Source organism: Triturus cristatus, chromosome 11 (genome assembly GCF_964204655.1).
Source record: "Triturus cristatus chromosome 11, aTriCri1.1, whole genome shotgun sequence".
NCBI lineage: Eukaryota > Metazoa > Chordata > Amphibia > Caudata > Salamandridae > Triturus > Triturus cristatus.
The window spans coordinates 389,837,512-389,981,690 of NC_140594.1; the positions used below are offsets into that span (position 1 = coordinate 389,837,512).

Sequence of the window (144,179 nt, forward strand, 5' to 3'; positions counted from 1 at the left end):
GTAGTGATAGCCATCCATCCCCCTATGGGTAGGGACTGCTGGTAGTGATAACCATCCATCCCCCTATGGGCTGGAAAATGCCGGTAGTTATAGCCACCCAACCCCCTATGTGTAGAGGCTGCTGGTAGTGATAGCCATCCATCCCCCTATGTGTACAGACTGCTGGTAATGATAGCCATCCACACCCCTATGGGCTGGACAATGCTGGTAGTGATAGCCATCCATCCCCCTATGGGCTGGACAATGCTGGGAGTGATAGCCATCCATCCCCCTATGGGTAGGGACTGCTGGGAGTGATCCACCCACCCCCTATGGGTAGAGACTGCTGGGAGTGTTAGCCATCCACACCCCTATGGGTAGGGACTGCTGGTAGTGATAACCACCCACCCCCCTATGGGCTGGACAATGCTGGTAGTGATAGCCACCCACCCCCCTATGGGTAGGGACTGCTGGTAGTGATAGCCACCCACCCTCTATGGGTAGAGACTGCTGGGAGTGTTAGCCATCCACACCCCTATGGGCTGGACAATGCTGGTAGTGATAGCCATCCACACCCCTATGGGCTGGACAATGCTGGTAGTGATAGCCATCCATCCATCCCCCTATGGGTAGAGACAATGCTGGTAGTGATAGCCATCCACCCCCCTATGGGTAGGGACTGCTGGTAGTGATAGCCACCCACCCCCTATGGGTAGAGACTGCTGGGGGTGTTAGCCATCCACACCCCTATGGGCTGGACAATGATGGTAGTGACGGCCATCCATCTCCCTATGAGTAGAGACAATGCAGGTAGTGATAGCCATCCACCCCACTATGGGTAGGCACTGCTGGTAGTGATAGCCATCCAGACCCCTATGTGCTGGACAATGCTGGTAGTGATAGCCACCCACCCCCCATGGGTAGAGACTGCTGGGAGTGTTAGCCATCCACACCTCTATGGGCTGGACAATGCTGGTAGTGATAGCCATCCATCCCCCTATGGGTAGAGAAAATGCTGGTAGTGATAGCCATCCATCCCCTATGGGTAGGGACTGCTGGTAGTGATAGCCACCCACCCCCCTATGGGCTGGACAATGCTGGTAGTGATAGCCACCCACCCCCTATGGGTAGAGACTGCTGGGAGTGTTAGCCATCCACACCCCTATGGGTAGGGACTGCTGGTAGTGATAGCCACCCACCCCCCTATGGGCTGGACAATGCTGGTAGTGATAGCCACCCACCCCCCTATGGGTAGGGACTGCTGGTAGTGATAGCCACCCACCCTCTATGGGTAGAGACTGCTGGGAGTGTTAGCCATCCACACCCCTATGGGCTGGACAATGCTGGTAGTGATAGCCATCCATCTCCCTATGAGTAGAGACAATGCAGGTAGTGATAGGCATCCACCCCACTATGGGTAGGCACTGCTGGTAGTGATAGCCATCCAGACCCCTATGGGCTGGACAATGCTGGTAGTGATAGCCACCCACCCCCTATGGGTAGAGACTGCTGGGAGTGTTAGCCATCCACACCCCTATGGGCTGGACAATGCTGGTAGTGATAGCCATCCATCCCCCTATGGGTAGAGAAAATGCTGGTAGTGATAGCCATCCATCCCCTATGGGTAGGGACTGCTGGTAGTGATAGCCACCCACCCCCCTATGGGCTGGACAATGCTGGTAGTGATAGCCATCCATCCCCCTATGGGTAGAGAAAATGCTGGTAGTGATAGCCATCCATCCCCTATGGGTAGAGACTGCTGGTAGTGATAGCCATCCATCCCCTATGGGTAGGGACTGCTGGTAGTGATAGCCACCCACCCCCATATGGGCTGGACAATGCTGGTAGTGATAGCCACCCACCCCCCTATGGGTAGGGACTGCTGGTAGTGATAGCCACCCACCCTCTATGGGTAGAGACTGCTGGGAGTGTTAGCCATCCACACCCCTATGGGCTGGACAATGCTGGTAGTGATAGCCATCCATCTCCCTATGAGTAGAGACAATGCTGGTAGTGATAGCCATCCAGACCCCTATGGGCTGGACAATGCTGGTAGTGATAGCCACCCACCCCCTATGGGTAGAGACTGCTGGGAGTGTTAGCCATCCACACCTCTATGGGCTGGACAATGCTGGTAGTGATAGCCATCCACCCACCTATGGGTAGAGAAAATGCTGGTAGTGATAGCCATCCATCCCCTATGGGTAGGGACTGCTGGTAGTGATAGCCACTCATCCCCCCATGGGTTGGATAATGCTGGTAGTGATAGCCATCCACCCCCCTATGGTTAGGGACTACTGGTAGTGATAGCCATCCATCCCCCAATGGGCTGTACAATGCTGGTAGTGATAGCCATCCACCCCCCTATGGGTAGAGACTGCTAGTAGTGATAGCCATCCACACCCCTATGGGTAGAGACTGCTAGGAATGATAGCCATCCACACCCCTATGGGCTAGACAATGCTGGTGGTGATAGCCATCCATCCCCCTATTGGTAGAGACTGCTGGTAGTGATAGCCATCCACACCCCTATGGGTAGAGACTGCTGATAGTGATATCCATCCACACCCCTGTGGGCTGGACAATGCTGGTAGTGATAGCCATCCATCCCCCTATGGGTAGAGACTGCTGGTAGTGATAGCCATCCACACCCCTGTGGTCTGGACAATGCTGGTAGTGATAGCCACCTACCCCCCTATGGGTAGAGACTGCTGGGAGTGTTAGCCATCCACACCCCTATGGGCTGGACAATGCTGGGAGTGATAGCCATCCATCCTCCTATGGGTAGAGACAATGCTGGTAGTGATAGCCATCCATCCCCCTATGGGTAGGGACTGCTGGTAGTGATAACCATCCATCCCCCTATGGGCTGGAAAATGCCGGTAGTTATAGCCACCCAACCCCCTATGTGTAGAGGCTGCTGGTAGTGATAGCCATCCATCCCCCTATGTGTACAGACTGCTGGTAATGATAGCCATCCACACCCCTATGGGCTGGACAATGCTGGTAGTGATAGCCATCCATCCCCCTATGGGCTGGACAATGCTGGGAGTGATAGCCATCCATCCCCCTATGGGTAGGGACTGCTGGGAGTGATCCACCCACCCCCCTATGGGTAGAGACTGCTGGTAGTGATAGCCATCCACCCCCTTATGGGATGGACAATGCTGGGAGTGATAGCCATCCACCCCCCTATGGGTAGAGACTGCTGGTTGTTATAGCCATCCACCCCCTATGGGGTGGGCAATGCTATTGGAGATAGATATCTACCCCCTATGTGTGTGTTTGTTTTAACGGGTTCGTGACATTTTTGTGTGTGGTAGGTGTCTGACTTACCGTCTGCGATGTACGCGTCGGTTCCGGTTGTTGATTTGGTCATAGACATACAGTACAGGGATGACATGCTCAATCGGATACATGGTTGGTTCGTCTCGTAGGCGTAGATCGTTGGTTCGTCTCGTAGGAGTAGATCGTGTTGTGACACGAATCTGAAACCTGATGTACTGCTCTTCAGGCAGCTGTGACGTGCTGGAGGTGGCGGCCTGTTCGGCACGTAGGATGTACGCATCGTACTTGGACGGCCGGAAACTGCTGTGAAAATGCTTCCGGACGACTCCATTCAGCGTTTACGGCGCCAGCTCGTATGGGAAATGTGGCTGGAATCGGAGCATACGTGTCGTTCGGGATTTGGAAACATTTGCGCATCGTACTTCATCGTTCGGACGGATCGGCTCCCGGAACGAGTAGGTCGGCAGGTAACGCTACAGACAGCTCTGGGAGGGCTGTCCGAGCAAGATCGGAATCGACCCCAAACATGTAATAACAAAGCATTAACGTATCAATTAAAATGGAGAGACTGAGACCCGTTTAGAGGCTGGTTTGTACAAAGTGAAAATAGAAAACCTGGATTAATCGCGGCTTACCCCCTTAACTAAATTGTGTGATCTTTACTAAATATTTTTTTTTTTATCTGCCCTTTATTTTTCCCTATCGCATATTAAAGCACCTTCACATATGTAAGTTCTGAATACCAGCTGTACAAAACCCAATTGTGTTTGATTTAATAGACTATAATATTGCTCCATTTTAAGAATCTGGGCTGCATACTGGGTTCATTCACCACAGCAGTCTTGCCTCTTAGTCCACTAATAGCACAGGAATAGTTCAGAAAGTTCATGTTCAAAAACTGTAGCTTTTAATAAGTACTTCTCAGTGCAGTGTGATAATGTGACATATTAATGTAAAAACATCCAAGTTAAAGAAATATGCTTTTTGAATTATGAAAAGACTATCATATTTGACGTGATGTTTGTTGTATGATTTACACAGTGAACATTTTTCAGGATTCGGCTTTTGCACGGGTTGTAAGAGCCAAGCCAGGCCCTTAGCTCGGCTCGCCCTGTTAATTGGTTGGACCTCCCACTTCTATATCTAGATGGTATTTTTAGGTCTTGCGTAGACATCGCATGCATTTTGTTTACTGCTATTGGGCTTGGAGCCCTCCCATTACAAACAATTGGTGGGCTTCAAAGCCGCCCTCGATTGCTATCTTGCTGCTCGTCAGCTCTGTAGTTGGCACTTCTTGCATGTGACTCTCCCCTAGAGCATGGCCCAAGTAATTGTGTACTTCCACTGCTCACACTTTTGGGAGCTAATTCCTCCCTCCCACTCTCCCATTGTCTGTCCCCTTGTTTATTTAGCTTTCACCATTCTTTGCAACTGCACCCCATCCACATCCTTACTGTGTTTTAAATAATTGTCATTTGCCTGAGTTTATGTGTTTAACCCTTTCCATGCGCCCGTCGGCCAATGGCCGTCGCGAGCACTACCTCCGTAGTGCTGCGTACGTCCGTTGGCCGACTCGGCCCTGCCTGCGCAAGCATTTACCCGCACCGCGGCGGATTTTACGCCGCGGTCAACGGGTTAATATGTGACTGTGAAGGGACCTTGCATGTGAGTGTTTATTTATTCTCTGCTCAAGCACACATGCTATCTCATTTGGGAAACTGCTTGCCTGTTATACACACCCTCTGTTGCATTTCATTTCCTTTGAGATAAGAAAATGAAGTGAAGAGCTGTAGCTTTTACATCTGGGGAACCCCATTCAAACCCCAATGGCACCACAACTTCTTGTGATTGTGGTGCCAATTAGTTAATGTGGACATGTAAAAAAAGATAATTCAAGTCCCCACTCCTAACAATGTAAGTGAAAGCAGAATGGGAAGCACATATTCTTATCTTAAACGAAACGGATCTTGCATGTGAGGGCTTTTATATTTACCTTTTTTCCACCTGGAACAATGCAGCCATCCAATTCTTTTATTAGACAGCTTTAAGCAATATTTTTAACTGCATGTCAACCACAGCCTAAATGTTATACCCCTCAAACAATGCTGCCTTTTAATATTCTTGCTACACAGCTTTAAAGAAGTTGTGACTGCAGAAACACAGAATGTGTGAAAGGTGTACAGGAAAATGTTACCCTTCACTTATATTAGCTTATGGGTGTCCCTAACGCAAACAAGAGGGCAACATTTACATTCAACTTTAAATTTACCTTTATTAGACCTTGTACAAAGAAGCCTTTAATTTGTTATGTTAGATACCTTTAAATAATATTTGCGCCTGCACCTCAACTACAACCTAAGTTTTATTTTCAACTTTACTGTGCCCAAAAAAATGAGCTTCAAGAGAACATGTTTGCTGTGCATTTAAAAACAAATAGCATTCATTCTTAGCTCAAGCCACGTTATCAAATTTGGAGATCTGCTTGCCTGTTATATACACACTCTGTCCATTCAGTTTCCTTTGCGGTCAAAAAATGAGTTTCCCACCTCTCTTCACTTGCAATGTTACAGGGGAAATTTCATTAACTTTTTTATTCTTTTGCACCATAATCACAATAATTTAAATCGATTTAAATTATTTCATAAATTAATATTAAACAGGTCTTTCCACTAAACATGATGCATATTTACTATCACACCATCCATTATCCACCTTACTTATTACCTGCCACTACCCATCCTATTCTCGTTATTTGGCATGCCAAAACCGCTGTTAAAAGTGCTGTGTTCACTATATCTTAATACTTTTTAGGTCTCGCCTACGCAGCGCGCATGCGTTGCATGGGAGGACCTTCAGCCGTTGTTCAGCTCTTTTTCCAAGCACATACTCGTGCTTGTGGTGGCATACACCTTGTAAGAGCACACAGCGGCATGCCACAAGCACGAGTATGTGCTTCGAAAAAGAGCAGACTGCGCGCCCACGCATACACGCACGCACCACTCCCGGGCCTGCAAACATACGATCACAGTCTCTCTCTCTCTCCTCTCGCTTTCTCTCTCTCTCTCTCTGTCTCTCCCGCTCTCTCTTTCTATCGCGCTCTCTCTCCCCCTCTCTCTCTATCTCACTCTTTCCCTTTCTCTCAGGGCCCCACGCACTACGGAGGGTATTGTTATGTCGATCCAGTCTTTGTTTCAGACTCCATTTCTCTCTCTTGTTCTTTTAGCTTTCCACCGACTTTTCTTTTTTGCCGTTCCCTCACTCTTTTACCTTTGCTGTATCACTCTTGTCTCTTTTTCTTTCTTCTCTCTTGTCCCCATACTCACTCCCTCACTCTCGTCCTTGTGCCTCTTATGCAGAGAGTTGCTAACTCGCACCGCCCCACCCAGTCCCACCAGTTCACAAGGTGAATGGTCGCTATCACATGACCAGCACAAGTGAGGTGGAGGCCAGTGCATGGGTTCCGCTCCCCTTGGACTTGAAAGTTTGTTGCAAGCATTATCTTGGGTTTTAGAAGGGAGTATGATGTCTGTTCTGGCTTTCCTGGTCTCAAAGCTCTACCGATCGCCCTCCCACTTTAGTGCTTCTTTATCATATGGTGATTTTTCTTCTTTTTTTTAAAGTTTGGCAGATCTATTTTTGCCCCATATTCTCTCCTGTGCCTACTGTCACCCACCCCTCCTCTCTCATCCACTTGTTATCCTTTGCCACCTTTATTTCTTATTCCTTTCTATATCCACTTTCTCTGGCCCCAGCTCTCTTGCTCATTATCGCTTGTTTAAATATCTATCCCTCCAATTTCTCTTGCCCCTTCATCTTGCAACTTTTCTTCCCCCTCTCTTGCCTCTTCTTTTTCTCCTTCTGCCTCTTCCGCTTCCTCTTTCTTGCCACTTCTTTCTCTTCTTGCCATCTTTTCTCGACCCCTCTTTCTTCCTCTCAACTTCTCTTGCTTTCACCTTAAAGGGGCCTTCCCTAGACACCAAACAAGCATCCGCTTTGATTCAAACATGACTATTTATTCCACGAATCACAGCTGCGAAAAGCCGACTGGTTCTGCAATACGGTGCATTTGATGAGGGGGGGTCTAGTGAGGAGATGTATCCCAGTGGTTATACTGTCCACTGTTGAACTATTGAAACTATGTTTTAAGTTTCACTAAATTGTGTGATCCTGTGCAAATCAGTTAATTTCCTTCTGTTCCTTTCTCTGCCATAACCCGGAATGCTTAAGTACCCAACTCCTGATATTGGGCGCTATAGTAAACGGAACTTTAACTAGGAGGTGGCGGGTATATATACATCCTCCCAAAAATAGTCATTTTATAAGTTTCCTGATTTCAGCCTATTTCTTTCTCACAAATACTGCACCAAGTAATTGTATTCTTCACTCCACTGCCCACGCATCTCCACCAACTGATTCAAACTCCAGTCTGTGACGGAAACCTTGGTTTACTGGCGTCCCTGGTACTGCACTTCAAGGCAGGCTCATCAGAGCGGGGATGCAGACGCGCCATCTACGTCACTACAACCCCCTCCTTGAGCCCCCGACGGGAAGTGGGGTGCCAGCATATTGTTTTTCCTTTATTTCTGCTGCGCCACGACCAGCTATGGTCTGGTAAATAGCATCCTTTTTTTAACATGCCTATATTATAGTGAGTGTTAATGTCCGCCCGTTAGCAGGGATATACTCCTACTTGCATTTGTAATGCTATTACTGCCCTATGATTGCCTACAGGAAAGAGAGCAGACAATGAGGAGCTACATTTTATTTTGAGTCTGCCACATGGCACTAGGGCCTATGAGACCAACAGCCATTCCTGCCTTTTTTTTTTCTTCAGATTTTATATAGCGCGAACTCGACCCAAAGGTATTAGAGCGCTTTACATAAGCACCGGTTACGTTACAAAATTGGCACGGGGAGATTAAGGGGCATATTATCAAGGAGGGCGTTAAAATTATCGCTGCTTTAGTGGCAGGAAACTGCCACTAAAGCGGCGATAATGGGCTTGATAATATGCCGCAGAGAATTCCAATAGAAGCCCATGTTCATGCCGTCCTTGATAATATGCCACTTAGTGATTTGCCAAGAATCACAGGATGTGGACGCAACCCCGAGGCTCGAACCCTGGTTTCCAGCACCAAAGTCGGCAGTCTAGCCGACGGACCTTTTGAGGCAACAGCATGTTGCATTATGGGGCTTATTAGTTTTGCTTTTTATCACAGCTTGGAAAGTGCTGTTGGCAGCATTGACAGATGATGCTATATGTGACATGGAGCCACTCCACAGCTATGTTTAATGTTTTTACTAAGTCGCCGAGTCTGCCTCAAAAACTGCTTGTTTCACATGTAAAAACCAAAAGGAAACTCTGCTCACGTTTGTGTGAGTTCACTCACATCACACATCGAAACTAGCACTGGCAATGCAAATTGTTTTGTCTTTTGTGTAGCGGAAAATGTTATGCATAGATTCACAAAGCAATAACAGTACATGAGACAGCAGCAGCGCAATATTCTCTAACACGATGAACAAGCAATTGACAGGTGAAAGTAGCACATACAGAGGTAGCTTACCCACAAAGGAAGTAGGAGGCATTAGAAGACTGTTATAGGATTTCGGTAAACAGACCTAAACCTACAAGAAGTATAAAACTGTTGGTAGAACAATCCAGACATCTCATACAATTACTGTACATTAGTGCATTTGTATTGAATGATGACCCCACACCTACATACTATTCAGTGTGGAATGATTCATCATTGGGTTACACATCTACCACTGGTTGTACAGTCTTTTAGTTATGGGTACCCCAGTTTGGGTGAAGTTATGTCCCTTAACTTGGCATTCTCCCTTTCTGAAACTGTCAATTCTATATTAAAATGTCATGTGGATGAGCTAAATGTGTTTTTACTGGTGTCTCATTACTGCAAGATGAACAAGCATTGGCACAGCCAATAGGTCTCGCCTTTGGGACCTTATAAGTGTTTAGTTATCCAGCACAATATCCTTGGTGCAACAACATCAATTGTTGCATGGCTAAACACTTATAATATCTATTGGCTATGCCAATGCTTGTTTTAAGACAGCCATTGTTTGTTTTGCTACTTCCCTTCCATTTAATATTTTATCTCAAACCTTATACTATCCCTCACGCATTAATAAATAACAAAATAATGATAGGTGTTTCAGAGCAATTTAGAATACAACTTTAAACATACTGGAAACAACCACAAGAGCAGAGGCAAGACTTATTGGATTTGCCAGTGCTTGTTGTAACAACGTATGCACTAACACTAGCCATTACGGAACCGAGGCTACTGATGCGAGGAGGACGCCCTATCGATCTCGAGGAAGGACACTGCGCAGAGTGTACAACTAGTAACGCATTAACGCCAACTTCGGCGGGCCAGGAAATCCAAAGCTCGTCCTCTAGATGGCGCTAATTCTCCGGCAATAAGTTCAAAGACTTAGTAGAACTGGAAGACCAGGGGCCTCGTATTTGTGGCATCGGACCACAGGCCGGGACGCCTTGTACGTTCAAGTATTAAGTTGTTCTGCAGCATTAGCATATCCATTCCAGTGGGTTAGGGACCTGTTTTCGTGCAAATAGATGATGTACTTTTGCAGCTCTGTGTGGCTTGAATGTGCGCAAGTATTTTTATTCGTGGGCAGCATCCTAAAAATGTAAATGTTGAGTGAAATGGCTCAGCAGTTAGCACACGTTTGTTATGTGCGTATCTAGGAACATCTTGTATTTGTATTTATATTGTGCTCTCCATACACGTGACAAGATCTACAGCTCTTATGGCCCAGTCTTTCCGTTTAAGAGGCCTTTAAAATGAGTACTGCTTGTTTTCAACACATACAGGAAAATGTCTTTGTTGTGTTTATTAAAAATTGAATATTATGATTTCTAAAGTAGGCGAGGCCTGAGATTGGTGTGGGAGGACTGGCAGTGAGCTGTGGATTAGGGGGACGCAGCTTGCTGTTTTCTGAATTTAGGGTGCCCGTGTTCAGATGCTGCCTGTTAAATGGCGAGTTTCCCCAGCTAGCTTTGAGAGTTTTCATTGGTGCCCTTGTAGGCTCAGGCAGACTGTCTTTAAGGTGGAGGCTGCTTCAAGGTGAACCCTTTTGATACAAATATTGGTAGGATTTGTTCGCTGTGGCGTGAGAGGCGATAGGCTGCCCTGCTTTTACTAGTCCTGTCTTCCTGCATCATCACTCTGTCACAGTTGCTGCTGGACACTGTCGGCGCCTGCACTCCTGTGCAGAGGTCGGTTGTGACCAAGTCCCTTCTCTGTTTTCATAAAAGGCTCAGCTAGGGTTGGGCCACCCTTATTGTATGTCTAGTGTCGAGTATAAAGTGGGCTTTATCCGAGAAGTCGTGGCTATCACCCCACCCCACCTATTTGGCCTCTTAAATCCACATAAGGGCCTTGCCATGCCAATGCAACGAATCAAAATACAAACACGCAGCACCCACACTATCCGCTGCTCTTGACACGACTACATCCTCGTTTCAGACCCTCGTCCTGTCACTTCAGACACCTCATCAGAGACTTGATCAGATCCTCATCACCCTGTTCGATCCCAACTCTTATCACCCGATGATTCTGCCACAGGACCGGCTCCAGGATTCGGGCCTGGGAGGGCCATGAAGGAGCGTGGGTGGGCCATGAAGGAGCGTGGGTGGGCCATGAAGGAGCCTGGGTGGGCCATGTAGGAGAGTGGGTGGGCCCGGGCTATGAAGGAGCATGGGTAAGCCATGAAGGAGCACAAGTGGACCATGTAGGAGAGTGGGTAGGCCATGAAGGACCGCGAGTAGGCCGTGAAGTAGCATGGGTGGGCCATGAAGGTGCGTGGGTGGGCCATGAAGGAGCGTGGATGGGCCGTGAGAAGGAGCATGGGTGGGCCGTGAAGGAGTGTGGGTGGGCCATGCAGGAGAATGGGTGGGCCATGTAGGAGCGTGGGTGGGCCATGAAGGAGCATGGGTGGGCCATGAAGGAGCGTGGGTGGGCCATGAAGGAGCATGGGTGGGCCATGTAGGAGAGTGGGTGGGCCATGTAGGAGCGTGGGTGGGTCATGAAGGTGCATGAGTGGGCCATGTAGGAGAGTGGGTGGACCATGTAGGAGAATGGGTGGACCATGTAGGAGCATGGGTAAGCCATGAAGAAGCATAAGTGGGCCATGTAGGAGAGTGGGTGGGCCATGTAGGAGCGTGGGTAGGCCGTGAAGGACCGTGAGTAGGCCGTGAAGTAGCGTGGGTGGGCCATGAAGGTGCGTGGGTGAGCCATGAAGGAGTGTGGATGGGCCGTGAAGGAGCATGGGTGGGCCGTGAAGGAGCATGGGTGGACCCGGGCCGTGAAGCAGCATGGGTGGGCCGTGAAGGAGTGTGGGTGGGCCATGCAGGAGAATGGGTGGGCCATGTAGGAGCATGGGTGGGCCATATAGAAGCATGGGTGGGTCATGTAGGAGCCTGGGTGGGCCAAGTCGGAGCATGTGTGGGCCGTGAAGGAGCATGTGTGGGCCGTGAAGGAGCATGGGTGGGCCGCGGAGGAGTGTGAGTGGGCTGTGAAGGAGCGTGGGTGGGCTGTGGAGGAAGGTAGGTGGGCCATGTAGGAGAATGTGTGGGCCATGTAGGAGAATGGGTGGGCCATATAGAAGCATGGGTGGGCCGGAGACATGAAGTAGCATGGGTGGGCCATGAAGGAGCATGGGTGGGTCATGATCAAGAATGGAATTGCTTAGCATCTCCCGGGCGTTAGAGACCTGGATGGGCATGCTGGATGGTCGTATAGGGGGATGGGATGGATATTCTGCTGGGGGTGGAGGGCTGAGGAGTCATGCTCACTAGTATAACTCTATTTCTAAGAGTTTGTTTTGTACCTAGGTCTATGCCTTTTTTGCACTCTGTGTCTCCCTCCTTTCTCCCAACCTCACCCTCCTCTGTCTCCACCTCGCCACTCTCTTCAACCTCCTGCCGCACCCTTGTCTCTCTACACTTCACTCTCCTCTTTCTCTGCCTCATTTTCTTTTGCCATCTCATCCTCCTGTTTCCCTGCAGTAGCCTTCCCTCTTCCTTTTGCTCACTCTCTCTCTCTCCACCTCCCCTTGACCTCCTCTCTTTCTGCCTGAATCTCCTCTCTATCTCACTATGCTTCCACGTCCACCTTATTCTTCTGTCTCCACTTCATTCACCTCTTTCCTTTGTTTCTCTGCTATGCCTTTTCCTCACTCTCCTTCTCCCTTGCCCACCTCCTTCTCTTCACCTCGCTCCCTCACTCTCTTTCTCACTATCTTTCCTTTTTGCCTCACTATCCTCTCTCTCCCTCTCACACTCTTACCTATCTCCCTCCCCTGTCTATGCTTGGACATGCCCTTTTTGAAATATAACTCTCCATCTAAGCCATGACTCTCTCCACCCCACCCTCTTCTTTCAGCCTTGCCTTCACTGCTGCTGCCTATTGGGTAATATCTTTATGTATGTAAAGGAAGCTTGAGCCGCTTCTTCGCAAGTGGTTGTGTTTGTGTGGGTGTGTGTAAATGGACCTTGCTATCCTGCTGCCCTGTTGACAGCTCTCAACATTTTAAACAGTGGCAGCACCAAGGCCTGGAATATACAGTGGCTGTATGTAGAAGATCTACAAAGACATAGGGAACATACATATTTTTGAGAGATTGCAAAGGGCTGTGTGACTTTTTGATGTTCTTGATAGTCGAATGCTTTCCATTAACTTCAAATAAGTGTAATAACAAATGGCAGAGCAATTAAAAGTTGGCAATCGGGCAAACACCAAATGTGAGCCTGTTTCTTTCCTTACCTGCACACTGTGCCAAATATTAGAGAAAATGAAGCAACCCAGTAACCCAGGGACCTGGCTGGACAATATTTATCAAAAAGGTGGTCCCTATGGGGGAGGTGTAGCCTTAGACTTCCATTGTAATAGTGTTGTAAATAAACTTTTCTGCAAGTTAACTTAGTTATGCGATAAGTGCAATTATTTTGCAAATTACATATTCATATTATGCACAAACATGATATTATGAGAGATTATTCACATTTATCAAAATATAAGCTGCTCCTACAAAGTGACGGCACAGTAAAAGTGAACAATCTGTCCTGATGATGGCCCTGTTCTAACTAATTGTGTTAGGGGTCGAAACGTCGACAATTACATATGTGGACTGGTTTTAAATTTTGATTGAGGTTTTCGACACTCATAGTAGGAGTGCCGTTTACAACAACATATCGTCCCAATGAATCACATGTATATATTTCTGTATATAGCACAAGCACACTTTCTTTTACACACTATTCACTCTCACTGCGCAGTCACTTAGTAGGGGCACCTTGTCTTTTGATAAATGTAAATAACGTATCATTATGAACCGTTTCGGGATTATATAAATGTAATTGGCAAAATAACTGCAGTTATCTCATAATTAAGTAACTTGCAGAAATGCTTATTCACGATACTATTGACGTGGAAGTCTAAGGCTACACTTTACCCTTAGGGACCACCTTTTTGATAATCACTGTGCTAAGTGCACCAATTTTGAGGATGGCAACTGGAATCGTAATTTGGTGACTAGTTTTTCAACCAATATTCAGCTGTCAGTCCATTTAGTAGAATGTATTTTCAAAATGTATTTTAAGGAGAACAAAGTGGAAATGTGTAGCTAATTTGAGTGCCTCAAGACTGAACGGTCCTTTCTAAATTGTGACTGGCATGTTCCCTCCTCTTCTTCCTTTCTCCATCTAGTCTCTACTATTCCATCACCCTGACTCCATTACCCTCCCCACCCATCATTCTCCCCCCACTTCTGTTCCAGAACTCTCCTTTCAACACTCTTTCCCTGCACCAACACAATTTAGAATTTGCTCATTACCCTCCACTCCGATTACCTTCCTTTCTCAACATCTAGGGGCATATCAACAACAACCGGCGATAATTATCTCTAAGCGCACTTAGCGCTAGGATAATTATGGCCGGCTAGCGTGAATTTTTATCGCTGAGATAGCGTGCTGTTAGCAACGCTTATCTCAATAGCGATAAAAATCCTCACGCTAACAGGCTAACGTGAGATTATCACTGGAAACCCAGCGATAATCTCACATTACCTTGTTGATAGGGACAGGCAAACTTAGCCATGATATCCTCCTTCCATAGGATATCATGGCTAAGTCAGAAAAATACCAGACGTAAAAAAGCAGCGTTAATGTATCACCCTCTTTCCTTGCCATTCTTTTTTCTCATCCTTTCTTTTTCCCTTACCCTCTTTTTTTGTATCCTCACACTTCCCTCTAATTATTCACCATTTCTCATATCTGCCCTATTCTTATCACCATTTCCTCTTGTCAAGATTCAAGTTTTTTTAAATTTAGTTCACTACCCTCTGGATTCAAAGTTGTAGGAGCTGTGGACCTGTTTTTTTAGGATTTCAGGCTAAAGGACACCATCACATCCACAGGTGCAAGTTACTCTATAGCTAATAACATTAGTGTACTACGCAGGTTGTGTTCTGCCTTTTAAAATGTGACAAAACACAATTATTTGAAGCCCAATAAGTATATTGTTTATCCAGATCAGAGACATCTAGAAGCCTAGAATGTTTTTCCTGATGGCAGGACATCCACATTTTTTACAGAACCCGCTGTCCCAAACTTGAGTCGAAAATCAAAGGCTTCGTATTAATTGTAGAACTTATGAAGCCACAGATTGTTGGAGCATCTTGGCACCAAGTGCATGACTGGATATTGGGAGTAGGCATGACAGTGGCAGTACAGGTTGCCAGTGCTGCCACAGAATAGCTGCCAATACTGTCCTTTGAATAACAGGAACTTGCACTGCTCCTGCCCATACTGTATTTGCGTTCTGCTAGTGTAAGTTGTAAAAGTCTTTTCAGTTCAGAAAAGTCAAATCATGTGGCATTGGCAGTGTCTTTTTCATACAGTGCTACAAGTTAAGAATAGGGTCACAGCAGGAACAAAATAAAATAAACCACTACTAAGATATAAATGGATTGTATGCATGTTTTCAATGACTTGCGATGGCAAAATCCGGCTGTGTCTGCCATTTGCAGGGCCTCTGAAATTATCCTGCAAGGAAGAACCAAATTATGGTGTAGTAAATTATGCAACAAGAAACATCAAATTATGAGGCCTAATGTGGCATATTTGGACGCAGTATTCACCATCTTCTCATTTTACACATGTTAACAGTGTATGGGCAAAGGTTTCACCTCATTAATATGAGTTTAGCACTTAAATACAGCATTCAGCAACACAGAGGTGACCCGCCTCTTCCTAATAACAGGCCTGACACTGTGTGGCAACATATGTGGCAGCGGTTTTAGTAACTTTTGATCCTTTGAGCTAGAAACTTTTTTGGGGTTAAAAATCGCAAATTATGCAGAAGATGATGGACCATGTGGCTCGTGCAGCCAATCCATGACTATGCGGAAACCCCCACAGCTGGAGAATCACAAAATCCCAGTGGCTCTGGCCACAAGCCATCTCCTAAGTACTGTGTAATGGGCGATTGTGGGCCTCTTGTGCTGCAACAGACATGTCACAGGTACCCATGGTGTTCACATGTGCCTGTTAACAGCCACCATACCCCACAGACGTCTCACCCGTCTCCAGGGACCTCAAGTTGCCCATAGCGTTAGTGTTTGTCATGGTAGTAAACAAATTAAGCTCAGAAAGCAAGGCCCACGTGGATCATTAATAAAAGTTTTAAAAATATGTTTTTCTACTTGTAAATGGGCCGTGGGAGGGCCAAAAGGCTACTTTGGCAGGGCCTGGCCCGCCTGCACCCCCTGCTAGAACCGGGCCTGTTCTGCCACCTAGTTCTCACTGAAAATCACAACCATCAGTAACAATTAGAAAGATCTGCTCTCTGCTGCTTCCCACCACTCCAGAGCCCCCCCAAGCCATCTCTCTTACACTTCATAGCTACTTTGTCACATTAGCTCATTCTTATTTTCACAACTACAAATCCATCTGGTGCCCGCCATCTCATTAAATGTTTTCAGTGGTTTCTAAGAGCCACCTTTGCCTTACCTCTCTTTTCAATCACTCTCACTCTCTCTCTATGGCACAACCCTACTCGCTTCAGGTTGCCCGTGGACAGGTCTGTACTGAAGCAGCCCCACACTGATCCTACCTTTTCAGGTTAACTATCGCCCCGTATCTCAGCTTCTTTCTTTTTATAAACATTAGAAAGATTAGTTTCCAACCCCTTTTCACTGTTCACCATCTTACACTTCTCTCCTTCCCTCCACCACTGGTCATCTCTGGCCCAGCACACGCTTGGATCACCTCCGGCCACTACGATCACCAGGTGGGACTCAAAGGTATCTGTCCCTCCTCCTGTTTCACTGAATGTCTTGAACTCTTCTCTTTACAGAACCTCCCATGTCTCTTTCTCTTTTGGCTTCTCATACTCCGATGTTCTTCTTTCCAAGGTTCATCACCGATGCGCACTTGTGACCGCCTCACTGGCGCCTGCCGTTGGATTGCACTGGTCATTGACGCTAAACTCTGCTAATGCAGATGCTCTGCCCTGCCCCCGTCCAACACTATCTGCATTTGATTCACTGCAAGTCCCCTCGTCTGCCAAGAATCTGGGGGTTCTGATCAGTCCACATATGAACCCCAAAGGCTTCATGACCAGCACAGTCATCAGAGTGAGCTTCAAATTGCTTAATATCCAAAAACTCAGTTCAGTCATTCTCTTAAACTCAATGTTTTTCAGCAACTATATTAATGCACTAGTACCCTGGTCGGCCTGTCTAATTACTCCCAAGCTCCACTCAGTAAGGCTCTCATCTTTGAAACCCTAAAACTTTCATCCCTGGGGGGATTTAATTATTTGACCCTTCCCCCCCACACACATACACTTCCACCTTCACATACAGCCACCAAGTAGGACAGCTACATGGAAGAAGCGTTATATGTTATTTGTAGTTCTAAACAAAGCAATAAGCAATCCAGCCCCCGATTAACATGCCCACTCCCAGGGCCGGACTGGGAACCAAAAACAGCCCTGTGAAAAATGCTCAAAGCAGCCTGCATGTCTTTCTTTCTCTTTCCTCCCGCCCTTCCACCGTCCACATGATCTGCCTCTCTCTCAGCCTCGCTTCCTCACCGTCCTTGCCTCCCTTCCTTCCTCTATGTCCATGATGCACGCGCTGCAGTAAACTCTGGGTGGCGCAAGACTCTGCGTTCGTCCTACTGGACCACTCAGCCACGCCTGATGGCGCGGATCACTCACCTGCCTCAAGCATATTATGTAAGTGGTCTCTGTTTCTGACTGGTTTAGATCTTTTCTGAGTAAGTGTCACTGCACCCACTGTCTCTGTAGTCGTACTCCGACCTCAGATGTATGCAGGGCCGGCTTTAGGCATGGGCGAGCTGGGCGCAGGCCCGGGGCGCCAACATTCCGAGGGGCGCAGCAGGGAGCTGCCTGGCTTATTCTCATGCAAAGAGCAGCTCGTCCATCCTACTTGGTTTCAATGGGGTCCCGTTAAGGACTTTGTAATCAGCCCTTGATGTACCTCCATGTAATTGTTAGTACCCCATCTACCCCTGACCTGCCCTCTTCCCGTCTTCCTCATACCTCCTGCCGATTTGTATCCAAGACAATTTTAACTGACATTCGCCCTCTCCCGACACTAATGGATGTATACCCCTGAATAAATCTCCTATTCCGGTGATATATGGCAGTGGTTTTCAAACATCTCTAATAATATATCCACTGTCTCTCTTCTAATGGAGTTATACTCTAGAGGTACTTAAACATTTCTCTTATATATCCCCCTCTTGCCAATGCTTAATTTGTCAAAATGTGAGAAAGGGAGACACTAATTCTTGTAGGGCCTTGTGCCGGTATTGCAGAAAAATAAGTTGCTTACCATTGGTAACACTCTTTCTGGTGGATACTCTAGCTAACCACAGATACCTCGCCTTGTGAATGCACCCAGGTGCCAGATTAGACCCCGAGATTTTTCTCAGCAATTCCCTCACGTGCTGGTAAGTGGCATTGTGTGGCTCTGCATCAGCTCTGTCCCGCCACAGAAATGGCATCAGGCCGCAATATAACTGCGACTTTCTGATATCTGTCTTTGGCATAGGACGCAGAGCTCTTAAGAGCCAGATTATGCCTGTGTGCAGATCTCTAAATTAGAATCTTTTCAGTATGGACCAAAGGAGTCCACTTGGCAGAACAGGTAGAACGGTGAGTCAGTGTGGAATGAGCAGGTACACAGAGTATCCACCAGAAAGAGAGTTACTGAAAGTATGTAAATTATTCTTCTGATGGATGTTTGTAACATCAGATTCCTCACCTTGTGAATAGATACCAATGCAGTACCTCCCGAGGTGGTAGGTCTGTGGAATGGCTCACACCGGAAAGGCCTGCCGGACCGAATGAGCAAAATGCTCCTCCCACTGGACCTGACTATACAGGCAGAAGTACTTCATGAACTTGTGAACTGACACTCACTTTGCAGCTTGGCTGAAGCTAAAAACAAGCACTTCGCGGGCTAACACAGTGGCAGTAGCTTTGGCTCTGGCGGAATGAGCTTGCAAGCCCTCTGGAGGCTCTCTTGGCCAGACCATAGCAGCTATTTATACAATGAACAATCCCATCTGGAGATGACCGTTCCTGAACTGCCAAGCCAGGTCTTCCCTGGACCGGAAACAAGCATCCTGGGACCGGTTTCAGAGTAACACCGCTCATCAGCCAGGCTAGCTTGAATCCAGTGAGCAAGGGACTCATGTCCGGACATACCCTGCCAACTCAGGGCAAACAAACTCCGCAACTGGTCCAAGGATGCTTGTTTCTGGTCCAGGGAAGACCTGGCTTGGCAGTTCAGGTTGGACTGTTGCCATGAGGAACAGGATCAAGACTGATTTGCATATGGCTGGGTCTGAACTGGGGGGTCGAAGTGAGCTAAAGAACGATAATGGGTTCAATCCAGATCTGTGACTGGGGGGTGAGTGTCATATATGTTTCAGCACTCCGTCTATCATCTCTTTGTGTTTGCTTTGTTCGCCCTAAGTTGGCAGGGTATGGCCAGATGGGGGTCCCTTGCTCACTTTGCCAGTGGATTCAAGCTAGCTTGGCTGATGAGGGGTGTTACCCCATAACCGGTCCCAGGATGCTGGTTTCTGGTCCAGGGAAGACCTGGCTTGTCAGTTTGGGCTGGAATGTTCCCATGAGGAACAGGGTCAAGAATCATTTGCATATGGCTGGGTCTGAACAGGGGTGGTGAAGTGAGCTAAAGAACGATGATGGATTCAACCCAGATCTGTGGCGAAGTGAGCTAAAGAACGCTGATGGATTCTACCCAGATCTGTGACTGGGGGTGAGTGCCTGAAAAGTTTCAGCGCTCCGTCTATCATCTCTTTGTGTTTGCTGCATGCTTCCTCATAGGCCTGCTCCTCATCGGGCCGGCGCTGCAATGCCCGACAGGCCCCACTGTGGGGCTCTTTGTCAGAGATCTTCTGATCTTAGCCGTAAAGATGAGTGTAAGTGAGGATGTGGGTGTAGGGTGGTGTATTAGGTGGTTAAGATAGCCTAAGGGGTAACAAGAAGTATTTTAATATAGTGGTCTCCTTGACACAGTAAAAACAAGGGAAGTGTCGTAGGAAATAATGTACCTCGACAGCTTCAACAAGAGTGACGTTGGGTCAACATGTTTTATGCCTGGTTGCCCAGCAGGGTCTATGGCTTTTCATCAGGATCGGGCAAGTGTCCCTACCCTACAACTGATTCCAAATAGAGATAGTGCAGTGGAGGTGCCCAATCCTAAAATGTTTCCTGTACCTGCTGCGGTACAGGACAATCGAGTTCCGACCCTATAATAGTGATAGAATTACCCCTTATGTAGGACACAGGGCTGCGCTTTGCTGGGAACACCCACGCTCCACTCATGGAACGCCTCACCTGGAGCAGACTAAATCAAAGCAGCGACTTGCGCTGACTTGCATTACTCCAGATTTACCAAGCCAGGCAGGACCAGGCAAGGTGGCCTTGCGTGGCTTGGTATATCTCATTATAGGTTTTGCCTTGATAAATATGCCCCTAAATGTCTCTTAAATTATCCCATTCGTACCTGTCCTGAATTTATAACCTGGAGCAATTTCTTTTAGTTTAATTTAATTGCATTTTAAACATGGATGTCCAGTATAATATATACTCTGTCCCATTGTTATTCCAGGTACCGCTACAGTATGCCAGGTTCACTTCATTACATTACAGCTATCATCTACATTTGACCATTTCATCTAGTGATGCATAAGAATAGTACAACCTGTAGTGGAAATTGACCTTTTTTTTTTTTATAAATCTTTTTATTAACAATCATCGACAAAAACATACAATACAATGGCATTAGCATGTGTACATACAATGGAGACAGGCATTTAATCACAAATACAGCATTACTGTTCATTGGATGTTACGGAGTAGGGGCATCTTCGTCCTCGATACCACGGGGCGGGGTACATATATTCCCTCGATAAGAATTCCAGGGGTTCCAAATTTTGGACCATTTTCGGGGGCACCCACGGGATATAAAGACCGTTTTTTCCCTGTACATGCACCAATCAAGATCTTTTTTGCAGCCCACAATCGTGGGCGCCTGTGCGGCTCCCCAAAGCTGTGCGATATTTCCTTTTGCTACCATTAGCCCTAGTGTGACCCACTGCGTTTGATATGTGTTGAGGTCTGTGGGTTCCCAGATGTTTAGAAGGCACCTACGGGCCTCTGGGCGGAGGAGGATTGCCAACACTTCACCCACTACTTCATGTATCTTGCGCCAGTAGGGTTGGATATGGTCACAGTCCCAGATTATGTGGAGAAATGTGCCTAACTGCATGCACCCTCTTCTGCAATTCCCTCCCTCGGAGACTCCCATACGTAGCAATCGAGGTCCCGTGACATAAACTCTGTAAAGGATTTTAAGTTGCACCAACCTGAGGCGTGCTGGGATTGCGACTATTTTCGGGGAGGACACTGCTTCCTGCCACTCTTCATCATCCATTTCAATGCCATCGCTCACCCATTTTTCCCGTAGTGCAAGGAGGGGATTGTCCATATTATTTATCAGTTTCTTCTATATTAAGGATATAGTCTTTTAGGGTAGGTGACCATCAAGTAACCTATCTTCTAGGGGGGAGGCCTCTGGAAGGGAGGAGCCCCTTGGAAGAAGCGAGCAAAGGGCATGACTGGCTTGCGCATAGCGGAAACGCTCTGAGTCCGCTAACATATGCTGTTGTTGAAGCGTGGCGAAGGGTTTCACTTTGCCCTTGTCCCACAGGTCTCCGATACGTGAGATCCCGATTAGTTCCCATTTATCAAATCCCTTTGATTGTCACAAGTCCCATAGCATTTGTGAGTCCCACAAAGGAATTGCCAACGTGGGTTTTTGCTCCCATCCCAATGATCTGTTGGCTGCATGCCAAACAGCAGTGGAGTGTTCAGTGGGTCCCGTAAGTGCATATCTACCCGGCTTGGAATAGAGCACTCGGTTATATGTTCCCCTGGGGAGAAGCCACCTATCCAGGTTATATCCAGGGTCATCCAGCCAGCCGTATATGACGTGGTTAATAGCAGCAAGATGCGCTGCCCAATAATATTTCTGAATATCAGGCAGGCTGATGCCCCCATCGTACCAATTGAGTGTGAGTTTATGAAGTGCGATACGTGGCTTCCCGTCCCATAAGAGATCACGTTGAAGCCCTTCAATTTCTCTAAAATATGTGCTCGGGACTGGATCGAGTGAATTCTGCAATGCATGGAAATTGGCTTGTTAACTCAATAAATCAAGAACTTCAAAACAACTTTTACAGCCCGCCTCTGTATCTTATTCCCAATCTAGCACCTGTAGGCATCAATCCTTACTTGCCCCATAGTTTAACAACTGTCCTCAGCATATTAACTCTACTGACCACAGGTCAGACACAGTGCAGTACCTCTAAGCCCTCTACCGGGCATTTGCTATGCAAAATGTCTGAGGGATTTATCTTCAATCAACAGTCCCAGTAAACGAGTCTACCGTCCCTTCCACATTTGAGCAATGGGGCGTTTAGGCTGTCTCCTCTGACCTTCGCCACGCAAGATCCCCCCTTCTGCCATCTCCCATTTCTTGACCTCTTCATTCCATCTGCTTTGAGGAGGCCCCTCCATGGACGTCCAGAGCATCGCTATGGCTTGCCTACCAAACACTAGGGCCAGGTCTGGAGAACACATTCTTTACCTTTGGCAGAGCCTATATACCCAGCAAGGATATATCTACCCTACGCACGTCAGTCCTCTCCAGGTCTCTATTTCTTCAGTAACTGACCGCCTGAAGCTGGTTATTGCTGAGCAACTCCATGGCATGTGAATAAAATCTACATCTATTACGGCACACATAAGGCACCGTTTGGCTTCTGTCCTGTCAATTACATTTAATCTATGCAGTGTAAAGTATGTGGTGTGGAGATTGTTAAATTGCATGTGGTGTGCCTGGTATTCCTGGAGATTCTATGATGCTACTGAAGTACAGACTTCCATTCCATGTCCCTCAGTTCTTTGCCTATCTTTCCCGCTCAGAAAGCTCTTAAAGTGGTAGTCTGCTATTTGTCATGGAAAGAAGAGACATATATAGCCATGATATACGTTTGGGGCCACCCCCAAACATAAGCAAAACGACTGCAACAAAGCTCAATATACCGGAACTGGGACTCGGGCAGACCATCTTCCGCAATCAGAGTCCAAATCCCTAAGTTCTCCATTCTCATGGCAGTCCCCCACATTATGAATCCCCATTTTCAACCTTTCCATCTCTCTGGTAATAAGGAACCCAACCCTTATGGTGGGCAGGCCAATCAAAGGGAGTGTGGGTGTGTATAACTGGTGTTGAAATACCCTGGAGCATTTTACATTTTTCTTTAATATATTCTCTCTCACCCCTTTACTGGATTATACTCTGAAGGTATTTAAATACCTCTCTCTGGTATGTTCCCTCTCCCTCCCTTAACTGTTTTATACCCTGGAGGTATTTACATTTCTGTTTCTCATATATCCATTCTGCCCCCTTCACTGGATTTATACCCAGGTGGTATTTACATTACTCTTTTGTAGATATTCCTTCTTGTTCTTATAATGGATTTATAACCCTGATATATTCTAATGTTTTTCTAAGATTTCTCCCCTCCCTCTTCTACAGGATTTACACCTATGATCTATTTAAATGCCTCTCGAATATCTCTGCTCTTCACCTTTACTGGATTTATAACACTCATGTATTTCAATGTCTCTATGATATACCCTCTTTCCTTCCTGTAATTAATAAATGTCTGTGAGATATTTCCACATCTCTCAAAACGAATCCCTCTTCCTTCTGCACTGGATGTATGACACACAGGAGGGGGATAAAAAAGAGACAGTAAAATACCGGAGGGTAATATTTCTCCTCTCTCTTTTGTACTAGATATGCACTCCTTTCTCTGTGAGATTTTAACATCTCACTCTCTCTCCCTCTGCTTTGGATGCATCTCCCTCAAGAACTAGAATGTCTTTTTAATATCTCATTCTTTCGCTGGCATTGGATGTCCATCCTCAGTATTTTATTGTCTATCTAATATTTCTTATCTCCCGCCTCCCCTGATAATGCCTAAGTTACTACATAAGTCCCCACTGGCTGCCCCTCAATTATATATTTCAAACACTTTTACTCCACATTTAAATAAGTACATATCAATAATAAGCAAGAGGCATGTGCGATAGCCATCTCTTTTATTGTAAATTATCAACAACAAAAAATACAAACGGCTGCAGTCATGGAATGGAGAACACAAGTGAACAATTCAGGAAACTCCATGCAGATTCTCCTCTGAAAGACTAACACATGATTGAACAAACACCGCTAGATACTCCAAAAAATACACTCTTACTAGCATCACATTTCATACTGGTGCTTGTTAGTGATAAAAGCTTCCTGTCTCCGGGGTGTGCAGTTCCTAATGGCTTTGGTGGTGCACATGGGTTGCTGGTGATAGAGATGCTCCCTATCTCTGGGTGTGTGTATCGGTGCTCACAAACAGTCTTTTCAGAAGTGGGTTGTTTTTTTGCTGGAGATGGCCTGGTACACATATACTTACAACCTTTGCAGCACACACACACATCCCACCCCAATACCTTTTGCCTCTGGTGCAGGTTTGTTAGTAAGAGAAGCGCCCTGCCTGTGGGTTGTGTACATCTTGTGCTTTTATGTTTTTAGTCAGAGAAGTTCCTTGCCTCGGAGGTGAGCACACATTATGTTAGGCTCTGGGTGGTAGGGATGGTTTATTAATGATCTAGAAGTTCCCAGGCTCTTGGTTGGTCTGTTTCTGGGATTGTTTGTTAGTGAGGAGAAGTATATTGCCTATTATTTGTGCATGTGCGGCATAAGGCTCTGTACTTTGGATGGTTTGTTATGACAGAGAAGTTTTCTGCCTCAGTTATGTACATTATCTGGATAACGCACTGTACTTGGGGTGGTTTTGTTCATGACAGAGAAGCTTTCTGTCTCAATGGTGTGCATGCCCTGCATAAGGCCCTGTACATGGGGTTGTTTGCTAGTAACGGAGAAGCTCACTGCCTCAGTGGCACACATGCATTGCATAAGCATTTTGTGCCTGTTTGCCAGTGATAGAGAACCTCCTTGCCTAGTTTCAGGCTTTTATGCTACCCTGCCTCTGAGGTGTGCATTAAATCTGTGAAACATTTAAATGCCTGACCTTACGTTCAAATGATTGCAATAATTGTTCTAATCAGAGAAAGTCGAACAAATCGCACACAGGCTCAAGACTGATGTTTCAAACCAACTCTACAAACGTCAGACTTAATTTGTTGTTTTTTGCATTTATTCACACTTACATCTATCATAGGTTTACAGCTGTCTTTATTCATTTCGTACCATAGACACAAATTGATCGAATTATCACGAGAGTTCAAAGCCCCTTAATGACATTTGTTGAAACATAAGTAAATGTCCATTGTGCCTTAGAAATTACTTCAAATTTAAATGTAACAACAATTAAAAAACAAAGCATTTGTTCAAACAAGGTACTTTGATCATGTATCCAAATCTTTGCTGTTTGAGGTACAGAGAAAAGAGACATATTTTGGGTTATTTAAAATGGAATTTTCCACAATACTCTATGAGATTTAGTGTGTAGCTCTGCATACACTTGAACAATAAATAATCAAGTATGTGCCTGCATTTTATATTTTGGGTGCTGCACTAACACTAACGCTATCTCAGAATAGCTGAGGGAAATTATGATTAATAAAGCAGACAATAGAAAATCTATTTCTTAAAACCATAAATTATTCTTATGCGTGTTTCCTGTAAGAAAACCACACCAGTGCAAATCTGGTTAACAACACAGCATTGAAATACAATGAAGACTCATATACATTTAGGAGTTTTGAACTCTTTTTTAGACTGAAAAACACTTTATTTAATTTTATGAGGAGGCCTTCCATCATGCTTCTGTGCTATCAGCTCAGACAAACAGCATACTTACCTACAGCAGATATAAATGCAGGATTATAACATGAGTTTGTCTGCCGTATAGATTGACATATTCTGTTGGAGCTGGTAGGACTTCACTTGTTTGTTGGAACTTTGTGATCTAAGCCAATAATTTGACCAACATGAGCCACAAATAATGCTATATATTTCCACTGCTGGAATGAGGGATCACATCCTTTTAACATTTTGAGTTATTTTTTTATAAATGGATCAAATTATTCAACATGAACTGTTCCCCAATTGTTTAGACAGGTTTGAATCATATTTTAGCTGGCTCAGCATCAGGCTGTGTTTTTCGAAGTGAGCTGTTAATAAGAAAGAAACTTCCTGTCTCTGTTGTGTGCATCCACTGGGTTGGCACTTGTACTGGAGATTATAGTTACAGATGTAAAAGCTTCCTGCTTAGCTGGTGTACGCCCACTGCATGATGGGGATGGTTAGTTAGTGACAGACAGATCCAAGGCTCTCAGTTGTAAAACCACTCATTTTCATGCTGTGATGTTAGTTTGTAAGTAAGAGAGGCTCCATTAGTAGTGCAGACACTACATTTAGATCTTGCACAGAACTGTGTGCGAGCACACACACACAGACTCACGTCCCACCTCTTAGGCTGGAGTGCTGGTTTGTTAATAAGAGTCGCCCAACCAAGGGTTGTGTATACCACAAACTCACAAACATCAGGAGCCTGCAGGCACTATGTTTTATGTTGCAGTGATAAGGATTGCTTTGTCAGTGAAAGTGAAGCTCCCTGCCTTTAACGTGTACCAGCACTGAACTGTGTTCTATTTGCTAGATGTGCTTTTAGGTGAAAGAGCAGCTCCCTCGCCCTGAAAATGTGCAGGCACTGCATTTGGTTCTTGGTGCTGGTGATGGTTTTAGTGAAAGAGAAGCTTGATGCCTCTGAGGTGTGCAGGCACTTCATTGGATTCTTGGTGCTGGTTTTTATTGAAAGAGAAGCTTGATGCCTCTGAGGTGTGCAGGCACTGCATTGGGTTTGTACCGCTGGTGATGTTTTTTGTGAAAGAGAAGCTCCATGACTGTGAGGCATGCAGGCACTTCTTTGTGTTCTTGTATCTGGGGGTGGTTTTTAGTGAAAGAGAAGCTTCCCGCCTCTGGGGCATCCAGGCACCACATTGGGTTGTTGCTGCTGGGGGTGTTTTTAGGGAAACAAAACCTCTATGCCTGTGAGGTGTGCAGGCACTGCATTGGGTTTAAGTTGCTGGGGATGGTTTTAATGAAAGAGAAGCTTCATGACTTTGAGGCACTTCTTTGGGATCTTGTATCTGGGGGTGGTTTTTAGTGAAAGAGAGGCTCCCCGCCTCTGGGGCATCCAGGCACCACATTGGGTTGTTGCTGCTCGGGGTGTTTTTAGGGAAACAAAACCTCTATGCCTCGGAGGTGTGCAGGCACTGCATTGGGTTTAAGTTGCTGGGGATGGTTTTACTGAAAGAGAAGTTCTAAGACTGTAAGGTGTGCAGGCACTGCATTGGGTTCTTGTGTCTAGGGGCGTTTCTTTTAACAATATATTTGTATTGATGTTGTCAAGAAGCAGATACATTTTGGTGCCAAGTAAGTAAGCATATACCTGAGTAGTAGGCATCTCTCCGGGGGTTGTTTTAGTGAAAGAGAAGCCTCCGGCCTCTGAAGCATCTAGGAATCACATTGGGTTTTTGTAGCTGGGGGTATTTTTTAGTGAAAGGGAAGCTCCATGCCTCTATGGCATGCAGTCACTGCATTCGGTTATTGTTGCTGGGAAGATTTTTAGTGAAAGAGAGGTCCCCTGCCCCTGAGGTGTGCACACTGGGTTCTTGTTGCCGGGGGTGGTTTTTACCGATACAGAACCTCCATTCCCTTGAGGCTTGCAGGCCCTGAATTAGGTTTGTGTTGCTGGGGGTGGTTTCAATGACAGAGAAGATCTTTACCTCTGAGGTTTGTAGGCACTACACCGAGTTCTTGTGGCTGAGGGTGGTTTTTATTGAAAGAGAAGCTCACTCACTCCGAGCCGTGCAGGTATGTCATCAAGTTCTTGCTGCAGGGGTGGCTTTTAGTGACAGGAAAGCTCCATAGCTCTGACAAGTGCAGGCGCCGTACTGCATTCTAGTTGCTGGGGACGGTTTTTAGTGAAACAGAAGCTCCCTGTTTTCAAGGCAACCAGGCACTACATTTGGTTCTTGCTGCTCTGGAATGGCTTTTAGTGATACAGAGGCTCCATTTTTACGAAAATAATAGCTTGTGCCCTCTGCTGTGCTGGCAAGTGTGTGCAGTTATTAGTTAGTTATAAAGATGGTCTCTTCCTGAGGTTTGTGGACACTTATTTAGTCTCTGGCACTGGAAAAGGTTTGTTGATCATAATGTTTGATTAACAAGAAAGGCTTTACGACAGTGAGATTAGCAAACACAATGAATTAAGCCTCCATCCTGAGAACAGTTAATTAGCACTAGTGCCTCTAAGACAGCTTGCGTTTTGGCCACTGAGCTATGACTAGCTGATTGGTGAGACCTGCTCAAGGTCAGGCGTGCAAACGGTCAGCATTGGACCCTGGTGGTGCAAGGAATGGTATATTAACAAGTGATGTCCACCATCTGTGGGTTGTGCAGACATACTGTGTAGGCTATGGTGGTGCTGCAGGCACAATGTAAGTAATAGAGATCCACTTTCCCTGTGCGAAAGGTGTGTAGACAGACTACATTTAGATATGATGGTGGTGTAAGTGGTTTGTAAATAACAGGGGTTCCCTGTTTGTAAGGTGTGTCGAAACACCACATTAGGCTCTGGTGGTGCTGCAGGTGTTATATAAGTGACAGAGGTACCCTGCCTGGAAGATGTGTGAATACGCCACATTAGGCTCTGATGGTGCTGCAGGTGTTATGTAAGTGACAGGTACCCTGCCTGGAAGATGTGTGAATACGCCACATTAGGCTCTGGTGGTGCTGCAGGTGTTATGCAAGTGACAGAGGTACCCTGCCTGGAAGATGTGTGAATACGCCACATTAGGCTCTGATGGTGCTGCAGGTGTTATGTAAGTGACAGGTACCCTGCCTGTAAGATGTGTGGATACACCACATTAGGCTCTGGTGGTGCTGCAGGTGTTATGCAAGTGACAGAGGTGCCCTGCCTGTAAGATGTGTGGATACACCACATTAGGCTCTGGTGGTGCTGCCACATCTGTTTGTAACAGAAGCCCTCTGTTTGTAAGGTGTGCAGACACATCACATTAGGCTCATGTGCTGCTGGTGGTGGTAAGTAACAAGGTCCTTGTTGGTAAGGTGTTCAAACAGATTTGGGCTCTGGTGATGCTGTGCATCGTATGTGAGTAACAGAGGTTCTCTGTCTGTAAAGACTGCAGACACCCCACAATAGATTGTGGTGCTGCTGGGGTGGTATGTAAGTGACAGAGGTTCTTATTTGTAAGGTATGCAGACAGACTGCATTTTGTTCGTCCTGGTATTTTTAGAAAAGCCCTATGTGTCTGAGGTGTACAGACACTCCATCAAGGTCTGGTGCTGGGATTGACTAGTTAGTGAAGGAAGCTCCCTTTGTCTGATTGAATGAGACACACCACAGTTACAGACTCCCGCAAGCGTGATGGACCAGTCACATCGACCTCCCAATTTCTCTTTAGGGATCTGGGATTCATACAAGTTGATTAGCCCTCTGGGACATCACAAATCCCGTCCAGATTCAGGCATGGCTAGTGGGAACCTTTCCAATGCTTTCCTACTAGCTCTGAATTGAAGAAGGCAAATAATGGTAGGGGCCAGGGAAAGGAGCTAAGAGAGGAGAGCAGCTGTGCGTGATTAAGATGGATCTGGGGGTAGATGTTTGCTGTGGTCCCACAACTACCCCCAACCCACCCATGATGGCTGCCTCCATTCTCTTTCCAACTAACACCAGTTAAAAGTCTTCCCAACCATGGAGAAGAAATCTTCGTTGTGCCGGCTGAAGAAAGTGCAGAGCCGCTCCAGGATAGCACCTTCCACCGCTGGGTGTGGACGCCCCTTGGATTCATCCAGGCACTTCTGGAGGCCACCTTCTCCCCGCAGACAGTAAAATCCCTTAGTCTGGTTGAAGTAGAAATTAGCCGGAGTAATTCGAGGAGGGAGCCCCAGAAACCGCTCTGCCCGGCGCAGCTCTGGAAGTGGGTCCCGGATTAGGTTACCTCCATCCACAACATGGATGTGACCCAGGGGGAAGAAGCGCAGCCAACGCGCCAGGTGGACTGCATACAGACTGCGCTGGATAGCCTTGTACTGGGTGTTTAGTTGACCACCACGTAGCAGGATATTCTCAAGGCGCTGGTAGGGCTTGTCTCGCTCCTGGCGATTGTGCAGCACTTGTGTGTAGTCCGACACTAGCCGCTCCACAGGGTCACGCACAATGAGAATAAGGTGCACTGAGCTGTTCATGGCATGGACCCGCTCTGGGGCCTTGAGCGAGGAAAAGTAGCCTGGAGTCTTCTCCACTGTCACTTGTCCAGGCAGTGATGGGGGCATCTGGGATCGGTACCAGGCCAATCCTTTGTCATAGTTTTCATCTTGGTCAAAGAAGTGCACCTCGGATGTAGCTGCAACCACATCCGGGTGTAGGTTAAGCATTTCAAGCAGGGCCCGTGTGCCACCTTTCCTCACACCAATGATGATAGCCTGAGGATTACGACGGCTAATGGGCTTGACAGGGACCATGGAACGTCTGGAAAGCCACGAAGCCTCACTGTGATGAGAGAACACTGCTCCCTTTAGTGGCATTCCAAGCCCCACCAGGAGAAGTAGAAAATATCCAACGAACAAGACATCCATGGCTGCGGTCAGTCCAAAAGGAGCGCACCCATGCTGCTTAGGGGGCACAGGTGGTATCCCATTAAGATATGGATTGCTGGCTTTAAGTTCCCTCTTTGGTGCTACATTTTGGCCCCCTTGTCCAAGTTTATGCCAAAACTGCTTGTTGTTTGTTTAATCATAAATTATTGCAGATTGAATCTCGTAACTTGGCTTGCATTGTCATGGGCTGATTCTATTCTCTTGAGCAAAGTTATAACTGGTGAAGTCTCTTGCATTCAGTCAATCCAGGTTGATTTAAGGCTCTTGATTTTAGCACACTTAGTTTCTTTACTTACGTTACCACTAGTTGGCGCTCTTCGCTTGTCTAAGCGAATCCCCAGATGATTCCATTTGTGGTCAATTCCAGACAAGCACAGGATAGAGAATGGGTAAACTTGATATTACACACCGTTTTGCAAGTTAGCCACAAAACCAGAATTATATCACCTTCTCTTCAGATAAAGCAATGCCAGACTATGCTTTCTGCAGCTATGGCAACACCAGCCTGAACATGTACAGGGGCTTCAGGATACTCCACAAGCGCCTCTCACTTCACAGGGTCTTCAGTTTGTTCATCAGGCATTTAGCGGATAGATCCCCAGTGCTCACCCAGGGCTTCTGTGGTTGTCCACCCAACTGTTTGACAGTTCACCTTCTTGCCCTGGTGCTTTCTTGCATTAGGGAGATAGCGGGAAGCCCTTCTGAGACACAGCTGCACTGCTCTGCAGGGACGTCTTCAAACCTGCTGGAGGGAAATAGAAGACATCAATTAGGTCCTTTCAGACTTCTGGGATGGTCCTTAGCACATCAGCAAAATATAAATGTGTGTACGATATACAGATACACCAGTGGCCTTTGATGCATGGATACATTCATGAGAAAACAAAGAAAATTCATTGTAGCCATACAGACCTGAGGATGGTAACGTTGTCAGCTAAGTAAACTGACAATTTAAAAACACTGATTCACAATAACAGCAGCCACCGATGATTTGTCGATTTCAACAGAGCAAGCAAATGGAAGAAGCAAGGTGTAGTACCGCTTCTGACAGGTGAGTGAGAAAGTAACATGATACGGGTGTAGAAAAGCCACCACATGTGTGCGGAAATAGCATGACTGCGAGAACACCAAATAACATGACACTAGTCTCGAAAAAGTCTGTGATTTCAGTGTGGGAATACTACATGACATTTGGAATAAGACACACCAGTACAACCGTGAAAGCCACAGGTGCCCACTCACCAGAAAAACATGCATGAAGACTTTGACTATCTGGGTTTGATGGGCCGTGCAGGAAACCAGTAACGGAGTAAGTCACCTCTCAGGTAGGTGTCCGTAGAACTATGTGAGCGTCAGCTACATGCTAGACATGCCGAACATGCACTTAACTTGGCTCCAGCACCACAGGCCTTTCAAAGGGACTCACCAGCAATGCATACTCTTCCAGCACACCCCATATCAATGCCAATATAACCACCCATACCACCACCAGAAATCCCACGCCATCACCATTACCACAATATCAATGCCAACACCAGTTCCACAACACCACAATCAATACCATGAGTAGTGAGGCAGGCACCACTACCCATACAATCACTTTTTCCACCTCCACTACCAGCACCATTGCTATCTCTACCACCATATCACGGCCAAGCACTGGCAAAGCAATTTGGTCTGGCTTTAATTTTCTCTCCATGGCAGTCCACTTTCCTCACACACACTTGGCTTCTCCTCCTGGACAGTCTCTGCCCTTGCAGGGCCAGGCACTCTCCTTCCCTCTCTCAGAAAGCCGGCAGGCTTCTAGACACTAGGCAGATCCTCAGCTCATCCTGAGGAATGTACAGACTTTAAGTGGTCGCCCCTATCCTCTGGGAAACTGGCTGTCCGGTACATACCAGATGTAGTCCCACTGAAGTCCTTTGAGTACTCTGTGCAACACTCATCATCATCATCATAAACTTTATTCGATTTTATCAATAAAATCATACAAGTACAGTAAAAACAATAACAAAGCAATACATAAAAACCAACATGATAAAAAGCAAGGACATATCATAATAGTTTCATCAGACATCATAACTCAGCATTGTACCTGATTAATAGCTTTATAAACCCCTAAAAGAAACGTTGACATATTGTAACAAACTGGTTGTGAATCTTGATGGCCTGGCCTGATAAAAACCATGAGTGTGAAAAAAAACTATTTTAAAAACTTGTGTCGAAGATGTTCATACAAAGGACAAATCATAACGATGTGCAAAGTATTGCATTTAAAAGGCAGGTTGCAAGTACATAAAGGGGGCTCAGTATATTTATACCATATTCCATCAGTATACAACAGCTGGTGAAACAAAGCTAATCTAAAAAAGGTCAAAAGACGACCGTGAAAAATAGGCAAGTCTGAGAGTAAGTATGGCTCATTCCTAGGCACTGATTTAACCATAATAAAATTGCAAACTAGGGTCTTGGTCAAGGACTTTGCTTCCTTCTCTGAAGTCAATCGAAGGAGATAAGCCTCCTTGAGCCACACAATAACATGTTTGGTAATACTGGCAGTATTAAAGCATAATTCGGGTCTACCGAGGTACGAGAGGTTCTCTCGAATATATACCAGCCAGGGAATTTTAGGTAGACAATCCAATTTCATGCAGTCTAATATAATGAATCTGTTCAAACTTAACACATCCTTTAACCAGACATTACACCAAAGCAAGAGAGGGTGCAATCGAATGTAATCTACGATGTATGGCAGACCCAACTCCTCATGGAGAATTTATGTGGGATTCGACTATCCCAAACCCAAGAGCCCTCTAAGAAATGTATTCTCTGCAATTCCCAGAGGATCAATATTGACATAACCCCAAAGTTTGCTGCTAAAAGTTGATATCGGTATACACTATAGACATCCAGCATGATTTTTAATGGCTTTTGACCTAAGAGGGAAGAAAATTCATTCACATCAGCACAGGCTCTTATCAAATTACCAGTGTTCTTCTTAAGAAGAGGTTGCAAATTAAGTTTTGAATCAATTAAAATACCTAAGTAACTAAAATTGTCAACCTTAGACAATGTGTGGCCCTGCACAGAAAAAGTTATGCTTTTCGTATTTTTTAGTCCTAAAATCATTACCTGAGACTTAATAAAATTAGTGCGCAAATAGAAAGTACTCATGAAGTCAAAAGACAAATCTAAAAGCTGCTGTAGGGTTCTAGCAGTACAAATTAAAACAGCATCATCTGGAGCAATGTGCCCTGGTCTCTTGAAATGTCTATGCCCTGTACCGTGAGTGCTTTTTCAAGACGATTAACATACATAGTAAAAAAAGGGGCCAAAATACAGCCCTGCCGGACCCCCTTCCTGAGTGCAAAGTGCTTAGTACATACGCCATTGCCACCATAGCGCACTGAAGCTGTCAAACCGCAATGGAGGTCCCAGAGGAAATTAACCAGACACCCATCAACCACCATGGATCTCAGCTCTGCCCATAGTTTCTCTCTGTTCAAATCAAACTCAGAGCTGAGATCCATGAATGCGAGATGAAGAGAACCCTTCTTTGTCGTAACATATTTATTGATGATAAGATCGAGATTAACGTTCTGCTCAACAGTTCCCCTCCCCTCACGAAAGCTGCACTGAATGTCTAATAATATATTTTGTGCTTTAGACCACTCGGTTAACCTGTTCAGTATAACTCTGCCGATAATTTTTACCTCTATTTGTATTAAACTAATAGGCCGATAACAGGAGGGGTTGCTTCTGCTCCCCTTTTTATAAACGAGAACAATAATAGAATGTCGCCAAGACTCCGGAATAGAAGTAATAATGACAGTATTAAAATAAAGAGTTAAAAGTGGGGCCCAGAGATTCACACATCTTAAACAAGGCACCACTAATCCCATTAGCTCTGTGGAGCACTTCCTTTCTTGGTCTTGAAGAACTTGGTAGTGAGACAAGTTTAGTGGTTTGTATCCCATTTTTATACACATTTTCCAGATAGGGAATGTGGATCCACTGTCTAAGGTTTCAGAATAGATTTGGGTTGGTTTGATTTCAAATGCCATTTTTAGGCTGATCACCAGGCACGCCTTTTGTGCAAAGTGATGGTTCTAACAGTATGAAGCAATGGGACCAAGCAGGACCATCCAAACATGGGCACAATGAAGTGTTAGCTCTCTGCACCTGGTGGCCATCCCCTTACAGAAACAATAACCAGGGAGTGAAAAAGGGCCTATGAACTTCCTCACCTTGAAGAACAGAAACTACAGTCCCACCCCTCATCCCTACCATCTGCCAAACTGCAATACTCAGGAGGACCTCATTAGCAGACCTTTGCTAACAAGGCCCTTATGGATTTTTTTTAAGGGAGGCCTGTCTCTATCCAGTTCACTTCAGTGCCTGGCTCTCCAGCCACAGGAATGCAGGCAATACACTTCCACTCTTTGGGAGCAAGGTCCTCATGTTCCAACTTGTGGCAGCATAATTCAGAGACGTCCAATACGGAAGGGGGGGGGGGTTGAGAGATTATTTGAAGGCATATTAGCACAGTGCCATTCACGCCGAGCTAGAAAGGGACAAAGTCTTTTGCCTTTTCTACAGCACACTCTTTAAGCATAAAATTAGTACAATGGCATCCACGCGAGCTGTAGAATGACTAAAGCCTTTTTACCACTCCAGGTACAGTATTACAGCTTTGCATTGGGAAAATACCATCCAAGCCAACCTGGAATGAACAAAAGCATGCCTGAAAGGGTTTTTACTTGTACTGGGTGATCCCTTGTGTCTGGACAAAGCTAAACCTCTCTGAATAGCTATAGTGATGATGAGGCAAGTGTTGGGGGTTGCTTTTGTTCATTCCAGGTTGGCTTGGATGGTATTTTGCCAACCCAAAGCTGTAATACTGTGCCTGGAGTGGTGAAAGGCTTTTGTCATTCTACAGCTGGATGTGGATTGCACTGTACTAATCCTATGCTTAAAGACTTTGTTGTAGAAATGGTCAAATCCTTTATCCCTTTCTAGCTCACCATGAATGGCACTGTGCTAATCCAGTGATTAAGAACTTTGATAGAAAAGCAGACATTTGAGGTGAGCAAACTTAGAGTGTTGCTGGTATAGTAGGGTGCTCCATACAGGAGCTACTCTCCACCTACATTTGCGAACTACCAGAGTTCGCTGATTCTTATTTGCATCATTTATGCTGCACTCTATGCCTGAAAGGGTATTGTTTTGACTTATACTGGGTGCTCCCTCGTGTCTGGACAAAGCTAAACCTCTCTGAAGAGCTATAGTAATGGCGAGGAACGTGTCGGGTTGCTTTTGTTCATTCCAGGTTGGCTTGGATGGTATTTTCCCAATCCAAACCTGTAATACTGTGCCTGGAGTGGTGAAAGGCTTTTGTCATTCTACAGCTCAGCGTGGATGGCACTGTGTTAAACCTATGCTTAAAGACTTTGCTGTAGAAATGGCAAAATACTTTGCCCCTTTCTATCTCTGTATGGATGGCACTGTGCTAATCCTATGCTTAAAAACTTTGATAGAAAAGCAGACATTTGAGGTGAGCACATTTACAGTGTCACTGGTTTTGTAGGGTGCTCCATAAAGGAGCTGCTCCCCACCAAAACTTGGGAACTCCCCAGAGTTCTCTGCTTCTTTTTGGTATATATATCTATACACACACACACTTGACAAAGGCTCTTTGGACAAAATGTATTGTGTCCTTTTAACACATTAAAACAACAGGTGAACCACATTGCAGTGCTGTTTTCTTTGTACTTGGATTCATGATTAATTATGGGTTGTATATATATGGTCATGTGAACAAGGCTCTAGTGGAGCCGAAACGGTATGGCGACTAGCACGCGAACAAGCTAAATAAATATTTGCACAAAGAATACGGTCCGTGTCTGTACTGTCTGGGGCAGGTGCCACGAGGAGGCAGCCTTGACGGGGAAACAGAATTGGAGGATATATATATATATATATATATATATATATATATATATATATTCACTGAAAAAACCATAGGTTTCACACATGTTATAGTTAGCTGGACATTTCACTCGTAAAAAACCATTGAAATTCCCCCGTTATAGTTAGTTCAGCTAAATATAACGTGCGCGACCGCCACTCTATCACAAGGATGATGTAATCAGTGATGTCATTTGAGATGTCATCAGTGATGTCATGAGTGATGTCACTGACCATGTCATGAGTGATGTAATATGTGACGTCATCAGCAGTGGATTGCGGTCGCGCGAGTTATATTTAGCTGAACTAACTATAACGGGGGAATTTCAATGGTTTTTTACGAGTGAAATGTCCAGCTAACTATAACATGTGTGAAACCTATGGTTTTTTCAGTGAATTTGCAAGGTTTTTTAAATGCTAATTCCTAACTATAACGTGTGTGAAACCTATGGTTTTTTAAGTGAATTTGCAAGGTTTTTTAAATGCTAATTCCTAACTATAACGTGTGTGAAACCTATGGTTTTTTAAGTGAATTTGCAAGGTTTTTTAAATGCTAATTTCTAACTATAACGTGTGTGAAACCTATGGTTTTTTTAGTGAATTTGTAAGGTTTTTTAAATGCTAATTTATGTATGTATTATTATATTTTTTATATATTTATTTTACAATAAACTACCTATGTATATAGTTATAGATTGACTGTATCCTGTAATATGGAATGGCTCAGCTCTATTTTTTTGAATTTGGATAAAGTTGAACAGCATAGTTAATATCTTCTATAAACTTATAAACAGTTTAAAATGTTTTTTTTTTTTAAGGGTTTTTCACGGTGCACGCACCGTGCGCGCATGGTGCGAGCACCCCGCGATTTAAAAAAAAAAAATAGAATGTTTTTTTCACCCTTCAGGGACCCCCTGACAAAGGCTAGGGGGTCAGGAACTCTCTACCCTGCCCCCTTTTCACGTTCTCCACCTTTCTTTTTCACTGTCACACACAAAATGGCGTCTGACACTTCCTGATTTCGACCGATTCGAATGTTGACTGACATCTAACCACCAATCAGAATTACGCTCGCGGACATTATGGTGCGCGCATATAGATATTTATGTACTTTTAACTGCAATTTTCTCAGGAACTACTGAACAGATTGACACCATATATGCAAAAGTCACATGCCTGACCTGAGGACTACCTCTTTGCCAAATTTCAAGTAATTCTGTTCAGCCGTTCGGGCTGTACCTTCGACTAAAGGTCCTATGGGAAAATGCATGGGGAATACGTGTTTTGGGACCCCCCTTTTTTCTCAGCCCCCGCTTGACGAATCACCGCGAGGCTTTCAGGGTAGGAGCTGAGCGGAGCGCCCCATTAGTTTTGAAAATTTCACGAAGATAAGTCAACCGGCGCCAAAGTTATTCAAAATAGAATTTTCAGATTTCCTATGGGAACTTGGTCCTAACTGTAACTATCTACTGGCGACCACCAGTAGGTAATATATATATATATATATATATATATATAGTTACTAGATTATTCAGAAAGCCTACCGCAGGCAACACAGTTCTGCATGCGAGCAGTCATCATCCGCATCACCTGATACGCAGCATCCCCTACGGGGAGATGCTGCGTATCAGACGTATTTGTAGTACAGACTCTGACTGTGAGGCTCCGCAGGAGTTAAGTAGGCTGAGATTCATAGCAAGAGGATATGCTCCCAGTATCATAGACAGTGCGATTAGAAAGACTAGGAACCTTTCTAGAAGGGAGGCACTTATACCGAAACCTAAGCAGATCTCAGACAGCATACCCACCACAGAACTCCAACCTAGGATCATACTCATCTAGAATAGTCAACACCAGGCACTCAGAAAAATCTTCTATCGTAATTGGAACCTGGTACAGGATGATCCGGTTCTTGGCAGGTTTGTACCAGCTAAGCCTGCCTTGACTTTTAGGAAATCTAAATCAATGAGCAATGCCCTAGTTAGGAGCAGCCCGGAAGTGCTTTCATCGACTACCTGGATGGCACTGTGCAAGGGGTTTAGAAAGTGTCCTAGCTGTAAAGCTTGCAAGTTTGGGTGCAATAAAACACACTATAGCAGCCCATTCAAATCAAACCCCATTCCGATCAACAAAAAATTTACCTGCAAAACTGATTTTGCGGTGTATGTGCTGGAGTGTCCTTGTGGGCTGAGATATATCGGCAGTACTAAGCTGCCGGCCCACAAACGGATACTCCAGCACATAAGAGCAATCAGTGGTAAAGATCAAGCCTATCCAGTTGCTAGGCATTTTAAGGAAAACATGACAACATCTCCAGTATTTTGTAATAGACACAATCTTACCACTCAAAAGAGGAGGAAACCGGGAGGCGAAATTGCGCCTCCTGGAAACACGTTACATATTGGAGCTGGACACCAAGTTTCCATCAGGGTTGAATGCTAGCGAAGATTTTTACACTTGTCTCTGATGTAATGAATTTTGGACAATTTGCCAAGAAGTGTACTTTGTGGAAAAATCAGCTGCTATGTTTATAAAAAATTAGTTTTTTTATCCATGAATGTGTTATGTAGGGCACACCTCCTTGTGTATATATGAAATTAAGAAAATAACAGTTTTTTATAAATGTTTTTTGCATTTTACACCCTTTTTTTAGCACTATTTTGCACTGATTAATGATCGACTGAGTGATTTTATGCAGGGTATTTATTGACTGAAGTATACTTCACGATGGCCCACTTGGGCTTGATTGCAACTACATTTTGCGGCAAAGAGTATAATTACATGAATTTATGTACAAATTATGAATTATCTGACACAATGGAGTCTATACCAGGTTGGCAAATTTACTAAATGAGAGTAGGCATTTTTAGCTTTGCATAATTCCATTGGGTTGTTTTTAGATTTTAAATGCCATTTGTCATCCTGAGTGTCAATAACATTGGTTTTCATCAAATACGATTTCCATTGGCTTTTACGCATTATTTATCACATTAACTATTTTATATACATTTGTGTATTAACTATAGTATTTGTGATTATATTTATATATTTAAATATTTATTGTCATATCTTGAATTCGTAAAGTTTTGCACATGTATAGATAGCTCTTGCTGCTTCTAATAACTCTTTACTTACTATGCATTTGCACTTCAACTGTGGATGTAATTTCCTGCATGTATCACTTTAAATGTCGACCAAACCATAGGCAACGCGTCATGTGATCAAGACCCGAGTTGGGGTCGAAACGCGTAATGGCGGACTTGCTGGGCACGCAATAAAAGCCACTTGATTTGCACAAGGAACCTTGGGTCCGCTCTTCGTCTTTTTCCTGCGTGAAGCAGCAGTTGGTGGCTAATCCTGTATATTATATATATATATATATATATAATTCACAGAAAAAACCATAGGTTTCAGGCACGTTATAGTTAGGAATTAGCATTTAAAAAACCTCAGAAATTCACTGAAAAAACCATAGGCTTCAGGGGTGTTATAGTTAGCTGGACTTTTCACTTGTACAAAACCATTGAAATTCCCCCGTTATAGTTAGTTCAGCTAACTATAACTCGCGTGCCCGCAATGCACTGCTGATAACGTCACATATTACATCACTCATGACATGGTCAGTGACATCACTCATGACATCACTGATGACATCTCAAATGACATCACTGATGACATCACTGATGACATCATCCAGTGAATGTGTGTTTTTCTGAAAATTAAATATGTTTTATATATGTATATCTCAAGGTCGATGGAAGAATAAATGGGTATATAAGTGTCTAAATGGATGATTTGTTTTTGAAAAATTGATTGTGTAACTGACTGATTAAGTGTATCATAGTGAATACATGGCTTAGTGAGTAATGTTTAAATATGTAAATATCTGTATCAGTCTCTCACTTTGTGTATAAGTGGCTGCATGGGTTGGTGAGTAGCTACATGGGTGTCTATATAGGTTATTAGTTGTTTTTTTGAGTATCAGTCTGAGTGTCTGCATGGTTCGATGGGGGGTATTACGTAGTGCATAGGTGCATGAATGAGTGACTCACTGTATGTGTTGAAGACAGCATGTGTGCAGGACTGTATGGGTGGATGAGTGTGTGTATGGGTGTGTTAGTGAGTGAATGACTGTCTCAATAGTGTCTTTGAGTAACTACATATGTTTTAAACTAGTATATGTGACTATTGGTGTATATAAGTGAGTATATGTGAGAGTGAGAGATTGAAAGAGTTCCTGTATGAATAAGTATGTGTTTCTATAAGTGATTGTTTAAAAGACTAAGTATGTGTAAGTTTCCGTAGAAGTAAGTGTGGTGGTGTGTGTATAACTGTATATGCAAGTAAATGTATGTTTGATTCTTTATTAGCATGAGTGACTATGTGTGTGAGTAACTCTATGGATGAGTGGCATTGTGTAACAGGATGTATAGGTGTATGAGTACATATGATGAGTGAGTACATGTATGAGTGACTGTATAGGACTGTTGGTGAATGAGTGTATGTGGATCTTAGAATTACTGAAGAGGTTGTTGTAACTGGTATTGGTATGTCCATTGTTTTGAAAATTTTAGTCTCTATTTTTGAATGTGTGTATCAAAGGTTATATTAGGGTGAGAGGAGGTCTGCCACTCTATCACAAGGATGATGTCATCAGTGATGTCATCAGTGATGTCATTTGAGATGTCATGAGTGATGTCATGAGTGATGTCACTGACCATGTCATGAGTGATGTAATATGTGACGTCATCAGCAGTGCATTGCGGGCGCGCAAGTTATAGTTAGCTGAACTAACTATAACGGGGGAATTTCAATGGTTTTGTACAAGTGAAAAGTCCAGCTAACTATAACACCCCTGAAGCCTATGGTTTTTTCAGTGAATTTCTGAGGTTTTTTAAATGCTAACTCCTAACTATAATGTGCCTGAAACCTATGTTTTTTTCTGTGAATTTCAAAGGTTTTTTAAATGCTAATTTCTAACTATGCCTACAGAGATAGGACATGTGAAGAAAGAAGAAAAAATGCACAGAAAGAAAAAAAAGAAGTGCAGAAAGAAGCAACAGAAGTCCTCAAAGACGAAGAATAGTGCAGGAAGAAGGATGACGTGCAGAAAGAACAAAAAGAAGAGCAGAAAGAAGCCTTGTTGCAAAATCATCCTGTACCCTCAACTTTTTCAGACGGATACTGGTGGTAACTGAGTCTGACTAACCAGTCCTAGAGCCAGTGCTATGTTAAAAGACACTTAGAATACAGTGAAAACACCTACATACACTAGGATACATTATGCGTTGGGGTCCCCCTGTGATTAGCATGACCTCCTCTGTAAGCCCCTAGTATATAATAGGGCAGGGGGATTAAAACTACCTCTTAAAACAGGCCACAGGGCGTTTTTGCATACGTTAACTCAGGCCCCGTCCCCTCCCTTCACCACTGTGTAAACACGCCCTGTGTCCGTTTTTAGTTGGCAGATTAAGTTCATTTGAATCCTGAGGGTCCCTAGGGTCCAACTAGCCCACTAGGTACCTCCAGTAAGTGCCACAGAGCTGCGTTGCAGAGAGGTGTAAAAAGTGGCACGGCCTGGACCACCTCTCTGCAATGCAGCTCAGTGGCGCTTACTGGAAGCACTTGGTGGGCTAGTTAGCCCCCAGGGGCCCTCAGTATTGAAGGGAAATTATATCCCCAATTTAAAACGTGCCATAGTGCGTGTTTGCACACGTCACCTCAGGCCCCGTCCCCTCCCTTCACCACTGTGTAAACGCGCCCTGTGGCTGTTCTAAGTTGAGAGATTAAGTCCCCTTGAATCCTAAGGGTCCCTAGGGTCAAACTAGACCACTAGGTACCTCCAGTAAGCGCCACAGAGCTGCGTTGCAGAGAGGTGTAAAAAGGGGCTTGGCCTCAGAACACCTGTCTGCAGCGCAGCTCCCTGGCGCATACTGGAGATGCCTGTTGGGCTAGTTGGCCCTCAGGGACCCTCAGTATTAAAGAGGAATTAATTCCCCAACTTACAATTCGCCAGGGGGCGCATTTGCAGAGTGCTGCAAGGAGGGGGCGTGGCCTCCGGCACGATGCCAGTCTTTTATTTATTTTAATTTTTTAAGAAGGGGGGCTGTGTGGTTCCCCTTCTTATTCTAATTTATTGGCCCTGATGACCCCATCCCCCAGGGCCTGTCTCCTAATTATATTTTTTTGACCCCAATCCCCAGGGCCGGCCACTGTTTTTCATTATTTTAAAAAAATATATATTTATAGACACACCAAGGACATGCTGGACAAATCGTACGTACCTATCACCATGACGATTTGTGTGATATTCATTAAAAGGCGACTATGCATACAATGAATCCACGTGGAATGTATTTACACCACTAGTGAAGCTCTGACATGTCTGATGCCCTACAGTGCCTAATCCCGGTAGACACCCTTGTCGTTTATTTATACAAACATGGGTAGCTATTGACGGGCACATTTAATACACATGCACACCAAGCCATTCAAAGGGGATTCGACAACAATTCGACAAAAACTATGCAAGAAACCCCCCTCACGGTTAATAAAACACACATCCACGGCCGGATGTGTAATACTTTTTATTTTACTCTCTGGAAAGGGGACGAACATCACTTGAGTGTCACAGCGCGCTCCTGGCAGAGCCCAATGCTGTATGACACCCACCATTGCCTGCTGAGTGCCACACACCTCTGTGTTGTATTCCACTAGCTAGTGCATATGCTATGACACTCTCTAGCCCATGTGCACTGTAACACCACCCCGTGAATATGTCATGCCACACTTGTCTTCGCACGGGTTATATTGCCCCATCTAACGTGCCTTCCTCGATGCCTATGTTATAACGCACAGTGCTATGCCATACATATTACAATCTGGGATCCATATCTTTGTCACAGTGCATATGCAACGTTACACTCCCCAGCACATATTTTATATTACAACTTTAGAGACTAGTTAGGTTACACAACACTGCCCTGTGCATATTACACTCCAAGGCGCATAACGCATAGCACGCGCTAGTGCCTGTGCTATCTCGCGCTCTCCAATGAATCTGTAATTGCGCACAATGTATTGCATATTATATTTCACGCCCGGTTCATCTTATATCACACTTTTTGGTGCATAGTTTATACCATACACTATATCTAGTTTTCATTTTCAATCGTGCTCTCAGGACTATGTTCTATATAACACTGTGTTCACCTACCCTTTTCACGGGCATTACATTTTGCGATAGGGGGTGGAGGGTCAGGGGATGTTTCTGCCAAGTGAGCCCGGGGTCACAGTCACAAACGTCCTCTTCTTCCTGAATAAAAGTGAGATTATGCTGCATACTTGTTCATATTTTAAGTAGTTCGCACAGACACACGTTTTAAAAACAATAAAGTTCCTAATACCCGCCTTCTCTGAACAGTTAGCTTGCTGCCCCATCCCCCTCCTCCCTATCCTCTGTTGTGTGAATCCATGGACTAGCCTCCTCCCTCCTGCCATGCATGGTCTGATGTGCTGCCACTGCCCTCAATTTAGTATGATGTACCAGTCCACTCCTCCTGCCCTCCATTGCCCAATGCTATGCCCCATCATTGACCTCCTGCTTAAACTCTGTGCTTAGCTTGCTGCCCCTATTCTCCTTCCCCCTGCCCTCCGATGTCTTTGTGCATGCCCCTGCTCCATCCTTTTTGCCCACCATGTTCCATGGACCTGCCACTCCTATCTACTCTGAGTGTTCTGTTGAGCTGCCACTCCCCTCCCACCTGCCTAGCATTGTCAGATGACTGTAACCTGTCCCTGCCACCTCCACCCTGCCTGTCCACATGCCATGCCCCTATCCTCTTCCTCCTGTCCTACATGGTCCATTGTACTGCCACACCCTTCTGCCCTCCCTGGTCTGTTGTGCTGCAACTGCTCCTCCTGCCTGCCCCGTGCGGTCTGTTGTGAGGCCCCTTCCCCTGAACTTTCTTGTCTGTGCACAGGTCCTGACCCTCCCTTCTATCCTCCATAGTCCTTTGTGCATGCCCCTGCACCCTCCTTCTTGCCCATCATAGCCATTGTGCTGCCACTAACCCTCCCACTTGCCATGCATGTTCTTCTGTGCTGCCATGGCCCCTCTCACCTTCCCTGTGTGGTCAGTTAGCTGCCCCTGACCCCCTCCCACCTTCCCTCCATGGCCTGTGTGTATGCCATCACAGTCTCAGTGTTGCTCTTCATGGTGTGTCTTGCTTCTAGTGCCCATCCTGCCTGACCTCCATGGCTATCTTGCTGCTCCTGCCCTGCCCCCTTGCCCCCAGCCCTCTGTTTACATGTGCAGGCCCCTACTCCCTCCCTCCTGGCTTGTCTGTTCCATTGTAATGCCCCTGATCCGTCCCTCCTGCCCTTTATGGTCTGTTACGCTGCAGCTTTCTCTCCTGTCTGTCCATTATGGTCAGCTAGCTACCATTGCCTCTTGCCCCTCTGTTCTCTGTTGTCCATGTGCATGGTCCTGTCCCCTCCCTCTTGCTTTCTATGGATTGTTGTGCTGCACTCCCGTCCCGCATGCCCTGTGTGGTGTATTGTGCTGCTGCAAACCCTGATGCCTGCCCTGCAGGGTCAGTTTGGTGCACCTCTCCATGTCCCTCCTGTCCTCTGTTATCCAAGTCCATGTCCCTACCCCATTTCCTTCCATGATCCAATGTACCATACTTGCGAACATTTTGAACTTGGTAAGAGGGAGATTTTGAAAAAAAACTGGGGTATTGATTTTCCCCTTTGAGTTACATTGAAAAAGAGGAGATTGTGGACAGGAGACAGATCAAATAAAGCCCATTTGAGCTTAAAAACATTGGACGTTTCCTGGCTGAATCGGGTCTGTTGGCATGTATGGTTGTACTACCATTGCCTCTTCCTTCTGCCCACAATGGTCTATTACATTGCCACAGCCTCTCTTGCAAGTCCTGTATTGTTGGTTTGTTGCCCCTGCCCCCCTTTCCACTGCCCTCCATAGTCTGTTGTGCTGCCACGGCCCTTCCTGCCTGCTCAGTGTGGTTAAATTGTTGCCTTTGCACCCTTCTACCTGCCTTCAATTTTCAGAGTCCGTGCCCCTGGCCTCTGCCTCTCAACAGTATCCTAATGAACAACTAGATTGCTAACATTCTATATTTATTACAAAAGTGTGGAACGCCTGACGTCATCTTGATGTAATCAAAACTGTAATACCTAGAGCATTTCCTTTAGAAATTACATATATGAGAGGGTCTTATTGGCATCAAAATTATGGTTAGTGCTCTAAAAGACTAAAATAAGGACATATTTTCTGAGTTTTCAAATAGCGACAAAGCACTTTTAAATTCTTTGTTATCTTTATGTTTTTTTATCCAGTTGACCACTTGAATAAATGTTGCACTTATGGGAGAGGATGTGGTGTTACTTCCAGAACTGCAGACTTTGCAACTGGGGAACCAGGTTGGAGTTATTGCTTCAGCTCGGCATTCTTTGATTCTGGTCAAATCACTTAGTCTCCCCATGTCTACAACCAAAATGAATTTGTTCTTGTGTGATGTAACCAATGCTCATGTAAAGCACTCCAATACCTGACAAGGCTGCACTATATAACACTGCAAAAACACAAAATAATAAGTGTTTTGCACACTTCTGTCATTGGGCTATATTTGGGCTACATCTGGGTGATTTTGGGCTACTTTCGGGCTACATTTGGGCTCTTTTGTCTCCGGTGGCCATCTTGGGAGATTTATTTGTTATGAAGTTTCCTAATTTCCTCATGTACTGCAGTCTCCTCAGAAGGAAATGCTTTCAGTTGTTTACTTTGATTCCATCATGAAGGTATTCAGATATGTCACACATTTGCCATAAATTCTGAATGTTAGCACTCTAGTTGCTCATTAGATCACTGTAGTAAAGCTACTGTTCACCATGGAAGTCTGCTCCTGTTATTGAAAGTGCATGTTTCAGTCTGCATGTCAGAATTTTTTTAATGAAATAGAAGAGGATTTGAGAAGTCACTCAAAATGTGCCCTCATTTTCTTTCTTCAGCATTAATCATAATTTCTATGGCAAAATGAACCCCCTCATTGTGTTCCTTTTTAAATTAAATGTTTTAAGTGTTACCAGTTTATTCCAATCAAGATGGCTTCAGGTGTGCCATACTTTTGTCATAATGAAGACAGTAAGCGCTCTAGTTGTTTTTAAGAACGCTCTGGGACATTCTGTCATTGGGCTATACTTGGGCTACATCTGGGTGATATTTGGGCTACATTTGGGCTCTTTTGTCTCTGGTGGCCATCTTGGAAGACTTATTTGTTATGAAGTTTCCTAATTTCCTCATTTACTGCAGTCTCCTCAGTAGGAAATACTTTCAGTTTTTTACTTTGATTCCATCAAGAAGGCATTCAGATGTGTCACACATTTGCCATAAATTCAGAATGTTAGCACTCTTTTTGCTCATTAGATCACTGTAGTAAAGCTACTGCTCACCAGGGAAAACTGCTGCTGGTATTGAAAGTGCATGTTTCAGTCTGCATGTCAGAATTTTTTAATGAAATAGAAGAGGATTTGAGAAGTCACTCAAAATGTGCCCTAATTTTTCTTTCTGCGGCACTAATCATACTTGTTATGGAAAAATGAACCCCCTCATTTTGTTCCTTTTTAAATTAAATGTTTTAAGAGTTACCACTTTAATCCAAGCAAGATGGCTTCAGGTGTGCCATATGTTTATCATAAGTAGGACTGTTAGCGCTCTAGTTGTTCTTTGGAACACTCTGGGAAGCTGCAGTAGAACACAAAGGAATCAACTGACAGTCTCTGCCCTTGTTGGATGTACATGTTTTACTGAGAATGTCAGACTTCAGTCTCACATGACTGAGAAAGATAATGTGAATTTACAGAAAATAAGCTCTCAGTTTAGCTTATAGATCACCTTCCAAACCTCTGTGGGAAAAGCATGAGAAAATATTTTTCTCTCAATCATGATATCCCAGCAGAAGGCTTTTTCACATGGTGAAATCACATTAGAACATACCACAATTCCTAAAATGAGTATGGTACCATCAACAAATGATTTATAATGTAACTAAAGTCTTAAAACCTTCTATTAACTGCAATGCTTTTTAATGAGGTGCTATCATGTATATTGGTCCCAAGATGGCTGCCAACACTTCTTGGATGAAGTGCTGACAGCCAATCAGATCTCAGGATGAGATGTGTGGTTAGGCTCCGCCCACATATATATATGATTTTACTTTTGATTTTCTCAGGAACTACTGAACAGATTGACACCAGACCTGCAAAAGGCACTTCCCTGACCTGAGGACTACCTCTCTGCCAAATTTCAAGTAATTCTGTTCAGCCGTTCGGGCTGTACCTTGAACTAAAGGTCCCTATGGAAAATTGCATGGGGAAAACGCTTTTTGGGACCCCCCTTTTTTCTCAGCCCCCGCTTGACGAATCCCCCCCGAGACTTTCAGGGTAGGAGCGGAGCGCCCCACCTATTTTGAAAATTTCGTGAGGATTCGTCAACCGGCGCCAAAGTTATTCCAAATAGAATGTTGCGGATTTCCTATGGAAACACGGTCCTAACTATAACTATCTACTGCCAACCGCCAGTAGATAATATATATATATATATATATATATATATATATATATATATATATATATATATATATAGTTAGTGTGTGTGTATATGTAGACAAACACACACACAAAATGTCTGTCAGCACAAGGTCCTGGGTGTCACAAAACAGCTGAACTTTACACAAACGGGTCAGTACACTGATCCCTCACGGACACAGTGAAAAGGTCTGGTCACACTCCAAATCTACAAATCACAGTATGCTGATACCACGTCTTAAAGTGATACACCGAGGGCATGGAAAGTAGACCACTGCCTAAAATGAAGGCACTTGTGCACTCATCAAGATCCAAGGATAGGTCCTGGACCACGCATTGTCAAGGGCAGACCTAGGTCTCTGCATGCAAGCTAGATTAGGCCTGCATTGTCCTGTGGAAGCTTGGTAAATCCCTTCAGCCAAATCTGTACTTTGGAAAGTCCACTGATTTGTTGCACACCAGGGTATCAGTTATTAAGAACCCTTTTGGATTGGCCCTTGTAGTGGAACTGCTCAAGACAGCGGACAAGCTGGAGGAGTCTGGCAAGCCTCTGTCTCAAACTGGGTGTAATTCTTCATATTGTTGCCTGTCCACTGAAAGGCAGAAATGCTTGTAATGCCAAACGGTAAATCAATATGGCAAATTCTGCAGAGCTCAAGGTGGACAGTCAGTTCAAGGTGGACAGAGCACAAAGTATGTGTGAACACCACCAAGGAAGTGAGATGACAACTTCTATCAGAAAGAGAATGAAGAGAAACCAGAGAAGGTCCTGCTGCTGTCCGTGGAGTGCCAGGGGTAAAGAGGCACCAATAAGACTTAAACTACATGGAGAACACTCATAAATCTAATTTACATTGGTACAATGATCACTGTCATGTTAGCAATGCAGATCCATGAACTAAAACTGAGACAGTAGCATCAATCCACCCACCACACTGTGGATTTTGACATTGGTAGGTTCTGACCTTTAAGGACACCATTATGTGCACCTTGGGGAGACCAAGGAAAACACCAAGATCTTTCTGCAATAACATCAACACTGGTACACACCACATCTGCAACTCTACAGAGACCTTGCAACTAAATAATTTAGCACTAACCATACACACATGCGAAGTAGAGGACATTGAGGAAGAATTCAGGGGCATCTTTAAAGGCATGGGCTGCCTACAGGTAATGGATATATGTCTACATATTGTTCCAAAACTACATCTTGTGATCCTGCATCACTAACAATTTCTGACTGTACTCCAAAGTAGGAAAAACTGGACAAATGGTAGGCTACTAATATGTTTGAAGAGGTGGAGGGTCTGACTTATTTATACATTGTCAATTGTGGTCAACAATAACCAAATTTGGAGGACAAGTGCGGAATATGTGTGGACATGAGGCTGTCATGCGGGTGCAGCACATTATGTCTTCTATCAGAGTATCATTACTGCCCACAAAGGAGCTCAGTAACTCTTTAAGATTGAAACAGCTGCAGCTCTAGCGAGAATCTTACATAAACACCTTCTCGAAACACACTGAACTCCAAGGTATAAGAGATTACATTCTAGAATATTATCTTCAACAAAAGGTGTTCAAGAGTGCCTTAAGGAAGACATTGTCTGGAATTCAAAACAATCAATGGCAGTGAGAATATTCCAGCCCATGCTGCATCTAAGAGACATCATCACAAATGCCAATGAGTCGTATTAAAGACATTCCACGAAATTGTCACACCTGGCTACCTCCTGTACATGTGAATTGCTCCCTATTTGTCTGTTGTAATAACATACACACTTGTTTGTCTGTCCTGTGACTGGATGCATCCAATGAACATTCTGCCACCAGGGTTTCAACTTTATACTGTCTCTGAATAGCTGCTTCCTTGCTTTCATCTGCCATCCATGATGCATCCATTTCCTCTTGCTATGCCCACCTCACCACATAGTAAGGCATATAGCCACCAACTATGACAAGCCCTCAGGACAGAAAATCTGACCCCTGAGATTAATCAATGAGTATATATTTGAACACTCCTTACCACTGCTCGTGTGCCTTTGTGAGAACACATCTCTAGCCCAAAGGAATGTCAAAAACATCTACACAAAACCCCCTCCCAAACCTACACTCTTGCTTCCAGCCTTGATGCCACAGTCTTTGCTAGGCTACAAGTGCCTTAAGAGCAACTCTCTACGCCTGGGTTCTCCAATGAGTAGCTCAGGAGTTACTGGAAATTCTCCAGCTGTCAGTGAGTAGCTACCCAATATGTAACCAAATCTAGTAAATGAAGAGATTTTGTTTGGTTGACTTAAGTATGTTTCCAAAATTGAAAAAGATGTATTTAAAAGTAAAATGTGTGTATTTTTAGAACCAATAAGCTAATGTTTGCAGACAAAGGATAATGTCACCCTGTAAACATTTGTTTGTTGCATGTAGTGGTATAGATTCACATGCTCTGCATACTTCTGCCATGTAGTGTTGGGCTCAGACGATCACAACCTGTTTTTCTTCAAAGACGTCTTTCTATTCACAAGATCTCGGTGACTCTTCCTCTGAGGTTGGATGTGCATGGGCACAGACTCAATTGTTAGATTGTTTTTCACCAATCAATGAGAGTAGGAATGGTGTAGTGAGCTGAAAAGAATAGTTTCCATGTGTTTAGAGAGAGAATAGTATTAAGGGAAAGATATCTGTAAAAACCACTGGCTTACGAGGAGGGGGGTGGGTGCATGCGAACCTACAGCACTACATGCAATGAACAGATGCTTACAGGATAAGTTATATAATCTATTCATAGCATGTGTGGCTGTAGATACACATGCTTTGCATTGACTGTAAAGAAGTACTTTCCTAAGAGGTGGCTAACCAGTGGATGGTGCAAAGGTCTGAAACAGTGTTTTGAGGACAGTTTGACCAAATCTAGCTCACTGCCTAGCAAGAATAGCCACACAATAATAGTTTGTGAGCGTGTGTGGAGTGAACCAAGTGGGAGCTTTATAAATATCTGTTATGAGTATATTTTCTGAAAAGGCCTAAATAGCACTCTATTTGCCGGTGGAGTGTGGTTTGGGGCAGGAAGGAAGGGTTCTTTTAGCTTTTTCAATGCACCTGACAGTCCACCTGGCAATCCCTGTCTTAGGCTGTGAAAAGGTCAGAAACTGTTGGGTTTTGCAAAATATCTGGTTCTATCAATCTACTACATAAGTGCACGCTTGAAATCAAGTGTGTAGAGCGCACTTTCAGCTACCAAGTCTGGATGTGGAAAGAAGACTGAAAGCTCAATGGTCTGGTTAAAGTAGAAAGAGGACAACACTTTGGGTAAGATTTTTGGATTGGTTCTAAGAACCACTCTGTCCTGATGTACATGGAAAAAAGGTTCCTAAAATGTGAAGGCCTGTAGTTCAATAACAAGTCTTTGGCATGTTATAGCTACCAAGAAGGCAACTTTCCAAGAGAGAAACAGCTAAGGGCATGAATGCAGTGGCTCAAAGGGGAAGCCCATAATTCTGGTGAGGACAACATTAAGGTTACAGACTGGGGCTGGGGTTACCCTTGATGGAGTGACATGCTTAAGGCCTCCATGGAAGCTTTAATAACAGGAACTTTGACAAGCGAAAAGAGTGTTCTCTGTTTTGCATTTTTGCAGCAATGGCGGCTAAATGTAGTTGGATTGATGTGTAGGCTAACCCTGACTTTTGTAAGTATAGTAGGCAGCACATAATGTCTTGCACTGTAGGCATACGAGGGTTTATATGTTTTGAAATACAGTAGTGGACAAAACCTTCCTACTTAGCAGCATAGCATGCCTATGTGGTGCACCTAGGATTTTCCTGACTATGTCCATGCAATGTCGAGGTAGGTTAAGGTAAAAACACTCTTGGACCGCAGGAGCCAAATTGGAAGGTTGGGTTGTATGAGGTCCAGGTGTCCGACTTTGGTGTGGTTTTGTGTGAGAAGGTCTGGCCTGTTGGGGACCTTCTCATGGGGTGCCATGGAAATTTCCAGAAGGACAGAGAACCATGGTTGTCTGGCCCTCATTGGACCCACCAGGAATAGGTTGAGGGATGTTTGCTTGAGCTTCCTGACCATGTAAGGAATCAGTGGAAGAGGAGGAAAAGCGTATGCAAAGGTCCCAGACCAAGCCATCCACAGAGCATTGCCCATGTACAAGGGATGTGGAAACCTGGCAAAGGAGTTTGGGCACTTTGGGTTTGTGTGTGTGGCCAAAAGGTCTATGTTTGGGGCATCCTATCTCTGGAAGTAAGGGAGTAGGACTTGAGGGTGGAGTTCCTATTTGTGGACTTGCTACTGTGTACTGTGTTCACTCCCCTCAGATAGCTGAGGGGAGTGAGGGCCTCCTTTCTTTTGTAGGTAAAACATGGCAGGCATGTGGTCCTTGCGCACCAGGACTAACTTGCCTTGAATCTGCTGAAGAAAGGCTTTAGGAGCTAGATGAACAGCTAACAGTTCCAAGTGGCTGATGGGGAGACCACTTTTATGAGGTGGGAATAGACCCTGGATTGTGATGTTGTTGAGGTGTACTCCACAGCGGACTAGAAATGCGTCTAAGGAGATGGTCACTTGTGGAACTGGGGCTGCAAAGGGTCTGCTCTGAAACAGAGTGTTGCTGTTCCCACATTGTAGAGAGCGACGGGTGCTGGCCCTTACCAACACTAGAACTTCAATCTAACCCTCCGCTTGTGACCACTGGCTTGAAAAGCATTCCAGAAGCGGGTGCATTTGTAATCCGGCATGAGGTACTGTTGCAATGCATAAAGCTATCATTTCCAGAAGGTGCATTACAGTGCTAACGGTGTGCGGAAAGAGTGGCTTAAAAAGAGGGCGAAACTGCTGGAATACTTGCAGCCTTCAGAGAATGGGGAAGGCTTTGTCCACTACAGAGTTGAGTACTGACCCTAAGATGGGTTGATTCGAAGAGGCTCCAAGTGGACTTGGTGGCGTTCACTGTTAACCCCAGGCTGTACAGCAGGGAGATTGAGGTCTGGGTGTGAATTAGTCATTCCTGTCTGCTGGAGGTCTTGATCAGCCAATCAATGAAGTTGAGGAAGACGTGAGCTCCTCTCCTCCTGAGGTGGGCGGCTACCAAAGCTAAACATTTGGTGACGCCAAAGGGCAGTACCTTAAACTGGCAGTGTTGACCACTTACCATGAAGCGGATGTAGCATCAATGAGCTGGAAGGTTCGGGATGAAAACATAGGCATCCTTCAGGTCTAGTGTTAGATTTGGCATCTTTGGCGTGGTTTCCCCTGACTTTTTGCCTCTACCTCCGGTATTTTTTATGCTGTGCTGGATTTTATTTTTGCTGGCTTGGGAGCTTTGGGCACTTTGCTATTGCTGATCAGTGTCAAAGTGCAAGTGCTCACTGTATAAATTGTTGTTACAATTGGTTCTCCCTGATTGGCATATCTGATTTACTGGTAAGTCCCTAGTAAAGTGCACTGAGTGTGCCAGGTCCTGTAAATCAAATGCTACTAGTGGGCCTGCAGCACTGACAGTGCCACCCACATGCGTAGCTCTGAAAAGGTAACTCAGGCCTGCCACTGCAGTGCCTGTGCGCAGTTGTTAACTGCCATGTTGACTTGGCAAGTGCACCCATTTGCCAGTCCCTAACCTTCTCTTTTCTTGCATGTTAGTCACCCCTAAGGTTGGCCCAAGGTAGCCCTGTGGACAGGGTGCAGTGTATGTGAAAGGTAGGACATGCCCTGATGTGTGTGGCATGTCCTGATAGTGAATACTACCAATTCAGTTTTTCACTATTGTAAGGCTATCTGTCCTCATAGGATAGAATGGGGAGTTTGCTCATAACATCTTATGAGAATTGCTGCACATGGGAACAAGCTAGGAAAATAAAGTTTGATAAGCCTGAACTCAGAATGTTAAGATGCATCTTTTGGTGAGGGTGATTTTTACATTCTGTGTTTAAAAATACCACTTTTGAAAAGTAGGTATTTTCTTGCCTAACCATCCAGTGTGCCTCTGCTAGGATGTGGATTGACTGTCTGGCTGTAAAGTGACAGGGGCTGGGGAGGTGCAGTGGCTCCAGAGAGTGGGGATAAGTCAGGGCTGGGCTGAACAGACCTGGGCTGCATTTAGAGTAGGGGGAGGAGATTTACTTTCACCTGAAGGGGCCTGGTCTGCCTTGGACAATGCAGTCTCCACCTCCTGCCAGGCAGCTGCACCAGAGAGGACAGAACTGGTTTTGGCTGGGCACAGACACTCTCTGCCTTCAGAGAACAAATACATTTACTGTATAAAAAGAGGGCCTCAGACCCCAGAACTTTAGACTACTTCTGGAATCAAGGGGAACCTTTGACGGGGAGAAGAGCTGGAGAAACTGAGGAGAAATACTGCCCCTTTGCTGTCTGTCTGGGGTTGGCCTGCAGTAGCTGTTTCTGCAAAGAAAAGGAAATACTTTGCTGTGTGTTGTGTTCCCTGCTTGAAGAAGATCTTCAAGGGCTTGAGTAGAGCTTGCCTCCTGTTTTGAAGTCTCAGGGACACAAAGACTTCACCCCCAGCTCCCCTGAACTTCCTTGCTGGGAGTTCTGACCTGCCAGGAGGTGTCGGTGAGTGTCCTGGGCCTCTGGAGGTTGTTTCTGTTGTTGTGAGCTGGAAAAGCAACGCAACTACAAGAAAATCGACACATCGCTGTTCTTGTGACAGTTTTTCCGACACAGCACCGCGGTGCAAGAAGAATCTCCATGCATCGCCGCGCCGCTGCTGAAACCGACTCAACACCTGTCGCCACTACAACAACCGATTCATCGGAGGGGTCGTGGCTGTAGAAACCGACACAGCACTGCTCGACGATGCCGCATTGATCGCCGATGCATCCCCGATTTCCACGCATCGCACCTGTGCGGCAAGTTATCCCAAACGCATCACCCGCCGACCAGAATTGTCTTGGAATCAACGCATCACTTCCCCCTACAGACCAGACATGACGCATCACTTCTCCTGTGTGCAGCAGAACTGTTGCATCGCCTCCCCATGGTCTCAGGAACTGACGCATCTCTTTGTGTTTTTGATGCTTCTCATCTGTGCAGCTGTTAGGCCTTGTGAATTTTGTCACAACTACAGGTACTTTGAGAGAATTCACTAATCCATACTTTTCTATGGACCCAGTTGCTTAAAACCATTTTAAAGTCATATTCTTAATACTTATATGTTAGATTTTTGCCATTTTGGTCTTCTTGAGTTTAGATAAAGATACTTTATTTTTCTAAACTGGTGTGGTGTCCATTTGTGGTGTTTTCACTGTGTTCCTGTAAGTGTTGTTACAAATACTTTACACATTGCCTTTGGGATAAGCCTGTCTGCTCGTTCCAAGCTACCAAGGGGGTGAGCAGTGGTTATCTAAAGTGTGTATCCCCCTTACCCTGACTCGAAACAAGGGTCCCTATTTGGACAAAGGTACCTACCTCTGCCAACTCGAGACCTCTAGTTCTAACATCTAGCATAGCCATGAAGTTGCTTTGCTGCAGTAGTGGGATGACATCCTGTAAGGTGAAGGAAGTGGTAGCCCTTGCACACCAATTCAATTACTTTTGAATTGAACTGACTTCCGTTGTCACTTCAAATCACACGTGGCAATCCGTAACACTAGAAGAAGTCTTTTAAGAGTGCCGTCGCCATGGACTTATTCTCCTTAGTGGGGTAAGCCTCAATCCATTTACTGAATGCACAAATCACTACCAGCACATACTTCAAGTTATTCACCCATTCCATTTTGATGAAATCCATCTGGAGAACCTCGAAAGGGAAGGAAGGCGGTGCAAAGTTACCTGCAGGTGTAGGAGTGCCTTTCCCAGGATTATGCTTCATACAAACAATGCAGTGCTTCACTAGGTGTGTGGCTACCTTAGAGATATTATCGTTCTGCCATACTGGGTCCAACAACTTACATATTCCTTTGGCACTAATATGTGCGGGACCGTGGGCCATGGTCATAACAGGGAGCACTTATGCATTTGGGAGCAACCATCTCTGTTTCCCCAACAAGTCAGTCCAACACCCATTCTCGTCCAGACGCCCTGTCCTCTCTTACCATATTGCCAGTTCATCTACAGTCGCCTCCCTCTGTATTTCCCTGACATTCTCCAAAGTGTCCTCGAAAATCCCATTGTCTGGAACCCATCTAGTGGGACCTGCCACAAACATTTTTTTCATCTTTGATCCAGCTGTTTCCTTAGCTGTTTGGTCTGCAAACGCATTTCCCCTCCCAGCATCGTCTGTGATGGCTTTGTGAGCGCTACATTTTATTATTGCCAACTTATCAGGAAGTGTCAGTGCAGATAACAGTCTAAGTGTCAATGGGCCATGCTGTATTCTCAGCCCATGCGAGGTCAAAAACCCTCTCTCCGCCCAGAGGCGCCCAAAGTTATGGGCCACCCCAAAGGCATACTGGCTGTCGGTGTAGACATTGACAGTCCCTCACTCAACTCGCAAGCCCTAAGGAGGGCAACCAGCTCTGCATCTTGGGCCGATTGGTATGGGATATGGGATGTCTCAACTACAGTGTGTAACGTTGTTATTGCATAAGCTGCAGTAATAGTGCCATCTGGTACCTTGAAACAAGAGCCATCGATATATAGTTCCCCTTGGGGGTCAGATAAGGGAACATCCGTCAGGTCTACCTGTCCGTTCGTTTCCTCCTCCGTCCGAAATAAACAATTATGGACATCAGTGTCCTTTTCTCCCAAAGGGAGGGGTAGTAACATGGCTGGGTTCAGAGTAGCATATGGTTTGATGGTAATGTGCGGAGCAAACAATGTTAGCTCATATCCAGTGAGACACGCACTAGTGAGGTGCTGCGTCTTTGTCTTGTTCAAAAGCGTGTCCACAGCATGGGGTTCCATTACTGTGAGATCAGTATCAAGGGCGAGCCCTGCCGATTGACTGATAGAAACAGCCGCCGCCACTGCATCTCTCAGGCAGCTCGGGAGAGCTCTGGCAACGTTATCGAGAATAGCAGAGAAATAAGCACAGGGTCTCTGCTTACGACCGAAACCCAGGTGTTAGAACAGAAAACGTGCAACCATCCACCTCGTGTACCCAGAGCACAAAAGGCTTCTGGTAATCAGGGGTTACAAGTGCAGGAGCAGAGCAAAGTGCAACCTTTAATTGCCCAAAAGCCTGCTGGCATGTGGGTGTCCAATTCATGCACATGTAACAATAATGTAACTTTGGCCTCTTTACAAACATCTTCAGTGTCCGAAGCCACAAGGAGGTTGTCAACGTACTGCAACAGCACATTACCAGGGGGAAGTGTCAAAGAGTCCAATTGAGCTTTCAAAGCTTGGCTATAGACACTACGGCTTTCAGTATAGCCTTGTGGAGCACAGCAGAATCTAAAGCTTCTGCCGGCTATTGCAAATCAAAACAGATATCTACTATCTGTATGGATCAGGATGCTGAAGAAAGCATTCTTTAAAACGATCACGGAAAATAATTTTGTTGACAACGGAATCATTGTCAAAATCGCGTTAATATCCGGAACCACAGGGTACCGGAGAACCACTATTCTGTTCACCGTTTTAAGGACAATTACAAAGCGGTAAACATCAGGGTGGTTATCAAAAGAATCCCAGGGTGCCTTTTTAAGAATAGGGAGGATAGGGCTATTACACACATTCACCACTGTCACCTCAACCACACCAGACTTAATCAAATCCTGTATTATTTGCAATAGGGCCTTCTCTCCTGCCTGGGATATCTTGTACTGGGGAATGCGTGGCAATTTAGCATCGTCTTTGATCTGTATAGAGACTGGTGAGATCTGGAGTAACACCACATCCGTGTTTCCTGTAGCCCATAATGTGCGTGGCACATCTTTAAACTCAGCGAAGAGGGGGGCATTCTGTGCAAGGCATTGCTCGGCGAGGGCCACTTGCGGTCCAATAGACATGTAAACACCGTCTAGAGAACAAAAAATTGTTGCATGCAATCTTTTTAACAAATCAAATCCCAACAAATTCTCCCCACAATTTGACGTTAGTAAAAATGGTGAATCGACCGTAAAGGAGCCAATAGTGAGAGCAAGGGGCTTTGAAATAGGGCTAACAACCAGCACACCTGAGAAACCCACCGAAACATTATTTTGGCTAGACAGAGCTGCCCCCGGGACCAGTGAACGGGAAACAGAGCCATTCATAATAGCCCCTGTATCAACTAAAGAAAATGTGGTCGTACCCTGTAAATCAGCAGTGACGTAGGGTCTGCGCTGATCTATAGGCACCGAAACTGGCCCCTTGCCCTGTCCCTGGCTGTACTAGCTGTGAGACAACCTCGTCACCTCATCCATGTCATAGTTATCGTGGTAGTACTGTCGGCCTCGGGGGTCGTCAAATTAGTTCCCGCTCTGCCTATTTTGTGATGTATCCTCTGACTGCGTTTCCCCCTTGGCCTCCTCATCCTCATCCACGTCCTTGAAACCCTCGACCTCTCGGGGCCTCACCTTTCTGCAACAAGTCTGGACACTCGTTCCGCCAATGTCCCTCCTGCTTACAGTATGCACATTGATTGAGCCCGAGGGGCGCACTTGAAGCACCACCCCTGTTAGACCGGGGTAGCCGTGGGGCCAAACCCGAACCTCTTCCTCTTCCACTTCCCCTCGCAACTTGCTGCATCAATACTCTCATCTTCAAATCCTTTGACTTTTTCTCTACCCTTGCCTTGTCCTCATTCTCTCTATGTTTGTAGTACTGTTCCATACTCAATATCACTGACGTTTATGAGGTCGTCTAAGTGCTTTATGAAGCTTGCAACCTGGTCACAATCTCGGGAAGCAGTTAGTGACAAATCTGTTAACAAACACCACCCTCCTGTGACAGGTCCTGACCACTAAAGTCTAAAAATACCCCTTCAAATCTGGTAAAGAAATCTGACACACTTTCATCCTTCTTATGACGACACGCAGTCAACTTATCCCAGTCCACTCGCTTCAGCGGGATAAGTGAGTGCATGTAAGTTATGATACGCCCCGGCAAAGCTAGGAGCTCCGCTTTCGGCTTGTCATCGGGCTTATGCTCCTTATCCCAAGCCCTAATCTCATCCCATGTGCCACCCAACTCCAGTGCATGATCCTGCGTATGAACCTGCCTCCATATATCTACCGGTACCAACAGGCCGAAAAATAACTCTGTATCAGCTAATGTCATCACTATGAAGGAGGCCGCCTACGTCAATTTCTTATAATATGCAGTCGGGTTCTTCCGAGGGTCCGGCAGCTGGCTTTTTAGGGATAGGATCACTCCTCTTCCAAGGAGTATAGATCCACTGCTCCAGAAACCGAGCGTCAACTCGCGGTCTAATTACAGTGTCTGTGGAGTCGCGCAATTCTGGTATCTCGGGATGGTAAATGGGATAGACTTCCCTCATTGGATGCTGTGTCCCTATCATCGTGACCTTTTGAAGCAATCTGCCTGGGTAACCTACCAGTGTCATTACATTGCTAAAAACCTCATTAGGAGCCATACCTGTAGCATATACCCTGTCCTGTATGTCATAGATGATTTGCAGTGCAACACCTTGAAAACACTGTTCCCACAGTCCTATCAGCGTAGCCGACATATGCTTAAGAGCATGCTGCTGTATGAATGGCTCTTAATCGTTCATCACACTCCACACATCCTCCACACTATAGATCAGATTCCGAGCCCACTGAGCCACCTGATTTGCCACCATTTGCTTTTCCTCATCACCCACAGCAGAGCGCACCAACACTTTCTTCATGCGGTCTCGCGCTGGTGCCCAATTCGCTTCATGCATCCCACGCACAGGCGTTTCGACATTCAACAGTGTTTGGGGTGTTGCGCTCAAGGGGGAAAGAGCAGATGCAGAGACAGGTACCATCATGTAAGGAGACAGGGTTGTAGGGGTGAAAGGGGGAGTAGCAGTCGAAACTGAACCAATAGACAGGACGGGAGAGCTAACGGCACCCGCCCCTGTGACTGGCGTGAGCAGAGGAGAAGCGAGTGGGGCAGGGGCTGAGGCACTAGCGCTAGAAACAGAAACAGAAACACTAAGGAGGGCGGCACTAGGGGCCTAAGACTGGGATGTCGGAACTGTCGGGTATATCTGTTCAGGGGCAGAAGTTGGTGGGGGGCGAGAATCCAATAGCTCTTCAACAAAATCATCACCTTCCTCTCTAGTAACATAACATTTATCAGTCTGTAATCGGAACTTTCTATCTGCGCATTCTATGCTTTTCTCTATCTTTTCCCTTTCATAGGCTACTGCCTTCTGCGTTATAGTTTGCGTCTGTCTCTTCTGGGTCTCTTTCTCTGCTCTCATACGCCGTTGCTTTGCTTCCTTCTGCCATATTCTTAAGGAATCAAACATCGACTGCCTACTCTTTTTGGCAAACAATTTGTCCTGCAGGAAATTCAATTTCTGTTCCTTGAACAAACCAGTAAGTGGCCATTGTAGCTCAGCATTGTCCCTCCTATATTTATTCCACAATATGCTAAACATATTAGGGCCAATACCATGCTTGATGTATACGTCGAAATTTGGGGAACCCTCTGGAGGCACAGGCTGACTCTCTTCCAGTCGAGCATCAGTGGAACAACATCAACATCCAAAACATCCTAACTTACTTAAACAAGGCATCCTAATATAAGACACTTGCACTGTCCCCAACGGCCTAGTAGAACACCAACAACAGTAATGAAAGAAAAAGATAAATATAAAGTTGTTCAAGAACCAAACCAAAATGATCCAGAGACTGCAGACAGGCTCAAGCCCCAGACCTTTTCAAGCAGTGAATAAATTACCAGTTGGCCTGGCAGATTGTTCGTGAACAGCCCAAGACCTTTCCAAGTACGGCTACATTTCCGGTTGGTCTGGTAGACTGTTCACAAACACTCTGACTCTTAGAGGGTCCACAAACCCACCAAGTTCAAACCAAGACAGCCCAGAGACCATACCAAGACACAGACCGTCGGCTCGTGCCGTTCACACAAGGCAGTCCGAAAACTGCACCAAGACAGTCCGGAGACTCTACCAAGACACAGCCCGTAGGCTCGTGCCGTTCAAGAATGGCGCGATTTCTTTTTTCAAGAATCAAATCACTCACCTGGTGCACACAGGCCGAGTCAAATTATTCTCCACTGCCGACTCTTCGGACCAAACGGTCAACTTCAAGGTTTCGCCTTCTCAGGACCCCAGCCGGTGACCACTAGACGAGGAGATGCCCGATCAGATGGGCAGGGCAGCTGCGAGAACCAAGCTCGATTATGTGGGGTATCCCGATCCGCCTGACCGACCAGACACAACCCTGACCCTGCAACCCGATTACGGGTGAGTCGGATTACCTTGTGGGGTCCCTGTTTGGGCGCCAACTGAAGGAAGTGGCCCTTAAGGGCCACCCAGGTTATTTACAACCACCTGCTATGCCTTCCCAAGAATTAAGAGTCGGTCAGACAGTAGAGAATACAAACATACATTTATTAGCAATGCTCTGCAGAGGAGTCCAATCTGACCTGCACCCAAAGATGTCTGCCAAGGGACTGACCCCCCCAACAGTCTACAGTGAGTAATCATTACTCATGAGAAGCCTCCAACCACGTCCACAATGGAAAACTACCAGCCTGGGCCAAACATGACACCAAAGATGCACAGTAGGATGAGCTACCACCTGCCAGATGGGTACATGTTATCTGCGATTCAAGGCTACAGCCCTGGGTATCAGCGTCTCCTAACGTGGGAGCCTATTCATTAGCGAGTCAGAAAGCAGCCTTGAACAAGAGAGAAAATAATAACGAAGTACAGTGTTCTGCTGAGGCAGGCAATACTGAATTATAAGGCCTAGTTCGGGCACAGCCTAAGCAGTCTAGTAGGGATTACGAAATACAAAATGGAGTCACACTCACTAACTGAAGCTTTGCACTTTACAGGGATAACTCAATGGGTAACATGAATACAAATGGCGTATATTTAGCCACACACTACTGACCTAATATAGCATGAAACAAGTGCGTTGCAGGGATGGGATTTTCAAACCTAACAAAGGCAGCAATGTGGAAATGTTCTAACAAGATATATCTGTTTAGAGGATGGAGTTCAAGGATTGATCTGAGTGATCTGTCCTTCTTGGGAATGAAGAAGTCTAGGGAGTGGTGTTGAGGGGCACTGGCTCTATGGCAACTTTGAATAGGAGTACCTGAACCTCCTCTTGAAACAAAGTGATATGTGGTGGGCTGAGGGTGCAAGAGCGGAGTGGAATGTACGGTGGGGCTGAGATGATCTCTAAGCAGCATCCGTGCCCGGAAATGAATTGGACCCACCAGTCTGTGGTGATCAATTCACAGCAGGGAAATAACCCTTGAAGTCTCTCCCCTGACAGGTGTTGCGGGATGGGGGTGAGTTAAGTCATTTTTTTAAGATAGAGGCTCCTTTACTAGGGGTGCCTCTGCCATGGCACTTAAAACCACTTCCTCTGAAGGAGCCCTGTGTGAAACCTCTGCCAACCTGTGGTTGTTAACCCTGTTGCTACCTATGGTAGGACTGGAATTTGGTCTGGGAAAGTGACCTTAGAGTCACCTCTTCACTGCTGCCTACAACAGGATGCCCTATTGGAAAGAACCTAAAGGGCACAGGTGGAGGAAGAGGAGGAGGAGGAGAAGCCGGAGGAGCAGAGGCTTTGTCTTTGGGCCTCTTGGCAGGTGAGAAGGGCACAGTAGGATCCGATGGCATGGCCTCCTCGAAGGCAGGCCTATACTTCTTTGGCAAGGTCTTCTCCAAGGCAGAGATCTTGCATGTGCGAGGGTGGATGATGATCCTCCTCTGCCTTTCGGCAAGCTACTGCTGCAGTCTCTCGAGGATTCAGTATTCCTCAATGTTGAGGGTGGGTCTAGGACCAGAAGTTGGTCTCAGCGCTGATGGTGCCTGCTTTGAAACTGAATGGAAAAAGAACAATTGATGGACAGAATGCAGAAAAATGTCGTGCATTCACCCCAGTACAGAGATCTGGGCCTAAATCCATCTTTGTTTGCTTACCATGCCATTCCTCACCTTTCTGCAACAAGTCTGGACACTCGTTCCGCCAATGTCCCACCTGCTTACAGTATGCACATTGATTGAGCCCGAGGGGCGCACTTGAAGCACCACCCCTGTTAGACCGGGGTAGCCGTGGGGCCAAACCCGAAACCCAGTTTGAACCCAGCCATATGCAAATCAGTCTTGACCCTGCACCCAATGGGAACAGTCCAGCCCGAACTGCCAGACGAGGTCTTCCCTTGACTGGAAACAAGCATCCTAGGACCGGTTTCGGGCTTTCAGCCCTCATCAGCCATGATAGGTTGACTCCAGTGGCATGGAGAGCACACGACCCACGTCTGGGCATACCCGTCCCACTCGGGGTGACAAATGCAAAAAGAACAATTGATGGACAGAATGCAGAACAATGTCATGCATTCACCCTAGTACAGAGATCTGGGCCTAAATCCATCGTTTTTTTGCTCACCATGCCATTCCAGTTTGGACACAGCCATATGCAAATTAGTCTTGACCCTGCACCCAATGGGAACAGTCCAGCCCGAACTGCCATGCCAGGTCCTCCCTGGTCTGGAAACAAGCATCCTAGGACCGATTTCGGGCTTTCAGCCCTCATCAGCCAGGATAGCTTGACTCCAATGGAATGGAGAGCACGGGACCCACGTCTGGGCATACCCGTCCCACTCGGGGTGACAAATGCAAAAAGAACAATTGATGGACAGAATGCAGAACAATGTCATGCATTCACCCCAGTACAGAGATCTGGGCCTAAATCCATCGTTTTTTTGTTCACCATGCCATTCCAGTTTGGACCCAGCCATATAGGGAGGACCTGGCTTGGCAGTTTGGTCTGGACTGTTCCCATGAGGCACAGGGTCAAGACTGTTTTGTATATGGCTGGGTCTAAACTGGGGTGGCATGGTGAGTAAAAGAACGATGGATTTAACCCAGGTCTCTTGACTGGGGGTGAATGTATGATTTAGTCAGCATTCCGTCCATCATTTGTTTGCGTAGCACTTTTCACCCTAAGTGAGATGGGTATGCCCAGACGTGGGTCCCATGCTCACTGTGCCACTGGATTCAAGCTAGCCTGGCTGAGGAAGGGTAATACCCAGAAACCGATCCCAGGATGCTTGTTTCTGGTCCAGGGAAGACCTGGCTTGGCAGTTCTGTCTGGACTGTTCCCATAAGGCACAGGGTCAAGACTGATTTGCATATGGCTGGGTCTAAACTGGGGTGGCATGGTGCGCAAAAGAACAATGGATTTAACCCAGATCTCTTGACTGGGGGTGAATGTATGATTTAATCAGCATTCCGTCCATCATTTGTTTGCGTAGGACTTTTCACCCTAAGAGGGATGGGTATGCCCAGACGTGGGTCCCTTGCTCACTGTGCCACTGGATTCAAGCTAGCCTGGCTGATGTAGGGTAATACCCGGGGTGTACGGGGATTAGACGCGCTGACTTTCACGCAGGTGCTAGTGGTGAACACCTGCTTCAGCCCAAAGTCAAAACACCCTTATGCAGAAAGGGGCTCCGTCTGTGAACTTGGCTGGTGCTGCTGCCCTTGGAGGGATTCCTCGGACTCTCATTCCAACTTTCTTGGAACCAATACCGCGCCTCGCGGAACTTGACTGGTGCTGCTGCCCTTGAAGGGATTCCTCGGACTCTCATTCCAACTTTCTTGGAACCAATACCGCGCCTCGCGGCCCCCGCTTCGCGGGAGCCGCTCGAGGGACCGGGACTTTGCTGCTGCTATTTGGGGCATTGTTGGAGTGCTGACCCTGCAAGAACCGGCGTATTCAGGACTGCGAGGACCAGGGTGCTGTGCACGAAGCAGATCAGCCGCACCTGGTCCTCTTCCTGACTCCTCCCCCAACACTTTAAACAGGCGGTGTAGCCCCAGCATCGTGGGCTCCGTCTGTGAACTTGGCTGGTGCTGCTGCCCTTGAAGGGATTCCTCGGACTCTCATTCCAACTTTCTTGGAACCAATACCGCGCCTCGCGGCCCCCGCTTCGCGGGAGCCGCTCGAGGGACCGGGACTTTGCTGCTGCTATTTGGGGCATTGTTGGAGTGCTGACCCTGCAAGAACCGGCGTATTCAGGACTGCGAGGACCAGGGTGCTGTGCACGAAGCAGATCAGCCGCACCTGGTCCTCTTCCTGACTCCTCCCCCAACACTTTAAACAGGCGGTGTAGCCCCAGCATCGTGGGCTCCGTCTGTGAACTTGGCTGGTGCTGCTGCCCTTGAAGGGATTCCTCGGACTCTCATTCCAACTTTCTTGGAACCAATACCGCGCCTCGCGGCCCCCGCTTCGCGGGAGCCGCTCGAGAGACCGGGACTTTGCTGCTGCTATTTGGGGCATTGTTGGAGTGCTGACCCTGCAAGAACCGGCGTATTCAGGACTGCGAGGACCAGGGTGCTGTGCACGAAGCAGATCAGCCGCACCTGGTCCTCTTCCTGACTCCTCCCCCAACACTTTAAACAGGCGGTGTAGCCCCAGCATCGTGGGCTCCGTCTGTGAACTTGGCTGGTGCTGCTGCCCTTGAAGGGATTCCTCGGACTCTCATTCCAACTTTCTTGGAACCAATACCGCGCCTCGCGGCCCCCGCTTCGCAGGTGCCGCTCGAGGGACCGGGACTTTGCTGCTGCTATTTGGGGCATTGTTGGAGTGCTGACCCTGCAAGAACCGGCGTATTCAGGACTGCGAGGACCAGGGTGCTGTGCACGAAGCAGATCAGCCGCACCTGGTCCTCTTCCTGACACCTCCCCCAACACCGCTGCCCCTTATTATATGTACGTTTCCCTGCCTACACGCGCTAGCGGGACACGCGCGGGTCTTAGCACGGGGCTAAGACCGGGCAAAGAGCGGGCCGTTTGAGGCCGTTAGAGAACGGAAGAGACCGGACCGGGCCATCCCCCTAACGCCCTTAACCTTGTGCGAACAGTGTACGTATTACTTTATGTAATTTCATCAGATTATATTATTAGTGTATATTTATGGTTTTAAAAGTGCAACGATACCTGAATACGTACACTTAATCCCTCACCCACTTTCCATTGGTATCTAGAAAACATGGTATTAACGAGAGGGAAAAAATCTAAAGTGAAGGGGGGTGGAGGGAAGTGCCTAGGCCCCATGGATGACTTCATAGCCAAGGCAAATACATTCATTGACCAGAGTATCAGCCTAATAGAAGATAGGGTCTCTCTGGATTTAGCTTTGGCCAAAAGATCATCCATTGGAAACTTAAGGAATGCAAAAACCCCGGAAACTCTTAGTACAGATGGGCGCAGGCCACCTTGCGAGGGTAGGCGTAGCCTGCCAAATAACGTTAATTTATCGGCCTCCCAACTATCTGAGTTCCAGACAAGCTTAGATTTAGAGAAGACACCAGACATGATTCCTCAATTAACACCGGAAGAAGTGAGACAATCAAGAGGGAGGAGAGAGGGTGCCATAAGGAAACGAAAAAACACCTTTAAAAACTCTAGTCTTCGCCAAATTGCTGATCAGTGTAGTGGGGAAGAGATAGAACCTCACAACGCAGAACATCTATCTGATCTAATAGCGATAAATCAGTCTACGCAAGACACTCTAGAATTAACAAACGAAGAAATTCCTATGCACTCACCTCACAGTAAAACAAGAAATGAGACTGATAATTCACAATTGATTAACAATCTCACGGCCCTCCTAAAATCTTCCCTTGCTCCACTTGAATCAAGACTAATGCGGATAGAGCAACAGCTAGTGAACCTGATAGATGATATAAAACTTAAGCAAGGCCCAGGGGATTGTAGCAAGGAAAGAACTAAGTTGCCCCCTCAAAAGCCAGCAAACAGACAACATAAAGTTTTAGAAAATGTATCAGTAAAAGTAACACCAAAATTACCTCCTTCTAAAGTGCGACATGGCAATAGAGTAGTGGAACCCACCCTAAACCTCGTGACAACTCCGTCCCAGAATAACACCTCGAAAGAAAAAATATCAGCTCCGATAACCCTGGCCCCAAAAAAACTCATGCCTAACAAAAAAATAACGCCGACAAACAAAGCCCCCACAAAAACCGTGGTGCCCGATAGTAACAGTGGCGATGTAAGGAAGCCTCCTGAACCTAGACTGGCTGTGGATTTGCCCCCAGAAGCAACTCCTTTCGTGGTTGTAATGACAGGCGTCCCTGAAATAGATAACCCAAATACAGAACCTACGTGGTCATTAAAAAATAAAGTCCAATACTGGCTTAATACTAATCGTCCTGTACCAGTAAATTGGACTTGTAGGATTCTGATGGTACGCAGGACCCCATGGGTGGGAAACAGTAGAAAAACTATACCAGGAGATTGCATTTTGATCACATTTGAGGACCCAAGAGTGGTAAACTATATCTGCTCTTGGGAGTTCTCGAATGCAAATGAGGAAATAGGAACTAGGAGACTTTCCTTTTTCTATCCTTCTGGTCTTGTTAAAGGGATCCCAAATTATGCCGTTCGTCCTTGGGAAGCAATAGTTCTACCTCAGGGGAAACAACCTAACCATTGGCAAGTAGCGGGTTCCCGCCACTATGATAACGATGGCCCCTGGCACGCATCGAGACCACAACACTGGAGAGGAGGGCGGGAGGACTGGGGTTCTCGAATGGTATACAGAGAGTCACCCCAAAGTGATTTTTGGTCTAGTATTCCGATGACAAATAGGTATAGTGTTCTTGAATCAGTTGATTGACTACCAGACATGATAGAAACAACATGCAAACAAAAGTCTAAGGAAAAAACGATCTGTCCAACAACTGAGATTGTGACCAACTCGGAAATTACAAACCCTAAGATATGTTACCCAGAACCTAAAGAAAAAATGACCTATATAATAAATAAAGCCCCGGTCAATATAGAACTGCAGCATTTACCCATCCTCTTTTGGAACGTAGCGGGCCTCCGCTCCAAGATTAACGATGGGACGGCCGTTGCTTTCCTGGAGTCAGGGAAAATCATATGTCTCCAGGAGACATGGTCTATGACCGAACTCCATCTTCAGGGCTATAAAACATTTTTTACTCCCGCTCAGAGTACCAATGTAGGTAGACCCAAGGGAGGGTTGACCACATACATAGCAAACACAGTTACCTTTCTGAAAGTCTCTGTAGTTGTGTATGAACCAAATTTTCAGCTACTCTCCCTTGTGAAAAATAATAAAGAGACGATCCTATTGCTTAATTTTTACAACAACTTGGAAGAGGATACATTTTTGTCTGTTCTATCTGACATCAAGGAAAGGATAACCCATAAACTAAGGAAGGGAAAAGGGGCAGTTCATCTTATATGGGGAGGAGACCTGAATCTACACCCATGCCCACATGTAGGGAAAAATCGTTGCGGGATTGTGGACGAAAATGATATTCCCCTGATGCATTTTTTTCATAGCAGGGGGGAAACGCAATGAATAATGTTTTGACAGACCTGGAACTTGTAATCATCAATGAATCAAGTCCAGGTACAAACTCCCTGCAACCAACATACGTGGGTCGGGGCCATAAAACCACAGTAGATTATATCCTCGCTTCAACAGGATTGTTGCCCCGAGTCAGGCTGTTTGAGGTGCTGACAAACGATTTAAGTGATCATTCTGCCCTTAGGATGGAATGTCATGTAACCGATTGTCAACCTCCAACCGCTGTTATAGCGAAGACCCTCGCACAAAATAATCTTGAGATGGGAAGGCAAAATGGCTATACATTAAAATGGGGAAAAGTGGATCCGGAAGAATTTACAGGCAAATTGGTCAACGAGGCATACGAAAATATAATCAAGTGTTTGGATTTAGGAGTAACAGATGTAGAAGTCCTAAATAATTTGCACAAATTATAGAGAAAATTAAGGAACTTCTTACAGTAACTTTACACAACTCAAATCCAACTACTAAAGGATGGTTTAACCATAGCTGTACTATGGCCTTAACTAAATTAAAGGAGGCGTTAAACAAAACCGATAGAGATCAGGTTCAGATCCAACTCTTGAGACATCAATATCGACGGGCTCGCAAGCAAAGAACCAAAGACTTAAAAGAGAAACTTTGGAATGATTTACATTCTAGCGCCGTTTCTAACAATAGCGCTGCCTTCTGGAGAACTGTTAAAACTCCTTATCTACAAGATAAAGACGGCCCAAAGATAGAAGTCGCAATTGAGGAAGATATCTGGGTGTCTCATTTTTCCAATATTTTTAATAATACAGCTACACCAACAGGGGCACAATTGCTACTTCCTACAGTTGTATACCCAATCTCCCTGTACATTGATATTTCCGAAGTTATAGAGGCCTTGGTAGCGAGCAAAAGTGGGAAAGCCCCAGGCCCAGATGGGGTCCCAGTGGATCTTTTTAAATTTAATTTAGATCTCTGGTCCCCCATCCTTACGAGAGTATGCATTGCATCAGTGAAGCTGGGCCTGCTAAAATCTTGGACGAAATCGATTATGGTCCCTATCTTTAAAAAGGGAGACCGTCAAGATGTGAAATGTTACCGTCCGATTTCCCTATTAGACTCCTTGGGAAAGGTTGTTGGCAGAGTCGTGCTTGAGCGACTCCAGAACTGGGCCGAAGAGAAAGATATTGTCTCAGATCTCCAATTCGGTTTTCGGGAGGGCTTTGGAACTGTGGAGCAGGCTCTTAATCTTAGCATGATAGTGGCCAAATATCTTCAAGCAAAGAATGACACAGTCTACATGGTTTATGTGGACTTGTCCGCTGCGTTCGACTGCGTCTCGCACGCAAAACTTTGGACGATTTTGGCCCACATGGGAGTGGATTCCCCCATTCTAGACTTTCTAAGAGAACTGTACTCAAATGCAACAGCAAGGGTTCGCTTTGGCACAAGAGGGGAGCTGACAGCACCTTTTGCAGTAGAGCGTGGAGTCAGGCAGGGATGTGTCCTGGCTCCCTTCCTCTTCTCTCTATACACAAATGGATTAGAGGAGGCGATGTTGAGGGGGGCGCAGGACCTACCACGAGTAAAACAACGCCTGATTCCCGCCTTGCTCTACGCAGACGATGCTGTCATTTTGGCACGCACACCACGAGAACTGCAAAACTCCCTGAACAGATATGTCAATTTTATGGGTGGGCTGGATCTACAAGTAAATGTAAAAAAAACGTTTGTTATGGTAACAGGTAGCGGGAAAAAACGTTTAAAGAACATTTTCCTTAATGACCAAAAATTGGAGATAACCACTCAATACTGCTACCTGGGTATCATGATTGATGAAAAACTCAATTGGAGACCAGCAGTAGAGGCCAGATGTCATCTTTTCAAAAGAGCAATAATTTCCTTGATGAGTTTTTCTCAGAGATTGGGGAAAAGGCCCCCAGTGGAACTATTAAGAATATATATAGCCAAATGCCAGGCCATTGCACTATATGGGGCGGGGCTCTGGGGACATGTAGACGTTAGTGCCCTACAGGTGATCGAAAATACCTTTCTTAGTTTCCTGTTAGCAACACCACGTAGCACCTCGATCTACGCCTCCCATCTAGAACTCGGAATCCCTTATTTAGAGGACCTATTAAAGATCCAACCATTATTGCTTTGGCGGCGCATATGGACCTCTGAAAAAAATAGCATAACTCAGGAAGTTGTTGCAGATTCAATGATCCTTGACCAATCATCAAAAATCAAATGGCTTCGATACATTAGAAATTTCTTCAAAGATCTTGGATTGGAGAAATATTATCTCGAACCCAAAAACGTTATCGAGGTATCAAAACGATCATTGAAACAACTGGCCCTGACACATTTAGAATCACTAAGGCTGGCATCTGAGTGGTCAAAACCCTCGGTTCTACATGCCAATACGATCCAGCTGACGTTCCTAATCCAGCCCTATCTTACATTACAGATTAGCACCTATGACAGAATGCTATTAACAAGATTCAGACTAGAGCTTTTTCACAGATTAGTAGCATTCCCTGATAGAAAAAAGTGGGATTTAACTCTCTCTACCTGTCCCTGTGATGAAAAATCAATACAGTCAAATTTACACACAATATTGTTCTGTAAATTCCATCACCCACACAGGAGGGTTTGGCTACTTCCTTTATTAAAGCAGTGGGGATTTAGACAATGTCGTTCAGCCATGTTACGCCTTCAACTGCTAGAATCTGAACTGGTCTGTTATTGTGTTCTCAATTTTTTAAAATGTATTGTAAAACACAGGAAAAATCTGTAAGACAAAATGCTATCGAAAACATAAGAATTGCTTTCTGTAAAACACCTGACTTTGGATTTGTGTAACTATTTCCAATGATTATCATTTTTATTGTATATTTGTATATTTTTGTGTGTGAAATGTACCTTTTATGGTTTTACAATTTGTAAAAAACCGAATAAAGAAGTTTATATATACCCAGAAACCGGTCACAGGATGCTTGTTTCTGGTCCAGGGAGGACCTGGCTTGGCAGTTCCGTCTGAACTGTTCCCATGAGGCACAGGGTCAAGACTGATTTGCATATGGCTGCGTCTAAACTGAGGTGGCATGGTGAGCAAAAGAACAATGGATTTAACCCGGATCTCTTGACTGGAGGTGAATTTTTGATTTATTCAGCATTCCGTCCATCATTTGTTTGCGTAGCACTTTTCACCCTAAGTGGGGTGGGATGGGAATGCCCAGACGTGGATCCCTTGCTCACTGTGCCAGTGGATTCAACCTAGCCTGGCTGATGAAGGGTAATACCCAGAATCCGGTTCCAGGATGCTTGTTTCTGGTCCAGGGAGGATCTGGCTTGGCAGTTCGGTCTAGACTGTTCCCATGAGGCACAGGGTCAAGATTGATTTGCATATGGCTGGGTCTAAACTGGGGTGGCATGGTGAGCAAAAGAACGATGGATTTAACCCAGATCTCTTGACTGGGTGTGAATATATGATTTATTCAGCAATCCGTCCATCATTTGTTTGCGTAGCACTGCTTTGATACTGAAGGCACTTTCAGCCTTGAAGATGAAGTTGGATTTGAAGGCTCAGCGGCGCCTGCTGTCCTCTGACTCGAAAGCTGTCGAGACCCTTTGAATCGTTGTTTCTTGGCTCCGAGGCCATGCTTCGGTGTCGATAACCCCAGGTGGTGCACAGAAAGATGGCGGCAGCTTTGGCACAGGGTTCAACACTCAGCCCTCAGAGGGGAGGTGTTTGTAGTCGTCCGAGCCTAACACATGCTATGGACTTATATTTAAGGCTGACATATAAATGGTAATTCATGCTTTTTATTTTTTATTTTGCTGGTAACCTTGCCTGATGCACTGACGTGGTCGCTGCTAACAATCCTGAATACAATGGTCACTAATGTAATCTTGTCTGAAGTGATCATAATTTATTGAACTTAAATAGCTCTTAAAACAGAAAACAGAGATTCCTGCTCTATACCATTTTTGGCCAGCTTATATTGCTACATTCCCTTAACAGTAGAGGTGGAGTGCCTTCTAGCTGTCCTTCTAACAACATCTGCATGCCTATAAAGTTGAAGAAATAACACTCTGGGGCGTCACTGGTGGCTTCAATGTGATATATAAATGACAGACTCACTCTCAAATGTGAATTCTTGGTGCCACACCATGAGTGTAGCCCATTTCTTTGTAGAAGATGAAGTCCTCAGTCAGTCGTTGAAATAAACTTTCTATACTGCCCGTATTCAGATCACCGAGGTTGCCACTCTTCCCCTGGGTCGGAAGACTTCAGTGAATGCCCCCTGGTGCGTGACGGCCTCCAACGGTCTCCACTCTGCAGTAACACAGTGCACCGCCTCCTCACACAGGAGGAAGGTCAGCAAGCTCGCTCAATCCAGCAGCAGGCTGGATCTCTGATAAAAACACTCTTTCCGACTTCCAGAACACCATTGCCTCGTGCTGCGGCTGTTTGGACCCTGCCTAACCATCAGAGCGGGCAGGCGGCCTCCACTTCTCTGGAAGATCTAAGGGTAGGTTGCCATTTTCTTTGGCGCCTAGGTCCGAACCCTGGATCTGGTTAAAGGTCGGGACAGTAGGCCTTGAGCGTCCCACTTGGGGATGTACTTCTGGCACCGACTTCAGTGTGCCTCGAATCGGCAGTTGCGCTGAACTTTCATCTCACTGACTCGGTCTTCCCCTCAAGAAGATAACTTGACGCTCAGCCCTAAAACAAATGATCCAAGGCTGCCCTGTCCCACACCTTACAAGGCTGCTCCTAGATACGCTTGTAGAAAGTTCTTCTCTGTGCTTTCCATGGCTTGAAGCCATCTGCTGTGGTTGAAAGTGGCAGCAGCCAGGATCCCTGGCAGCTCGGCTGGTGGTTCGGTTGATAAGTGGGGTACACAAGCGGTGCACGTCGATTGTGAACACCACGAGCCCAGCATCCCATCCAACTCAGATTCAAACACAACTGTCACTAATGCGGTACTTTCGGCTGTGCACCGGCAAGGGATCGCTCCATAAACCAAACCAGTATTTTTTTTATTGTATTTCTCCCCAGGACGTCTGCACCTCACAACGTTTCATTTATGCTGCCTATGGGACAGGTAACCGTTTAGGGAGTGATTCGCTGGAAACTGCTGGGTCATTTGTAGCCCAGGAGCTGGATATTATTATCCCGGGAGTGTGAAGTCAATGTAAACGTCACCCCTCCAATGTAATACATTAACATTAGCCTGGATAACTTCAACATATTGGTGGTCGGCTAGGCCCAGCTGCTAAGGTTTTTTTTACTTACCTTGCTTGGTGGTGGTCCACTCACAAGGTTGGGGGCTGTGGGGAACTCTTGTGACTGCTACTAGAGGGAATCTTCCAGGTGACATCGACATGCACCTGTAGTTTGCACCACTGTGTCTGCTCCTTGCTATCAGTTCCAGTGAAACACAGACACCAGAGATGGAGCTCAAATGATGGAGTCCACACGGTCCTTCAATTATCTGCAGTGCGGAAAGCAGACACCTCGAATTTGCGCAGTGTCTTCTAAAGTCCTGATGACAATCTGTGCAGAATCGATTTCTCAGCTTCCAGCCTGCCTCCAGCCTCTATCCTACTTTAGATTTCCATAGGGCCCACAGGGTACGCTCCAATCGTACACCCAATGAACATCGTCCATGTCATGTCTTCGCATGTTGGGTACGGCATCAGCATGCTAGACAGATCCTCCAGAAAGCCAAAAAACCTGGTCCCTATTGGCATGAGAACACTCAAATTCTGTTTGTAGCTGATTTTCCTGCCCATACCAATGCCAAACAGTAACAGTTCTTGGCTCTCCACCCTCGGCTTAGGAAGAAGGACATTAAATATGGATTACTTGAATCCGCTACTATGCTCATCACTTTTCAGAGCAGAACATCTAAATATCATGAACCAAAAGATCTGGAGTCCTTTATGGATACCTTAGACGACACTAGGGTGGAGGTTGCTCCCTCTGTGGCTCCCACGACCTCCTTTTCCCTGCCCGACAGGGATCAACCCAAGGGGATGCCTCCACCTCCTTGGACGAACTTGGGATTCGGTCATGCAGAAATGGTTGCAAAGTGCCCGGCTACAAATTGAAAAGTCTGTGCTCCCAAAAGATAAATCGAGATCGCCACTTAAAACTTGATGGGTCCCTTGCCTTTAACAGCACTCAGTGGTACTTGCTCTATAATGTGTACTTGAGCCGTGAGCCTTATTTGCATGAGTGATTTTCCCGTGTTCTTCTCATATCATGATTGTATAACTCAGTGGGGGATAGCGGTTGTAGTCCCCCTGGTATGCTGTTCCAAGTTCATTGCTGATGTACTTTTTCTGGGGCAGGAGGCTGGGGGGTGAAGGAGATAGTACTATTGTGGTTTGATTGCAGCTGCTGGGTCCTGTGGTGATCAACGTCCGCTCTTACTTTCTGCCCTCCTTACACTTTCACCTTCCAGTACATTGCTCCGAGCCCAATGGACTACATTGGATTTCTCTCATTGGCAGGCGGCCCCAATCCCTTTGGTACTGGTGCCTCCTTTCCCACAGGTTTAATTTCTGGGTACTATTGGAGTCCCTTTACGGCTCTGGGACCTACTCCTGCCCTAGACGCTGGCTTCCACACTTCTACTGGGCATTCCTGGTAATAATTGTTCTCCAGCCATCTCTACGCACGCGCACTCACGCACCTGTTCTTTCGCACACACCTTCCAGAGCCCTCCACTAGCTCGACCTACCTTTGTATTCCGCTCTTGAGGAGCCTCTTGCCTGCAGATTGATTTCCCACTCTGGACTTTCCAACGCAAGCCCACAACACATATCACTCTCATGGAATATAGCAGGCTTTTTTTTAAAGTGGTATAAGTTGATTGAAGAATGGCACAACTGCTGAAGGTAATTTCATGTAACATGAACGTTTTTTTGAACGCACAAAAAAGAGGAGCAATGTTAAAATGGCTAGAATCTTTCTCCCCTTAGGTGATTTTTTTTGCAGGAGACACATCTTAAATCTAATTCCCCCAACTTTACTCTCACAAAAAAAATTGCCCAAGCATACTTTGCTTCGGCCCATGCAGCAGTGCGTGGAATGGGTATTCTTTTATCTACAGAGCTAGATTGGGAGGTGGGTAAGGTGATCCGAGATGAGGGAGCCTGGTGAATTTGGATAGAAGTCTTAGTTAATGAGGTAGCTGTCGTCCTGCTTAACTATTATGGATCAATTGAGGATGGCTGTTCGGCACTGAAACAGGTGTATGATCTCCTGGTGATTTCACATGGGTCTATAATTATGGGAGGAGATTTTAACTTAATACAAGATTTAGGCCTGGACACCTCTAACAAGAGAAAAAAGCAATTAAAACCTAAAACAGATAGACTTTTAAAAATTATAAAAGAGGATTTTGTCTTATTAGACCCATGGAAGGTAGATCATCCAGGCGGTACCGAGTTCACAAGCTACTCAGCGAGATTTAAAACAGCATCCCGTCTGGATTTTGTTTTGATTAGCAATTATCTTGTAAGGGGGAAATCCTTGATCATTTCTAACCCATTCTCAGATCACTCTCTGGTCTCTGGTCTCCTTGATATTATACTTGCCTGCTCCTGGGAGAAAAAATAACAGGTGGCACTTTGATAAAACATTGCTATTGGATCAAAAATGGATTGACGAAACCCAGGATTTTATAATGTGTTTTTTTAAGGAAATGTGAATACGGCACCAGGTTTTATGGTGTGGAAAGCTTTCAAGGCCACGTTTAGGGGACGGGTGGTGGCATACAGGGCCAATCGCCACAAATTAAGGAAACTTAAGATTGCTGGATTCCATGAGGCAGTAGAGCGGGCTAGGAGGGTACTCTCGGGTAGGTCAACTGGGGAACCGGACGGAGGAGGAGGCACTTCAGCAGTAATTAAGGGCAAAGGAGGAGCTGAAACGTTTTTTTATGCTGGAGGAAACTGTTGGAAGTAAAGCTTCTCAAAAAAAGGTTTACGAAGAGAGCCAGCATATCGGCAGGTTTCAAGCCTGGTCCACAAAAACGCATCAGAGCAAGCAGTCTATTCCACAAATTAGAAATCCCAGTACTAGATGCCTGGTGAATGATAAAAACAAAATTGCCGAAATGTTTGTGTCCCATTTCAGTAAGATATATGCAGAAGTCCAGATAGTTAACCCTTGAGCTCTTGCAGATTATTTTATGACACTCCAGCTACCTACGATCTGCGAGGAGGACTGTAAGCTTTTGAGTGAACCGATCACAATCGCAGAACTAAGTGAAATCATAAAAAAATGGCAAGTGGGAAGGCAAGTAGCAACAATGGGATCCCTGCAGAAGTGTATAAATTGTTTTTAGACGAACTCGCCCCGTTCCTGGTATCACTATACAATCAAGTTATGGCCGGAACGGCGGTCTCAGATAGATTTAAGGAGTCAGTCGTGATCTCAATTTTAAAGAAGGATAAGGACCCTAAAGACCCAAGTTCTTATCGCCCAATAAGTCTAATAAATGTAGACTACAAGCTTTTTATGAAAATCTGGGCAAATAGAATCACGGGCTGTGCGCAATATCTGGTACACGAAGATCAAACAAGGTTTCTGCCTGGGAAATCCATGGCTGCAAATACTTTTTGTCTGATGCAGGCCATCGACTACTTTTCTGCTAGAAAGGATGATGCGGCCATTTTAATGATGGACGCAGAAAAGGCATTTGATCTGGTGGATTGGCAGGCCCTCTTCTTTATCTTGGGTGAGTTTGGCATTCCACGCCATTTGATCGAGATGCTAGAGAGAATTTATAGGGAAGCCACCGCAAAAATAATTATAAACTCTGAGGAGGTGGGAGAAGTGGTGATAAACCGGGGAACTAGGCAGGGATGCCCTCTCCCCCCCCCCTTTTATTTTCACTTTTTATCGAGTCACTAGTGATAAAAAATCGTTCCAATGCATTAATCCATGCTCCCCTAGTAGGAATGGCAAAAATCAAGTTGTTTGCTGACGATTGGACCCTGTACCTGAACCCAGAGAAATCAAGCATCCAGAGAGTGCTGGGAGAAATCCAGGCATTTCCAGAAAAGGGGGGTTACAGGGTTAATCAGTCTAAAACAGAGCTTCTCCTATATAATGCACCAGGAATAGAGCTCCCGGAAGGGTTAACATTTCTGCCTCTTAAACCTATTAGATATCTGGGCCTGTACGTGACAGTAAACTTCCTTCAACTTTTTCCTCTGAATTATGGTAGACCACTTGATAAAATAATAAGTCTGCTAGAAGATGGGCACTTTTACCCTTGTCAACAATAGGACGAGTCTCTTTGATAAAGATGTCGATCCTCCCCTTGTTGATATTTCTATTTTTAAATCTTCCTCTAAAGATTCCAATCTTGTATTTTAATGAAGTGGACAAGGTGATTCGGGAGAAAAAACCTCGGATTAAGCTATCTATTTTACACTTGGATGTAGAACAGGGAGGGTATTGTGTTACCCCATTTAGCTACTTATTATCAAGCTGCGTTACTTAGCTTAACAACTCAGCTATTGGCCCCTATTTCGACTTTTGATCATTTTTTACTTGATCTTATGTTAATGGTGAGTGCAATTAAGTTACCAGCATTACTACACACTGCAAAGTTACCAAAAAAGACAAGATACAAGGTTGTGAATACATTCTTAAGCCGCGTGCAGCGGTTTAATAAAAATTATAATATTCCATCATCCCATGCATATTCCTCTCTTTACGACTGTGAGGTATGGGCCCTTAAGCTCTCGCAAAAGGGGGTTCAGTCCTATACTATGCTAGGTTTTTTTAAGCTAGGCATCTTTTACAATGGTGCTAATCTGATGACGTGGGATGCTTTCGCAAGACAATTTGAATCTCAGAGCCGCGATTTTTGGCTAGGCTTCAGGCAGATTACATGCTTTCTCCTGACCAACTACAGAGTAATCAGTGAGAGAGTTAGATTAATTTTAAAAGCAGCCTTTGAGGTTAATCTAACTGGTATCGGCAATTGGTATAGATCACTACGTCAGGAGATTAATAAGAACCTCATTGAAACAATGTTCCCAATAATTGCTCAGGAAACCAACTGCTGGTTCAATAGCCAGGAATGGCTACAAGTCTATGAGCTTGGCCATAGAGCGTTGAGGGACGCCAATTTTCAAAGAATGTGCTTCCGTTCTAGATGGTTGGCCTATTACACTCCCTCCAGACTCCATAAATGGTTTCCTAAGATGCCGAATGACTGTTTTAGATGTAATTTGCCCGAGGCGGGGGATTGGACACATATATTTTTTACTTGTCGGAGACTACATTTCTTTTGAGAGGAGGTGTTTAGGTTTATTAGTAAATGTCTGTTAATAGATATCCTTCCATGTGCATCGTTGGCGTAATTTGGTTTCTCCTTTGCAGTTGGCCAGCTCTCATTATATAGGCAATCCTTTGTTTTCCTAGCCATAGCAGTAGCCAGATCTTTAATATTATAGAATTGGAGATCTCAGAAAATCCCTACACTGGCTCAATGGTTACTTAAACTGGAGAGGACCTACAAATTTGAAGAGGCCTACGCGAAGAGGATAGCGGCGGTTGGGATGATATGGAAGGGCTATGCTGCAACCACGCATACAAATGATACTATGTCATTTATTTATGTGAACTTTTGTATAAACTTATCAGCGGCTGGTAACCTCTGTATGGTACAGTAACAGTTAAAAGGAGGGTAGTCCCCAGGAGGGAGCTTAGGATGTAGAATCAAACTAATTATGAAGTACCACTTCTCAAAGGAAAGACTGTTATCATATAGGTCATCAAGGTAGGGGTCACATGTTATTACTGAGTTGCTATTTATAATGCTGATATTGCATACCATGTACAATGGGATATGATTTTGCACTTTTTATTACTGTACATTTTAATATGAGACTCAATATCCTATAGGTCTTGTGAATCATATTCATCATGTACAAATGGACTATGTAATTTGTTCTACTATTTAAAATATGAGATTGGAGAGTTGGTAAATTTGTCTGCTTTATGTACCTTGGTTAACATGTCTGCTATGTTTTTTATGCTGAATAAAAAAAGGATTAAAAAAAACCAAAAAACATATCACGCTCATGGCGTATCCCCTACAGCAACGTTCCATGAAGGTACTTTCCCTCAATGTACATGGTTTGACACATTTCATCAACCACAAAGTTCCATGAAGGTACTTTCCCTCAATGTACATGGTTTGACACATTTCATCAAACTGAAGAATATTCTCTCCTTTTTGGGTCACCACAAACCCGACACTGCCCTCCTTCAAGAAACCCACCTCTCCCAGGCAGTGACAAGCTACAAAGGGACCAGGTTGGCTGGGACCTCCACTCTACATCCACATCACAGGGTCGGGTTGAGATGGGTGGGCCACCTAGGAAAAGGGACGTTGCTATACTTCTTCATATAAACCTATTGTATAGACTCCTCCAAACTTAGTTGGATACCGATGGTAGCTATGTGTTTACTAAGCTCTCAATTTAGGGGACAACTGCTACTTTGGGCTCTGTGTATGCCCCACAGACATCTAAGTCTGTGTTTCTTCTCACATCGGTAGGTTATTGACATAACTTGGCACCGCTAGAGTCATCACTGGAAGAGACTAAAACGTGACATTTGACCCTTTTCTGGAGAGATTGGGTAGGCCGTACATGCACCGTGATGGGGACAGGCATACCCTACATGACCTAATGCAGGACCATGCTCTCTTCAGAAGTGGGCTTGAGTCTCTCTGTAAGGAACATTGGCCTTGAGAACAGAACAAAACACTCAAGATAACTCATCCACTGGTGACCAAAAAACTCCATATGGGGACTCCAAAACTGGACACACTACTTCAGATGAACTCTCCAAAAGTGCACACAACAAGCCATAAGTGAGCTCCAGAAATGGGCACAACATGCAAGATGAAGTCTACAGAGTTGCGAGACATCAAGAACTGGCAGACACAGTATTCCATATGGGGCTTAATGCAAAATACTCTGGATGAGGCCACCAGAACTGGACACAGCATTCTAGATTATGCATTGGGAGTGGATTTAACATTCAAGCTGTGGCTTCCTTACTTGGGTAGAACATGACAGAGGTGACCTCGAGAAATGGAGGCCTCTGGAGCTTGACATAGTTCTTTGAATGAGACTCCTACAAATGAGCATTGTCCTCCCGATAAGTCTCCTAGAACTAGACATCACTACAGACGCAGCACTCAGAAGAGGGCACAATGTGGTGTAGATGATCTCCAGAAATAGACAACACTCCAGACCTGCCCTCCGGAAAAGAATATAATATTCAAGAGATATCTTTCAATGTTAGTGCAACATTCCAATTGATGCTTTCAGAACTGCACAGAACCTTGTACAAATGCCATCCAGTCCTGGTTTCAAAATTCCACAGAAAACTTACAGAACTGGGAAGATTATGACCAGGGTGGCTTTCAGATTAATACTCAGCAGTAGGTGTTCAGAATGGGGCACAATATTCCAGATGCGGACTCCAGGATCAGAACTCAGATGATGACTCCAAGTTTGGTAAACAAATCCACATCAGTATGTCAAAATGTACCAGAAAACTGCAGAAGATGCCTTCAGAGCTGTACATGTGAGTTTAGCATCTGGACACATTCAGCTGTGGTACCATAACTGGACACATGGTGCCAGAGATGGCCTCCAGAGCTCGACTCAAAACTCAGAATCAAATGTCCTGTAATGGAAACAATATTCCACATAACACCTGTGGACAATACTCCGGTTGATGCCTCCAGATCTGTGCACATTACGCAATAGACGAGTTGAAGAGAACACTCCAAGCGAGGCCTCTATAATTGAGCATTATCATAGATGTGGCCGCTAGCATGAAAGCAAAGCTCCATATGTAAATTCCAGAGCTGGACATGACATGCAGCAGTAGCCTTAAGAAATGCTCACAATATATCCTTATACGTCCAGACCTAGACGCAATATGACAAAAGTACCCTACAGAACTAGACAGCACACTCCTGCTGAGGAGTTGAGAACTCAACAAATCCTCAATGTGAGGCACCCATAACTAGACACCATATGCAAAAGGTGGCTTCCATACCTGAAGACCATTGGACATAAAAAGCATTATGTGGATTCTAAAAAGAGTAGCAATTCTAAAGGTGAGGCACTGAGAACTGAACCCATACTCCAGACTTGCATTTTTTGCCAAGTTGCAATTGGTGCAAAATGCAGTGGCCAGGCTAACACTAGGCATCCCCAAATACACATCAGTCTCAAAGGGATTGCATGACTTTCACTGACTCCCAGTACAGAAGCGGGTCACCTTCAAGGCCATGTACACTGTTCACAAAGCACTCTACAGTGCTAGCCTGGGGGGGGGGGGGTTAAATCCATGATTTGACAGCACTCCTCAAGTAGGCTTCTCCAATCAGCAGCCCACAATTTAATGGTCATCCCCAGAGTGCGGAGAAAGAGATGAGAGACAGAGCTTTCTCTGTCGTGGCTACCAAGCTCTGGAATACCCTCCCCCTACATCTGACCAGTATGAAGTTGCATATGCCCTTAAGGAAGGTTTTAAAAACGTGTCTCTTCTCCTCGCAACAATGCCTTTTTACCCTTTGTGATCTGGCCATGGGCAGGATTACTCTCTGGATTGGCTTTCAGCGCATTGACGCCCTTGGGCAATTTGCTGCGCTATATAAATTGACATCCTTTCTTTCATTTCAGACACAGTGTTCCAGTTAAGGTAAAGATGAAGCCCACAGAACAGGGCTCCAGCGGAGTCCTCCAGAACGAATGCAATACTTGAGGGTGGTGTCCAGGAACTAAGTGCCATAGGTGGCCATCAGAACTGGGCACTATACCCCCACAAATCCTAGAGAATCAGACACAGTGTTCCATGTGTGACATCCAGAACTGAACACACCCCTTTAGAGGAGGCCTTTAGAACCAGGCACAAAATGCTGCATGCTGCTTTTAAAAGTAGTAACGATTAGTCCAAGAGGGACTTCAAGCGCTTGACTCCAGATGGGGTTTCCAAAACTGGACACCTTAGATGAAGCTTTCCGAACAGGCACAGTATGTCATAAAGGGCCTCCAGAACTGAGCACATCACAAAAGATAGAACTCTTGAATTAATTATAACATTCTAGGTAACTGACTACAGTATGAATAAGGTGCTTGTAGTATCCTACTCACTTCAATAGTGTTCTCCAGAAATGGTGACCAGAAATGGCTAAGGTACTCCAGATGAGGCCTATATAGCTGGATCCATTACAACAGAGCTGGGCTTCACCCTCACACTGTTCTGTGTAGGAAGTCTTCTAAACCAGATACATGTCTCTAGCTCTCCAGAAGAAGCCACCAGAACTACTAAAAATACTCGAGAGGAGGCCTCCTGTACTGGGCAAAACACATTGGATAGGACCTCTAGAATAGGATATACTACTCCATGTCAGGCCTTTAGAAGTAGACAAATCAATGCAAATGAGGCACCCAAACTGGACACAATACTCAAGATGAGGCCTCCAGAACTAGGTGCACAGTACCTGATGGAACCTCCAGAACTAGAAACAACATTGTCGATGTGTCTTGCAGAACGGAACACCATACTCCACGCGCTGCTTCCGAAAGTCACAGCACAACTCCAGATAATGCTTTCAAAATTAGACACAATACTTCAGATGTAGATATATAGACTTCAGACCATTCTCTAGAAATGATCTCCAGATCAAGACACGGTACTCTCAATAAGTCCCTTTTAAGTTGGAATAACTCTACGTGAGGCCACAGAACTGGACACAAGACTCACAGTGAGACCTCTAAATCAGGATAACAGTCCAGATAATGCCGCCAAAATTGGGTACTACAGATCAGATAAGGCCCCACAAACTTGACACTTCACTCTGTGTGTAACATCCAGAACTGAATGGAATACTCCAGGTGAAGACTTATCAGTCATATGTATTCTATACGGTACTAACAAAAGGCACATTTCATTGAACATGGACCAAGGGAGATTGTCAGCAAAGAAAAGCTACAGTATGATCCTGAATGACTTTCTCACAATCATGGACAAGTCTGGCGGCATTCTCCACCTTACCCTGAAACCATGTGTGAGTATGAAATGTAAGCCAATCACATGGAAGCAGTGTGTCATGCTTACACCCAATTCTTGCATAATGCTTGTAAGAAAGGGGAGGGGAGAGGGAATAGAATAGGAAAAGTGACAGAGTAGGATGAGAGTGAGACGGCTGCAAATACGTGTGAGAAAGAGAAGGTGATGTGTAGTTTGGAAGGGCAAGTAAGGGACTGCGACTTAGGTAACATAGTGAACCTGTCACCATGTCCATGGCGGGGTACTTTCCTGTTCAAAGGGATTCAACCTCTTCTTGAACCGAAAACGAGACTGTGACAGTTTTTTCACTGTATTTTCACCATGACTCTGTTATACAGGAGGGGCTTAAGACTATGTAGAGAGTATACAGGTATGTCTATCTGTCTAGAATGCCCTCATCTCACTGGCTTTTGTATCCTGAGAGTCCAGAAAATGCATCTGGGGACTCTGGCAGTGTTTGAGGGGCCCGCGCTGCCTATGGACATAAGGAAATTGCTTTGCATGTCTCAGGTTGTATGGAGCGGGCCTCCCATGCCTATGGCTGTTTTGCAAGGGACGCGCCTGTGGCTGGCAGGGGAAGTCCTTCTGTGTGTCTAGCTATTCTCCTGCCTCTGGTCAAAGCTTTACGTGATAAGACAGGGCGAGGGGAGGGGCGTTGAAAGGAGCTTGGCAAGTAGGAATTCTTTAGACATGGTCTATGTAATGGAAGGCCTGGCTTAAAATTCTGTGCTTCACAAAGTGTGCCACCCAACAGTATTTGTGGCATCTAGACATAGCACAAAAGGAACATACACCTATAACAAGCCAAGCCTATTGGCTTTCCCAATGCTTGTTAACTACTTCAGATAAATTACTTGCAACAATGGTTCTGGTGTGAATAAATTGAACTGAAAATGTTTCAAATCTGATGAGACTGTGACTTAACCAACCGACGTCTGTGGAGGATAGAAGTCTCCGAAGTGTTTCAATCACTCCTGCTCTCCCCTTGAATGCACTTTTTTCTGCAGCCTCTCACTGTTGGACTCTTATGCTCTCCATCTGCACACCTCACACGTTATCTCCTTCCTCTTCACCTCTGTCCTTTCACTGTGTCCTTTTTCATGTATTTCCTTGTGTTGCCTCCACTTCAACACCCTCACACACACACACTCTCGCTCTCTCTCCTATAAACACAGCATTTACTTTTCCCTTGGCGCTGCCAAAATTTCAAGAGCTGCCTATATCACATTCACACACCTTCACTTAAAATAATAATTACAGCTGGGACATTGCTCAGTACGCTCTGCAGAGAGGCCAAATACTGGATGAGCACGTGGTCTGAACACCTCTATCTCCCACTAATATGTTCTGTGAGAACCTCATTCTGCCCTCAGCTTCAACTCCAGAACTCTTAAATTTGCCCCAACGTGAGCACCCACCCATACCCTGAACTCACTCAGACATATAGAGGTGACTCAGTTCACAGTATGCACTACACAAGACTCCAGTGCCCCATACAAAAACTACAGAAACACAACACCTGCCGCTGACCGCGGCCCCCGCAGGGGGCCACTCGGCGGTCGGCGCCTTAGTGGCCCCGGGGCCCCGGTCAGCCCTCCCCATTCCATACTTCGGGGGGGGCGGGGCAGGGTCCCTGATCGTGCCCCCCCCGTGTCGGGGGCCGGAAGTGACGCGAAAGGCGCGTCACTTCCGGGCCCCAGGTGTGAGGGGAAGACTATTTAGCCTTCCCCCACCCTCACTGGCGACCTCTTTGTCGCCCACCTCGCCTTTTTTGACGACGAATCGGACGCGGCGTCGTTCGCGGGGGTTGTCGTCTTTGCCTTGCGGTGGAACTCCTAATATTGGCGGTGAGTTGCCGGATTGCCCCCTCGCCCCGGCCCTGTCCCTGGGCAGTACCAGGAGACGGGGCCCTGTGGTCGGAGTGCCACGGGCGGGGGGGGACCGTGCTCGGAGCAAGGCTCGTGTTTATTAACGTTGACCGGGGCGTGCGATGGTTGGGGAAGCTGTGTTTTTGTTTGTCTCCCTGCCACGATGCCTAGCGCGGGTGGGCGCGAGGAGTCGATCGCGGGACGCAACCGGCCGGGAATGCGGCGTCCATCTTGCGTGTGGGGGCATATTGGCTCCCATCTTGGTTGTGGGGTATAACATGTTTCTCTTTGCGGCCAGGGGTCAGTGTGAGCCCTTGTCCGGCCCCGTCCGGTCGCTTTATCTCCCCGTGCTTGTATGTGGTTAAATACGGTGCGTAAAAGTTAACGTAGTTGGGGACCAAGGCTCCGGGCTTCATAGGCGTATGAGTCGGTGTTTTCGAGTCTCGGGGCCGCGGTTGCTGCCTGCGATGCGGGGTATGTCTCTCATTCTTCCCGTGCTTATATGGGGGGGAATGAGGCGCGACGGGCTCCAATATCTATGGGTTGAGTTCGCTCTCAATATTGAAGTTATGCTTAGGAGCTAAGCGTACACAGGGCCGGGGCTCGGGTCCACAATATCGAATGGTTTGGGCGTTTTTGAGTCTCGGGGCAGCGGTTGCATTCCTGTGATGCGGAGTATATCACTTATTCCCCCCGTGCCGATATTTATGTAGATGCGGCGCGATGGGCTCCAATACCTCCGGGTTGATCTCGCGCTAAAGAGTGAAGTTACGCTTTATAAATAGGTGGGGGTGAGCCGTGGCCCGCGTGTGCGCCAGGGCACCGACATCTGGTAACGGGGGTACAGCTAAAGCGCTTTAAATAACCTTCGCGCTATATAGGGCCGCATTTAAACAGGGTAGGGTGTTAATGATCGACCTCGCATAAGTGGTGCCATTTCACGGGGGTCGCGGTGCTCAACGGTTTTAGGCGGGGGGCCAGGCTTACGATTTGCCCGTTGAAGTCGCGAGTAAACCCACCTTCTTGACACTCTGTCGCCGCAGCGATCGCGGAGCGGCGTATGTCTTCACGCGGTGAGCCTGGGGAGAGGTATGGGATGCAGGCTGGTCTGCCGTCTACGGCAGGAACCAGCATTTGAGCCTCGGGGGCGCGTCTGCTCCGGGCCCGGTTGGGCAGGGTGTCGCGTCTGTTCCGTGTGATCCCGGCCAAAGCTTTTATTGTCTCCCGGGGCCTGAAGTGCAATGTACATGCGGTGCCCTCATGCAAGCACTGACTATATACGGGCCAAATCTGTATACATACACATGCAATTGTAGCCCTCGGCGGCCTGCCACTGCTAGGTTTGATTTGTTTAGTGGGATCGGCGGGGGGAACGGCCCCCAGCAAGCGTAGCCAAGGCCCGGCCCCACGGTAGGCGGGTTCGGGGGTCCCAGCAGGGAGCGGGTAGCCGCCTTCCCTTTGCTTTCCCCTGCAAGGGTGCAGGTAGTAAGAAGCGGGGGGCCGATCCCAGGCAACAAGGCAGGTCTAGCGAGAGGGACGTCAGTACATCGTACCCCAGGCAATATGTAAGCGGCAAAATAAACAAGGGTTTGGTGTGCAGCAATGCCGCGCGCGGGTCACCGGCAGGGGATCGCGTAGTTGCCTGGATGTTAAAGGCGGGCCCCGTGGCTGAAGATGTAATGTAAAGTGCGCCAATAATTGCAAGAGCGCACGCAATATAAAGGCGAATCAATGATTTTGGACATGTTCGCTTCACGTGAGACAGTGATTTTGGGGCTAAATGGCCACCAGGCTGTAGTATGGGGGTGGGGCGCCAGCGAACTCAATGCTGCTGGCCAGGTTCGAGGTGGGGAATGGTCCAAAAGCGAACGGGGTGTGCATGGTAAAGTAATTGTACGAGCACCCGTGTCCTTCCCCCCCCCCCACCCCCCCCCCCCCCTTATTTTTCTGCGTTTCAGTCTCGCCTTTTCGTGTATGCATATTTCTGGGGCTTATTCTGGTTTTTTCTTTCAGTACATTCCACGCTTTCGGTGACTGGAGGTTTATTAATTGCCGACTGAGAGACGCGAGCCAAAAAGATCATTCGTATTCGGGGGCTCGGAAGGGAGTAAGTACGGGCAGTTGGGGGAGGGGGGTACCTCTCGGAGTAGCATGTGGCACTCAGGAGCGAAGAACTAACCTCAAAGGGGACGAACAGGCGGTTAACTTTCTCTCTTTCCCGATTACAGATAAGAGAGAACAACTGCTAAGTGATGGACAGCCAAGGTTTATCCCCCCCCCTTTTCACACCAGGGACTCAGGTTGAGGAGTCCGCGACGGACACTTCGGAGGAAGCACGGATTGCCGCTTTCCTGGAGCTGACGAGGGCCAAGGGTTTAGCTTGGGCGACGGAACTATTGAAAGCCAGTACCCCCCCAGACTCTGGGATAGCGATGGACGGTCCGGCTACGGATAAGGATGTAGGGGAGGTTGCGGGCCCGTCGCGGTCGAAAAGAATCCGCCGCCCGACGAGCAAAGACTTTCCGGTAGAACAGCCACCGGCTCGGAATAGAGCGGCCCCCCCCCACAAGGCCCCAACACACCCCCAGGCGGCGGTTAGCTTGGGGACGGGGGCACACAACGGACTGCCTGGCCCGCCCCAGGCGACATTTGCCTCAACAGAGGATTTGGGTAAGCTTGCAGACACTTTAAAAGACTTCATGGCCGAGGTCAGATCCGGTCTGCTGCTTGCCAGCTCGCCCCTAGGGGTTGGTCCGGCCGCCCCACCGCCGCCGACTGTCTTCCCGGCGCCGGGGGGCTTCACGCAGGTGTGGTGTCAGCCGCCGGCTGCGTTGGAACCTCCTCCACGGCCCACACCCCCAGCTGCTGCTGTGGCCGAGAGCGCGGCTAGTGCGGTCGTTACAACAGTAGTGGTTCCCCCAGTGGTACCGACGCCGGCTCCAACACTAGCCGTAGCACCTAAGCCTCTAGTTACCACGGCCCCGCTAGTATCGGGCCGCTGTTCACTCGCTTGGATGGTCCCTCTAGTGGCCAAAGAAGGGATTTGGCGCAGGGAATTTATTGATATCTTCACCCTCCTCATGCATGGGGCGGAGGGGGTAGATACCAGGAGGATGGGCAACAAGGAAGAGGACAAGCGGGTGCGGTATCATGTATATCCCACTAAAACTATTGTGACTTGGGGTCAGGCCTTTGCCATTTTTGCGGCAGTGATAGTGGAGAAATTCCCAGATGAAGGGCCTGGCCTTTTCCACTATGCAAGCGTGATTACTGAAGAGGCTGCCAAGGGTGGGGGCATGGGATGGTATCACTACGACTGTGACTTCCGCAGACAGAGAGCAATCTGCCCTGACCTGGAATGGGACCAGTTGGAGGTCCGTTTATGGGTAAAACACATGGGCAAGCATACTGAGGGGTCTGCGACAAAGTCAGGTTCAGAGAGCGGTGTAAAGAGCAAAGAGAAGGAGGATAAAAAGGAGAGGAAATGGGAGAGCAGGAAGTCCTTTCGGGGCGGGCGTGGGGGGGGTCGCAGGCCTGGCTTTCGGGCACGGTCTCCTGGAACTTGCAGGCTCTTCAATGCAGGGTTCTGCTCCTGGGACAAAGCATGCCGTTTCTCCCACAACTGCAGCGTGTGCGGGGCACCCCATGCCGCCACTGCATGCTCCAAGCGCGACACCCCCGACAAACTTTCATCCAGCAAGTAGCCCGGGGGTTTCCCCCCCTCCTGCGCTCTGGCCCCCTGCGTACACAGCCACCAGCGCGCATGACCTAGCCCCTCACGACCATGTGAAAGGGCCCTCTCCCATCTGCGTAAATAACCTCCTCAGCGCACTCCGCGGGTACACTGGCAAGGAAGGGTCCCTCATTTCTGAGGGTTTCTTAGACGGTTTCCGCATTCCTTATCAAGGCCCCTTAGTGAGCAGGGATGCGGAAAATCAGAAGTCAGCTAGGGAAAACCCGGAGGTAGTGCGGGATAAAATAGCGAAGGAGGTGTCTTTGGGCAGGGTGGCGGGCCCATTTTCTTCCCCCCCCTTGCCCCACTTTGTGATTTCTCCCCTGGGGGTGGTACCAAAAAAGGAGCCAGGGGCTTTCCGCCTTATCCACAACCTATCACACCCAGAAGGGGACTCCGTGAACTCCTGGTTGGACGAAGGTAAATGCTCAGTGTCTTACTGCTCCCTAGACCTGGCAGTCGACATGATCAGGAGGGCAGGGAAGGGAGCCTGGTTGGCCAAGTCCGATATCGAATCGGCCTTTCGGCTCCTGCCAGTACACCCGGACAGCCAACACCTTCTGGGCTTCAAGTGGGGGGACCAGGTCTTTTATGATAGGTGTATGCCCATGGGATGTTCAGTGTCTTGTGCGTACTTTGAGGCGTTCAGCTCCTTCCTGCAGTGGGCCCTAACAAACAGGTATGGCATTGAGGGAGTGACCCACTACCTGGATGATTTCCTTTTCATCGGGGGTGCTGACTCGCAAGATTGTGCACGGGCGCTGCAATGTTTCAAGGAATTGGCAGGACACTTGGGCGTACCTTTAGCTCCTGGTAAGACCGAGGGTCCGGCGCAGGTTTTGGTATTCTTGGGCATCGAGTTGGACACGGTAGAGGGCGTGTCCCGACTCCCTGCGGATAAGGTACAGGCCTTGCGTCAGGAGATCTGCGATCTACTGGGTAGGGACAAGGCTACTCTAGGCGAAATCCAATGCCTGCTAGGAACCCTGAATTTTGCGGTAAAGGTCATACCCATGGGGAGGGTCTTTGCACGTAGGTTAGCAAGGGCAACCGCTGGTATAAAAAAGAAACATCACTGGGTCAAGCTGGGGACAGGGCTGAAGCAGGATCTGGTGGTATGGAGCGAATTCCTCGCCTGCTTTAATGGGACGGTGATTTGGAAACAGCCCTGGATTGATAGTCAGGAACTTTGTCTTTTCACTGATGCCTCAGGCAGGGAAGGTTTCGGGGCTATCTTGGGCGAAGAATGGTGCGCGCAGGGATGGCCCAATGTTTGGCGCAGGCGTAGGATCACCAAGAATGTTACTGTGTTGGAGCTCTTCCCGATTGTTGTTGCATTACACCTATGGCCGGCGGCATTGTCAGACAGAAAGGTGGTGTTCTGGTCTGACAACATGGCGGTCGTTCAGGCAATTAACAACCAGTCCGCCAGGTGCCGGCTGGTGCTGTGCTTACTAAGGGAGTTGGTCCGGGCTTGCCTGCGCATCAATGTGGAGTTTAAAGCCAGGCACATTGAGGGGATTCAAAATGTGGCAGCTGACGCTCTTTCTCGTTTTCAGTGGCTCCGATTCAGGGAGGCCTGGCCGCGGGCGAGAGCGCAGATGACCCCATTCCCGGACCATCTATGGAGGATCCTGCAGTGGGACTGAGCCTGAAAGAGATGGGAGAAAGAGCTCTGGCCCCAGGTACCAGGAAGCGTTACAACGCCCACATAGCAACATTCAGAGCAACTTCTGTAGCACTGGGTACTTCAGGGGCTGCGTTGGTGTCCCAGGTCCGAGCATTTCTGGTGTGGGCTAGGGGACAAGGGAAGAGCCGTTCATGGGTGGGCAGTCACCTGGCAGCTGTAAGCCACGACACTAGGTTGTCTGGCGGGGCGGATCCCACTAACTCCTATCCCATCCGGGCCGCCTTGAAGGGTTGGGCTAGGGAGGAGCCCAGGGCCCCTGACAATCGAGCGCCCATAGATTTCGAAGTCCTGAAAGGCATGCTAGGGGCTCTTGAGTTCGTCACCTACTCTCAGTACGAGGCCACGCTGTTTTCAGCCACTTTCTGCTTAGCATTCTTCGGGGCTTTCAGAGTCAGTGAGTTAGTGGCTAGGTCCAGGGTCGACTGTTCAGGGGATGCGTTGGCATTTTCAGACGTGTCTGTTTCCGGGTCACTGACCATTCTTTTACGCAAGTCCAAGACTGATCAGGCGGGGCGGGGGATCAGGGTAGTTCTCCAGCCCCTAGGTGACCCCAGGTTCTGCCCAGTACAATGGGTAAAGGCGTTTTTGGAGCACAGACCGCCGGGCCCTGGTTATCTCCTGCTGCATTCAAATGGTACCCCTGTAACTAGATATCAGTTCGAGCAGGTGATCAGGGCCAGTTTAACCAGGGCGGGGTTTGCCCGGCCGGACAGAAGGTATTCCAGCCACTCCTTCCGCATTGGCGCTGCCACCGCCGCTCACCTGGCGGGATTAGAGGCCGCTCAGGTGAAGAAACTGGGGCGTTGGGAATCTGATTGCTATAAGGTATACGTTCGCCCGTGAGGCAGCTTTTAGTAATGTGTTTGTGATTTATGGTGTGTATCGTTGAAATCACCCTTTCTGATTAAATAACTTGGTGTACACCATGTCTCCTCTTTTATTAGGACGAGTGGTGTGGGTGATCGGGCATTCATTTGTCGCCCGGGCGGCCCAATGGGCATTGCACCGAAAGTGGATGCGACACTTCCCTCAGACCAAAGTGGAATGGATGGGGGTGCCGGGGATGAGATGGTTCGAACTCAGGAATAAGATCGAGCAGAGACTAAGAGCACACGGGTCCACCTTGCCCCACCTGTTGGTGATACACCTGGGCGGTAACGACCTTGTTACCCTGGGGAGACGATTGCTGTTATTAGCCATGAAAAGAGACTTAGGGGAAATCTGCAAGCGTCTGGGCGAGTGTGAGATCGTGTGGTCAGAGATCATCCCCCGCAGGTCCTGGCGGGGAGCTAAATCCTTGGAAGCGGTAGAGCACTCCAGGAGGCGCATTAATGGAGCAATGCGTAAGTTCACAGCCCAAAGGGGTTTGGGCTTTATTCGCCATGAAATGATTCGGGGAAATGTAAAGGGGTACTTCGACTTGGATGGAGTACACCTCTCCCAAATAGGCATGGACCTGTTTTTATTGAATTTAAGCGAAGCATTGGTGAATAGCGGGTGCAGGTAAAGAGCTAGGTTGGTGGGGGGCCCTGGTTGCGACAGTTAGCCGCCTCCAGGGCTGTGGCGGAGTTACAGGGCGATCTGGAAGCAGGCCGGTACAAAGGGTACCTCTGCGCGGCACCACGTGGTGCCTGAGCCAAAACGAGGAGCCTCCAGAGAGGTCCCGGAAGCCGGTCGGCGCCCCGCTAGGCCTGTGGGCGGTTGTGGGCCTGAACAACCGGGGGTTTGCTATGCGACGCTCCGCCCCGAGAGGGGGGGTGTGAGTAGAATCTCAACGGCACGTGATCGAAAAAAGAATCACTTGGGGGGGCAGCACTTGCGGGTCGTTCCCGTGCTGCCCGGCTCATCAGGCGGGGCAGGTGAAGTAGATGGCCGCCTGCCCTTGGATCGCCCGTAAGATAACCCACCGATTACATATCCTGGAATTATGTAATAAATCCTGCAGCATTTGTTACCCAACTACAACTGTTTCTTGTGTCTTCTTTGGGTAACCTAATTTGGGGGAGGGGGGTGAGCGGGGTGCCACTGGGGGTACTATGCCGCTGACCGCGGCCCCCGCAGGGGGCCACTCGGCGGTCGGCGCCTTAGTGGCCCCGGGGCCCCGGTCACCCCTCCCCATTCCATACTTCGGGGGGGGCGGGGCAGGGTCCCTGATCGTGCCCCCCCCCGTGTCGGGGGCCGGAAGTGACGCGAAAGGCGCGTCACTTCCGGGCCCCAGGTGTGAGGGGAAGACTATTTAGCCTTCCCCCACCCTCACTGGCGACCTCTTTGTCGCCCACCTCGCCTTTTTTACCCTCCCTACCGCTTACCCGGCGTGGTGTGGTGGGGTGGGGTTTTTGGCTGAACGTTTTAATGTCTTTCTTTTCGTTGCAGGCGGAGTTACAGGGCGATCTGGAAGCAGGCCGGTACAAAGGGTACCTCTGCGCGGCACCACGTGGTGCCTGAGCCAAAACGAGGAGCCTCCAGAGAGGTCCCGGAAGCCGGTCGGCGCCCCGCTAGGCCTGTGGGCGGTTGTGGGCCTGAACAACCGGGGGTTTGCTATGCGACGCTCCGCCCCGAGAGGGGGGGTGTGAGTAGAATCTCAACGGCACGTGATCGAAAAAAGAATCACTTGGGGGGGCAGCACTTGCGGGTCGTTCCCGTGCTGCCCGGCTCATCAGGCGGGGCAGGTGAAGTAGATGGCCGCCTGCCCTTGGATCGCCCGTAAGATAACCCACCGATTACATATCCTGGAATTATGTAATAAATCCTGCAGCATTTGTTACCCAACTACAACTGTTTCTTGTGTCTTCTTTGGGTAACCTAATTTGGGGGAGGGGGGTGAGCGGGGTGCCACTGGGGGTACTATGGAAAAAGCAAATCCTCATAGTCAATGCAAGATAAAGAAAAATGTAAACAGGAGAAATCGATCTGTGTTATTGCCTGTCCAGTAGGGACATGAATAAAGGACCCTGCAGGGACCCGTCTCAAAGTCAGTTTCTAAGAACTAATAGGGTCTGGCAGGGTTTGCCACGTTTAAATCCCTGCCTCTGGGAGTCTCTAAGCGGGGTCTCGGGCTCTCTGTGCAGGGCCCCTTCGCTCCCATGGTGTACAGAGAAACCCCATATTACCTCTGGCCGCAACGCTCGGGTCTCAGGTGGAAGTCTGAGGAACGAGGCTGCGGTAACGAGCTGTAATAACACGGTGCTGGGAGTGATGATGACGGTGTCTCCCCAGGGGGGGCAGTAGGAAGCTTAGACGTCAGGCCCCACTCTCAACCCGTGGTTTCCTCCCTCGGGGGCGCGCTGCTGACGTCACGGAGCGCCACCCGGCCCCGGGAGCCGCCCACACCTGCCAACATTTCAGAACCACTACCCAGGGAGGGATGTACTTTCCACGACGCGAAGCCGAATAGAGCTTTGTCAGGGGGCACGTGGGGAAACCATACGGCGTGGAAAATAACCGGAGCGCAGACTGCTGAACCCAAAATACGAACTAAAAAGAACAGAGGTAGGCAGAGGAACAGCAATGCAGTACCGACCCAACATACGGAATTCGAGCACTGATCCAAAGTACAGAACGTGTGCATTGATACAGAGTACTGAACCTGAGTACTGATCTAAAGTACAGGCCAGAGTACTGATCCGTGGTACAGAATCAAAGGAAAGAACAAGAGTATGGAGCAAAAAGACAGAACCGGAGAACTGAGGCGCAGAATATATTCAGAGTCCTGGTCCAAAGAACAGAAGTAGAGTACTAAGCCGTAGTAGTGATCAGACAACCCAAGAAAATTGAATTAAACAGAGAAGTGGTGCTCCATCTGGGTAAAAGCGGAGAAAGCTCCAGACTGTGCAGGATACTTTCAAGCAATGAAGCCTGTGAAGGTGCGTAAAAAAGGGCAGAAAAGAAGTGCATTCATTGGGGTCAAACGCAGTCATCACTTTAGGAACACAAGTGAGACAAGTCCCCGGGACCACCTTCTAATGAACCACTGAGGCGTCTAGGCTCTGAAGCGGTGTGATGCACCTGGCTGGAGTAATGGTGACCTGAATGGCTGTTTTCCAGGAGAATAGCTTCACGTTGTATGGGTTTGAAGGGTTTGTACATTAGTCTGGCCAGGACCTGGCAGGGCTGCAGGCTCATATACGTCATTTGACAGCTCCCAGGTATTGTACGAGGAGTCATCTGACTTTATTGTTACACAAATATCCACTTACATTTCTGATTAAACTACATATCAACAGAAAGACGCCATCGTCCACTGAGCAAGTTAGCAGCTGAACCTCAGCTCCTTGCTTATGTACTGTGATTGGCGACTGCTAGGGAAGTTACATTCTGGGAGGAAAAGCTAAGATGTGCAAAAGATTGCTCCTCATGAACCGCCTGTTTGAGCTGGCCATGGGAAGGCGGAGGTTCATGACTCCCCTTCCCTGGGAGGAAGCCTCTCCCATGGGAAAGGTGAACTTGTTCCATCTTAAGAAGGTGACTGTTGTCTCAGAACTGGGCTCAGCGAGGCCATCAAAATGACAGTGCATTAATGGCTGGCTGGCTGTCCTTCCCAGAGCTCACTAGATCTTACTGTTGGAATTAAAGAGGTCAGGTGAAAGGCATATGCCATTTTCCTTTTGAAGAAATGCAGTCCCCTATGGAGCCGAGACCCCTGCCAAACCCGGAGGAAAACTGCTTGCATCTGGAGTTATAGGTTTCAAAAACATTACTGCCCCAGTGCCACCAAACCACAAAGAGGACACTGAGATCTTGTTGATGAGGTTCGCACTCAAGGGGGGTTGAAGATGCCCACTGAGACTTCCTGCCCTCTGGTTGTTGACCCCAGCAATGTGGTCTACTTGTAAGAACAGACATTGGGTGTTTGTCCACTCTCACCATTCTAGAGCTATCTGGAGAAGCGGTGTGCAGAGAGCACCACTCTGCTTTCTTATGAAAGGGGCCCATCATATTGACTGTGTGCATCATTACTACCTTGGTAATAGCCACTTTACTTTTAAGTCCAAGGTACCCTTTTTTGGGTTCCAGCTTGTTGATGTGAAAAGACAAATGTAATCTTTCCCACAAGACTGATGGAAAGAGTCCCGCAGTGAGTTCACCATCCAAAATCTGATGAGACTGTTGCGACTGTAAGTTACAACTGGAGAAGTAGAAGGGGTTCATCAACAAAAGGTTGGAACAAACGAGATGGTGCAAAGATAAAGTGTAAAGAGCACATGTAGAGCTTAGCATTGAGGACTACACTAATGCAAGATGCTTGTAGCCTCTGAAACCACAATGCAGTGCTAACAATGCATCATTCTCCAGGAAGTGGTCCATGATCTGTTTGTAGGCACATACTCTCTGGGTGACAACAAGGCCTTTGAAAGTCCGGATTCCAGAATGGCTCAGATGAAGAGGGTCATCTGTGGTCTGGAAGGATCTTAGATAGTTCCATGAGGATCCAAGAACTGCTAGGATTCTGAGGCTTAGGGTCACAAAGGACTCTGCAAGCTCCCTTGTTAAAGGGCGGATCAGGCAAGCATCAGCCGCAGAAAGGCAGCAACGATATTTGTATAAAGTTGAGGGCTACAATCAGGCAAGCATCAGCCGCAGAAAGGCAGCAACGATATTTGTATAAAGTTGAGGGCTACAATCAGGCTTGAGGGCAGAATCGATGAATGTACTGACTAGACACCTTTTTATGTATCTGTATAAGAAGCTAAAAACAGACTCCCCGTGCTAAGTACACAAAACAGTGCTAATGAAAAAACAAAAGAACAAACAAGGAGCAACGGGCGGATGGCGGTGGGGGGACGACACAGCCTTGCGCCGAGCACTGAAACGAACATGAAGCAATGCAATAAAAAAAAAAAGTGTTCCCCCAAATAACAGATAAGCTGTCTAAGCATAACAAAACTGAACTTGGCCGGTGGTGCTCTGGAAAAAATGGAAGTGACGTTGGCTGCCTAAACCAGTTACGAGGTAGCAAAGAAGACCGATACTGCGCTGAACAAATGGTAAGCAGCAGGCGGGAGCTACGTCCTTTACTAAATGTAAATGTAAATGTTAATGTAAATGTTGTATACTTGTAAAGCGCACAGCTGCCCCAGCAACGGGGCGTCCCGGCGCTGTATACCGCTGGGGAACCCATCCTGGCTTTCCCTGTTTAAATACTACAGGTCTTGCAGACACGCATGCGCGCTGCCTAGGCTCGACTTAAATACATATCTTTTTGTTGTAATACGCATCGTAGGAAGATATGATTCTTTTTTGTGCAAAGAAAAGCTATTAGTTTTGAATTACTGTAACCTGAAGATGTACTTTAACCCCTTGGCTGCGGCGGGAATTCCGCCGCAGCGCTGGGGGGGGTTTGGGGGCAGCGCGGTGGCGCTGTGCTCATGACGGAGCCACTCCATCATGAGCCACGGTTGAGCTGTGCTCATGACGGAGTGGTTCCGTCATGACTCCGCCCACTGCGATAATCGCCCGCACAGGCGGGGAATCAGCGCAGCGTGGGAGGAGCGGCAGCCAACGGCCGCAGCATGACGGAACCACTCCGTCATGAGCACACGGCACCCGTGGCTCATGACGGAGTGGTTCCGTCATGAGCGCTGAAAGGGTTAAACAGAGAAGTATGACAACAAAAAAAGGAAACAAAAAATGGAAAGAAACACCAATTGGAAATTTAAAGTGTTGGCCTGACAGCCCAGGCACTGACAATCATTCCTTGTAGACAGATGTGAACATGTGATCAGGCAAAATGTGGTCACTAACAATGCAAGTGGGCGGCCCATTGCCCATGCTGAATGATGTTGAGGGCAGAAGCAAAATGTGAAAGATAGTTGAACAACTCAGTGGATGAAAGTGACTACCCGCACACCTTTCTACACGTGTATTTTTATCTATTACTTTTTTGATTACATGAGGCATCAAAACAGCTAACGGAGGTTCTAGACCAGACGTTTAAAACATGCCTCCCCAGAACCAGAGGCAACATCTGGACTATCATCTGCATAACTGGAATGCTTATCTGGTACACTGGACCCATTTCAGAAGAACACACCTGGCTTACAGTGTCCAGTTCTGGAGGCCACATCTATAATATTTTGTCCAGTTCGAAAGGTCCTAATCTGAAGGTCATAACCTTGGGAGTGTCATCTAGAACACCTGGTCTATTTCTTGGGTGTGACCTGAAGTACTCAGACCAGTCTGGAGGCCTAATCTTGATTTTGGCATCTTGGGTACAGATCCCTTCAGAAACCCAAACCCTTTGTGTCCAGTTCACAGTCACAACTGGAATATTGCACCCAGTCCCGGAAGCCACATTTACATTTCTGGGGGCTTGGCCTGGAGCAGTGTGCCGATTTTTGAAACCCACAACCAAAGAGCTGTCCCCAGTTCAATATGCCACGCAGAGTACTACCCAGTCCAGGAGGCCCCATCTCAAGCACTGGGTCCAGTCTCAAGCCTAGTACTGAATACTCGGTGCAGCTGCAGACATCCGATCTGGAGTGCTGCAATCAGGTCTGGGGGCCAGCCCACTTCTAGAGTATTATGTATAATCCGGGAGGCTATGCGAGGGCAGCATCCAGTTTGAAAGCTACATTTCCAGAAGAATTGAAATCGACAGCCCGAATAACAAAACTGTGAATGATTTATGACGCAGGTAGTACAAGGAGAGGCTGAATGAGCTAGAATGTTTGTTCACACTGCACAAAATACCACTCAGTGCGACATAGTTACACACCACATAATTACACTCTACTCAATGTAACATAAATACACTCCACATAATACCACTCAGTGCCACATAATTACATGTCACATAATTATACTCTACTGAATGCAACATACACTCCACATAATACCACTCAGTGCCACATAATTACACGCCATATAATCACACTCTACTCAATGCAAAATAAATACACTCCACATATTACCACTTAGTACCACATCATTACACACCACATAATTACATTCAACTCAATGCAACATAAATACACTCCACATAATACCACTCAGTACCACATAATCACACATCACAATTACTATATTCAATGCAACATAAATACACTCCACATATTACCACTCAGTGCCACATAGTTACACACACCCAAGCATCACCTAAACATCAACCAAGCATCACGTCAGTCTGCCCTCTGAATCTGGCATCTGTTGATTCTCCCCTAGTGTCCGTCCACTGCTCGTGTTCTAATTAAATTACTGTTTTCCAACCTCCACTCCCCCGTTATTTATGTCCCGCTCCCCCATAACAAAAAAAATTATAACAAACAAGCATGAGAACAGGCAGGAAGAAGTTGTCGGCAGTGCAACTACAAAAAAACTAGAAGACATTTTTTATGTTAAAATCATTTTTTAATCAGGTTGTTCAGTTGTATATAATGTCGTTTAGGTTTGTATAAAAGTAACAAAAATACTTAACACTTTTTATTATAACTTTTCAGCATGATGCACAGCAGCCACAATGCTCTACAACATAGCCAAAAGTTCTGGCTAAACACACAAGGTCCCAATGCAAGACCTGGCTATTGTCCATGCTAATGCTTGTTAGCAGAAGAGAACAGCAGCATGCTTGGTGAGAAGGGAAGTCCGCGCATGAGGGAGTCAAAACCGTCGGATGCCTTACAAACACTGTCCTGGCAAACAAAGTGTCTGGTGCTATACAGGATGCAGGTGTAAAGCCGGAGACCTCATTGTGCCTGTTTGTCAAAACCAGTAAGAAACTGGGCACATTGGATGGCACGGACAATTCAAAACTGCTGTAAATTGTGAAAAATCACCACATCACAACACGAGTACCCTCCACCCCCACACACACACCCGCACACCCCTCTTTCTCCGACTCAGCCCAATAACCAAATCACAGCTGTATCCTAGGGTTCGCCTTATGATCTCACTGGGGTCAAACCTTGCATTGGCGTGATGACGTTTACAGTGGCGCTCCCTAAGGCCGCCTCGTGCATTGGCGGAAACAATGTTCGCACAGAGTATGGTATAGATAGTTTCACCCCTGCCCCCCAGTGACACTCGGAGTAACACGGGGGAATTAACAAATGCCTGTCAGTGCCAACTTTCCTTCGGTATTAACTGGTGACTGCTTAGAAGTAGAGCGTAATGAGATGGCGCTAAAACACGATTGAAAAGTACTCCTCCTCAGAGACGTTTTAAGGCATGGACAAAGTGGGGTTTGGCCCAGGGCCCCAGCCTTTCAGGCACCGCCCCCCTCCCCCCCCCCCCCCCCCCCCCCCCATAGAGCCACCTGTACTCTGCAGAGTCTTGCCCGGACGACCAATAATAAATCTTCAATAGATTGTTTTCAATACCGTTTCCCTTTATTTTTGATGTAGGTGATGTGTGAGAGTCTATTACAGACATTTTGCAGAGAAATGTTGTTTTTATATTTCATGCAACATCAATTTAAAAAAAACTTTCTTTTGAATCGAAACAGGACCTCACATATTAGAAATGGGAGGGTGTCACAGACATTATTTGTAGTAATAACAGTGAGCTGCTGCTGGTTACAATACTGAAAACGCATGCCACTGTCCCTGAATATTAGATATATAACCAAATTTAGAATTTGAATGAGTGTGCCTGTGCACCGTCAGTGACCTGCCCACAGAAAGAGAGCATGAAAGAGCTGAGACTGGATCATAAAATCAGAGCTGTTCTGAACAGGGCCCCCAAAATGCGCTTGGTCCAGGGCCTCGAAAATACTTAAAATGCCCCCGCTCCTCCTGGGGTATGAAGCGGGATGTAGCGAGGCGGTAATTTGCATTTCAAGGGTTGGGCTGGCCACAGAGCAAGTATGTATCTTGCTTCTCACCTGTACACAACAGCGCACAACACTGAACAAGCCCTACCCGTCACCTGCACACAGCTCATGTATACGTTGCTCGGAGCAGTATCCTCAATTCCTCGCCCTCACACGTAGTTCGGAGCATATTAAGACCGCTCTTCACTTAAACGCAGCTCCGACTGGCATCGCCTCGCGCTCCTGCGTGTCCACGCCTTAGGGCAGAGTACTGAGTACTGCTACCCCCTCGTCTACCTATTCGGCAACACACAGCTCAGCATAGCACCTGCCTCACACATGCACACAGCCCAGAAGCCATTCTTCCCGTTTATCTAAGTGGATTCAGCGCTTAGACACAGAGCTTCCAGTGCCTACTCCTGCACACGCTGCATGCACGCACAGGGATACTACGCTCGCTGCCATAACAGAAAATGTTCGCTCGGTGATGTGAGTCGCGCAATGCATTTTTGGGGTTTCAGTCTACATCCCACTCATCTAAACCAGGCCATCTTAAAAGACCTGGCGATATAACGCATTGGGTGTGATTACTGTTCATACTGTCATTTACCACCTCCAGGAGTAAGTCTTCACGTCTTCCTATTGTAACTTTTGGGAGATAAGTTTAGAAAATGAAAGGCTCTGGGATCCAAATGGAATGAAGTAGTCTTAAGCTTTGAAACACCAGTGGAAAATATCGGTATCTAGCAGCAGGCTGCCCGGTAACCAGCGACTGCCTGAAGACCAGGTCCAGCGGGTGAGCTTTAGCCACGGGCGAGGATACTTGACATTTAATCTCAGCTTTACCACTTCTAACTGTGCCAGACATAAACGCTGTTCCGAAGCGAGGCAGGGCCTACACCACAGCTGTGCGGCCCTGGGCAGCCCCGTTGGCATTGCCATCAGAATCCCTGCCCCCTAACGGACCAGCAGACATTGTTTTCAATCCTAACCTCTCGTTTGGCCAAACTGTGCACTCTTGGGCAATTACTTTTTAAACTTATTCCTTCAGCTCCCTTTTTGGATAAATCCTAAGTGTTTAGAATCACTGTAAAAGCTGCTATTAATCATGTTATTAAAATGGGCTCTATATTACCTGGGGGAGGGGGAAATTACCAAATCTCATGCGGTGTTCACCGAAATGTAGTACAGTGGTTTGCAGGAACTAGCAGCGTGCAGTCTTCAGTCTACTAATATAACTGTTTGATCCTGGGCAAATATGTCAGCACTCCAAGACAGGCTAAATGGAAGAATTAAACACCAAATGGATATCCCCAGGACTGGTCCCCAGCCTAGTTTTCAGTCGCACATACAGGGCTGCTCAGATTTGCATTTTGATAGCTGAACGTGCTGCTGAGGGTGCAGTGAGCAGGACTCCTCTTTCACAGCTCATAGAGAGGGGACAGAGTGAGTCGCGTGTCTTCTGGGATGGGGTAAAAGTGGCTGCGAACCAGAATGTGGGACAATATGCGAGCCGCAGGGCCTCTGTGCGGACAGCAGAACATAAGCAAGGACTGCAGGACACGCCTGCGAAATGCCGGACGGTTGGCCACGCTACTTCGCCTGCAGACTGTCCTCCTGGTACAGAGGAATGCCCCACCCTTGTGTACAGCTCAAGAGGGAAGAGCAAGTTCCCCTCTGCACACATCTCAGTGGACGGGTCCATTCACCCCACCTGCCCTCCTCACTCACCTGAACACAGCTGCGGGCTGTGCAGAAAGCCTTCCTCTCGCCTGCACGCGGCTCCGGCTCGTGCAGTGTGCGCGAGACACTTTTCGTGCGTGTAGTCATAGCTCCGTTCTGCCTCGGATGGGAAAAAGAGGAGGAGGGAGGCTGGCTCTGGGGAGGGACCAGCTGATGCATCAATGAAACGGTGCGCGCGTGAGTGCGTATGCAGGGTGGGTGCTGTGCGGCTTGTACTGGAGCGGTTAGTTCCTGTGCACTGATAGAGCCTTGGACAGTCTGTGCTCACTTTGCGTGCTATTTATATATAAGCAGTTGTTTGTGTGCCTCTGTGATTTATGTGTACCGCATGCACTGTCTGTGTGCCATGCTTCATGGAGATGGGCGTGAGCAATTATGCTTTGTGAACAGTATGTGGAATATAAGTGTATAGTGTAAGTGAAGCGTGTGTACGTGCAGCATATGAGAGCTGTTACCTCAACATGCGTGAATGGCACGCGTGTGTCGTGTATAATTTATTCACATCAGACAATGGGGTAACCCTGTGTCCCTCAGAACCTGGGTATAGGATTATGAAAGCACAATGGTTCTGTCGGGTATAGCCACAATATTTCTTATAATTACAATTAAATCTCAAAAGCAAATTATTTACTGCACAGATTGAATGTGAACACATAAACAAGGAACGCACAATCAATGCAAAGTAACCACAAAGAAATCAGGTTTGCTGGGTAACTGGATACTTTATATAAATTACATCATTTATATTTACCCACATATAAAAGTTTTTATATTGCATATGTAGCTGCCAACAGCGTGAAGATTAAAGTGAATTGTGATCAAGTGACATAGTGTGGTCAGTGACACAGTGAGTGCGTGATATGTACAAGGTAGTTAAAATATATACACGTTTAGGAGAGGCCAGAGTGAACACAATGACCCTGCCACTCTATACAATTTCAGTGTTTTGCGAGCGGGGCCTTGAGCTGGACCTGGTGGTAGAGTCGACGTTTCAACCCTATGTGCGCGATACTAATTCATCACAGCGGGTCTTCATCAGGACTGAAATGGGGGAGGGGGATGGCAGCCTAATGATGGACTAGTTATTCCTGGTGAGGCTCAGGTCAGGGAAGATCAAGGGCCCATCCGGTTAGTTATCGGAGAAGATCTTGGGGTTTACTCATAAACTGCTGCAGATGATATCTGTAGATCTGGATAGTGGAAACTAATCCGTGGAATTCAGTGCTTCCTGCAACTTGACCACATATCGTCGGTCTGGAAAAAACACGGCCGTCCTTGAAGTAGTTCACAACATGCCGTGTTTTTAATATTGGGCGAACTCACGTTTTGGATTAAAAACTACGAGTATGTGTGAGAGTTTAGCTCAATTTTTACTAAGACTTCTTGTGTCTCATTTTTCACAGGGTCTTTTCTTTACATTTAATCTTCACACCCTCCCCACACTGGACACACACCTCTTTTTCATATGAGAAAGTTATCAATGATGATAAGTACGTGGGCAAGCTGGTGAGAACCTGCCAGTAGCTCCTCCGGTGGTGCACACGTGAAATACTTTCTCATTTCTCAACACTTTTTTCTTTGTGGTACACATAAACTTAATTTTTTGCGTGCTGTTTGCTGAGTGATCTGACTGACGACTGGTTTCTCCTTTTTGGTTGTGTTAAATTATTAATTAATTAGGCACAGGGGATTAAGTCAGAGTGCATAAAAAAGCACCTGAGTTTTGGAAAAGATAAGAATATCGTCCCATACCAATCCAATATACTTATAAAATTGATGAGAGTGCCCAATAGTGCTTGGTCTTTGCTGTTTGACTACATGTTGATTGGAGGGTGACCTGGCACATAATTCCACTGCAGCTCCTTGTTGAGAATATATGTAAATCATGCCGCTCCTTGTTGAGAATATATGTAAATCATGCCACAAATATAATGTAAAATAGGATAAATTCTCTTCAAAATCGAAAAATGTGTATTTCTTAAACATGTGGAAGCTTTGACATTAATAGGTCATTTTATATCACGCACTGTGGTCGAAGTGCATTAAAAAAAGTATGGGAACTGTAATGCTGCATGCAGTGGGGGGGCGAGGTGAGTAAGTGTAGGGCGTAGTCAAAGGGGTGAGTATAAAAAACAAAATATTCTCAAACGTTTTTTGGTCTTTCACTTTCAGGTAACTACATATAAAATAATGCACAGCTTAAATGTAAATTAAATGCAACTAACGTTAATCAGTGCGAAATGTAATACCGTCCGTTATCAAACTTCTAATAATTAAAGCACTGCACCAGAAAGCCACAGAACTGAATCCTGGTTGGTGCAGCGGAGAATAGTGACGTGTATTTTTAGTGTTACAAAGTACCAGTCTGTAACAAAGCAAGGTTGCATTACACACAGTAGAAGACAGGCTGCTACAAAATGCACAAAAAGGTTTAAGATAAAAATTGCATCCAAAATATAGATTTTAGTAATACCCAGACTGCACATAGTGCAATTTTTTATAGCTGTCCTTTAAAAGGACACAGTTCACAGCTCAGCTGGTAACTCCCTAGCAACACCACTCAAACAGAATAAATCTGTCTCATCCAGAAGCTTCATGTGATTCCATCAATTAAAGCCAGTACCGACCAGTTGTGCACATTTACATTTCGTTCAGGCAAGCAGGCACCCTGGGAAGAAGGCTTGTTTAGCTGTCTGTGCCTCCCTCGGTTTCAAAGCACAGCAGACTCCCTGCTTTACACTTCAGCTAAAGCATTTCACCTCTTAGAATGAACTGTCCTGGGTTGGTTGTTTTTTCACAAAAAGTAGGGAACCTAATTTTCTAAAATTAAAAAAATATGGGCAAGTCGTGCCCTTCAGATCTCCCCATTTCGACCACTGACTACAGTGCTTATTAAAAGTGATAGTAATGTTCAACTTGTAGTCTGCACTGACATATTTGAAAGTGCTTTTATGGCACGAAAAATGAAGAAAAAAGAGTTTTGGTGAAATAGAATATTTGCCTAAGATCACACATTTTAAGAAGGGAAGCCACGATTTTTTTTTTACGGAGTTTTATATAGCGCGAACTTGACCAGAATCGGGTATCAGAGCACTTTACATAGCACCAGTTGCATTACATGTGGATGCATTCATTTTTTGTTAGGCACAGGGAGATTAAGTGATTTGCCCAGAATCACAGGATGTTCAGCATCATTGCCGAGACTCAAACCCGGTTCCCCAGATTCGAGGTTGACCGCCCTAGCCGTTAGGCCAACTTCTCCCCAAATGGGTATCTATTTGTCTTTCCTTCTGTTAAGGCTTTGTTTTTACCTCATTGCAGTTTTTAAGTATATTGGAAACTTGACTGGAAGCCAAGTGCTTTAGATGAGCACCAGTTACATTACACAAGGTCACATACATTTATAGGCATTGGGAGATTAAGGGATTTGCTCAGAAACACATGATGTTGGGCCTACCCTAAGACTAGAACCTGGTTCCCCAGCTACACAACAGTCAGCTCTGACCATAAGGTCATATCCTGGGTGGAGGGAGGCAGACATAAGCCACATGAAAGCTCAGCTCATTATGGGCTAGAGGCTCCAACAGGACCTTGAGCTAAACCAGAACCAGGCTTCAGACTCAAGCCTGGCTCAATCTTTCAGTGGCCTGCCCACCTCTAACTCTTTGTGGAATTAAGGGGGACCATGGAGAAACCACCCTTGTCTTTCAATCCTACCCTACAACTATAAGCAAAGTGCATTTCTGCAAGCCGCTTCTTTTGGGAAGTGTCTCTTCCACCAGGAAGTCTCCGACCAAAGAGCACCCCCCTCCCTTCTTTTGTCCTAATCCTCTCTGGAACAGCAGCCACACCGGGCCACATGAACACCCACCCACCCAGACATTATTCTTCAGCAACTGTCTGGTAGCCCCAATGTTAATTATGTAGAGTAGTATCTCTGACCCTGTTCTGGTAACAGCGACTTTTTTTATTGCTCCTTGAATGAGGAACCTCTCAACCTCTTCTCGAAGGTTTTGGGATGCTAACAGGGGGATAGAAGGCCTGGATGGGGCAACTGTGGGAACTGCAGAGGGCAGCTGCTGTGCACCAGTGTAAGGACCCAGGCACCTAAAGTGGAGTGGACCTACTGAGATGGCGCTGGTTAAGGGTAACAGATTGGGCTCGATCATCCCTTTGAAGTGTCTCCTCCACAAGTCCTTTAGGAAAATGAGGCTCCACTCATTGTTTTGGGGTGAACAGATCTCTGGCTTTGAAAGACAAGAAAGTCGTTAGTGCTTTGAAAATGGGAGAAGGTACTCTTGAATGGCAAAATGGATCGGTGATTGTGTTAATCTTATACTGCTAGAGGGCCACATCCATTGAGGGATCGATCAAGTTCCTCCAGTCGAGTCAGAGCTTCATGCAGCACTTCTCCTCGGCCTCAGGCATATGGTCACTGGTGTAAGCCACGAATGGTGCTGCATCGACAAGCCAAACTTTAAGGGGGAGAGGATGTGGCCTAACAGCTAGGGCGGTCGACCTCAAGTCTGGGGAACCGGGTTAGAGTCTCGGCAAAGACGCTCAACATCCTGTGATTATGGGTAAATCACTTAATCTCCTTGTGCCTAACAAATTGAATGTGTCTTTATGTAACGCAACTGGTACTCATGTAAAGCGCTCTTATACCTTCGGGTCAAGTTCGCACTATATAAAATTCAGAGAAAAAAAAGAAGGTGGTGGCAGCAGTGACAGGAGATCCTAAGTCATCCATTGCTGCTCTGAGCCACAGTTGATTATGAATTTGTGCTCCTCTTGGGCATAGTTTGGTACCAAGGAACTGTAGCTGTCATCCTTGTTCCACAGATGCAGCCTATTGCTGGCCATGATGGCTTTCGCATTGGCCTATCTCAAGAAGATCTATGATATGATCTAGAACTTTTAAAGTGCAAGGCTTCTCCCAGGAGTATCCTGGCACTCAAGACTCATAAGTTAGAGTTTCAGAAAGTTACGCCTGTACAAATAGCCAAGTCTTGAGCCTTTTCCTAAACAAGATATGGACCTAAGTTCAAACTGGAGCATGTTCCAAGCGATGGCAACAAGAAAAGAGAAAGAACAACTACCCTTCTAGCTTGCCTCACCCTTGGAACCACATCCAAGGCCTCTTGAGATGAGCGCAATGCTCTGACAGGAACATAATGCTGTACTCTGGCTTCTAAATATTGAGGGCCGCAGGAAAAAAGGCCCTATGAATCAATACATAAGATTTATAAAGAATACACTTCTTTACCGGTAACCAGTGAAGAGACATCAAGTATGGGGTTACATATGTTCTGAATTGAAGTTTTAGAGCCCGTTTGCAGCATTCTGAACAATCTGCAGTCTCTTGATCAAGTAGTCCGGAATGCTGAGGCAGAGAACAATGGCGTAGTCCAGCCTAGATGGCATGGACAACTGCTATCCGAGTAGCCAACGGGAGAAACTGCTCAAGATTTCTTAAATGCATGAAGTAAGCCAAAGCAGGTTCCCACTACTGAGGACACTTGCGAAAAATAACTGATTATCAAATTTGATCCCAAGATTTTTGACCACCTCTGAAGGAATAGGTGGGGAAGGACTTTATCAGGCAGACCACCAATTGTGCTGAAAGAAACCAAATAGAAGAACTTTTGTCTTTTCCCTGTTACACATCAAATGGTTATGACACATCCATTCAAAAACGGCTGGAAGACACGGCTTGAGAGCGCCACAATCTACCTCCATCCCCTTTCTAAAGGAGAAGAGAAGCTGCATGTTGTCAGTATAGGAGATCACCTTAGCACCAAAAGATTCCACCAGGGTAACCAGATTAATACTGAAAAGCTTGGGGCTCAAGCCGAGCCCTGAGGATCATCCACTGACAGAGATTATGACCCGAAGGAGAAAGGTGCTAGCCACCTCTGTTCTCAAGGAAGGATTTAATCCAATCCGGAGCTAGTCTACCCATTCCAATGGACTGTACAAATAATCCTGTGCACACATATAGGATATAACCAGTAAATACTGCAGTAGACGAAGCAAGATATGCAAAGTTCGTTAGTGTTAATAGATGTTCTTTATTCCTTTAGGAAACGCAACCAGCCGACACGTGTTTCGTCAGGGAAAGTAGTCCCACGACTCTTCAGGGCTGAGAAAAATAGCGTGAATCTAATGGAGGCCTAAAACCGGTTGTGATATTTCCAACCCGGCTGTTTACACAATTTGAACAGTGAAAGAAGTAAGCAAGCAATTAAAAGTCTTGGTAATCAAAACCTCAATAGGCTGGTGCCACGAGTAAAGACAGAGTAAGAATCCAAAAAGGTAGTGTATTCAGTATTAATAAGATCAATGAAACCGAAGTGCGGTAGACATCGCGATCTCAGCGATGATAATGTAAGGGCAGAACACGAGTATGTGTTCGTAATATATATTTAAACGAAGAAAAGATTGCGCGTCCTGGCGGCACCCATGATACAGTGTGGACACACACACTGAATCATGTTCAAATTGTGTACCCGGCCGGGTTGGAAATATCACCGGTGTTAGGCCTCCATTAGATTCACGCTATTTTTCTCAGCCCTGAAGAGTCGTAGGAAACTTTCCCTGACGAAACACGTGTCGGATGGTTGCGTTTCCTAATGGAATAAAGAACATCTATTAACACTAACGAACTTTGCATATCTTGCTTCGTCTACTGCAGTATTTACTGGTTATATCCTATATGTGTGCACAGGATTATTTGTACTGTTTTTTGTAGGGTTTACCCTACACACATTAAGGGGTTAGAGGGGTCTCCCCTTCCTGTTTAGCACAATTTTTTACCTGTTCAGCCAAACACCCTACACGCATACTAGCTGAGCGCCATTACTTCCTATATATTGAAAACCCTTTTTGCACATCAACCAGCATGGTTGCTGTTTAGCATGGCCAAAGGTTCGCAGGGTTAAGGAGAGTGGTGTGGAGTTGAGTGCCATAAAGTGGAGTAGAGTCGAGTGTTATGGCATAGAGTTGATTGGCGTGGAGTAAAGTGGAGAGACATGGAGTGACGTGGAGTGTCGTAGATGGAGTGGAGTGGACTTGAGTAGCATAGAGTGTCAGAGTGGAGTAAAGTTTCATGGAGTGGCATAGAGTATCATGGAGTGGTGTAGAGCAGAGTGAAGTGGTGTAGAAGGTGCTACCTATAGTGGAGCAGAGTGTAGTTGAGTAGAGTGGTGTAGAGTAGATTGGCATAGAGTGGAGAGGCATATGGTGTAGTAGTGTAGGAGACTGGAATGGCATATAATGTTGTAGAGTCAGGTGGAGTAGAGTGGAGTGGCATAGATTGGAGTTTTATACAGTAGAGTGGAGTGGAGTGGGCTAGAGTGGAGTAGTATGTCGTAGAATAGAGTGGAGTAAAGTGGCTTGGAGTGGCATAGAGAGAGTTGCGTAGAGCGTTGTAGAGTGGAGTAGTGTTGTAGAGTGGCATGGAGTAGAATAGAGCGTTGTAGAGTGGAGTAGAGTGTCATACAGTGGAGTAATGTTTAATTGAGTAGAGTGTCATAGAGCAGAGTATCGTGGGGTGAGTGTCATAGAGTGGCCTAGAGTGACAAGGGATAAAGTGCAGTTGTGCAGAGTAGATTGCCATTGAGTGCAGTGTTGTAGTGTTGATTTGGTTTTGAGGAAAGTGGTGTAGATTGCATTGACGTAAAGTGCAGTGACGTAGAATGAAGTGGCATAGAGTGGTGCATGGTAGAGTGCAGTGGCGCAGAATACAGTGGTGCAAAGTAGATTTATTTAGAATAGAGTGAAGTTGCATAGAGCGGAGTGGCATTCAGAGCAGTGGTGTAGAGTAAAGTGGTGCAGAGTAGAACAGAGTGATGTAGAGTGCAGTGACATAGAGTGTAATGTCATAGAGTGGCATTTCTTACTGTAGTGTAGAGTACAGTGGTGCAGAGTAGAGTGGCATTGATTTCAGTGGCCCAGAGTGCAGTCTTGCAGAGTGGTGCAGAATGCAGCAGCGTGGAATAGAGAAGCATAGAGTAGAGTGCCGTAGAGTAGATTGGTGCAGAGTACAGTGGTGCAGAGTAGAATAGAGTGGCGTGGAGTGCAGTGACATAGAGTGTTGCAGAGTAGAGTATAGTGGCGTAGAGAGAAGTGGTGCATAGTAGATGATGTAGAGTGCAGTGGTGTGGAGTGCATTGGTTTAGACTAAAGTGGTGATGAGTGCATTGGCATAGAGTGCAGTGGTTTAGAGGAGAGTGGCATAGAGGGCAGTGGCATAGAGGGGAAAAGAGTGGAGTAGTGTAGCGTAGAGTGCAGAGGCATAGAGTGCAGTAGCGCAGAGTACATTGTTTCAGTGAAGTGGCATAGAGTGGACTGGTACAGGGTAGAGTAGAGTGGTGCAGGGAAGAGTGCAGTATCATAGATCGGTGGAGTAGAGCGCAGTGGCGTAGAGTGGTGGAGAGTGAAGTAGAATCGCATAGAGTGCAGTGGCACAGAGTAGAGTGTTTCAGCGTAGAGTGAAGTGCAGTAGTACAGCGTAGAGTGGAATGGTGCAGGATAGAGTGCAGTAGCATACAGTAGTGGTTTAGAGTGCAGTGTTGCAGAGTAGAGTGGCATAGAGTGGGATGGAGCAGACTGGACTGGGGTATAGTGCACTGGCATAGAGTACAGTGGTGCAGAGTAGAGAGGCATAGACTGAAGTGGCGTAGAGTGTCGTACCGGACGCCAGCAGTGCTAAAGCAGGCCCTGGTGTTAGGCCGTTGTTGTTTCAGAAGGAACATGTTCACCTATTTCATTGTTGACAACACATGCATCCACCAAATAGGATAAATACTATGTTTTGAAATAGGCAGGATGTCTAAGGCAGTAGTGTAAATAATGTAGTTGTTTCCAGGCTCTTGTCTGTATTTTTCAGGAAAGCTGTAATCTGTGTTGTCTAGCTTCTTATGGCATAGTGCTACTGCACGTGTTGCACATACTGAGGCTATTGCCCATTAAGTTTAGGTGTGTAGGCTACAATTTTTGGCTTGCTAATGCATGTTATTATTAAAAAGGTTTGGTACTCAGACTCCTTGACTTTAAACAGAAAGATCATTACACATTCACAAGAGGGTCACGTTAATTAAAAGCCAACAGTGCTTTGATAGAAGACCCTCAACATGAATATATGTTTGTTTAGCACTGCCACAGAAGTGCACCTTCTTGCAGGCCTGTTTTAAGAGTTATGTAACAGCCTCATAAACTGGGGCATATGAGGGGTATACGCAGGCTCCATAGGGAGAGTAATCTGAATTCCTCTTGCTTTCCTATAAACCTCTCACTTTGAAGTCACAGAAAGAAAAGTAAACACCAAGCTCCCTCGGAAGAAGGAGCCTAACTTTTGACCTTTGTGCATAAATGCACAGCAAACGTGACACAATAAGAACAAGATTTAAAAGCCTGTTTACAGAAAATGACATCTCGGAAGGATACAGTAAACAAGCATTGGCATAGCCAATAGGTCTCGCCTTTGGGACCATATAAGTGGTTAGCCATGCAGCACAGATGCTGCGTGTTTACCAACATTAGAAAGAAGACAGAGCAACCAGTCACATTTTGTTTAATAGTGCTAGTTGCTATGGACACATTTTTAACTATATGTGCTTAAATTTTGCGCTTATAAATTGATTTAAATTGTAATTATAACACATTCAGCTTTTTTTAAGGTATTTTATTTCCATGAGTAAGTGGTAAATCTGGCCCCAAATTTGCAAACCAGGATGTGCAATTTGCACACCAATTAGTTTTGAATGGGTACGAAATTTGTGATGCCAACTATGTACTATAGATCACATCGTAAATTGTCCATTCGCAGGGAGTCACAAAACAACCTGCTTGAATATTAAGTAGGTAGATTGTATGGTGTGACCACCTGCGAATGGCTGCGAATGCTTGTTCCATTTTGGGATTATATCGGTGCAGCATGCAGTGGTCTTCTGAGGCTGTCCAACATGATTACCAAAGAGGACGCTTTCCCTACAGGAACCATCGATCAGTATCTGATCAATGGCTTGCAAACGCAACAGTGGTTGCAATACATTCCATTGCAGCTCCCAAATGGGAGGGGGCACCCCTTACAAGTCCCCTCCAGTCCCCTTCCATTTACTATTCGTATTGGGTCGCAAAACCCCTTTTACAAACAGAAAGAAGATTCCCACTTGTTTTGTACATGTCAAAGCACACTTTTGTGGTAGCAAACCCTGTGCTTTTTGTTTGCAACGGCAAAGCCGTTTTGTATATTCAGCCCATATTTGTTCTCTCTTCTCTTGAATACTATATAATTGTGCTTTGTATGTGTGCATGCCAGACAAAATAATAAATGAATATATTCCAAAAGAGACTTTTATTAATCTTCAGAATTATGGAGAATGAATCTTTTCATACCACTGTGTCTTCATTCTGTTTCAAAATTCCTTCTGGTATTTTCACGCAGTTTCTTTTTTTTTTTTTTTAACCTCTCTGATGTGTTCTGAGGTTTGCTGGCTAGGACAAGTTCTTTTATGCTCTTAAGAACACGTGTAGCCTTCCAGTTATGTGTCATATGTACAAGGGAATTATGGCTATTGAGGCGGGCCATCTTCTCCTTGTCAATAAATACTTGTGTGTGCCACTGACAAGCTTGTGTCAAAGTCCTGGGATGCAGAATGTCCACAGATCAGAATGCAGGGGCTGGCGGCAGCGGCACAGTGGATATCTGGGAGGTGCATGGAATTTGGCAAAACGTCCAAATATGAAATCAAATGTTTACTATCTCTTTCGGTTACAAAGATATGAGAGGTTTAGGATACAATGTAGCCTGCCAAATGCACTCCAGATTGTAATAAGTGTCTGCACTTCAGATACGGTGACGCGCCTTCCGGGGTCATCTGCAGGGCGGTTTTCTGTACAATAAACGGGGCTGAGAAGGAGAGCATTTCACGTCATAGCTATGCGTGGATACAGGCGTGAATTTGGCTCTCACATCCCGATGACGGCCCCTCCGGAGCTTCTAGGTTCATATCCTCTTATATTGGGGGGGCTCTCACTGTTGAGAAGGGGGCACGCGCGTGAGGAGCACCGAGGGATGTGTGTGTTTACCGATCAACGACATACCGGCCTGGCTTCTTTAAATGCCACACTGGACACACTACACCCCTCCCTGTTCAAGCGCGAAAGGAAAATAAAAAATAAATTACGAGATTTACCGGCAAGCCTGCCGTCTTCATGAGGAGTTCCTGGCCTGCGCTTCCATCTCAGACCTCACCTCATAAAGAGGTTTCCATCAGCTGACAGTCTGTGACTCACCTGTTCTAATGGAAACGAGAGATGGCATTTTGTGAGACACCCAAAAATTATTGATTTTTTTTAACCGCAATGGCCCTGCATTCAAATCCTCTCCAGTCTCCAGACTCAGTGCATGTGGGGGTCCTGTTTCGGGTCACATGTATAAACATCACATCTGCCTTGGTACACGCTGAACTGACGCCGGCCTGTTCACCTGCTTCCCCGGGTGCGAGGGCCGCGTCACAGCTCTATTTATAGCAGCCCTTAGAGGATTTAACCCGGCGCACTGCAGAGCAATAGAGGTCAGAAGGCTCGGGAGAAGAACCTGACGTTGAAAACTTTTCAAACACGAGTGACTGAGGCGTAACACCAGGCAGGACCCGTATTATTAAAGCATGCCCCAAGGAGTGCGCGCGCATGTGACGGTTGGATTTTAAAATCAATGCGAACTTCAAACCAAACGATAACGCAACCAAGTAAACTTCCTCGTACCTGGGGTGCAGCTATCCCTGGTGGAAATTCGAACTGAGAAATTATAATGGTAGTCATTCAGCCCCCCGCCAGCATATGCTTTACCAGTCTGAATGTAGGTGCAGGCTGCAGCTGGGGTGCATGCAAGCACTGGGCAGATGCTGGCAAAACGAAACGGTCCGGCAAGAAAGACAACCGCGGCCGCGAAAGTTAAAGCGACGCGGGAGCGAGCAGAGGGCACAGAGATGAGGTTTCAAACGGGGGCGAGACTCGCACAGCGTTTCCCTATGCGGGAGTGAGCAGGGGCGCCATCTGTTTCGTGATAATTGCAGACAGATGGCGCTGCTGCTGGCTCCCGCAAGGGAAACGCCAAACGTGCACGAGTTGCAATACAAACCAATGCAAAACATGCACGCGTTTAACCAAAAGTCCTGAGCGATTGCAAAAGGTCCCCTCCTAAGTAGCGCTTGGGCGCTGCGTAGGCGAGACCTAAAATGGTATGGGCAAGGAAAGGGACGAACTCAAGTTGGAAAGCTAAAAACAAATACAGTCAGCAAATAAAAAGCAAAGAAATGTGAGTTACAAAGCCAATGGTAAGCAATGGGCAGAATGCATTCCAAGGGAAGCTTTCTTTTTTATGTTTGAAAGCTTTATTAGAGAAAAATAAGTAATACAATAAGGTGACATCAGCCAATATGAGAACAAAGGTATGAGATGGGACGAAGAAAGTAGAATCAGCCAATATCACAGTGAAAGACAAAGCATTTTAAATGGTGGGGAGGGAAGGAGGGGGGGGAAGGGAGGAGAGAAGAAAACAAAAACATGGTATTGATCTTAGAGGATGGGTAAGCAATAATAGGAAATACAGTCAATGGCAATCAAAAAGTACAGTAAAAGGCATCATATGAATAATTGCATGAATGAAAAATAAATATGAAGAAGGTCAATATAAAGCTAAATAATAACAATATTGAAATGAAAAACTGCAGGCAAGAGTACATGAGTTCAGGGGGGCTTGAAATTATCTGAAGATAGTGGAGAGTAACACTTTTTGGCGGATTGATCAAGGTATAGAGTGAGAGGTAGCCAGTAAAATTCAACATTTCGGGAGGGTTTACAGGAGGAGGCAAAAGCAACATCAAGTCTGTGTGAGTGACATACAAGATTCCACCAACAATTGAGAGACAATTTGTTCAGAGATTTCCAATTAGAGACAATATGTTGTAATGCCAGAGCCAGCATAAGATCAAAAAGACCGCGAGAATGTGGGGGGAGGACTAAATCCTCTGAAAGGCTACCAAGAAATACTAAAGGAGGAGAAAATTGAATAGAGAGGTTGAAAATGCGAGAAAGGCGAGAGAATATCTGAGACCAGAAAATACGAGTTGAAGGGCAGAAGAAGAAGAGGTGGAAAAGATCCGCAGAAGGGGCATTACAGGTCCAACAGTTAGATACAGCATCAGGTTGAAAGCGGGAGATAGAAAAAGGAGAAAGGTAAAGTCTGTGGTAAAAGAAAAATAAGGATTGAGTGAGAGAAGCAGTACGGGAAATCTTCAAGGACCGAGCCCATATTTTGTCCCAGAGAGAGGTCGGCCATGAAGAAAGTAAGTCTGTCTCCCAGGACAATTCTAATTTTGATTTGAGACGAACTGGATTGGGGGCTGAAAAGTACCGGTAAATGATGGAAGCTTTAGGAGTTGTAGAAAGGACAGTGAGTAGAGAGGAAGATGAGGCAGGTAGGTCTTCAGAGGGGAGAGAGTAATAACGATCTAGAATGGTTTCCATAAGGATGGGGAATTTCTTTGCAAAAGAAGGAGGGCAGTGGAATTGAGACCGAAATGCAGGAAATGAGCAAGGGGATGACCCATCAAAAAGATGACGTATCCAAATGATACCTTTCGCTCTCCATGAGGGCCATGCAATAGGTCGATTGTTAATTAATAAAAGTGAATTGTACCATATAGGCAATAGTAGAAAGGATTCCTGCGTTACTGAGGAAGGTGAAACTAAAGGGCGCAGAAGAGAAGAAGTATGCTTGAATAAAAGGGGATTAAGGCATGGGGCTTTAGAGGTAAAACGAATTACTTCTTGGAAAGAGTACGGAAGCAGTAGTTCCTGTTCAACAGAAAGCCAGAGGGGAGAAAAAGGGGAGGGTTCCTGAGATAACCAGCGGGAAGCCTGTCGAAGGGAAAAGGACTTGTGATAGAGGCGAAAGTCTGGAAAGTTGGTACCACCATTAAGTTTAGATTTACGTAAGTTGGAAAGCGATATGCGGGCTTTTTTCTGCTTCCAAAGAAATTTGGACAACGTAGAGTCAATGCGGCGGAAATAGGAGTTTGGGATACGAAGTGGGAGCATGGATAATAAATAGATCAAAATGGGGGCAATCATCATTCTGATGGAGTCAAGACGGCCCCACCAGGAAAGAAATAGTGGATTCCAAGAGGTGAGTAATGAGTCTATCCTAGATATGACTGCATTCATGTTGAGTTGAATGGAGGAGGATATAGAGCTAGAAAAAAGAACGCCGAGATATTTAATTTTTGTAGAATTCCAAGCGAAGCCAGTAGCCGTGAAAAAGTGGGGGAGACAAAGTGTGGTTAAAGGAAGAATCTCTGTTTTGTCCGAGTTTATTTTGTAACCGGAGACCAAGGAGAATTGCTGAAATTCGTTTAGTAATGCGGGGACTGAGGTAGGCGGGTCAGAAATAAATAAAAGAATATCGTCAGCATATGCAGACAATTTAAGATGACGTTTACCGTACGGGAAGCCAGAGATAAATGGATTACTGCGTATGGAGGTAAGGAAAGGTTCAAGCGCTAAAATAAATAAAAGAGGTGATAAGGGACAGCCCTGACGAACACCCCGTTGAAGTGTGAATGGGGAAGTGAGTTGACCATTAACGAGAACAGACGCTTTGGGTATAGAATATATCAAAGAAATATAGGATATGAATTTAGGGTTAAAGCCGTGCCATTTTAAGGAAGCCAGAAGAAAAGACCAATCAACCCGGTCGAAGGCTTTCTCAGCATCTACTGAAATGGCTGCAAGGGGAATCGATAGTGAAGGGGCTTTACTTAAAACATTAAGAAAGAGTCTAGAATTGTCCGAGGTCAAGCGGCCCCTGACAAAGCCGCATTGTTCTTTCCCTATAAGATGTGGTAGGAGCGGGTCAAGGCGAAGAGCTAATAGTTTCGCAAAAATTTTATAGTCAACATTAACTAGAGATATAGGTCGATAATTTTTACAGAACTTAGGATCTCTACCATCTTTAGGGATAAGGCATATGGTAGCGTCCTGAAAAGAGCCTTGGGCTGATCCAGTAGAACAAAAAGACTGAAATAGAGATAAAAGGTGGGGTAAAAGAAGGTCTGAGAAATGTAGGTAGAATTCAACTGGGAAGCCGTCCGGTCCTGGGGTTTTCCCCTTAGTGAGGGAGGATAGAGCAGAGGACAGTTCCGAAATCGTGAGGTCAGAGTCAACAGCCGAAATATTAAGGTGGGAAGTATCTGGTTGAGGTATGTTGTCAAAGTAGGATTGAATAAGGTCTGGGGTGGGAGGGTTTTCCGGAGTATATAGAGTTTTATAAAAAGAGTGGAATTGTTCCAAAATTTCTGCATTGGTATGAAGAAGTACATTAGAGGGGGAATAAATAGAATCAATATTAGTACGTTCTTTACGAGATTTTAAATAATTAGCTAACAGTTTACCTGATTTATTTCTACCTCCATAAAATCGCGCGCTGCTCCGGAGAAGAAAAGAGGAGGCAGAGTCTGTGGTAAGTTTGTTAAAGGCAATCTTAGCCTTAAGCAATTCAGGAGACATAATCTTATCAGAGGAAGTATAGAATTGATGTTCCAGAGATTTAATATGAGCAAGGGTGACTTTACGTTTTTGAAGGAATTTTTTCTTCTTTTTAGAGACAAAATCAATAATAAAACCTCGGGCTGTGGCCTTGAAGGAATCCCAAAGAATATGAGGTAGGGTATCAGGCGTAGAGTTAAGATGAAAAAATTCAGAAGCAAAAGCACGAAAAGAGGAGGAAAAAAGAGGATCAGTAAGAAGAGAAGGGTTGAAGCGCCAGCGAGAAGATTTAGGAGTAGGAGGAAGAAGGTCAAAAACAGTAGTAATAGGAGCATGGTCAGAGATAACAATTGGTTCAATAGAAGAAGAAATAAGGTGTTGAGAAAGAGATGAAGAGAGAAAGATATAGTCTAAGCGGGAGAAGGAAGCATGAGGAGGAGAGAAGAAGGAGAAATCCATAACGTCTGGGTGAGTGAGTCTCCATGAGTCTACAAGATGAGTTTGGGTAATAGTGTCAAGGAATTGTTTATGTGGTTTATGAGGGGAGAAACGAACAGAGGATCTTCGGTCTAAAAATGGGTCAATGATCTGGTTACAATCTCCACCCAATAGAAAAGCATCATCTTTATGTTGAATACATTTTGCTGTGATGGAGGGCCAAAAAGAGGAGTCAAAACATGTGGGACCGTAAACATTGAATATCGTAAGTGGGATATTGTTAATTAGTAGTTTAGCTAAGACCCAGCGTCCCTCGTCATCCTTTTCTTCTAGAACTACTTTACACTGGAGTCGCTTATGAATCAAAATGGCTACTCCATTCTTTTTTTGAGAAGCAGGAGAAAATAAAACAGTTCCAACCCATAGTCGCTTTAGCTTTAAAGATTCGATGTCAGATAGGTGAGTTTCTTGAATAAGGACGATGTCTGGATTGTAAGAGGAAAGGTGGGAGAGTACTCTATGCCTTTTGATAGGGTGATTAAATCCTTTCACATTCCATGAAACAACTTTGAAGGTGAAAGCTTACTAAACTGATCTAAATCAAGAATTGCAAAAGCATACTGTACATGTAATAATAATTCAAACTGTATAGAAGTATTAACCATAAAACTCTTCAAAAAGGAAGAAGGAAGAATAGGTAGAAAAGGAAGAAGAAAAAGGAAAAGGGAGGAGGAGAGGGATGGGAAAAGGGAAAGGAGATCAGTGGGGAAGGAAGAAGGAAGAAAAGAGAGAATGCATAGAAGACAGTACAAATCCAGAAGGATGACTGTATTAAACATACCTGAAAGAGAAAAAATACACATAGGGAAGGTGGGGAGGTGGTGATGCTTTACAAGACGTACGGACCAGGATCAGGAGGAGAACCACATCGAGACCGCACAAAAGGAACATGGAATGGGACAAGGTGTTGAGAGGAGTATCCGATACATATCCGTCTGGGGAGGAAAAAAGGGAAAAATGTTAACAAACATAACATGTAGACGTAAAAATTGAAGTCTAGAGAGTAGAAAAGAAAATAGAGGGATATATAGGAGATGCCAGAAACAGATAAAGAAGAGAAGTGATACGAAAAGAGAGTGTAAGAACTGAGATGAAAAATAAGGAGAATATACGAAGTCAAAGACAAGCCATTAGGAAGACAAACAAGTTAAACAATAAAAGTCCAATTTCAGCCACTGGTCGAAGCAGAAGAGGAGGCGTCCATCCCTTCTCCACTGTGTAGAAGAAGAAAGTTCCTTAATTCTCCAGGTTCCTGAAATGACCAAGTCTTTTCTCGATAGGTGACTCTGAAAGTACAAGGATGAAACAAGCCATATCTTGCTCCCAAGGCGCGCAGAGAGGGACGCATAGCCAGAAATTCTTTACGTCTGGAGGCGGTGACATTAGAGACATCTTGAGAAAAATATACTCGTTGACCTTGCCAAGACACTTGTTTTTTACTCCTCGCGGCTGAGAGAATCAATAAAAGATCTGTGTATTTCAGAAATAAAATAATGACTCCACGAGGTTTTGAAGAGGAGCCCGTTCTGGCACCTAGTCTATGGGCTCTTTGTATACTAATGGAGGTGGAAGGTGGTAGGTCCAGAAGTTTCGACAAGAAAGTGGTGAAGAAAGTTACTGGATTATCCCCCTCAAGATTTTCCGGCAAATTGTAAATACGGAGGTTATTCCTCCTATTTCGATTTTCCAAATCCTCTGTATGCTTTTGGAGTGAGAGGACCGTTTTTTCTAAAGAGTCTATACGTTGTGTGTTGGACTGAACTTCAGGGAGGTGCTGTTCAACAGTAGAGAGACGGGCATCCATATTATCCCATTTATCTTTTAAAAGCTGCATATCTGTACTCGTCTTTTCAATAAATGGGCGCAGCGCACGCAATTCCTCTAGAATTTGGTCAATAGAAGAATGAGAAGGATTGTCTTCTGGTGTAGGAGAATTTTGCTTGAGGCGCTTGCCCGCCGGAGCGGGTGGGGAAGACTTACTGGTGTTAGTATGAGCCAATGATGATTTTGGAGTCGTCATTTTCGCAGATACAGTGGCTCTATTTGTACCAGATGAAGATGCACCTGAAGCACTCCTCGATGGTATGAAGACAAATTTAGGTTTGCGTAAGTTGACCATAGAAAGGAATGAACGTGCGACAATATAGGCTCAATTCCCTGTGAGAAGACTAAAGGTGCATGTGAAATGTTCCAGAAATATCTCCAAAGAAAGGGAGAAGCACCCAGACGTAACTCAGTGGGAAAGGCGACAGAGAATTAGAGTATGCTAAAATAACGAGTACAAAAAGGGGAGAATGGCTAAAATGGAAGCACAGGAAGGAGCATCCTGAAGTAGCTGAGGCGCAGGAGAAACAGGCAAAAAGTCTCAGAGAACGTTGTTATCATAGCGCCATGAGGAGGAAATTTAGGATAAAAAGTATTTCAGAGCAGCGAGCATGTTAGAGCGGGAAACATCCAGTTGTCAGGGGTGAAGCGCCGTAAAACTGCGTATTTGGACGTTTCCTCTAATGTGGAGGAGGAGAGAAAAAACGGAGTAAAGGTGTCATGTACAATATGTATAAATCTCACCCCTGAGGTGAAGTCGGTGTCTGAAAGTTCATTGGTGTCCAGTGGCACATCGTGTGGTGACAGCTCGTATCAGCAGAGGCTCAGATGCTCGAAAGAACTTCAAAATGGCGGCTCCGTGAGGGGCAGGGAATTCATCACGGAGAGGGGCGAAAACGGCTCCACCAGCGATGAAAAGCTGCTCCGCCGATTCCGCTAGTGTTCCGCCAACCAAGTCCGGCAACGGTGCTCAGTAGCGGTCCCGTTTACATCGGGAAAAAACGCCGTGAGGTGTTCGATGTGGCGGAGCTCCGTACCTAGCCGGCCATCTTGCGCGGCATCCAAGCCACGCCCCCCCCAAGGGAAGCTTTCTGAATGTCCCCAAGAGGTCTTTAGCAAACTGCAGGCTTTGACCTAAAAAGAAGAGCTGAAGGGCCCTTTTTTTAAATTGCCCTCTATTTTGAGCCCAAGCTGGAAGAGAAAATGAAAAGTCCACCGCCGCCTGCACGTTGCTGCTCTGAGCAGACAACATGCAAGCACTGCTGATTTGTGTCCCGGTTTTGGCACATTACACCTGCACCAATTCAGCATATTTCACTGGGGCCAGACATATCCGCGATCAGACTAAATAATAGGGATCCGGCTGGTTCTCCCTTTATTCCAGCACTGATCTGTGGGCATGCACATACAAATGGGGCATGACATGTATATTACACACGTGTGCACTTTTCCCAACATGCAACCAATCAAAATTGACATGAATAGGAACTGCATAAGTCCTGCCACTATGGGCCAGGGTGGCAATACGTTGACAATGGGAAAGATTCAAGTTACAAGGGTTACAAGACTTGGGAGCTATTCATTGGGTTTAGCACAACTTGCAAGCACTTAGGGTGATGGAATACAGCATCAAGGAGTACTGCTAAGTTGATGTGAGTTATAAAGTGCAGCATACACGGTAGCTTCAAAGCGCTGAAGTGGATAGCTCATCTTGAACTGTTCTAGCCAAGAATGTGAGACAACAATTTAAAAGTCATTGTCTCAGAGTTCGAAATAAGGGCCTATGAAGAATTATACTAAGGGTGTCACAGGAGGTTTAATAGTTTCTCCGAACAGCTGTTTGCAGTTGGTTTTTTTTTAAATGGTGCGACGACAGAATGGGACTGAATCTCCAGAGGCAGAACATTCCATCTCACAACTGCTGCCACAGAAAAAACGTGTTGGCCAGGATGGACATACTGACGCCATGGATAACGGCACTTCCAAGAATACTGTTCAATTCCAACTACAAGATAGGCCCTGAGAAATGGGGTAAAAAATAGAGGAATCGGTGCATGTTATGCCTCATTTGTTAGACTTTTCACCTGGAATTTTAATTTGCTTTGAGCACATGAAAAGTCTGTGAAAAATGCACAAGGCTCGGTATTCCTGCACCACTGATAATTCTTGATGGAGAAAGTTACAGGAGCCAAGGGGTTTATCAGCAATTAAGTGCCTTGGGGAATAAAGAACTGAGGCCAGATGTATCAAAGGGATTTACCCACTTTGTGTCTATTGCAAAGTGCTTTAGTACAGATGGGCCTCATCTGTTTATGGAGGAGGGTTGAAAACCTACTCCTGCAGAATCCTGCACTGAAGGGCACAACATCAAAGTGGACTGGACATTCCCAGGGCTTAGCCCAGCAGCCAGTCTTCAAGACCTTTTGGGAGCGAGAGATGGGTGGCCTAACGCTAACTGATACAGGAACGTGGTCAATCTCCGTAGGGCAAATGTGTAGTCAGTAAAAGAGAAACAATAGGCTTAACGTTACTTCAAACTTTCACAATGAGAAAGGGGATTGTTGTAGAACAAGACGAAAAAAACCACAGACAGGAAGTGGTTTGAAATAAGGAACATTAGAATAGGTCATAAGGGGACTATTCATAATTTAGGGAAGGACAGAAAATGGAACAAAAACAGGCCCGGAGAGTTTCTGGAACGAGTCAGGCTGAATGAATGATGCTATTCGTGAAAGGCAGCCGAAGTAAGTGGAATACCTTGTCCTTTTTGTGATGTTTGTTTCAGAGCTTTGAGGCTTGTCACGCGAATGGTGATGTATGAATAGTTTCACGATGTACATTGGTGGTCTGGCATACTTGTGCCATATAAGTACATAATACAACAGCGGAAGGCCTGGAGTTCTTTCTATGCACCCTTTTTGTGCACCTCCAAGCATCCTCTTGACCTTCCGGTTTTGCTGAAAAAGACCACCGATGACTTCGCACTTGGTCAGCACTTCTATCCTTAGGTGAATTCTACGCATTCTTCTTCCTGATTGGCGAGGGGGAGATTCAGGGGAGAGTAAAGTGAACCGAGAGCAGGCCTATTGCTGGCCATGATGGCTTTCGCATTGGCCTATCTCAAGAAGATCTATGATATGATCTAGAACTTTTAAAGTGCAAGGCTTCTCCCAGGAGTATCCTGGCACTCAAGACTCATAAGTTAGAGTTTCAGAAAGTTACGCCTGTACAAATAGCCAAGTCTTGAGCCTTTTCCTAAACAAGATATGGACCTAAGTTCAAACTGGAGCATGTTCCAAGCGATGGCAACAAGAAAAGAGAAAGAACAACTACCCTTCTAGCTTGCCTCACCCTTGGAACCACATCCAAGGCCTCTTGAGATGAGCGCAATGCTCTGACAGGAACATAATGCTGTACTCTGGCTTCTAAATATTGAGGGCCGCAGGAAAAAAGGCCCTATGAATCAATACATAAGATTTATAAAGAATACACTTCTTTACCGGTAACCAGTGAAGAGACATCAAGTATGGGGTTACATATGTTCTGAATTGAAGTTTTAGAGCCCGTTTGCAGCATTCTGAACAATCTGCAGTCTCTTGATCAAGTAGTCCGGAATGCTGAGGCAGAGAACAATGGCGTAGTCCAGCCTAGATGGCATGGACAACTGCTATCCGAGTAGCCAACGGGAGAAACTGCTCAAGATTTCTTAAATGCATGAAGTAAGCCAAAGCAGGTTCCCACTACTGAGGACACTTGCGAAAAATAACTGATTATCAAATTTGATCCCAAGATTTTTGACCACCTCTGAAGGAATAGGTGGGGAAGGACTTTATCAGGCAGACCACCAATTGTGCTGAAAGAAACCAAATAGAAGAACTTTTGTCTTTTCCCTGTTACACATCAAATGGTTATGACACATCCATTCAAAAACGGCTGGAAGACACGGCTTGAGAGCGCCACAATCTACCTCCATCCCCTTTCTAAAGGAGAAGAGAAGCTGCATGTTGTCAGTATAGGAGATCACCTTAGCACCAAAAGATTCCACCAGGGTAACCAGATTAATACTGAAAAGCTTGGGGCTCAAGCCGAGCCCTGAGGATCATCCACTGACAGAGATTATGACCCGAAGGAGAAAGGTGCTAGCCACCTCTGTTCTCAAGGAAGGATTTAATCCAATCCGGAGCTAGTCTACCCATTCCAATGGACTGTACAAATAATCCTGTGCACACATATAGGATATAACCAGTAAATACTGCAGTAGACGAAGCAAGATATGCAAAGTTCGTTAGTGTTAATAGATGTTCTTTATTCCTTTAGGAAACGCAACCAGCCGACACGTGTTTCGTCAGGGAAAGTAGTCCCACGACTCTTCAGGGCTGAGAAAAATAGCGTGAATCTAATGGAGGCCTAAAACCGGTTGTGATATTTCCAACCCGGCTGTTTACACAATTTGAACAGTGAAAGAAGTAAGCAAGCAATTAAAAGTCTTGGTAATCAAAACCTCAATAGGCTGGTGCCACGAGTAAAGACAGAGTAAGAATCCAAAAAGGTAGTGTATTCAGTATTAATAAGATCAATGAAACCGAAGTGCGGTAGACATCGCGATCTCAGCGATGATAATGTAAGGGCAGAACACGAGTATGTGTTCGTAATATATATTTAAACGAAGAAAAGATTGCGCGTCCTGGCGGCACCCATGATACAGTGTGGACACACACACCGAATCATGTTCAAATTGTGTACCCGGCCGGGTTGGAAATATCACCGGTGTTAGGCCTCCATTAGATTCACGCTATTTTTCTCAGCCCTGAAGAGTCGTAGGAAACTTTCCCTGACGAAACACGTGTCGGATGGTTGCGTTTCCTAATGGAATAAAGAACATCTATTAACACTAACGAACTTTGCATATCTTGCTTCGTCTACTGCAGTATTTACTGGTTATATCCTATATGTGTGCACAGGATTATTTGTACTGTTTTTTGTAGGGTTTACCCTACACACATTAAGGGGTTAGAGGGGTCTCCCCTTCCTGTTTAGCACAATTTTTTACCTGTTCAGCCAAACACCCTACACGCATACTAGCTGAGCGCCATTACTTCCTATATATTGAAAACCCTTTTTGCACATCAACCAGCATGGTTGCTGTTTAGCATGGCCAAAGGTTCGCAGGGTTAAGGAGAGTGGTGTGGAGTTGAGTGCCATAAAGTGGAGTAGAGTCGAGTGTTATGGCATAGAGTTGATTGGCGTGGAGTAAAGTGGAGAGACATGGAGTGACGTGGAGTGTCGTAGATGGAGTGGAGTGGACTTGAGTAGCATAGAGTGTCAGAGTGGAGTAAAGTTTCATGGAGTGGCATAGAGTATCATGGAGTGGTGTAGAGCAGAGTGAAGTGGTGTAGAAGGTGCTACCTATAGTGGAGCAGAGTGTAGTTGAGTAGAGTGGTGTAGAGTAGATTGGCATAGAGTGGAGAGGCATATGGTGTAGTAGTGTAGGAGACTGGAATGGCATATAATGTTGTAGAGTCAGGTGGAGTAGAGTGGAGTGGCATAGATTGGAGTTTTATACAGTAGAGTGGAGTGGAGTGGGCTAGAGTGGAGTAGTATGTCGTAGAATAGAGTGGAGTAAAGTGGCTTGGAGTGGCATAGAGAGAGTTGCGTAGAGCGTTGTAGAGTGGAGTAGTGTTGTAGAGTGGCATGGAGTAGAATAGAGCGTTGTAGAGTGGAGTAGAGTGTCATACAGTGGAGTAATGTTTAATTGAGTAGAGTGTCATAGAGCAGAGTATCGTGGGGTGAGTGTCATAGAGTGGCCTAGAGTGACAAGGGATAAAGTGCAGTTGTGCAGAGTAGATTGCCATTGAGTGCAGTGTTGTAGTGTTGATTTGGTTTTGAGGAAAGTGGTGTAGATTGCATTGACGTAAAGTGCAGTGACGTAGAATGAAGTGGCATAGAGTGGTGCATGGTAGAGTGCAGTGGCGCAGAATACAGTGGTGCAAAGTAGATTTATTTAGAATAGAGTGAAGTTGCATAGAGCGGAGTGGCATTCAGAGCAGTGGTGTAGAGTAAAGTGGTGCAGAGTAGAACAGAGTGATGTAGAGTGCAGTGACATAGAGTGTAATGTCATAGAGTGGCATTTCTTACTGTAGTGTAGAGTACAGTGGTGCAGAGTAGAGTGGCATTGATTTCAGTGGCCCAGAGTGCAGTCTTGCAGAGTGGTGCAGAATGCAGCAGCGTGGAATAGAGAAGCATAGAGTAGAGTGCCGTAGAGTAGATTGGTGCAGAGTACAGTGGTGCAGAGTAGAATAGAGTGGCGTGGAGTGCAGTGACATAGAGTGTTGCAGAGTAGAGTATAGTGGCGTAGAGAGAAGTGGTGCATAGTAGATGATGTAGAGTGCAGTGGTGTGGAGTGCATTGGTTTAGACTAAAGTGGTGATGAGTGCATTGGCATAGAGTGCAGTGGTTTAGAGGAGAGTGGCATAGAGGGCAGTGGCATAGAGGGGAAAAGAGTGGAGTAGTGTAGCGTAGAGTGCAGAGGCATAGAGTGCAGTAGCGCAGAGTACATTGTTTCAGTGAAGTGGCATAGAGTGGACTGGTACAGGGTAGAGTAGAGTGGTGCAGGGAAGAGTGCAGTATCATAGATCGGTGGAGTAGAGCGCAGTGGCGTAGAGTGGTGGAGAGTGAAGTAGAATCGCATAGAGTGCAGTGGCACAGAGTAGAGTGTTTCAGCGTAGAGTGAAGTGCAGTAGTACAGCGTAGAGTGGAATGGTGCAGGATAGAGTGCAGTAGCATACAGTAGTGGTTTAGAGTGCAGTGTTGCAGAGTAGAGTGGCATAGAGTGGGATGGAGCAGACTGGACTGGGGTATAGTGCACTGGCATAGAGTACAGTGGTGCAGAGTAGAGAGGCATAGACTGAAGTGGCGTAGAGTGTCGTACCGGACGCCAGCAGTGCTAAAGCAGGCCCTGGTGTTAGGCCGTTGTTGTTTCAGAAGGAACATGTTCACCTATTTCATTGTTGACAACACATGCATCCACCAAATAGGATAAATACTATGTTTTGAAATAGGCAGGATGTCTAAGGCAGTAGTGTAAATAATGTAGTTGTTTCCAGGCTCTTGTCTGTATTTTTCAGGAAAGCAGTAATCTGTGTTGTCTAGCTTCTTATGGCATAGTGCTACTGCACGTGTTGCACATACTGAGGCTATTGCCCATTAAGTTTAGGTGTGTAGGCTACAATTTTTGGCTTGCTAATGCATGTTATTATTAAAAAGGTTTGGTACTCAGACTCCTTGACTTTAAACAGAAAGATCATTACACATTCACAAGAGGGTCACGTTAAGCAAAAGCCAACAGTGCTTTGATAGAAGACCCTCAACATGAATATATGTTTGTTTAGCACTGCCACAGAAGTGCACCTTCTTGCAGGCCTGTTTTAAGAGTTATGTAACAGCCTCATAAACTGGGGCATATGAGGGGTATACGCAGGCTCCATAGGGAGAGTAATCTGAATTCCTCTTGCTTTCCTATAAACCTCTCACTTTGAAGTCACAGAAAGAAAAGTAAACACCAAGCTCCCTCGGAAGAAGGAGCCTAACTTTTGACCTTTGTGCATAAATGCACAGCAAACGTGACACAATAAGAACAAGATTTAAAAGCCTGTTTACAGAAAATGACATCTCGGAAGGATACAGTAAACAAGCATTGGCATAGCCAATAGGTCTCGCCTTTGGGACCATATAAGTGGTTAGCCATGCAGCACAGATGCTGCGTGTTTACCAACATTAGAAAGAAGACAGAGCAACCAGTCACATTTTGTTTAATAGTGCTAGTTGCTATGGACACATTTTTAACTATATGTGCTTAAATTTTGCGCTTATAAATTGATTTAAATTGTAATTATAACACATTCAGCTTTTTTTAAGGTATTTTATTTCCATGAGTAAGTGGTAAATCTGGCCCCAAATTTGCAAACCAGGATGTGCAATTTGCACACCAATTAGTTTTGAATGGGTACGAAATTTGTGATGCCAACTATGTACTATAGATCACATCGTAAATTGTCCATTCGCAGGGAGTCACAAAACAACCTGCTTGAATATTAAGTAGGTAGATTGTATGGTGTGACCACCTGCGAATGGCTGCGAATGCTTGTTCCATTTTGGGATTATATCGGTGCAGCATGCAGTGGTCTTCTGAGGCTGTCCAACATGATTACCAAAGAGGACGCTTTCCCTACAGGAACCATCGATCAGTATCTGATCAATGGCTTGCAAACGCAACAGTGGTTGCAATACATTCCATTGCAGCTCCCAAATGGGAGGGGGCACCCCTTACAAGTCCCCTCCAGTCCCCTTCCATTTACTATTCGTATTGGGTCGCAAAACCCTTTTTACAAACAGAAAGAAGATTCCCACTTGTTTTGTACATGTCAAAGCACACTTTTGTGGTAGCAAACCCTGTGCTTTTTGTTTGCAACGGCAAAGCCGTTTTGTATATTCAGCCCATATTTGTTCTCTCTTCTCTTGAATACTATATAATTGTGCTTTGTATGTGTGCATGCCAGACAAAATAATAAATGAATATATTCCAAAAGAGACTTTTATTAATCTTCAGAATTATGGAGAATGAATCTTTTCATACCGCTGTGTCTTCATTCTGTTTCAAAATTCCTTCTGGTATTTTCACGCAGTTTCTTTTTTTTTTTTTTTAACCTCTCTGATGTGTTCTGAGGTTTGCTGGCTAGGACAAGTTCTTTTATGCTCTTAAGAACACGTGTAGCCTTCCAGTTATGTGTCATATGTACAAGGGAATTATGGCTATTGAGGCGGGCCATCTTCTCCTTGTCAATAAATACTTGTGTGTGCCACTGACAAGCTTGTGTCAAAGTCCTGGGATGCAGAATGTCCACAGATCAGAATGCAGGGGCTGGCGGCAGCGGCACAGTGGATATCTGGGAGGTGCATGGAATTTGGCAAAACGTCCAAATATGAAATCAAATGTTTACTATCTCTTTCGGTTACAAAGATATGAGAGGTTTAGGATACAATGTAGCCTGCCAAATGCACTCCAGATTGTAATAAGTGTCTGCACTTCAGATACGGTGACGCGCCTTCCGGGGTCATCTGCAGGGCGGTTTTCTGTACAATAAACGGGGCTGAGAAGGAGAGCATTTCACGTCATAGCTATGCGTGGATACAGGCGTGAATTTGGCTCTCACATCCCGATGACGGCCCCTCCGGAGCTTCTAGGTTCATATCCTCTTATATTGGGGGGGCTCTCACTGTTGAGAAGGGGGCACGCGCGTGAGGAGCACCGAGGGATGTGTGTGTTTACCGATCAACGACATACCGGCCTGGCTTCTTTAAATGCCACACTGGACACACTACACCCCTCCCTGTTCAAGCGCGAAAGGAAAATAAAAAATAAATTACGAGATTTACCGGCAAGCCTGCCGTCTTCATGAGGAGTTCCTGGCCTGCGCTTCCATCTCAGACCTCACCTCATAAAGAGGTTTCCATCAGCTGACAGTCTGTGACTCACCTGTTCTAATGGAAACGAGAGATGGCATTTTGTGAGACACCCAAAAATTATTGATTTTTTTTAACCGCAATGGCCCTGCATTCAAATCCTCTCCAGTCTCCAGACTCAGTGCATGTGGGGGTCCTGTTTCGGGTCACATGTATAAACATCACATCTGCCTTGGTACACGCTGAACTGACGCCGGCCTGTTCACCTGCTTCCCCGGGTGCGAGGGCCGCGTCACAGCTCTATTTATAGCAGCCCTTAGAGGATTTAACCCGGCGCACTGCAGAGCAATAGAGGTCAGAAGGCTCGGGAGAAGAACCTGACGTTGAAAACTTTTCAAACACGAGTGACTGAGGCGTAACACCAGGCAGGACCCGTATTATTAAAGCATGCCCCAAGGAGTGCGCGCGCATGTGACGGTTGGATTTTAAAATCAATGCGAACTTCAAACCAAACGATAACGCAACCAAGTAAACTTCCTCGTACCTGGGGTGCAGCTATCCCTGGTGGAAATTCGAACTGAGAAATTATAATGGTAGTCATTCAGCCCCCCGCCAGCATATGCTTTACCAGTCTGAATGTAGGTGCAGGCTGCAGCTGGGGTGCATGCAAGCACTGGGCAGATGCTGGCAAAACGAAACGGTCCGGCAAGAAAGACAACCGCGGCCGCGAAAGTTAAAGCGACGCGGGAGCGAGCAGAGGGCACAGAGATGAGGTTTCAAACGGGGGCGAGACTCGCACAGCGTTTCCCTATGCGGGAGTGAGCAGGGGCGCCATCTGTTTCGTGATAATTGCAGACAGATGGCGCTGCTGCTGGCTCCCGCAAGGGAAACGCCAAACGTGCACGAGTTGCAATACAAACCAATGCAAAACATGCACGCGTTTAACCAAAAGTCCTGAGCGATTGCAAAAGGTCCCCTCCTAAGTAGCGCTTGGGCGCTGCGTAGGCGAGACCTAAAATGGTATGGGCAAGGAAAGGGACGAACTCAAGTTGGAAAGCTAAAAACAAATACAGTCAGCAAATAAAAAGCAAAGAAATGTGAGTTACAAAGCCAATGGTAAGCAATGGGCAGAATGCATTCCAAGGGAAGCTTTCTGAATGTCCCCAAGAGGTCTTTAGCAAACTGCAGGCTTTGACCTAAAAAGAAGAGCTGAAGGGCCCTTTTTTTAAATTGCCCTCTATTTTGAGCCCAAGCTGGAAGAGAAAATGAAAAGTCCACCGCCGCCTGCACGTTGCTGCTCTGAGCAGACAACATGCAAGCACTGCTGATTTGTGTCCCGGTTTTGGCACATTACACCTGCACCAATTCAGCATATTTCACTGGGGCCAGACATATCCGCGATCAGACTAAATAATAGGGATCCGGCTGGTTCTCCCTTTATTCCAGCACTGATCTGTGGGCATGCACATACAAATGGGGCATGACATGTATATTACACACGTGTGCACTTTTCCCAACATGCAACCAATCAAAATTGACATGAATAGGAACTGCATAAGTCCTGCCACTATGGGCCAGGGTGGCAATACGTTGACAATGGGAAAGATTCAAGTTACAAGGGTTACAAGACTTGGGAGCTATTCATTGGGTTTAGCACAACTTGCAAGCACTTAGGGTGATGGAATACAGCATCAAGGAGTACTGCTAAGTTGATGTGAGTTATAAAGTGCAGCATACACGGTAGCTTCAAAGCGCTGAAGTGGATAGCTCATCTTGAACTGTTCTAGCCAAGAATGTGAGACAACAATTTAAAAGTCATTGTCTCAGAGTTCGAAATAAGGGCCTATGAAGAATTATACTAAGAGTGTCACAGGAGGTTTAATAGTTTCTCCGAACAGCTGTTTGCAGTTGGTTTTTTTTTAAATGGTGCGACGACAGAATGGGACTGAATCTCCAGAGGCAGAACATTCCATCTCACAACTGCTGCCACAGAAAAAACGTGTTGGCCAGGATGGACATACTGACGCCATGGATAACGGCACTTCCAAGAATACTGTTCAATTCCAACTACAAGATAGGCCCTGAGAAATGGGGTAAAAAATAGAGGAATCGGTGCATGTTATGCCTCATTTGTTAGACTTTTCACCTGGAATTTTAATTTGCTTTGAGCACATGAAAAGTCTGTGAAAAATGCACAAGGCTCGGTATTCCTGCACCACTGATAATTCTTGATGGAGAAAGTTACAGGAGCCAAGGGGTTTATCAGCAATTAAGTGCCTTGGGGAATAAAGAACTGAGGCCAGATGTATCAAAGGGATTTACCCACTTTGTGTCTATTGCAAAGTGCTTTAGTACAGATGGGCCTCATCTGTTTATGGAGGAGGGTTGAAAACCTACTCCTGCAGAATCCTGCACTGAAGGGCACAACATCAAAGTGGACTGGACATTCCCAGGGCTTAGCCCAGCAGCCAGTCTTCAAGACCTTTTGGGAGCGAGAGATGGGTGGCCTAACGCTAACTGATACAGGAACGTGGTCAATCTCCGTAGGGCAAATGTGTAGTCAGTAAAAGAGAAACAATAGGCTTAACGTTACTTCAAACTTTCACAATGAGAAAGGGGATTGTTGTAGAACAAGACGAAAAAAACCACAGACAGGAAGTGGTTTGAAATAAGGAACATTAGAATAGGTCATAAGGGGACTATTCATAATTTAGGGAAGGACAGAAAATGGAACAAAAACAGGCCCGGAGAGTTTCTGGAACGAGTCAGGCTGAATGAATGATGCTATTCGTGAAAGGCAGCCGAAGTAAGTGGAATACCTTGTCCTTTTTGTGATGTTTGTTTCAGAGCTTTGAGGCTTGTCACGCGAATGGTGATGTATGAATAGTTTCACGATGTACATTGGTGGTCTGGCATACTTGTGCCATATAAGTACATAATACAACAGCGGAAGGCCTGGAGTTCTTTCTATGCACCCTTTTTGTGCACCTCCAAGCATCCTCTTGACCTTCCGGTTTTGCTGAAAAAGACCACCGATGACTTCGCACTTGGTCAGCACTTCTATCCTTAGGTGAATTCTACGCATTCTTCTTCCTGATTGGCGAGGGGGAGATTCAGGGGAGAGTAAAGTGAACCGAGAGCAGGTTTCCGCTCACTATAGTCACGAGAAGCCCATGTTCGCCCGTGTGGTTGGTCACATGACATGTACTATGCAGAGCAATGAGTCACACCAGAGAGGTGCAAGACGGGAGCTTCGAAGATGTCCAAAGGGCGGGAGGAGAACATATGACTGGTCACGAAAGGGCAACAAAGGGCAGCTTAGGTCATTGTGAGAAGGCAGCCAAAGGAGAAGGGAAGGACTGGGGGGAAACCCAACACCAACGTCCCTACATCCCCGCACCATCAGACTACGGACTAGGACCCACCACCGTCTCCACTGTCACCTGTCATGGCAGCTGTGTAGTGAGGTACCAGAATATCATATGTCAGCACAACGCCTGACATAAATATCATGTCCTATATATTGTTTACAAAAATATGGCTCCAATGAAGTGCCTAATAGCAAGTCTACACTCTAGGGGCAAATATTTTTATAAATTATATTTAGGGCACAATGCTAATGTCGGGTATTTCTGATATTCTGGTGTGCAACTATGTGTCAGTTTCAAGACCGAAGGAGGATTCTTCTAAGATCTGAATCCTCCTGAATCTCGAGGGCCACTTGTGCCTGCTCCTTCTATTTTGGCTTATGGCATCATGGAGACCAGGAAAACGCCACAGGCCTGCTGGATCTGGGCAGATCTCCACCTGTCAAGAGGCGCTGCTTGGTCCATGGTTTCTTGCTATCCCAGAGATGAGGAACGTCTGTTTGGAGTATGTGCCACTGGCCATACTACGAGTGTAATTCTAGAACAGAAGACTCCTGCCACCTCCATGGCCCTTTGCTACATCCCACACTACCAAAGGCCTGGGCTGGCTAGAGTGAAGCAGCAGAAAGCACACTACAGATGTCAGCATTCTCCCCCAGCAAAGCCCGCACCAACCAGAAAACTATGTCGAAGGGTAATGAGAATATGTCCTAGACATGAAGAGCAAGTGCCCATGTGGCTTAATTTGCTAAACTGTTTAGCATGCATTTTAACATCACAACATGTTTATCGGATGGTCATCCCTAAATTAGGTAAGGCTAGTAGGGGGCGCTCTCTGTCTGTGGTGGGGTGAAAGCCTGGAATGCTCTCCCCTTGGCTCTCTGCTCCGACCAGAATTGTATCATTTAGAAAAAAACTCAAGACCATCCTATTTTCCAAACCATCCTAATATGCTGATCCCTCGGATACAACTAGTGAGTCCCAGCCTCTTTCTTGAGATTGGCTTGGATATGGAGAGTTTCAGCTGGATCCTTGAAGGTCATATACTCCTTTCCATCTAGCGTCAGGACAGTTTGTTCGTGAAGTAGCTGTTGGTGCTTTTATAAATTATACAATAAAGCTAAAATATCATGAACCAATGGCACCTTCACTCTGACTCCACCTCAGTCTCCAAAATACACACCAATGAGGCTGGATTTACCTCTCTAGTGGGTCTATGCATGGTACCCCCACTGGTTAACAGAGGAGATCATATTTCTCCATGGTTTTGTTCTTGATTCCCATGGACATTCCAGATGGAGATCAAACATCTGAACTACAAGGTCTGAGCCATGCTTGTGCTATGAATAACTGGTTACATTTAATTGTCATATCTTGATTTACAGAGTGATGCTACTACTGGGTAGTTATAGTTAAGACCATGTTTCCATTGGAAATAGATTTTTTTGGTTTGCTAATAAAATTGGCACCATTTGACAAATCTTCCCTAAACTCTTTCCTTGAGAAGTCTCATACACCTCAGCTTCTTATAGGAAAGTTGGAGGGGTCGATCTGTCAAGAGGTGGCCAAGAAAAAGGGGAGTGGGGCCCAAAACACTTTCCCCCACTACAATTTTCCATATGAAAAGTAAAACTGAACAGCAACATCGCAAAAACATCTGAACAGAATTACACCAAGTTGGTAGAAAACAAAATCTTGATCCAAAAAGTTTGCTTTTATGAGATGTAATGTGAATCCATTAATTCATTTTTGATAAATGAAGGCGTAAAATGTACGTACATTTCACGCCGCAGAGGATCCACAAGAACAGCCATACGTTGTGAAGGAAACGTTGTTGCAGCCATTTAAGGACTGTGGACTTAATGCCAGAGTCCTAAAAAATGAAACAAATTAAGATATAAGGAGGCAGGGCAGGGGTATCCTGACCACCCTTGGGCTGTGTGGGGGGGAGGATTTCAGAGAGCCTCCCAGCGTTAAATTAAAAAGAAAAAATTGGGGGGTTGCGTTGACCCGCAGATCCACCGTGACACTTAGTGCGATACCCCTGGGGATTTCCAGGAGATCAACGGATCTGGAGCACACCAAAATAATAAAAAAAAGGGGGGGGGGGTTGGGCTCAAGGCCTGCCCATAGGCTAGGCCCTGTGCTCAACCTCACTCCACTCCGCGCACGGCCTTTCCTTATGTGTGGCGAGGGGTGTTGGTTGCCTGCGGGGGGCACACAGCGATGGACATCTTACTTTACATCAAAAGAACCATAGAAACTCAATGAAAAAACAAAGATTAAAGTGATGTTATAGTTAGGAATTGTAAGAATAGCTCACTTTATGTTAAAAAAAAACCTTAGAAATTCACGGAAACAACTAAAGGGTAAAGGGATGTTATTGTAACGTGAAAATGTGAGTTAAAACATAACATTTTAAACAAAAAAAAAACTGAAATTCCCCAGATATAGTTATAATAACTCATGGCCTAAAGTAACTATAACATTATGTTTGACAGACAAATCACGGTTTGGCAGGCAAATGGTTTGGGATCCAAAAATCTCTAAAGAACATTGTCGGCCTTCTGCCTGAATCTGCCAAGAAAACAGTGATCCAGGCACTAGTTATCTCTTGGCTGGATTACTGTAACATCCTATATCTAGGAGTCTCTCAGTTTCACCATATGAGACTCCAGCATGTTAAGAATTCTGCAGCTCGGCTTTTGCTGAACCTTCCTAGGCGGGCTTCTATGGGCTCCGCGCTGTGCAAATTGCACTGGCTCCAGATGAAGAAACACCTCTCTTTTAAAACCCTCTGCTATTGCTATAGGGCCTTTAAGAAGACAGATGCTTGTTATGTGCTCCAGCTCATTAAGTCCTATTCTCCTTCAAGCTGCCTCAGGTCCTCTGGGGCCTTGCTAGCTCAGGTCCCCATAGTGAAGAAAGTTTGCATTTTGGGCAGTTCTTTTAGATTTCTAGCACCCAAGTTATAGAACTCCCTTCTGCTCTATCTGAGTCAATTAAAAAAGAAGCTTCTGTTATGCAAAAACTTGAAAAGCTGGCTCTTTAGTTAGACTGTCTCTTCCTTGACATTCTGTGGCTTTTTCTCTTGGGACCTACACCTACTAACGCTGGGACACTTCTGTCGAATAGCCCTGTGCTTTATAAATTTCATTATTTTCATTATAATTTGCGCCCTCGCAAGGCACTACTTCTCCCCTCACACATTATATCACTCATGACATTCAATGACAGCACTGATAACATCCTTAATAACGTGAAATTATATAATTGATAACAACAATGTGCATGGCGAGGGCGCACAATATAGTCATTTAGGGCACAAGTTATACATACTTAAGATAAGTATAAGTGATAAATTTCACTGGTTTTGTTAGTTTAAAACATTATGTTTAAACTGACATTTTCATCTACCTGAAACGTCACTTTAACTTTTGTTTTTTTCAGTGAATATAAATCCATTTTCCCCATGCAATTTCCCATAGAAAAATTGAACAGTGCTACAGCCAAGGGGCTGAACCGAATTACAACAAATTTGGCAGAAAGCTAGATCTTTACCAGAAAGCAGGCTTTTGTGATTTGGTGACGATCTGTTCAGCTGTATGAGAGAAATTGTTTCAAAATGTATACATATCTAGCGACGAGTGGAAAAAATGACACAAGAAGCATTCTGATTGGCTGGTCCCACTGGACTGAGACAAGTCCAGTGGGACTATGTCTTGTGATTGGCTGGCCGCCTCATGAAGAGAAATGCAGCAGCCACCATTATAGGACTTCAGGACTCGATCCCTCTGTCCTGAAATTAAGGTAAAACAGCATTTAAGGGTGTAGGATAGGGGTATGGTGATCCCTGGACCCTTATGTTCAAAGTGCACATTGTAATTTTTTTCACAGCATTTCCGACTAGCAGCACTCTCACGGAACTCATGCAAACCCCATGAAAATGTGCAGGAGTACCATGAAATCACCACAAAATTACTGCTATTTACAGTTAGACCACAACATTTTTAAGAGGACAAAAAAAATGGTGGGTGGGTATCTGTTACTATTGGGTGACTGTGGGGTTTTGGCAGCAATGGGTGTGTGCCTTCTGCAAGGTGTTGGCCGCTGGGCTTTACCAAAGGCCATGCCCTCCAGTGGTTGGGATAGTAGATAAGGTAATAAAATCTTACTTCACATTAAAAAAAAATACAAATTCACAAAACAAAACAAGCATTTGCAATGCAATAGGTCTCGCATTTATAAGAGTTTGAGCTATTGGCATTGTAAAATTACAATGCCTTTTATTTATGTTTTGGTTTTAAAACAAATAAAAGGCATTGTCATTTACAATGTCAGTAACATAAACTCGCATAAAAGCAGTGTGTTGCGTGCAGCAGTGAGTAATGCAGCAGTGTGCAGCAGTGTGCGGCGTGCAGCCGTGTGTGCCGTGCAGCAGTGTGTGGCGTGCAGCAGTGTTTCGTGTAGCATTGTGCGGCATGCAGCAGTGTGTTGCGTGCAGCAGTGTTTCGTGTAGCAGTGTACGGCGTGCAGCAGTGTTTCGTGTAGCAGTGTGAGGCATGCAGCAGTGTGTGGCGTGCAGCAGTGTTTCGTGTAGCATTGTGTGGCGTGCAGCAGTGTGTGGCGTGCAGCAGTGTGTGGCGTGCAGCAGTGTGTGGCGTGCAGCAGTGTGAGGCGTGCAGCAGTGTGAGGCGTGCAGCAGTGTGAGGTGTGCAGCAGTGTGAGGCATGCAGCACTGTGTGGCGTGCAGCAGTGTGTGGCATGCAGCAGTGTGCTGCGTGCAGCAGTGTCGTGCAGCAGTGTCGTGCAGCAGTGTCATGCAGCATGCAGCAGTGAGTAATGCAGCATTGTGTGGCATGCAGCAGTGTGCGGCGTGCAGTAGTGTGTGGCGTGCAGCAGTGTGTGGCGTGCAGCAGTGTTTCGTGTAGCATTGTGTGGCGTGCAGCAGTGTGTGGCATGCAGCAGTGTGTGGCGTGCAGCAGTGTGTGGCGTGCAGCAGTGTGCGGCGTGCAGCAGTGTGCGGCGTGCAGCAGTGTTTCGTGTAGCATTGTGTGGCGTGCAGCAGTGTGTGGCGTGCAGCAGTGTGTGGCGTGCAGCAGTGTGTGGCGTGCAGCAATGTGAGGCATTCAGCAGTGTGAGGCGTGCAGCAGTGTGAGGCGTGCAGCAGTGTTTCGTGTAGCAGTGTGAGGCATGCAGCACTGTGTGGCGTGCAGCGGCGTGCAGCAGTGTGCGGCGTGCAGCAGTGTGCTGCGTGCAGCAGTGTCGTGCAGCATGCAGCAGTGAGTAATGCAGCAGTGTGCAGCAGTGTGTGTCATGCAGCAGTGTGCGGCGTGCAGTAGTGTGTGGCGTGCAGCAGTGTGTGGTGTGCAGCAGTGTTTCGTGTAGCATTGTGTGGCGTGCAGCAGTGTGTGGCGTGCAGCAGTGTGTGGCGTGCAGCAGTGTGCGGCGTGCAGCAGTGTGAGGCGTGCAGCAGTGTGAGGTGTGCAGCAGTGTGTGGCGTTCAGCAGTGTGTGGCGTGCAGCAGTGTGTAATGCAGCAGCACGCGTGGGTGAGTGTGAAAGGATGGCATTAAAGTGCTGCGGGAGAAGATGGCTCACCTGGCAGTGCGTAGACAGTACCTTTACGCTTTGCGCCCTCTCTGAAGGCTCCGTTCACGGTCACGAGCTCCGGGTTTAGAGCAAGTGCGTGATCTTCTGGGAGCCACATGACCGGGCAGTGAGAGAGACTCACTGTTCACACAAGTTATTCACAAGCGCAGTTAGCGCACTCGAGGTGTCGGCGGTCGATGTGAGATGGACTGAAGCCCAGCCATCGCCTGGTTACACCATCTACTATGGGGCAACAAGATGTATGTAGTCTTTTAAGTGATGAAATGCCGACTGGAATTTGTGCCGGACTCTCTGGGGTACAAGTTTCGGGGGGGGCTCAGAGCGCTGCCGCTGCCATGGAAAGAGTTAATGTGCGCACAAAAGCGGTATCCGAATTTAGATGGGAGGCTCTTATCACCGGCAAACGGAGCTTCAAGTCTGTAACTTAAAAATAATAGAAGAAAAAAAAAATGCCTAGGCGTTCAAAGCCCTGCCCCTCGCAGAGCACCGCGTCCAGCAGCAACCACTTCGGCGCAGAGGCTGGTTTCACTAATTATGGTGCACAGAATGGATTTGATGTATCTTTTTTAGATGCTGCCCTCCCCCACAGATACGAAATGTGCCTTTAAGTACGAGTTCGCAATTAAGCACGGGCAGGGATCTTAAAAAATAATAACGAAAGAAAATATATGCAGACAAAGTAAACTGTAGTGTTTTATCAGGTTTTTACGAGAGGGAGGAGAGAGAGGAAGAGTGAATTGGGCGGGTGGGGAGCCAGTGAAGGGGAGATAGACGGGAAAAAGAAATAAGAAACAATGCCAAAAAACATACGGGAAAGAGACATAAGAAACAGTGCTAAGCAAGACTGCAGCAAAATTACATTTGCTCCATACATGAAATGTAGCTCTCATGCAAGAGTGTGCTTTGGGGCAGGGCTGATTTCCAGGGGCTGTTTAGAAGAGGTGCTGAGGCATGTTAGACAGAGAGGGAGAAGTTAAAACATTACGGGTTGTTTATAGGCAATGGCATGTGAGTTATCAGAAGGGGCGTTTACAAGAGGTGCCGAGTGAGAAACATTAGATGCAGCTATCAAAGTGTGACTTTGTGAGCTGTCACTTATTAGAGCTATACTGTAAACAAGGTGCTTTATCGCTGCTGCAAGTGTGCCCTGTCGTAGATGCCTGTTTACAAGAACTCTGTTAAGTCTGGAACATCCTGTGCAATTGAAGTAGATGTGGCGGAGCCACGGAAAGCTCCAGACAGAGACTGAGCTTTCCAGTGGCTTCTGCCAGCAAACCTACGCTCTAACCTCAAGCACCAACAATTGAAGAAGACCTCGATCTACCGGTCTGTCAAAAAGCCCTCCAACATTGATTGTTAAGCCAATTCAGCACACACACAACGATACCCGGCCCTACCAAAAAATGAATGTTACCGTGCTAGGTACAAGAAACTAGCAACCCCAGACCACTGCTCACAGCTGAGCTGTCACTTATTAGAGCTATACTGTAAACAAGGTGCTTTATCGCTGCTGCAAGTGTGCCCTGTCGTAGATGCCTGTTTACAAGAACTCTGTTAAGTCTGGAACATCCTGTGCAATTGAAGTAGATGTGGCGGAGCCACGGAAAGCTCCAGACAGAGACTGAGCTTTCCAGTGGCTTCTGCCAGCAAACCTACGCTCTAACCTCAAGCACCAACAATTGAAGAAGACCTCGATCTACCGGTCTGTCAAAAAGCCCTCCAACATTGATTGTTAAGCCAATTCAGCACACACACAACGATACCCGGCCCTACCAAAAAATGAATGTTACCGTGCTAGGCACAAGAAACTAGCAACCCCAGACCACTGCTCACAGCTGAGCATCTCGGGCGTTGGAAGCGTCAAGTCCTGGCTGATACAGGGGAATATCAAGAACCTTAGGCTGCGCTGGGAGGAAACCGCCATCTTGTGGTAAAAGCAATTTAAAAATGCTATGTGGCGAACCGTCCAAACAGAGGTGGGCTTTATAAATGTTGTGGCACTTCATCAAGTATCGAATGCTTCCATTCAATGCAAGAAGACTAGTTTTACATGTGGCGCGACTGTTTCTGTAAGCATAAGCACTGGTACGTATCTTTTTACATGTGGCGCGACTGTTTCTGTAAGCATAAGCACTGGTACGTATCTGCCAGTTAATGGAACCTAAACACGTTTACAACAAGACAAGGCCGGCGGAGCGTGGCGCGCGCGCTTGGCGGGGGAGCGCATTCCAGGCGGGGGAGCGGACCCTTTGAAGTGCGCTGCCAAACGGGTTGCATGGCGGCACGATGCGCGTGATTGTACGCATGCTAGCCATGGAATCCGCTTTTTGGGAGCACTTTTAAAACCCCCTTACAATAGTCTCGCTTTGCAATTGCTTACGCGATAGCAAGGCGAGACCTAAAAACGGTGGTTAAAGTGACATTATAGTTAGACATGGTAATAGTAAGTAGACATTCACTACAGAAATCACTGAAGTTATAGTTAGGTAAAAATGTCTGTTAAAACACTGTTTTAAACCAAAAAAAAAACACTGAAATTCACCAGTCATAGTAAACTGAAGTAACTATAACTTACTCACTTATCTCGCAATGCATACGACCTCACATATTAGATCACTCGTAACATGCTCTATGGTATCATTGATAACATCATTGAAGACATCAAATATGACTTTTAATAGCATCACTGGCCATGGCAACTGCACAACAGTTAACTATATCTGGGGAAGTTCAGTGTTTTTTAAGTTTAAAATTATATTTTTTAACAGAAAGGTTCGCCTAATTATAATGTTACTTTAACCTTTGTTTTTGAAAGTGAATATACATATAGATTGATTTTCTGTTCTGTCGTACAGTAATGGTCCATGCATAATAGGTGGTCGGATACTGTTTCACAGACCCAGTGGTCTCTCCCTGTACCTCATCTATTTTACATTGTCTTACATTGACTATGTCATTTTTAACTCAGCTCCTATCTTTACCTTGTTTGACTGTATACCAGTATCTAGTCTAAGAGCTATGGCTTAGGCTTATGGTAAAGGCTAGGGAAAGGGCACTGATTGGGATAAAGGTTATGGTAAGGATTAAGTTAGGGTATGGTTATGCGGTGAAGGCAATAAGAAGGTGATGTTGTTGAGATAAGAGTATTTTATATGTCATTAATATATTGACCAAACATTGGAAGTCGAGGAGTATGTGACAGCGTAACAGGTGTAGAGATAGAGGCAGGAGATGTAGTGACACTAATTCGACCTAGTAAGGTATCCCCAGGTCTTTGTGAGATTCCAGTCTCTTCATAGTTTCTGGCTCTGATCTGTCTCAATGACCGACACGTCAGAACCCAGATAGGGAGAGAAGATGAGTAATGTCTCCACGCTGAAGCTTGACCTAAGTACAAATACATGTTGTTGTAGAAAAAAATGACAAATCCCAACAAGAAGAAGAATACACCACACCACATCCAGTATAAAAAGCTGAAGCTTCGTCTCCAGTTCTGGCTTAGTGGTGAGTTGGAGTTGCTGCAACAGTTCTGAATCTTCAAAACGAATGTCATACGCCAGCTGTAGTGTTTGTCAATTGTGATGATTAACTCTTCAAAGGCAGTCGACTACAGTACCAGAAATTGTGCACTTGTCAAAGAAGGGTTAAAAGTTTCTAATTGGGAGGATATTAATTCCTTTCACTTCTTACCTGTGTAAATATATCTAAGTTGTAGAAACTAGCACCAATATCTTTTAGCTTTCACCACACCCTGCAAACAGAACCACTCTATGACACATACACTTTTTTGCATGCAAAAGGCGATGATGTGGACGCTGAAGCCTATAGGGTTAATATGTAAAAAAAATATTCTAATACAAAAGAATAGATTTAAAAATAGGTAAAAAAATAAGAGATAAAAAAGTAGCAGGGCCAAGTTTGATGTCAGAGAGTGTGTCTTACTATGGCTCTCCAAACTGGACCAAGTACAACCCCTTCAACATTTGACTCTTCGTTGTAGTGATGACAAGCAGTAACAGGCTTCTATTGGAGATAGTGTGGTGGTGCTCAAGCTCACCACACAACAAACACACATTAGTATTATAAATGAATGTCCAACCCAGTGTTTGGTGGATGAGAGAAAAAGTACTTTAATGTACAATAGAATGTGAAACTGTACACAATGCAATTTAGCTTCCTGTCGCTGTAGTATGTCTGCGCCCACTTCCTACTACTGGTTATCGATATACCTTCTTCCCTATTTACTATATTATTTCTCTCATTTTTCGGTGGGAATACCCCATACCACCATTTTTTCCCACTTTCTTCTTATGCCATCACTTACAACTTCCATTACTCTAACATTAATCCTAAACCAAACCTACTTTAGCCACATCCTTTACACCAATCCACTAATCCTTGAACTACACCTTTCTCAAATCCGAATAACACCTTCCCTTACACCTTTCCTGTTGCCATCTCTTAATCTAACCAAACCCCTAAAGTTAACCTGACCCAATCCCTTACCTCATCGCTAACATTTACTACAGTGCTAACCCTAACTTTTTTAAAGATCATCCCTCATACAATACCATACTCTAATCTAAACCCTAAACATATCTAAACCTCACTCTAAACTTCTCCTATCCCGTCCCTTAGCCATTTTTAGTGTAGTCTACTTTTTAGTAGTATAGTTTACTACTTTTTACCTCTTCTTCTTTTGAGGTTCTACTCTCTTAATCTATTTTACTGCAAAATAACTAAGGCCTCAGTGATACTGTAAGCTTCTATCTCTGTTCTTCCAGCCTACTCGGAAGTGGTATGGTCACCTTATTTCCCAGCCACTGGTGAAAACTACAGCAGCCGTCAGACACTCTCAGAGGCAAATATTTCAGTTCAGGCTTATTTTTGTTGTGCATCTTCCTGTCTCCTTCTTCTAAAAAATCCACCTTCCTTTTTTATCCCATTGAGCGCACTTGTCAGCTCATGGGCAGAGATCCAAATAGCCGATATTTAAACATTCACAGGTTCATCCTCGAGTAGCTCAGTCAGGCAATGTTTTTCGCTTTGCATTCTGGGACTTGTAGTCCTTTCAATCCCATTGTAAAATTCAAAGTACAAGTTCTAGAAAGAAGCGAAAACACCAGGGCTGCAGGAGCTACACACAAATGGACCTGAGAAACTCAAGAGCTCTGAAATAATTAGGATAGAAAGGGATGTTCAGCCCAACTGACCAAGTTCAGAATAAAGGGATGAGGACTTGAAGTTAGGAGGCTACGGGGCGTGGCACTTGTCAGTCCCTTTGCAAGTGT

The 144,179-nt window shown here is 45.9% G+C and overlaps 1 protein-coding gene across 3 annotated transcripts; it reads right to left on the reverse strand.

Moving 5' to 3' along the window:
- Positions 1-24,036: 24,036 nt before the first annotated feature.
- Positions 24,037-102,672, reverse strand: LOC146784251 (heparan sulfate glucosamine 3-O-sulfotransferase 1-like). 3 transcript variants are annotated; one of them, XM_085634867.1, is made up of 2 exons: positions 102,564-102,672; positions 24,037-31,396 (listed from the first exon to the last, which is right to left on the reverse strand). In XM_085634867.1, the coding sequence occupies exon 2, from the start codon at positions 30,631-30,633 to the stop codon at positions 29,722-29,724; it is 912 nt and encodes a 303-aa protein (XP_085490993.1). In that variant the 5' UTR covers positions 30,634-31,396; positions 102,564-102,672; the 3' UTR covers positions 24,037-29,721. The 3 variants fall into 3 exon arrangements, with proteins under 3 accessions (XP_085490993.1, XP_085490994.1, XP_085490995.1); XM_085634868.1 differs by having other exon boundaries at positions 24,037-31,399; positions 102,564-102,622; XM_085634869.1 differs by lacking the exon at positions 102,564-102,672 and adding an exon at positions 94,198-94,342.
- Positions 102,673-144,179: the final 41,507 nt, after the last annotated feature.

What these genes read in the sequence shown, in the direction of transcription:
- LOC146784251 (XM_085634867.1), bottom strand. Translation starts at nt 30,633, where the DNA reads ATGGATGTCTTGTTCGTTGGATATTTTCTACTTCTCCTGGTGGGGCTT.